The 144,179-nt window shown below is 43.7% G+C and overlaps 1 protein-coding gene across 1 annotated transcript; it reads left to right on the top strand.

The window, feature by feature from the left end:
• The first annotated feature begins 20,977 nt into the window (after positions 1 to 20,977).
• On the top strand, positions 20,978 to 99,110 carry LOC132567369 (E3 ubiquitin-protein ligase RFWD3-like). Its single transcript, XM_060233042.1, is given in 5 exon segments — positions 20,978 to 21,008; positions 28,837 to 28,970; positions 30,762 to 30,857; positions 98,032 to 98,881; positions 98,884 to 99,110. Coding segments are annotated over 5 exon segments (1,338 nt in total).
• The last annotated feature ends 45,069 nt before the right edge of the window (positions 99,111 to 144,179 follow it).

Consider the following 144,179-nt stretch of genomic DNA (forward strand, 5'->3'; position numbering starts at 1 on the left):
GGTGATCACTGGTCCTAAAGAGGTTCCATCTGTCCTCGATGTTGGCTAGGGCTTTTCCAGTCCTGGCCCTGACCTGGTGGAATTCTCTGCCAGAGGACACAAGGGCCCTGCGAGATCTTTCACAGTTTTGCAGGGCTCGTAAGGCAGAAATGTTCCACCAGGTTTTCGATTAAGGACAGCGACAGTTGCCAAGCTGGCACCTCTTACCCTCCTTCCCCCCTTGGGGTCTTTCCCCCCTTGATGCAGCATCCAGAAATCTTCTTTGAAATCTTCTCTGCAGACTCCCTCCCATCTGACCTTTCCCCCTGCAAGCTCCTTGCCCACCCAGCTCAAGGGGCAATTGCAGTTCCTTGCCTGCCTCATCCTGTGGTGAGTCATTTCATTGTTATCACCTGGCCTGCCTCTTCATACAGGAGGAAGGAGTAGTGCTCCCCATCCAGCCTGCAGGGTGGTGGTAGCTGGGCTCCTTCTTCCCTCCTAGTTTAGCTGTGGTGACTTGAATCATGCCCAGGTTTGTGGATATCTAGCTCCTTGGTTCACCACTTATGGCAGCTGAACTTGTGGTACGCCAACTCTGTGTGCCCATCTCACCATGGCAGCTTGGGACTCTCCATGTCCAATCCAGCAGCTCTGTGCATGCCAGACCCAAATAACTCCTCCTCTCTCTTTCTCTGGCTGAATGTGGCAGCACATGAGAATCAGGACTTGGGAGGGTACCAAATGATATGGTAGTAGAGAGTAGTATCACAAAAAAGACCTGTGTCAAGGTGCACTGCTATTGAACATAGAGATTCCATTTAGTTGTTATAGCTAATAGCTACTAGTAGACCAAGTAGATTTATTTCAGTGTAAAATAAGGTACAATTACATAAAATTGTAATTATTAATATTGAATGTGATAAAGAAGATAGTACAAACCATAAAATACTGACAATACACAAGTTCACTGAAAATGCAAATCTTTTAAAAATCAAAATACTATAAATCCAAATCACAATATCTGAATTCATTTGGGACTACAGGGATTCTAGCTCCAGGGTTCTTATAAACACCTCAAATAATTCACAATGTATTGAAACAGCCAAAAATATATAACCAGCTACCTCAGCAATGTTTATACACTTGAGTACCCCAACTCGCGGCTTGTCCATTGATGCCTGCTTTTCTCCTTGGTATTTGATGACTGGTCTCTACAAACAGAATGACTTATGGAGTAGGACAAATAGATCCCAAAGGGCAACTAATTAGGCAGTCACCAAGTTACTGCCTTGCCTAAAGGACTAAAATGATCCTAGCCTTCCAATCTGGGTTCAATTACTGATGTTAATTAGGGAGGATGATGCTTACTAATTGGACATCTGGAGGAAGAGCTTCATAAGGTTATTTGTTTGTGTTTTTAATTATGGCTTGCTAACCCATCACCTTTTGGCTAAGGGACAGAAAAATAATTTGCTGCTGCTACAGCACCTAGTGTCATTACAAAAAAAAACCCCTAGGCTTGCAGATTGTTGTCCTTGAACTACTTGGTCCAGATTTGGGTTGCAATCTAGACATTAGCTTGGTATTGTTAACATTTAGTGCTATGCTGAAAAGTCACCATGTATGTCACAACCTGAGATTTGAAATAGGATGGTATAACCCAATCTCATTGGATTTTGGAAACTCAGTATACTCAATACTTGGATGGGGGATCGCCATGGAAGACTCTTCAGAGGAAGACATGTCACTTGCCTTGAAAGCCCCTTTCTGGGGGTCACCATAAATTGGTTGCAGCCTGACAGCATATGCATATCTACATCAGACACAAGGAATGCCATTTGGTGTAGAGGGGGACCATTTGTCTTTATTGGAAAATCAATGATAAATTAAACATTTCTCACACAGCACTACATGAAGTTGCATTTTTTTTTACCACTGACTGACATCACACATCCTCTGAAAACTAACAGATCTAAATTAGTACATAGTTATGCCAATAAAGGTTTCTGGAATTGGAATTAGTATATCCAGTTTCTCCCAAGCAACTCTATCACCACAGCACTGAAACAATAACCTAAGTGCAGCACACTAACAGCTGATAGTAGTAAGATGCCACTTTCTCTACCTCCCTTTTTGAGGGACAGAGGTCACATGATTGGAGCTATTAGGCTATGGTAATTTTAGCAAGATCAACCAAGAATTAATACTTTGAAGGGGGAGGTCCACAATTCACTAGCACAGCCAGATGTGGATTGATGCCCTCCCAATTTCTGTCCCCCTCTTGATGCTGAAACTTTGGCCATCTTATTTAAATCGTTTTATTTGACAATTCAGAAGGCCTAGAGTCAATGTCTATACAATTTGTTGTCCTCTCACTGAAGGGAGTCTGGTGGTACCAGATTTAACCCTCTACCATGATGCGATCATTTTAATGGGGTTAGTGAAACAGTATCGTACCACACACCAGACAGATTGGAAATGGATAGAAGCCTCATACCTAGACCCCAGCTCTTTCCAGGAAGTGCTTTGGAAGACCACGTACAATTTTTCTGCTAATTCATATTACAATATCTTCACAGCCTCAGCTCTCCAGGTGTGGCTTCAACATTTCAAAACTATAGCTCCTTCAACCTCTTTATTATCTACGTTCACTGGTCAAAGCTGGTTTCAGCCAGCGATTTCTTCCACTTCCTTTATCAAATGGAGATAAGCCAATATAACCCGCTTTATTGATATCACTACCAAGGGAGACTTGTATGATAAAGCTACCCTCGATACTAAGTATGGTACTAAGCTCCCTTGGTTCGAATTTTTGCAGCTCAGACATCTAATTAACTCCAAGAGTTTTAGCTCAAAGATGAGATTAATACTTACATAGTTTGAAAAAAATACTATATCATGACTCAACCCCCATTAAAGGGCTGATTGCCAAGATATATAAACTTTTGCTCTCTTCAACCCCATCACACTATCAAAAAGCATGGCATGCTGATCTCCAACATGCCCTAAAAGACGATCAATGGCACTTGACCTGGAGTTCTCAAATCTATGAGCTCTTAACATCCAATTGCAGACCTACAAAGTGACATCACAATGGTATCTAACCACCATTCATCTATCTCATATAACCTCTTCCGTATCACCTAAGTGTCACAAGAATTGTGAAGAATTAGGTTTCTTCCATCTTTGGTGGACTTGTCCATCCGTTTACTCCTTCTGGGTTAAAATTTTCACTGAAATAACTAATATGACTGGAGTTTCCACCCCAGAACTAGCATTACTGAATTTATGGGAAACCCTGAACGTACCTAAACATACTCGTGAACTAATTTCTCTTATGGTTGTAGCAGTTAGACACGCCATCGTGACAACATGGAAACAGTCGGACCCCATCTTCAAAAAGTTCATGGCTGATGAAGTTATGGGATTATTTTATTTTAGATAAAATTACATTTGATCTTGAGTATTCCTAATTTGATATTAGAAAACACTCTGTCAAAAAATAGCTTCCCTTTATTAATAAAACACCTATTGATGACTCAATTATAGATAAAGCTCAACATGATCTTTTTCTTTCTAGTTTGATTTTCATCTAATGATGCACCTTTGCCAGAGTTATTATGGTGGCTAAACCAGAATAATTGATTGGTTATGTAATTTGCTTTTATATTCATTTGTTAATTTTTCTCTTGATCTGAATTCTCATTTACTGTAAATTGTATCAATTTTACCAATGTTTGCCTACTGGAACAACATGTATTTACTTGTTTACATTTATGGAAAACTAAAAGCTGTAAATTATCACATTACCAAATAAACTTGAACTTTTCACTAAAAAAAAAAGAGAGATGTGGATTGATCCTTTAAGCTTACTGGAAAAGTTTCTAGAGTGTCACTGTGGGGTCAGGAGCAAGCCAAATTGAGCCCCAATTGTCCTGGAAATGCCAAAGGAGCCACTCATCTCTAGGCTTGCCAATTCTCAGTTAAAGGCAGGGGATTCCCTGCCTCAAGGGGTACCCCACTCAAGCTAAGGGGACCCCAAGCTATACAAAATGGAGTCTGACTAGAAACAGGCCAAGAAATACTTCATTCAAAATGGAGTAAAGTAGAGAGCTTGTTCTAGTCCCACCTAAAGGCTCCTTCTGTACATGGCCCTCTCTCCTGCTCAAACGGAGTGCATAATAACAATGGGGACTGCTGGTAAATATTGCTCACACCCTAATCCTCAACTACTGATTAATCAGCCATCTCCCTAGCCCTTTTGCTGCAACTCAGCTTCTCTTTGTCTAATGCTATGGTAATGTCTGACACCTGGACAAATTCTTCGATCTCTTTGCTTGCCTCTCCTCAGGGGTATCTTTGCTAAACCGCCTGAACAATTAACACATATCCTGACCTTTTGTAACCTATTTGGTGGACATTACTAAACCAGCACTACCTATTGTTACCTGGAGATCCATTCAGGTGACCAGAGTCAGGTCTGCTCATTGGCTTGAGGTGGGCACCCAATCAGGTACCCAGAAAAGACTAATCACTGCCCACCACAAGCCAGCCCCTTTTCTGGGAGGACCTCTTCCCTTCCAAAAAAGATTATAACATGAGAGAAAGCTTCATCTCTCTCTCTCTCTCAGCTGAGCAAAAGTAACCAGGTTGTTCCCCCCCATTACTTTAAGTAAGGGGCCCCTCAGACATGGCACATGGTAGTGCTTGTCTACATCTTCAAGTTGTAACTGAACCTCACCACATCTGGACCAGGTAATATTGCCCCCTCAATCCCTTCAAGACCCCCTCAATCCCTCTATTGATAACCTTTACCCTTCCTAGCTTCCTGCTTGCCTGCATTATGTATTTGTGTGTGAATGTACCCTTTTTACATATTTTAAGTAAACATTATGAAATATATTTGCCTGGAGTATTCTTGCTTGAAAACCCGACCTCCGTATTATTGAAGAAAAGATCCTTTGCTCCTAATTCACTCTACCTAGTCTCCATATTGCTAATTTCCCCATTCTAAAAGGAGACATAAGCATTTCCCATAACACCCCCACTTCAGGGTTATCAGAAAGCGAGGCGGGGTTGAATGTCTGCTGGACAACCCCATGGAAACTGGACCCATAGGTTATAATGGAGAATCAATCTATGGATATCTGGGGCTCTGGGGGCACTATTTTTTGAGGTGAAGAACACCAAATTTTCAGCATAGCATCTTCTGCCTCTCCTCACCCCCCCCCCCAAGTTTCAAAAAGATTGGACCAGGGGACCCAATTCTATAAACCCCCAAAGAAAGTGCACCTATCCATTATTTCCAATGAAGGGAAGGCATTTAAAAGGAGTGCAGTCCAGGCAGTTTGGTATAGCATTTAAGTGTGCAGACTTTTATCTGGGAGAACCAGGTTTGATTCCCTACTCCTCCACATGCAACTGCTGAAGTGACTTTGGGTCAGCCATAACTCTCTTAAATTTGTTCTGATAAAGAGCAGTTCTGGGAGAGCTCTCTCAGCCCCACTTATTTCACAGGGTGTATGTTATGGGAGGGGAAGGAAAAGGAGATTGTAAGTCACTTTGAGATTCCTTCAGGTAGTGAAGGGCAGGGAATAAATCCAATCTCTTCTTCTTTAAATGTGGCCAGATCTCCTTTCAATTGTGCTTGTCACAACCTTGCTTCTGGCTCCACCCCCAATGTCCCCAGATATTTCCTGTGTTGGACCTGGCAACACTATCTTAGACCCGTTTAGCAGTGGTGTGGTAGGTGGTGATGAACAAGCCTATACTTGGTGCCTTTGCTATTGATGGCTGGATCTTAAAAAAGTGACCTACACATGGGTTGCTCAGCTTGGCTAAGTCTTGCTCCATTTTAACAGCCCAATCATCTTTAGAGCATTTAATTTACATGCTGAAGACCTCAGGATCAGTTCCAGAATCATCAGATAGCTCTCAGTAATAAGGCTCAGAAAAATGTCTACTCAGGGAAAAAATAAGCATGATCTCTTTCCACATATTATAGTTTTGAAACTAATAGTCCAGTATAGACCTATAGATTGCAAGGCAGCTAATTAATTATCAATACCTTAAGGCAACTGGAAGGTTCTAATCTAAATCTGTTGTATAAAATTTGGAACAAAAACACTAAGAATGAAAATGCAGAACACTGTTGAGAAGAGGTTTGGTGTTCAGAATAGTGTTGTCAGTATGAGCAAAAGGCTGGTAGATCAACCCCTGAGACTGTTGGAAACTCGGTAAGGGGTACAGGGGATGGAGGAAAAGAAGGCTTTAGTCTCCTTTCCTATATTCTAAGGTTCTATGGAGAAGGGAGAGAGCAGCTGGTGGAGTATCTCTAGGAGCATCCCTATTAACACACAAACACACACAGAGCTAGCCATCTGCTCTGAATGCTACTGACAGAAGAGAACCATTCTGTTTTAAGAAAACAGATATGACAGGGAATAAATGAGGAAATTACTTTTCTAGGTATAAACACAATGCATTATAGATCACACACACCCTGTAATATTTACCATGTTTTGGTGGCAGCCCTGATGTTGACACATGGGCTTGCCACCCTCACTTGCTCAACCTTTGGGATTAATCTCCCTAGAATTTTCTAGAAACTCAAAACCTTGGTCTAGCTGTAATTAGAAACTTCAGTGAAATTACACCTTGGCAGTGATAGATCATCATCAATTAGCATCGCTGAGGGTGGCTTCTAACTAGGAAATCCCATTAATTAAAGTCTTTAGGCATAGTCTAGTACACCAGTAGGCATGCTTAAGTCTCACTGATTCCATAGAAGACCAGATTCCACACTAATCAGTCTTGCATTAAATGTTATAAAGGGAATGTGCTTTGATTCTTGTTTTGCCAATTGATGAAGAAAGAGAAGAACTAATATTCCCTTTCACACTTATTACTGTGGTCAGAGAGAGAAGCAAGTGAAGCAATAATTTCAGGCAAAGCAGCCAAAGGAAGGAGAAACTGAAAAAGTCAAATGTTAAGGGTTGACTAATGAAGAAGCAGGACCTAAGAGAAAGGAACATGGAACTAAAATCTGGCAGTAATCAGATTTGGCTAACAAAATGGATATGTTTGAAGGGCTTCAACATTTATTTTGTCTTACCTCTCAGATAGAAGAAATTAAGATATGTGTGCTATAGTAGCAAAAGGGGCAAGAGTTTGCCACATTTTCTCAAGTATTAGGAATGCCACCCTTCTATGTGATTTAAATCACAATGGAGGGAGGGGGCAGCCCCCACACTCTCAGTTTTCACCCCTGCAGCCCTTCAGGAAGCAGCAAGGGGATGGAGGGCTGTTTAAATCAAGCGGGAAGGGTGGCAGAAACAGCCACTAGTGTCATGTGTGATTTAAAGTGCCTGCTGAGCAGCAGATTGATGGACCCCTTAAATCATGTAAGAAGGGTGGTGGTTGCTCCTGATCACCCTTCCCACATGATTTTCACCCCCACAGTCCCTCAAGTGGCAGGGGGAGGGAGGGAAGGTTTGGGCCCTGAGTAGGGGCATCCAACAGAAAGTTGGAGGCAGGGCCCCCACAGTCCGTCTGTGGCTATGGGCCTGACCCCAGCCCATCCTGGCCCTACCCTCCCAGAGAAGGAAGGAAAGAAGAGGCTGTGTGCCCTTCTCTACCCCCAAAGGGGAGGAAGAAAGGTAGCCTACCTGTTGAAACAGCCATCTCTTTCCAAGCCCCTCCCAAATCAGCTTAAACAAAGATAAGCCACAAACTGAGGGACGGTGGCTCAGTGGTAGAGCATCTGCTTGGGAAGCAGAAGGTCCCAGGTTCAATCCCTGGCATCTCCAAAAAAGGGTCCAGGCAAATAGGTGTGAAAAACCTCAGCTTGAGACCCTGGAGAGCCGCTGCCAGTCTGAGAAGACAACACTGACTTTGATGGACCAAGGGTCTGATTCAGTATAAGGCAGCTTCATATGTTCATATGTTCAACTGCTTGCCTCTATAGTTTACAATCTGCCATTCTCTGGACTATATACTAAGGACAGGAAGGAAGCTGGCATAATGGGACTAGGGCCAACCAATTTGGTGGGACATGTTCTCATTCACCAGCTTCTACAATCTTTATGGGTGAATGGGAAATTCTGTGAACATGAAACCTAAATGTGCACATGAGAACACTTGTTCTAGATAAGTGCCATAATGTTGAATGATACATGATATGCTGTTTAGTTTAATAATCTAATAATTGCACAAAAATGATAACAAAATTAATCTCTTTATCATTTAGATTCAACACTAAATACACGGTTCATACTTTTCCCAAGTGTTTAAATTAATGGATCAAATGTTTGAAAAACATGAGTAGAAGGGAATTCTGCTGTGTTATTTTCACAGAACACTGTTTCCAAACTGTAGTTCAAAGCTGCAGCTGTAAGGTATTCTTCCAAAAATTATACATTTAATAAATCCAGAAAATTAGTCTTTTCAAAGCTCAAGAATATATCACAGACATTAAATCCCTCTTTCTATGTTCCAATTCAGTTTTTCATTTGTGTGTGTGTGTGTGTGTTTGTGTTTGTGTATTCAAGATGAAACACAGGAAGGAAATGAGAACCTGGTTAGATTTTTCAGTATGGGCTTTGAATTACCTTCATTAATTATCTATGGAAGTTACAATTGCACCAATAACCAGTGAACTTCTGCAGGTGCTCTAATTTAACCTTACAAAACAAAATGGGAAGGCTTATGAAGGTTCATGGTTTGTGTGACCCCACAAACTGGAACAAAGCTCCATTTTCCTGGTTCATGCCCATCCCTGCTCCAGATCTCTCACCATCTTTGTTGCCCTCCTTTGGAAATGTTTCAACTTGTCAACATCCTTTTTAAATAATGGTGTCCAAAATACTCCAGAAGTCTAACAAGAGCAGAGTAAATTGATACCATCACTTTGCATGAACTGGATGCTATATTTGCCCCCCCCCCCACACACACACAGTTGGAATAATGAAGCAACACAATATTTGGGGTAACCAGGGCCACTTTATTAAACAATTTCAGAACAGCATGGGGGCAAACTAAGCCAGGCAAGCATAAGGGTGGTAGGCAGCCTATCTTGCCAGGCATAGGGCGAGCTGCCCTGCCCCAGCCACCAGCCATACAGACTGGCTGGTGACTGGCCGGCTGGTTCTGGGTATGCCCTCCTCCACCTAGGCATCGCTTACTCAGAAGGAGCCTGATCCATCTGATCCCAAGGAATGCTGGGATTAAGCACCACCCTCATACGGAATTCTTCGTCATACTGCAGCCATGCAGCACCCGAAAAATCCGTGTATGCCTTATATAAGATGTCACACGACTGGAATAGCAGAGCCACCCATAAAGGCTGTGCTCGTGCTATCACCCCTGCATAAATAAGAAAACCTGGCAGCCAGTTGGCTCAGGTCCTATCGACCTTCCTGTGCTTCAGTTTCTCTTTGTCCTTGTTGTCTAGCTCCTCTTTATCTTTCTTTTTTAATTCTCTATACAGGAGATTAAAGACGTCGACATACACTCCCCTCAGTATCTTTTCCCTGGTGTTTGCTGTAAGGTGATCACCCAGGGGCATAGCAGTGTCCCCAAAGGGGCAATGCTGGAAAGGAATGGGAATAGGGCCATTGTATATGCAAATACTGCCCCCAAGGTAAGGCCACCCCCTACCGGTGGCTGCAATGATGATCCCTGAGCAGCCCCCTGCACGCTGACTTGGAGTGGCAGCTGCAAAGGGCCCCGAGGATAATAATGACCTGGCACCATTGAAGGCGCCACCCCTGATATACTAGGCTTAGCCGACAGCACCCCCATTCCACTATGCCCTGGAATCCCCTTGTAAAACCCGGCTGCACCCGATGTATACACTGACAAAGGCGTCCATGAACTCCAAGGTCAAGAACCCCCTTGTTGTGTCGGGTCAAGCCTACCTTCCACTTCCATGGGCATCACCGCCACCATCATCTGGGTAGGCCCTCTGGCCTTCCTAGGCATCGGCTCAGGACCCTGGGGGTTACCCCCCATACCCAGCTCTGCATCGTCCTCTTCAACAGGGTCAGGAACTGCCTCATCTTCCTCCTCATCCCTGTCAGGCCGCCCCTGTAAAGCAGATAAACGGGCAAGTACCTCCTTCTCGAACACCCTGGTGGACGTTCTTGCTGCCTTTCGCCCTTTTGCTAAGGTGGAAGGGCGCACCTCTAAGCCTCTATCCCACTCCAGGGCTGCTAGCTGGCCAGTAATGGCCTGCCTAGTTCGGACCTCCTCCTCTTCCCCCGGGGCGGGGCTGCCTGACCGTCGTTTGGGAGGCTTCCGCAAAGGCTGCTTGCCCTTAGATGGACCTTGCGCTTTCCTGGGAGCCATAGCGACTCTGGGAGCCCCTTCCTCTCACTCACTCTCTCTCTTTTTTGTTTGGAAGCTGCCCTGTTCCACCTACCCATTCCCCAAACCAAAAACTCCCAAGGAAAAATGGAGGAAGGGGGTGTTATTGTGGAATGCAGGGACTCACTGGGTCACTCAGTTGTGTGTAAGAATGGTGGGGGGAAGGCAGCGAAGCACCTCTGTCTGCCCGCTAAAACAGGCTAAAAAGGGGGTACCCAGTAGCGGGGGGGAGTGAGGCAAAGAAGCGCCCACACCTGGCCCACTCAACAGCAGTTTGCCACTCCCTAGCTTGGCCCGTGCCAGCCGCCTCACTCCCACCTGGAATCGTCCAGAGAAAAAACTTCTGCCGTTGGCCCTCCCTCGGGGCTGCGCTGACTAAACCGCTTCCTTTTGTGCTGCCCAAGACCACCTGAAGCCTCACCGCTCCTGACATGATGCTGCCGCTGCTCCCCGGGGCCTTCCTAGGCCCACACACCCAGACTCCCCGCGCTGCCCTCTGCCTGTAGGGAAGGATAGCTGCGAGCGTCCTCCCTGACCGAGAAACAGAGAGCAGCTGCATGCTCTCTGGGCATGGCTGAGGCTCATAAAGTCTCAGTGTCCCCCCCCCCCCACCGTCAAAGCCTCGGATGGCCGGGAAGGCTGTCTTGCCCTCCCTCCTTCCAGTGGGGCAAACCCGGCCCCTGGCCTAAATCACAGAGGTGGCTCGGCCGGGAAGGGGCCGAATTCTGTCAATGCAGTCCAAAATTGCATTTGCCTACCACATCACAAAAACAGGGAAGTTTACTCATCACACACTGTTGGGGTCAGATACTTCATAGAAGTATGCCACTGTGTCTAGTATGTTTTTCAACATAATAGTTGTACATTAATAGAGCTGTATTTTTATTAGAAGTGTCTGGCAGTCCATCCTAAGCAGAACTACATCCCTATAAGTGCACTGAAGTCAATGGACTTAGAAGGGTGTAACTCTTCATAGACTAGCATTGTTAATTTTTAAAATATTAATTCTGTACTGCCAAAGCAGAGTAAAGTAGGAGAAATGTGGTATACTTCTATTTTTTAAAAATGAGTCCAGAATTGTAAAAGAAAAAAAAGAGTGAAACTTTGTATGTTTCCTATCAGTAGACTATACAAAAGGTGAAACCTTTGATATTATAGCATGGTTCCCATCAGCTTCCTTCTGGGCTAAATGGACTTCTGAGAGAAGATTTCTTTTTTAAAAAAAAGAACTTTCTTCCAAAATCTCATTTTGTATGAGTTCCAGCTTCTCATTAAAATGCCATGAACTTTTCTGGAAACATCACTCTCCAGAAATCTTCATACTTGAAGACTTGGTTCCAAAAATAAGATGAATTGCCTTCTATGGTATGCTTTAAATGATGTGTTTTTCTCTACATGATTATCTTGCAATTTTTCAAGGAGTGAGATTTACAGCAAATTATGCTGTGGATTGATTTGTCCTGGCCTCCAACTTCCTTAAAATGAAGACAGCAGCCAATAAGATGAGGGCATCTGGTCAGTTTGCCCTTCTGTTCCACTCAGCTTTGGCTTTCTCACTGTGGCTGACGCACCCACTCTCTGCAAGGCAGCACAAAATTAGTTAGTCAATGTATAGGGCTGAGCAGAAATTTTTGGAGGTTCCTGGAAATTGCTGTGCTGAGAGCCTCTTTTTGTCTGCACTGTGCTGTTTCTATGGATTGGGTTTTTTCCTCATTAAATAAATATGGTTTTTAATAACTGGTTAGGCCACAGCTAGTCAGCTGGAATAGGGTGGGTTGCTTAGGAAAAGATGAGTTAATTGGCAAGTGCCCTGAGACATCTGCATGATGGAGGGTCAGACTATCACATGCCTTGTGGGTGGATGCACTGTGAAGAACACCCTTGGTCCTGAGCAGCATGTTTTGAACCTGGTAGGAGCCTTGCCTCACATCAGGGAGAGGGATGAAGCCTGGTACTTCTCTGCATGTAGGAATGTGCAGGCGGTAATAAACAAGGCTGGTGGAAATACTGGTTAAGTTTAGAGCTGAGGTGGATCTGTCCATTGGATGCCTCAGGCAGACAGCTCTCAAAACCATCAGCTTATTGAAATAAGCAGTGATGTAGATCAGCCATTTACCTAAGCTGAATATAGTTAAACGGAATTGTCTACTTAATTTATATGTTATCCTTTATTTGCAAGGAAGTAGGTGAGATAGAGAGAGTAATCTGCTTAAATTACTCAGTGCACTTCATGACAAAGCATGAATCCATGGGTTGGATCCTCCAGATCCACTAACGGTGACACTTTCCTTGGATGAAAAGTAGTTTTCCGTAATGAAAGAATGTCTTCAGGGCTTCTGCATTAGGTGAAAGTCTATGTAGTAGAAGAAAGTGCCACCACTAGTGGAGGAGAGCTTCAGAATCCAACTGTATTTTTTTAAAGGCCAAGTTCAACATTCTAGCTATGGCTTCTGCATTAGGTGAAAGTCTATGTAGTAGAAGAAAGTGCCACCACTAGTGGAGGAGAGCTTCAGAATCCAACTGTATTTTTTTAAAGGCCAAGTTCAACATTCTAGCTATTAAACTGCTACATCTCCCAGTTTCCATAGCAGTTAGCTGGTGGCTTTTGAGTAATTTCTGATTTCTAGAGGTGTGAATTTTTAAATTTTATTCCATTTGGCATGTCACTTCCTGTTTTAGTGCAGTAGTATCTATTTTTAAAACCCCTTTAGATCATAATGTTGATTTTAGGAATTATCCTGATATGACTGCATCATTTTAATTGTGTGATCCACTCTGAGTCTCAGTGAGAAAGGCAGACTATAAATGAAGTCATTAAATAAGTTGTGAAAATGATTTATTCAAAATTGAATACACATTTCTTCATTCACTGATAGACAAATATATATTAATTTTCCCCAAACGGATGTGGGCTGAAGAATTGTTCTGGAGGCATCTTATGTATTGCAGAAGCCTCTGGAGTGACCATTCATTTCCTAAAGAGAAAGATGTCTTCAGGTTTTTGGGATGGGAAGGGGCATTGAAGTATCTCTGGCCAAGCTGCTGAATGGTAAACAATGCTATAACAGTGGAGATCTGACCCATAAGCAGCAAAAGCAAGCCTTTCCTCAGTCAAGTAAATGTCCTGATAGTTATGACCTCTCAGTGACTCTTCCAATCTTACTGTTTTGTGATAGTTGCTGGGTGGTTTAGAGCTTTATGCATCACATATATGCAGTGATCATTTTGTAGAAAAATAGGTGGTAGAGCTCATTGTTATGCAGCTGCACATACTATTCAATGGACAAGGAGGTGGAACTCTCAGAAGGAGCATGTGGAAATCTCAGAAAGGTTCAGGAGCTGTGCTCCTGTGAGCTCTCACTGAATCTGAGGTCTGCTTATATGTATGAAAATATATAAGTAGCTTTGAGGTACATCTGGAGCACAGGGAAACAGAAAACATTGGATGTCACTATGTAATGGCCATTTGAAAAAGGCTTTGCAGAGTGAGGTGAAAGGTGTGATCTGGTGGCCTTAGAGCTGGTGTGTGTGGTTGTTTCATAATCCCTCGATCTCCAGATGAAAGAATTCAGGATGATGAGACAACAATGGAGTCCCTCAACATCATGATTACGTATTTTCAAAACATCTGGACTCTTTCTTTTAATATTCCATCTACCAGCTGTGCTGATAAGGGAGAACCAGAAGCTGCTTCAGTCTAATATCCCATGCCAACAAAAATATTCTAAATAAAATATGAGATCATGAATCTTTAAATCTGTATTAAGACGTTAGCAGCATCTAAAATAAATCAGTACCATCTGTAATGTTGAGTGTTAAATAATTCAGACATGTCAGTTGTACTTAAAAAGAGGATGAGTCATGAGAAATACAAAAAAGGAGTTTGAGATGCTTGCTTTTGTTTTTCCTCATTTTGTGGCTTATATTGTTTATTATGCAACCAATGTAGATGACAAAGTATGCCAAACCAGGGCCTCATAGGCTCTTAAATAGAATACTTCTACATTCACTAAAAACAAAATTTGTCTTGAAAATATAACCTCTACATACCTGCGAGGAAATAGGCCAAACCTGCCCATGACACTAGAGTTCAGTTTGGCCATTAAAAGCAATCATGTGAATGGGATAGGCCAATGTTATTTGTGGTTGTGGTGGCATATATTTTTTTAAAAAGGGAAATGACCAGTTGAACTGATTTAAGTCCTGGTGGGATAGAAAGACAGGCACAATGCAGGTATTGATCACTGGCCAAGACTGAAATCAGCCCAGGAGCACTGCAAATCAGGGACAGAGAATGGGGTGATATAAAGTTTACCACCCCTGTTTCTCAGGTGCTTTTTAGGGCCAAATTATATGTCTGAAGGTTCAACCACAGAACACCGACATCACATGTAATATTTTCCTTTTATACATCACTGGCTACATGTATGCAATTCCAATAATTCTTCCAATATGTATATTTTAAAACAAATCTTTAGCATCCATGATGCATTTTTCAGTGCTCAAAAGCTTTGCACACATCTCTATTAATACGTCTTTTTTCCCTGCTGTTTCTTAGTACATTCAATAAAAAAAACAAAGCTCTTTTGTGTCTGTATTTCTCACATTTCACTTCTCATTTCCTTTCTGTATCACTTCCACAAACAATTTTGACTTCTCTTGGAATAACTCAAATGTTTTGACTGAGAACTCCTCCCAATTTTCTTTAGATCTTTTTTAGTATATTAAAAAAGCCAGTGATAACAGAATTCATGATCAAGGATGAAAAGCATTGGAGAAAAGCATCTCAAAATCCCATCCATCTCTCTGCATACCCTCCCACAATTTGGAAATAAAAGCATGGAACATGTACATAAAATCCCAGTTCTCCTACCAAGAATTACTGTCACAGCCGCTTCTTTGTAGCTGTGACACATTGCAGAACATTCTGCTCTGTTTTCTGAATGATTTATTTGCCTATTCTGTGATTATTCTTCTCAAAACTAGAATAGTGTTTATTCTTTTGTCAAACTTACAACAGAAAAACGCCATTGTCCTACAGTTGGTTATCCACAGTTCCAAACACACCATAACATCTTCAGTGTGAGAAACGGCAAGCTGTGCACTGTATGGGGCCTTAGTATTCATCTGCATACAATGACAGTAACAGTGATGAATTTCTTCTCCACTCTAACTTATAGAGATCATAGGGAGGGAGCTGAATCCTTAAGAATGACAACTCTAGTAATTCACACAGGAAACATTTTTACACAGCATCTCCAAAAGTTGGGGACAAAACAGGGATATGATTTCTTAGGGACCAGAAAATGGGGGCCATTCCTGATCAATAGAGGCAGTTGGGATGTGTCTCTGCCAAGCACATCTACCACTCTAGATTAGACTGTTATCATGTGAGGCACCATCTAAAGCAGGGGTGGGGAACCTTTTTTCTGCCAAGGGTCATATGGATATTTATAACATCATTCACGGGCAATAAAAAATTATCAACTTAAAAAATAGTGATCCACTGAGGGAGAGTGATTCAGGCCAGCAAAATTAATGCAAATAATTGTTTTTCTATTTGAAGTCATGTGGGGACAGCCTAATCTGGCGTGCGCGCACACACACACACACACATACACATGGCCCGCCGCCCTAGGCAAATGCATAGGTCCAGGGTTTTTTTGTAGAAAAAGCCCAGCAGTAGCATATTAAACCACATCCCCTAATATTAGCATATTAGGTCACAAACTCATTAGCATACCAGGCCACACCATCTGGGATAATCAAGTGCAAACTGAACTGGCGGTAGCTGGCTCCCAGCCCCTATCCCTACCACCCCTTCCTCCCTTCATGCAGAAACTGCAACTGTTCCCAGAAGACCTTTAAAGGCACCCACATACCCCAGCAGCAGCCTTTCACAATTCCCATCACTCAGACTCCACAGAGAGAGAGAGAAAGAAAGGAAGGGAGAAAGGGTGTAAAAGGGAAATAAAGAAATGGGCGGAAGAAAGGAAAATTAAATGGAGGGAAGAAAGGGTAACAAAGTTAAACAAAGGGGGGAAGAAAGGGAAAGAAAGGGAAAAGGGAGAAGAAAAGAAAATAAAGAAATGGGAATGGAGGGGACTACAGGGAAACAAAGAAATGGGGGGAAGAAATGGAAAGAAAGGGAAATAAAGAAAATAGGGGGAAACTTACCTGAACTGTGACAGTAACTTTTCCAGGCCCTGCAGCAATTCTGGCCGGCCAGCCAGGCCCCAGGGAGGCTGCTGCACAGTACATCTGGGCCCTGTGATCCCTGTCTGGCCCTGAGGAGGCTGCTGCACAGCACGGCTGGGCCCCACAATCCTTGCTGGCCAGCCAGGCTCCAGGGAGACTGCCACATGGCTTGGTTCAGCCCAGCAATCCCCAAGGGCCACACCAAGTGACCCTGAGGGCCATATATGGCCTTTGGGATGGAGGTTCCCCACCCCTGATCTAAAGTCTAAAATGGCTCCTGGAATAATTACAGAGAGAGGGAGAAATTATACTCACTATTACTCATTTATGTATATTTGGTCCGCCCCCTCCTGAAAAAAAGTACAGCAGATGTGGCCGAATTGGCAAACTACCAACCGGTCTCTAATTTACCGTTTTTAGGTAAAATTATAGAGAGGGAAGTGGCGTTGCAGTTGCAGGGTTTTCTGGATGACGCTTCCGTCCTAGACCCTTGCCAGTCTGGCTTCCATCCGGGCCATGGAATGGAGACAGTGCTGGTCGCCTTGATGGATGACCTCCAGCGGCATCTGGATTGGGGTGGTGTGGCGGTGCTGATGTTGTTAGACTTGTCGGCTGCATTTGACATGGTCGACCATCGGTTACTAACCTGCCGCCTCGCCAATGTTGGGGTTAGGGCGTGAGCCCTACAATGGCTCTCCTCCTTCCTCGAGGATCGGGGACAAAGGGTGGCAATCGGGGGCGAGCTGTGGGGTGCCTCAGGGAGCAGTTCTCTCACCGTTGCTATTTAATATTTATATGTGCCCCCTTGCCCAGATCGCCGGGAGGTATGGGCTTGGGTGTCACCAGTATGCGGATGACACCCAACTCTATCTGTTAATGGACGGCTAACCTGACTGCATCCCAGAGAACTTAGATCTGGCTCTGCAGGCTGTGGCAACTTGGTTAAGGCTGAGTGGGCTGAAATTGAATCCAGTGAAGACAGAAGTCCTTTGCCTGGGTCGGGGCGCTCTGGGAGGGGAAATATCTCTCCCGGTCTTCGACGGGGCGCCGCTGAAAGCGGCGTGCTGGGTCAGGAGCCTGGGAGTTTTACTGGAGCCTTTACTATCAATGGAGGCCCAGATAGCAGCCACTGCCAAGTCAGCCTTTTTTCACCTGAGGCGGGCAAGGCAGCTGGCTCCCTTCCTAGAGCATCGAGATCTGGCAACAGTGATTCATGCAACTGTCACCTCGAGACTGGATTACTGTAATGCCCTCTACATGGGGCTGCCTCTGTGCTGAAACCAGAAGCTGCAGCTGGTGCAGAACGCGGCTGCTAGACTGCTGTTGGGGCTCCCAAAGTGGGAGCACATACAGCCGGGGCTGCGTGAACTGCACTGGTTGCCAGTTATGTACCGGATTTGTTACAAAGTGCTGGTTATTACCTTTAAAGCCCTATATGGCCAAGGACCTGCCTACCTTAGGGACTGTCTTTCCCCATACGAACCCCAGAGAGCACTGAGGTCAGCTGGGAAGAACTTGCTGACTATCCCCAGGCCGAAAGAGGTAAAGCTTCAGAGCACCCGTGATCGGGCTTTCTCTGTTATGGCCCCACGCCTATGGAACCAGCTTCCGGAGGAAATGCAGGCCCTGCGGGAATTTGAACAGTTCCGCAGGGCCTGCAAGACCATCCTTTTTCGATTGCTTTCACCGACTAAGGGGGAAACTGCTAATGAAATTCACCATCTGTATAATAGCACCACCATATTAATTTTATTGATTTTAGAGTTTTAGTAGAATTTTAATTAAATTGTTAATTAGTTTTTGTTTAAATATTTTGTGAAATTAATGTATTGATTTGTGTTGTTAGCCGCCCTGAGCCTGCTTTGGCAGGGAGGGCGGGATATAAATAAAACTGATATGATATGATAGGAGCCCCTTGGTGCAGAGTGGTAAGCTGCAGTACTGCAGTCCAAGCTTTGCTCACAACCTGAGTTTGATCCCAGCAGAAGCTGTGTTCAGGTAGCTGGCTCAAGGTTGACTCAGCCTTCCATCTTTCTGAGGTCAGTAAAATGAGTAGTCAGCATGCTGGGGATAAAGTGTAGATGACTGGAGAAGGAAATGGCAAATCACCTTGTAAAAAACTCTGCCAAGAAAACATCATGACATGATATCACCCCATGGGTCGGTAATGACTCAGTGTTTGCACAGGGAACTATCTTTTATATATGTTATACATCAATATATTTATCTAATAATACCAAGTAAGCAATGTGTAGGGTACATTTTTTTAAAAAAAATTCTTATTTTAATCTGTTAATAATTTGTCATGCTTGAATATGTTTTTCTGTTTTATTCTTTTTTAAAAATCATACTGACACAGAGAAATTATTGTTAAGAAATTAAGTGGGCAAGATATACGTTTGTGTTATCTTATGTCAAAATGTCTACATCATGTTATATGCTGATTTACTTTTCAACCTTGTCTATACATTTGAATGGTTTTCTTTCATTACATTGTATCTGAATAAATGTGTGTACACACAAAAGCTTTTACCTTGAATAAAACTTTGTTGGTCTTAAATGTGTCAGTGGACTCTATCTATTGTTTCAGACCAACATGGCTACCCACCTAAAGGTAGGATCTGTGAGGGTTTCTGTTGAGGGGAAACAGCCTCACAGAAGGCAGGGAGAGAAGAATAGCTAGGGGAAATGAAATAAATGTGTGGAGGAAGGGTACCAGTGAAGACAGCAAGCCAGAGATGAGAGGCTAAGGGCAGGAAGTTACAGAGAGATGTCCTGAGCTGGCAGGGGAAGAAGGAGAGGCAGGATATAAATCATAAGGAAGAGACAAACACAAACCAGAATGAGAGAGAGAAGAGATTCAAATAATAGGTTGATTCCTGAAATGCAAGCATTGTCAGTTATTGTGGCAGGGGAGGGCAGTTCAGAGGTAAAAATGGAAGCTAAAAATGCCAGTCTTAAGCTGGCCTTTTTATCCCCTTTACTTCAGCAGCAAGACAAAAAAGATCCCATATTGGAGATGGTTCCAGAAGCTATGCTAACGGTGATTTCATAGTAAAAGGAATTCAGAGATTCATGGAAAAGACCTTATATCTTTAGTGTTTCACTCTGGGAGGCACCTTAATTAATCTATCTGTAAGGTATTCCTCTGGAAGTCTTCAGGAATGTATTTTAGTGTCCCAGTGGACAAGCACTCAGTGCAGATGTTCAGTTGAATACATAGATACTGGGATGAAACCCATGTTTCTGTTGGTTTGTATATACCCCTACTCAGCACACAGAAATACAGATAATACTGGCCACCTAAAAATATCTGCCAAGCAAACATCCAAACCCAAAACAGCCATTCACTCCTGCACCTTATTAGATACACTCAGGAAGAGGTTCCTTTTACAAGTTTTCCAAAATATCAACAAAATGAGTGCCTCTTCCATACCTACTCAGGAGACTATCTCATAAGACAGTGGTCATAATGAAATACCCTGTGGATATAAAATAGCTGATCAAATTTGAGTACAGGAGAGGGGGTTTTTTGGAGGGGGGGACATTTGTCATGCCTCGTGGAGTAGCTGTACAGACTTATACTGAGAGTTATGGTTATTTACATATGTAAGTACCAGTCACCAAAGGCTTGAGCAGTAAGCACCAGCATTTTGAATTGGACTTGGAAGCAAATAGGCAACCAATGAACAGATTGCTTAGTGGGAATAATATTCTTCTAGCAGGTGATCCATGAAAACAAACAGGCTACCGTATTTTCTACCAGCTGAAGTTTCTGAGTAGTCTTCAGCAGGTGCCCCTATACAGCGCTCATTACAGCAGTTGAGCCTCAAAACTGGATCAAAACGGCATGGTTAGATTGTCTCCAAGCAGGAGGGAACCTTTGTAATTTTTCACTACCCTATCTAATTGCTTTTCTAATAACAGAGAAAGATATTACAATACTCCCAAGCTCGTAAGCAAGCCTGTCAAAAGACAGCTGCATCCCAAGTTTAACTCTCTCAAGGTCTGTGAACAACCAGCATCACTTCTGTCTTTTCAGGATTCAGTTATAGTTTATTCTCCCTCAAACAGTTGACCACAGCAACCAGGCACTGAACTTGAACAGAGAAAGTAGCCTCTAGAAGCTTATTTAATAAGATGTACAGCTCAGGACAATTTCATTAAGTTGCCTCATTGAATAGCATGAAAGAAAGTAATCAATAACATAATCCCCATACCCACACTATTTTCTGGCTGCTGCAGCTGCTCTATTGCTACTGATATTAAGTAGGCAAGATGACTGGTGAAGCTATGGCAAATTTAGGGGCCATATAGCCAATAGGTGGTAAAGTGAATCTATAAATTGTCATTCTTCCCATTCCTTTCCCTGCCTTCGTTCATACCATGGACATCGCCAAAGCATCTGGCTGGCTGCTATCCAAGTCGGACAACAATGGGCTACAATCATCATCTTCATAATGAAGGTAAGCACGAAAAAGCCCAGAGAATACAAGTTTCAGCAGCATCTCTACTTAAAATCAGTGTGCCAGCTTTAGCACTTTCCCTCCATGAAGTTAAGATAGCAATTGCTGAGTGCTGCACAAATGGTCTTTACGGTGCATGCAGATTTTAGAAACTGGAAGTAGTTGTAAGAACAAACTTTCTTCAGAATGACATCCTTTGATGTATAACTGAGTCTGCATTTCTCCTTTCATCTTTCCTTCTGCTTTCTCTAAAAATAGAATCCAGAGACTGAATGACCATGAGTTCAATAATTGGACAAGCCTACAGAAATGTCTCCAATTTGGGATACCCTGAGGTAAATCAGAGACAGAAAAGAAGAAGCTGATGATTATTTTGTGAAGACAACCCAAAGAATCTAGCACAAAGAGACAATTCCTAATGCATTTTGCTCTAAGGTGATATGTATCATTGTGTTTATACATACTTGGCTGGATACTTTTTTATATAAGTGGACCACTACTGAGGATAGTTTCACAACTCATTTATTTTGTATGGGAAAAGGAGCAGGTCAATTTATCCTGATTTCTCCCATCCCTGTGTGATGGTGAAGGAATAAAGACCACAACTGTGTTCTTATTTCAAAGGTTTTTGTGCTGAGTTATTTAGAGCATCTAACCAAAGAAAAAGTGAAGCACCAGGGGGAAAAAAAGAAGACTTAAAGGGTCAGTTTACAAACTGTGTTTGTGCAAGAAATCCCTTGTGTGGATTCTCATATGAATGCATTATGGGAATGACAATACTCTCAGCTCTTTGGAAGAAAAGTGGGTAGATGTGTATCAAACAATTACAGAGAAGATGCAGTTGGAAAATTGAGGTGGGGAGCTATACAGCCCAATATGCTTCTTTGAATATATATAGTGCTCATCACTAGGGGTGAGTATCAAGAAAACATTTGTTATACTTTTGTATCCAGGATTTGAGGGGGGGGGGCATAATTGCTTATGTTTGTGTGAGATGTTGTTGGTTTGGAATTCAAATCCATGTGGTTTTTCAGTTCTGGTGCTTTGGAACAATCATCTTTTTTATTTGGTAGAGTACTGGTTTATTTCCTGCTTTTTTAAGTACAATTTTTGATTTTTCCAAAACTTTTCATACAAATAGCAAATCATAAATAACACAAAAAACAGAGATAAGCAAATCTTAATTCACAGAATTAAACATACTGTTAAATAGCAAGAAGTTGACAAATTTAAAAGGGGTTAAGAACATAAGAGAAGCCATGTTGGATCAGGCCAATGGCCCATCCAGTCCAACACTCTGTATCACACAGTGGCCTATACACACACACACACACATACACACACAGTGGCTAATAGCCACTGATGGACCTCTGTTCCATATTTTTATCCAATCCCCTCTTGAAGCTGGCTATGCTTGTAGCTGCCACCACCTCCTGTGGCAGTGAATTCCACATGTTAATCACCCTTTGGGTGAAGAAGTACTTCCTTTTATCCGTTCTAACCTGACTGCTTAGCAATTTCATTGAATGCCCATGAGTTCTTGTATTGTGAGAAAGGGAGAAAAGTACTTCTTTCTCTATTTTCTCCATCCCATGCATAATCTTGTAAATCTCTATCATGTCACCCTGCAGTCGACATTTCTCCAGGCTAAAGAGCCCCAAGCGTTTTAACCTTTCTTCATAGGGAAAGTGTTCCAAACCTTTAATCATTCTAGTTACCCTTTTCTGCACTTTTTCCAATGCTATAATATCCCTTTTGAGGTGCGATGACCAGAATTACACACAGTACTCCAAATGAGACCACACCATCCATTTATACAGGGGCATTATGATACTGACTGATTTGTTTTCAATTCCCTTCCTAATAATTCCCAGCAAGGTGTTGGCCTTTTTTGTTGCAATCACACACTGTCTTGACATTTTCAGCGAGTTATCTACCACAACCCCAAGATCTCTCTCTTGGTCAGTCTCTGCTAGTTCACACCCCATCAACTTGTATTTGTAGCTGGGATTCTTGGCCCCAATGTGCATTACTTTGCACTTGGCCACATTGAACCTCATCTGCCACGTTGACGCCCACTCACCCAGCCTCAACAGATCCCTTTGGAGTGCCTCATAATCCTCTCTGGTTCTCACCACCCTGAACAATTTAGTGTCATCTGCAAACGTGGCCACTTCACTGCTTACTCCCAACTCCAGATCATTAATGAACAAGTTAAAGAGCATGGGACCCAGTACTGAGCCCTGTGAGACCCCACTGCTTACCGTCTTCCACCGCGAAGACTGCCCATTTATACTCACTCTCTGCTTCCTATTAATTAGCCAGTTTTTGATCCACAAGAGGACCTGTCCTTTTACTCCATGACTCTCGAGGTTACTAAGGAGCCTTTGATGAGGAACTTTATCAAAAGCTTTCTGGAAGTCAAGGTAAACAACATCTATTGGGTCCCCTTTGTCCACATGCTTGTTCACCCCCTCAAAGAACTGTAACAGATTAGTGAGGCAAGATCTTCCCTTACAGAACCCATGCTGAGTCTTCCTTAATAACTTGTGTTCATCAATGTGCCTACTCATTCTGTCGTTGATACAGCACACTTTGGTAATAGTTCAGTTTCAAATTATTACATTTCCCAGAACTACCGTTTTCACCTTTTATAGTCAAAACAGGAAATCAAAGCAACCAACTAAAAAAACCCTATTATATTGATGATTTTGGAAGAACTATATTGTTCAAGTATATAATCCAATTTTTCCCAAATCAGGAACTAGCATCCAAGGTATTTTTAACTGCTTAATGAAAGGTCGTGATATGCAAAATAATCTGATAACTAAGTGAGTCCAAATTTTGAAATACCAATCTTTAACAGGAATATCACTAGTTCTCTAACATGACACTATCAATGATTTCCCCCCACCTGCCATTATAAGAATCATTATCAAGTCCTTCCTAATTTGCAGAATTTCAATGGGAAATATAGTGGAGGGTCTGGGACACCTGTTTATAAAGATGACACTAAATTTACACAGAACATAAACCTCCCTCAAATCAAAAGACACTTCCCTCCCCCCCCCAACTTTATGTGAATTTGACCAAGGGCTTGGATTTTGCAGACCCTCAAAATAAATGCCTTGTGGTATAGGTACAGTTCTCTCCACTGATTCCTTATTGGGTGGCAGGAGGGGGGGGGCGGGAGGGGATAATGCCAGCCACTAGCATTTAAAATTACACCCTGCCAGCATTCATTTATTTTTTCTACTCTTAAAGTGACTGACAAAAAATACCTTCCTATTTCTCATGCTTCCTTGTTGTTTGTTTCAAAAAAGTGAGGAAGAACAGCAGCTTTTACTTTATTCCCTATGAGGGACTTTTTCTACTGAGCAAGGGCAGTAGAGTAGCTGTTTTTCAACTAAATGTCACCAAAATTTCAAGGGCACAAATGTTGCCTTTCCACTAAAGACCAGACAAGTTTCAAGTGAATTGGACCAAGAGATACAGTTCTACAGGCCCCTACAAGGTTCTTCCAGGCATCCTACTTTCAGTGAAAGAAGGGAAGAGTGAAGGAGAATGGCAGCTCTCTGCAGCTTGTCTCCAAAGATGATTTGCTGGGAACCCTCTGTGTTGCTTCTGTGCAAGGATCCAATTGGAAGGGAGAAGTGCCATTGCCTGGGAAATCAGTAGAATCAAAGAAAAAACACAAGTACATGCCACAGTTTTGGTAAGCACTGAAACGAAGAGAGAGGGGGGGCTTTTTTGGTTTGTGGGGGTGTTATGCCAACAATTCGTAAATTGTATTACCATTCTGGGAAATCAAACCAGCAATTTCTATGTGCATGTTTGGCTTGGAAATTCTCTACTGAACACCTCTACTCACCATTTTTTTTTTTAGATTTGGGGCAGACATATTTTTCTTCAGAGCTTGGATGTTCCCAGAGTATTCATACCTTGACAGTGGATGTCCCAGTTTTGCTGCTTTCCCACTTTATCATTAGAATAAGTGACAGGTGAATGGATGTTCCCTATTTTGTCATACCTGTTTACATTTCTGTCAATGGTTTTGGTTCCCTGCTTTTCACTATCGATATTTTAGATTTGTTTTGTATTGTGTATACATGTGCAGTTTTTGTACATAATTTATATGTTACTTATGTACGCACTGTTCAACAGTCATTAATATTATATATTAATATATACATGCTAATTTAGTAATGCATAAATTATGTTTTTCAGGGAAAACATCAGTGCAAGGACACAAAATAGTGTGAAAGTAAATGTTTGATCCACACAAGCAAAATTCAAATCAGGATTTGGGACTGAAGCAGCAGGGATGAGAAATTTGAAATCTGCCTTATGTATAAATCAATGGGATGTAGGTATATCTGAATTTATGTGCTGTATTTTACCATTCATTTTATTAAATGCTTAGTTATTGACAACTCCTGGGATGGATGGATTGCAGTAATTTAATGACATGGTAACTGCTGACATTTTAAACACCACCCATCAAAGTTAACGGACTTGTATTTTTACAGAGCATTTCATTTGCACCAATGTACATTCTTCTGACATTTCTGGCAGCAGTAGTGATCCCACTAAATATTTTGCTGCACTCAAAGCAAGAGCAATCAGTCAAAATATGTTATCAGTTTCAAATGTTTGTGTTGTTTTTAGTTTTAGTTTCCTCCTTATCTGGTAATTACATGCCATCTTGCTAACTTATCTTGGCAGTTTCAATCAGATATTTTTCATTTCTAAGCTTATAAGGTGGCATGGAGTATAGGCAAAAAAGAGTTTTGTATATTTTCCCTCCTGTTCATGAACTTTTAAAATTTATAAGAATGACAGGAATATGCATCATTATATTATCAACATATCATAACAGAAAAGGCCCAGGACCCTTCCTGCTTATACTTTATTCTTTCTTTTTGATTCTCCCCCCACCACGTATCAGCAAAAATCACAAACACTTTTATCCTTTTCCTTGAGATGATGAAAATCAAAATGTGACATGCTTCATTTAAATGCAATGATTTCATTGCTCAAGTCTTCTCACAGTAGATACTTTTAAATCTCAACATTGACTACCATTACCCTGGAGTGATTTTCACTTACTTTAACCAATATTGAGTCAAGGTAAAGGAAGTGGAAAGGACAGTTTTCAATAAAGCTGGTGAAGTTAATTGAGCTGAATTTTCTCCAAAAGTGTTTGTATTTGTACGCTGGTGAGATTAATCAGGAGAATAACAGTGTAAACCTATGCAAAGTTATTCTAATCTAAACCCACTGTAATCAACTGGATTAAACTGGAGCAAGTCTACATAAGATTACATTCTGAGCTCAGAATTTTTATCCACTAGGAATAAGGCCTGTTGTAAGAAAAAAAATACAACAGGCTCTAGAAAAAGGCTCTGGGTAAGTACCCCATTGTCATGTTCTCAGGGCGCAGGGAGGCAGGAGTCCAAAGCCGGTCTGAGGTCAAAGCAAACACCCTTGCTGTCTTCTCACCCATCAAAGTGAAGACATTCACTCCCCCGCCCCCACCTCTGAAGAGCAGTTGTAATTTTGAGTGATCTCCAACACTCGGAGATTGGCAACAGTGGTTCCCCAGAAGGAAATGGCTGGTTTGAAGGGTGGAGTCTATGGCATTGCATCTGTCCGAGGTCCCACTTCTCAAACTCACTATCTCCAGACTCCACCCCTCAAATCTCCAGGATTTCCCAACCAGGAATTGTCAATGGCTAAGTCACACTCACTGTCATAGAGGGGCTGCTGTTGAACAGGAGCAAGCAGCCAGGCCTAGTTAAGACATGCCAGTCAGGTGGCATCAAGTCATCCAGAAGGTGCTGGCAGGCCTAGGATTGCCAGCCTCCAGGGGAAGCCTGAAGATCTTGCAGTATCACAACTGAACTACAGACAACAGATTTCTTACCCCTGAAGAAAATTACAGCTTTGGAGGGTGGACTTTATGACATATTCAGTTGAGGCCCCTTTCCTCCCCAAAGTGTGGCTTCCCTAGACTCCGCCACAAAATCTTCAGGAATTTTCCACCAACCTGGAGCTGGCATTCAGTCAGGAGTGGCTCCAATGAGTTTTCCCTCAAAGTCCAAAATAGGCCTGGAAAGGGCCTCCTCCCTCCACCTATTACTAATAAAACCAAGTTGGTTGGCTAGCAGTAGGCATTGAAGGGAAAGTGAAGGTGGCTTCCCCAGTGGCCCAATGTTAAACACACAACACCATATTTTCTCTCTCTCTGTTCCCGTTCCCCCCTCTCCCGCACCTCTGTATCTAGAATAAAACATTGTTGTTCTGCTGGGAAAGGATGCCATTTTTGTCTATGTCTCTCTGGCTGTTTTGTTCCCCAGAGGTGGAGGGAGAGGAGCCCTTATCCAATGGGCATAGATTTTCTGTGGCTGTTTCCCTCCTCCTCCCTCAGCCAATCAAGGGAAGGCTTTCTTTATCTCCTCTGTGAAGCAGTGCCTCGGTCCTCAGCCAATAAAATGTAACATACCTTGAGTTGTGTTGATGGGCCAATGGTTGATGCATACTCCTTAGCCAATGGGAGAATTGCATATGGCAACCCACAACCCATATGACAGTAAGTTTCATTTGCTTTACAAACTTAAGGTTTTTGTTTTGTTTTGTTCAGGATTGTTGATTAATTGTAAGATGATTGCAGTAAGCTGATACAAACTAGATATTATGTGAGATACCTATTATTAGATAATGTCTTGATATCAATACTACACTCCACAAACTAACATGAACTGCAATTTCCCAGTTTGTGCTCATCCTTAGTACTAATACACTGAAGAGGCTTGATCAGTACCAGCCATCAGGGATGCAGAAGCTCATAGGTATCACCTTATGGACTTGCTGGTCCCTCCTGGACCAAGCACATGCCAAGTGGTGGCATTGGAGGTGGAAATATATACCACTATGGGTTACAAAATTCCTTGAACAAGCTGTGAACATTTCTAAACTCTTCTAGGGTTGCCAATTCCCAGTTGGGGTCAGGGGATCCCCTGGTTTAGAGGCCCTCCCACTGCTTCAGGGTTATCAGAAAGTGGGGGTGGGAGGGAAATGTCTGCTGGGCATGCCATTATACCCTATGGAGACTGGTTCCCATATGGTATAATGGAGAATTGATCTGTTGGCACCTGAGACTCTGGAGGGGGCACCAAATTTTCAGCATAGCATCTGGTGCCACTCCTCAAAACACCCCCCAAGTTTCAAAAAGATTGGACTGGGGATCCAATTCTATGAGCCACAAAAGAAGGTGCCCCTATCCTTCATTATTTCCAAATGGAGGAAAAGCATTTAAAAGTCATGAGTTCCCTTTAAACGTAATGGCCAGAACTCCCTTCAGAGTTCAATTGTGCTTGTCACACCCTTGCCCCTGGCCCACCCCAAAAGTCTCCTGGCTCCACCCCAAAGTCTCCAGATATTTTTTGAGTTAGACCTGTCAACCATAATCTCTTTATTCTTCAAGAGGAGAAATATGGTACATTATTTACATTATAAAATATCTGTGGTTGCATAATGGTGCAAATTCAGCATGTGTAAATTAGATGTGTTACATATTTATGGATATTGAAACTGCAACATATATCCATATGGGCGTCATAACACGTCATTTCAAAGGCCATAATTCCATTCAATGTTTGTAGGGTGGTGTTGTTTGATTTGCTTTTTTAAGAAATAATTCAAGGAATAGCGCCCCCCCCCCAGAAAAAAAAGCAATCCTCAAAAATATATTGTGAACTGTCATACATAATTTTTTCTGATGATTTCTGAGAAGAAATCTCCCAATTCCCTTAAACCTTTGCTTCAGGTGAAATTGAAGTGGCAACTCTAGAAACAGCTGACTTTAAAGTACTGAAACACAAGGATGCTTCTTACCTTCGCAGTGTCTCTAATAAAAGCAATGGTGCCATTAGACGCATTACCTTAGCAGCCTTGCATGAGGTAAGATGACATTAGGGGCTTCAGGAAGCCATAAATAAATCAAAGAGTACTGTCTACAAACTATTCTTTCCATTTAAAAGAAAGGTTAACTTTTAAGTGCATCATTTATTTAACAGTCAGTATACCACTGGAGAGACTTTTGCTCTCCAGAGCAGCACTTCAGCCACAGGTCCTTTTACTCTGTCACTTGCCTTAATTGATAACTTTGCAGTGGAGATAACAAATTAAAATAAATGTACTTCATTCTATGGCTGTTTTTGCTTCTCTGAGATCTATGGGAATAGAAACTTCCATTCCTGGAGCACTTTTTTGAATCAAGAAGTTTTATTTTGTCCCCTCCCCTTTCTTTTGTTCTTTGTTTTCTTAAGGAAGATCAATGAGTTAGAATAATTCTAATTAAACTGAAGCTTGGGCCTATCATACTTTAGTGACCCTTTATTGCATGTTCCTCTTCCTCATCTGCCAGGAAGGTGTGTTCCATATGAAGGAAGTAGGTCCTTCTCAGCACCAGGAAGCTGTTTCTAGCAGCCAGCAGCAACGCTGCTAGGTTGTGGGAACATATTTGCCTCCCTGGAAGGGAAAGGAGGACTTTTGTGGCCCCTTTGGGCACGCTTTGGAGGGGGCGGGGCTTTGCTGTACTAATGGCAGGACCACCCACCCTCTATCTCAATCCAGGGCAGAAGCTCGGAGGAATAGGAATGCTTTCTGCTGGCTCCTGGGGTTTTTTGTTATTTTCGTTGCTGTGGGCTGCAAGGATCATTGGGAGCGTTTGTTTTCGCTCCGGCCGGTCTGCATTGTTTAGGCGATTAAGGGCTGGGGGGAGAGTTTTATTCGCTCCTCCTCAGTTTCCCTTATCAGCGATCGGATTGCTGATAAGGTGGGAAGGTGCGGCTCTTCAGTGGTGGTGACAGCTTCTCTGGGCTCCACGGCATTGGCCTGAAGACCAACTTTGCTTTCGGGGGCTGCGGTGTTTAGTAGACGGGGGGAGAGGAGCTCCAGACAATGGCCTGTGTTGCCCCCCCCCTTTTTTCCCAGTTTCAATCCTATCCCCCCTCTTTTTTTTGCTTAAGATCTGTGTTCCAGGGGGGTAGTTGCGCACTCACACACCCAATTTTGTTAAAGTCCTTTCCCTCTTTTCTAGGGAGTGGGTGTGTGTGCCCCCTTTACCTTCTTTTATAGGCAAGGGGGGTTGTTTTTGACTACCCTGCTGGTGCCAGGTTGGGCTGTCTTGGGTGGAGTCAGCCATTTTTGCTTCCCCTTCTACTGCTGGGCGGTAGCCATATTTGCTTCACCTTCTTCTTCTTCTGTGGGACGGTGCCATTTTATAGAGTTGTAAAAGGGAATCCATTTTGTGGGTCTGATTCAGTATAAGACAGCTTCACATAAGCAGGCACCTTCAGCTTTTAGGGCTGTTCTTCAGTAGTGAGCGGCGACTGGGGGTGGTTTTAAAAGGGCCAATTTGCTGTAATTTTTTTGTAGTACTATTTGCCCTTGGAATTGCAGAGATGTCTGGTAGAAAAGGGATGGGTAAATCCAAGGGTAAGCAGCCTGCGCCAAAGGCCCCCAAGGCCTCTCCTAAAAGGCCACCACCGCCTGTATCTTCTTCTTCTGATGAGGGTGAGGGTGAAGTTAATGCAGCTATTATGTAAAGGCTGTTGGCGCTGGACCAAGCATCTGGTATTCCTCCCTCACAAGGTATAGGATCGAGGAAAATTTCTAAAATGGCACTTCAAGCAGATAGGTTAACTCGGTTGTCTATTCTTAAGGGCAGGTCTCCTGGAAACATTGCAGGGGGCGCCTTCGGAGTTGGCGGTTCAGACTGGGGATCAGTTCCATGTCTGGGGGCTGCTGGATCAGTGTCAGCGCTGGTGCCTATTGGAACTGCGGGTAAGGCTGGTGACACTCCACAGTCATATACTGGGCTGGCTTGGCCTTGGGGTCCATGGGGTCCTTCCACTCCTGTGGCACCTGGTGTTGCTGCTGGGAGTTCTGGCGTAGCTCCCTCCCCAGTTATGGGTTCTCAGCCAAATTGGTCTTGGCCACCTGGACAGTTTGGCCCCTATGGAAATTGGCCAGCTGTTGGGCAATAGGGTGTTGTAGGTTCTTTTTGAGGGGGTTGGGGTTTGCCTTCTCCCTATGGGCGGTCCCCTTTATGGCCTTAACTTTCGGAGAAGTAGCATTACCTTTGGGTGATCATTTGTTGCCCACAACATAAGATAAGATCCTAAAGGGATCTTATCGATATCTTCTCCCTCCTGTTCCGGGAGTTGAAAAAAAAAGATAAGGAGGATTTAGATGACAAAGAAAAAGAGAAATTGAAGAAGAGCAAAGTAGACTGGACTTGGGTCAATTGGCTGCTTGGGTTTTTTATATATGCTGCTGTGATTGCACATGCCCAGTCTTGGTGGGCGGCTGCTCTTATCCAGTATATGGATATCATGTATAAGGGGTACACAATGTTTAGTGGGCCTGCCTGGATTCAATATGATGAGGAATTCCAGATGAGGGCTGCTTTGTACCCTTCCCTGCAGTGGGATCGCATTCACCAGCAGCTGCGGCTGCAAGTCATGTCTCCTGTGCGACTGAATTTGGGCGATTTGAATTGGTGGCCAATTTGAGTTGGTGGCCAGAGCAGCGGCAACTTCTTCAGCTTCGTCATCCTCTTCCCACAGTTCTGTGGGACAGACGGTTCAACCCCGCCTGCTGTGCTGGGAGTTTGGCTCCCAAGGAGTGTGCAGTAGAAAAGCTTGTCAGTTCAAGCATGAATGCCCCATGTGTGGCAACTCTCACTCCTTCAGTAACTGCCTTAAAGCACAGCCATGAAGGAATCAAAAGAAACAAGGTGAGGGTGAAAGTAATTTCCAAGCTGGAAAAGGGGCCCAGTCTGATAAAGGTGTGACCTCTTGAGCACTGGCTGTCCAGGTATCCGCGTAGGGTTGATACCGCTTACTTGTTAAAAGGTTTCAAGTTCGGTTTTAGCATTTCTTTCAAGGTCCCCAGGTCGCTTTTCGGTCCGGGAAATTTGGTTCTTTTAGAGGTTTAGAGCATGTAGTTAGGGATAAGATTGCCAAGGAGTTGGCAGAGGGCAGAATTTTGGGCCCATTTTCCAATCCTCTGGTGCCTAACCTTAGGATTTCACCCTTGGGTTCTGTTGGTGCAGGATAAACTGAAGGTCTGAACCAAAACCTTATCTTTTTAGAGATTGAGTTGGATACCCTGGTGCAATTGTCCAGAATACTTTTTCGAAAAGTAGTAGATTTGAGGAGTAGGATTAATTCCTTTCTTCTTAAGCAAAAGGTCACATTGCTTGAGCCCTAGCAGCTGGTTGGGCATCTTAACTTTGCTTGCAAAGTGGTTGCTCTGCTCGAGCTTTTCTTCGTAGGCTATGTGATGCTATGGCAGGCCTCCACCTGCCCCAACATAGAACATGGGTTACCAGCAGCATGAGGGAGGATTTAAGGGTATGGCAAGAATTTTGGGGATTTCTTTTTGGAGTGATGACAACGGGGTGGCTGACACCCTCGTAAACAGATGGAGAGATTTTGTCAGCTGGCCCCAGATGCCGATTGCAAGCCAGCGCCAATGCCCCAGGAGCTATGGCTGATTGGAGAGCCGAGACCTGCAGAGCGATAGGCCTTGCCATTCCACCTAGCACAGGAAGTCTTACAAATGTGCTGTGTGGCAGTTTGAGGACTTTAGGGCAGAGGTAGGGTATCACATTGTTTGGTCCCTTCCAGTGGAGCAGTTGCTCCACTACTGTGTTTCTCTAAAAGATAAGGGATTGGCCATGTGATCCATTAGGGGACGCCTGTCTGCTCTGGCTTTTGCTAGCAAGGCGTTGGGATACAAGGAGGAAATGGCAGACTTTCGGCTTCGAAAGATGCTGGAAGGATGGGCCAGAGAAGCTGGGACTAATCTCGATACTAGGAAGCCTATTTCCCCTCTGATTCTTAAGGGCCTGAAGGGGGTTTGGGGCAGAGTGTGTGCATCTTATTTTGAATCCGCACTGTTCCATGCTGCTTCCTTAGTTGCTTTTTTCAGGGCCCTTAGAGTTAGTGAGTTAGTGGCAGGCTCCAGAAATGATGTTTCTGGTAATGCTTTGTTGCTATGGGCCCAGAGGTTAGTTGAGGGTAAGGTGGTCATTACCATGTGACGCTCTAAGACTGACCAACGTCATAAAGGGACCGTGTTAGAGCTGGGCTCATGCTCTGAGCTTGAGATGTGCCCAGTTTCTGCTTTGGCTGCTTATTTGGCAGTGCGGGGGCGCAATTATGGGTTTTTGTTTTGTCACCTCAATGGCAGCTCACTGACAAAGCATCAGTTTTGGGCTGTGATTTCCTGGGCTTTAGCTAAGCTTGGGTTGTCCAGGGTGTGGTTTGGTACTCACTCCTTTAGAACTGGGGGAGCTTCTAGAGCTGCGGCCCTGGGATATCCTTCTTCCTCCATTCAGCGCCTGGGCCATTGGCGGTCATCGGCCTATAAATCTTACGTTCGCCCTCTGCTCAGTTCCTAGCTTTGTTTGTTTGTAGTTGAAATGTTATCGTTCTTGTTCTAGTTTGTGTGTTTTTTTCTTTTTAGATGCTGTTGTTCCAGAGGAGCCGAGTTCTCTTCTGTGGACACAGCTATGTGTTTTGGGCCGCACATCAGGCTCAGAGAACTTTGGTCGGCTCTCAGCTGGGTCTCAGCCAATATTTTACAATCAAATGGCGGGGGCACCGGGGTCTTCAGTGGCCTGGCCTGCTGCCATTGTTATTCCATGGGAATGCGGGCCCTCCTCCTCAGGCTGTAATCATTCACCTGGGAGGGAATGATCTTGGGCTAGTGAAGGCAAGGCTTTAGTCTTGCAGGCCCGAGAGGATTTGTGGCACATTAGGGAGAGATGTTCCAGGACCACTATAATTTGGTCAGCCATGCTTCCCTGCCTTGTTTGTCACAGTGCTTGGGATCCTGCAGGTGTCGAGAGGGCCCGTTACAAAGCTAATAAAAAAATTCAAAAGGCATTGGAAGTGGGATTAGGCCACTATCTGCCCCACCCGGATATTTCTACGAAATTTCCTGACCTCTACAGAGGGGATGGGGTGGATCTCTCTGGAAAAGGTAACATGCTTTTCTTGTGAACAAAATTTTTTATTTTGCAATATATTGAAAAGTATTCTACTATCAAAATCTAAATATAGTTCATCAATACATTATACAATTTCTTACCCCTCCCACCCTCCAAATTGTGACCTCCGCCGGTATACAAAACAAATTAAAAACCTTTTAAAACTAAAAATTCACATATATAGAATCTTAACTAAAAGTTATTATTCATTTAACTTTATCTTAACTCCAATATAACTACTATTCTTATTCTTTTACTTATTACTTACTTCTTAATCCTCAATATTACAGATTTAATCAGATAACCATAATCTATTCTTCTTTGCATTTTTAAAAACTCAATTATTACTTGTTAAACATTAAACATATATTTCATAGTCCTTAAATCATCACTAAAAATTATTCAAATCTTCATCTTATCTTAACTCACTTACTATATAAACTCAGCTACTTATATTTTGCTACTAAAACAGTACTCAGTAATCACAGTCCTTTTTCTTTTTTAGAGTTCAGTTAATATTATCAAAAACCACTAAATGTCTTCCATTGCATCTCCACATAGTTTTGAAATTTATTCCAATCTTCTTTAAAGTTCTCCAAATTATATTCTTTTAAGATTCTAGTAAGTTTGTCCATTTCACTCCAGTTAAGAACCTTTAAGACACAGTCCCACTTATCAGGTATTTTGTCTTGCTTCCACATTTGCTCATACAATGTTCTTGCAGCTGAAAGCAAATACCACAACAATATCCTATCTTGCTCCGGTAAGCTTTCTATTTGTAATCCCACCAGAAAAACATCCAGTGCTCTCTTGACATTATAACCCAAGATTTTTGATATCTCTTGTTGAATCATAGACCAAAATTGTTTTGCCTTCTCACAAGTCCACCACATGTGGTAAAAAGAACCTTGCTGTTTTTTACACTTCCAACACCTATCCAAAACGTTATTGTTCATTTTTGCTAGTTTTTTAGGTATCATATACCATCTATACAGCATTTTAAAACAGTTCTCTTTTATGTTATAGCATGTTGATATTTTCATAGAGTTGTTCCAGTGGTGTGCCCACGTCTCCATTTGTATTTCTTTGTTAAAATTTATTGCCCACTTAATCATTTGAGGTTTTACCACCTCCTCTTCTGTAGACCATTTCAGTAATAGCTTATAGATCCTTGAAATCAATTTTTCATTTTCACCCAACAGCACTTTCTCCATTTCTGTTTTTTCACGTCTTATACCTGTACTCCTGACTAGGGATGTGCAAAAAAAAAAAAAAAAAATCGGTAGTACATGGATTCGGAAATATATGGGGGAAAAGAATATGGAATCCCGTATATTTCTGAATTCCATAGTCAGAATAGCCGCATATACGGTAGATGCATGGCTATTTCCGAATATACGGCCCCATTATACCCTATGGGCCATTGAAATGAATGGCAAATAGGGTATATATGAAGCTGCCTGGAGGAGAGGGGGCTTGAGGGAGAGCCCCCAAATTTGCAGGGGACCTGCAGGGGACTCTCCCCTACAAACCCCCCAAGTCCCAAAAAGATTGGGCCAGGGGGTCCAATTCCTGGGGCACCCAAAGCCAAACCTAACTTTACACCAGAGAATCTCTATAGGACCCAAATGCACTATATACATCTATACACACCAACACAGCAGCAATGGAGGAGTCCAGCCAGGCAGACTCCTTAAAAAGGTTTTCTGGCCCTACAGAAAGCAGTTTCAAAAAATAGCACTGCTCTGTGATTGGCCAGACAACAGTGCTTACTTGGATACCCAAGTAAGCAAAAGATAAAAACAACAACAATGTTGCAGATGGCTGGGGGATCAGCTATACAACAGCCCTGCAAAGCATGCATTTGCAATGCATTTTACAAATGCATGCTTTGGATTGGCTGCTGGGGCTCCTCTTCCCCCTCCCCCCCTCCCTGATCCCAGGGAGGCTATGGGAGAGGCGGAAAAGGCTACCAAAGGCGGGAAAGGAGGCAAGCAGCTCCCCTTTTCCATGGATTTCCATATACTTCCGAATATCTATACAGAAGTATATGGGGAGCCATGCTCGGCTCCCGTATAATCGGCCCCAATTGGATTTGGCTGTATGCAATTCCATATACAGCTGAATCAGGGGTGATTCGGCGGTTGATTCGGTTCGGCCGAACCAAATGCACACCCCTACTCCTGATATCTTTCTCTACCAAGCTTTTAATTTGTAAAAATTGAAACCAATCACATTTATCTTTTAGCTCTTCCACCGACTTCATTTCTATTTTGCCTCAATGAAATTTTAGCAGTTGCTCATAGGTAACCCATTTCTCTTCCTGTGAACTTTGAGACAGCTTTATGACTTCAGTTGGCACTATCCAAAGCGGTTTCCTCTCATCACCATATTTACTATATTTTTTCCAGGTATTCAACAAAGTCCTCCTTATATAATGGTGTGAAAAAAACCATCCAACTTTTCCTTCCCATAGTACATATATGGATGCCAACCAAAAACATTTCCATGGCCTTCTAATACCAATAGCTTTTTGTTAATCAAAGTCATCTAGTCCTTAATCCAAACCAAACAAACTGCATCATGGTATAACAATAAATCAGGCACTTGAAAGCCTCCTTTTTCTTTCGCATCTGTCAGAATTTTCATCTTAATTCTTGGTTTTTTACCCGCCCAAATAAATTCTGAAATCTTTCTTTGCCAGAGATGGAATGGTTTCTTATCTTTCACTATTGGAATAGTCTGAAAGAAAAACAATTCTTGGTAGAACTTTCATTTTAATTACAGATATCCTCCCTAACATGGATAAATTCAATTTATTCCACTTTAGCATATCCCCTTCAATGTTATGCCAGAGCTTTTCATAATTGTTCTTGTATAGATCAATGTTCCTCATCGTAATCTCCACACCCAAATACTTTACTTTTCACACAACTTCACAACCAGTAGCATTTTGTAATTCCTTCTGTTTACATGATGACAAATTTTTACTAAGGATTTTAGATTTTACATTATTAATATAGAAGCCTGCTAGCTCACCAAACTCTTTAATTTTTTTCAACAACAAAGGTGTTACTTGTAATGGATTTTCATTGATAAACATCACGTCATCCGCAAATGCTCTATATTTGTAGGAAAAACCTTTCAACTTCAGACCCTCTATCTCATTATCTTCATCAATTTGAGTCAGTAAGACCTCTAGGGTCATTATAAACAACAGTGAAGATAGAGGGCAGCCTTGTCTCGTACCTTTGCTGATTATCATTTGTTCAGTCAAATCATCATTCACACAAAGTTTGGCTTGTTGTTCTGTATAAATTGCTTTAATCATAAAATCGGCTCCTAATTCCATTTTTTCCATCACTGCAAACATAAAATCCCAATTAAGATTATCAAAGGCTTTTTCTGCATCTGCAAAAAATAAAGCCACCTCTTTTTCTGGGTGTTTTTCATAGTACTCTACAATGTTTATTACTGTTCTAATATTATCTCTTATTTGCCTTCTGGGGAGAAATCCTGCTTGTTCCTGTTGAATAGAAATGTTCAAATGCTGTTAGAGTCGTTCTGCTAGAATTCTAGCAAATATTTTATAATCATTATTCAGTAGTGAAATCGGTCTATAGTTTTTTAACATTCGTGGAATCTCTTTCCTCTTTCGGTATAAGTGAAATTATAGCTTCTTTCCATGTATTTGGTATCCTCCCCTCTTGCCTGATACAGTTTATCAATTTTTGAAGTTTGGGTACTAATACTTTTGTCAAAACTTTATAAAATTTTGCTGAAAAACAGTCAGGACTTGGAGCTTTACCTACTTTCATTGAACAAATTGCTGCTTCAATTTCCATTTTTTCAATTGAATCATTCAAAATTTTTTCCATGCTTTCACTTAAAGGTTTCACTTAAAGCAAATCTTCACTTAAAGGTTTCACTTTTATTCTTTGCAAATAGGCCTCAATTTTCTCTTTATTCACTTGTTGGCCTTTAAATAATTTGGCATAAAATTTGTAGAATTCCCATTTAATTCCGGCTTGATTAAAATTTCTTTACCATCTGAAATAATTTTATTTATAAATTTATTCTCTCTTTTCTTCTTTAATTGCCAGGCCAGATACTTCCCTAGTTTGTTAGCACCTTCAAAAGACTTCTGCTGCAACCTTTTTAAGTTCCACTCCACTTCCTTATTCAATAGGTGTCTCAGTTGGTTCTGTAGAATTGTAATCTCTTGCAATATTTTTTTCTTCCCCTGTCTTTTCTTCAGGTCATTTTCTTTTCTGCCTATTTCTATTTGTAAGTCCTTCATTTGTTTTTCTTTAGCTCTTTTATCTTTATTATTCAGTGAAATGAGTATTCCTCTCATAACAGCTTTGTATGCGTCCCATACAGTCTGAATTTTAACATCTTGATCTTCATTCATTTGGAAGAAAGCTTTAATTTCTTTTTCCAGAGATTTCACTACTTCTTTTTGCAGCAAATTTTCATTTAGTCTCTATCTTCTACAATTTTTCACTCCTTTTGCTAACCACAGTAATGGATTGTGGTCTGCACCTATTTTCGGAAGAATCTCTATTTTACTAGTAATAAGTCCCAGGTCCTTCGTAGAAAATATTATATCAATTCTCAAGAAGGTGTCATGCCTTGCTGAGAAAAAAGTATAATCTCGTACTTCAGGACTGAACTCTCTCCAAACATCTTCCAAACTTTCTTGCTTTACTAATTCAAAAAAAGACTTTGGCAACTTGCCATCTTTATTCTTTTTATTTCCAGATCTGTCCAAAGAGTTCTTAATAGTTCCATTAAAGTCTCCCATTAACATTACATGCTGATAAGTCATTTGGTCAAGTTGCTGCAAAATGTCTTTGAAAAAAACATCTTTCGCCCCATTAGGGGCATATAGTCCCAGCAACAATGTCTTTTTCTCATTAATAAACACCTCCACCACAATATATCTACCTTCATTGTCTTTAAAAACCAATTTCGGCTCCAGTTCTTTTTTTAATATAAAAAACCTTTTTTTATCTTTTGCTAGCGAGAAAAATTCTTCTCCCAAAGCTTTGTTCCATAAAAATTTGTAATCCAATTGCTTAATATGTACTTCTTGTAGACTAATTATATTACATTTCTGCTTTTTAATCCAATGAAAAAATGCCTTTCTTTTTTGAAGTGAGTTAAGTCCATTTACATTCCAAGAGATTAATTTGTAATCCATAATGGTTTTTACAATTATTCTGTACCCTCAAAATCTTTATTGTCCACCAAAAATTCATTTATGCCTTGGGTGTCCACTATTGTTTTTCTTAGTCTATTATACTCAAAGCTGAGATCTTCAGGTAAAATCCATCTATATCTTATGCCCTTCTCTCTTAGCTTGTCAGTCAGTTTCTTGAATTGCTTTCTGTCACTGATGACCTTTCTCGGCAATTCCTTCATGATTCTCACTCTGCTTTCCTCCACAACCATTGGGCTACTAAAATGCTTGGCTAAGATCCTTCCCACCACATCCCTTGTAGTAAATTTCACTACCATGTCCCTGGTCAGCCTCTGGCACTCCCCTTAGACAAATCATATTCTCCATCAACTTACAGTCTTGCAATATTGCTTTATCCTGCAATTTCTTGATAGTAGCATCTTGGTCTTTTATTTTAACTTCAATCTCTTCAGGGTTTTTTTGCTGTTGCTTGAGACTCTTTTTTAAGTTCCTCAATCTCCTTCTTAAATTCTTTCTTTACTTCTTCAGCACTAGAGTTGATTTTTTTGGTTATTTCTTTAGTTAATTTCTTTTCACTGCCCGTTATTAATTCCTTCATTGCCTTTAATAATCTTGTTTCCATAGTGTCCAATTGTTCTTGGACTTGTTTAGATATTTTCCCTTCTCCCACTGAGGCTGCTCTTAAACGTGTAACTCTAGTTCCCAGCTTCTGATCAGACATTACTGTCTGCCCATTGTTTATAATGGGATCTTAGTTGGTCTCACCAATCCACAATCCAATGGTTGCACTCAATAGATTGAAGCCTGCCCTTTCCAGCAAGGCCAAAATCACCATCCTAGGAGCCTTCTAGCTCCAGAAATTAATTTTTAAAGTTCTTAAATTCCCCAAAATGGCGGCCACGATGTTTTCAAGCCTCTGTTTTAAAGTTTTCCTTTTCCCCCTATAGTCCAAACTGTTTCACCATTTGAGGATGATTTGTGTTGGTTTTAAATGTTTTTATAGTCCAAATCCAGTTTATTTTTAATAAAACTTTGGCCTTTCTATAATGGCCTCTGATGATTCTCTATGGTTCCTGGTTCTGGAATATACCCGGATGTTTGGAGTTTCCTCTTCTTTCGCCACTTGCTTCCTGACTCTCTGGCAATGAAGTCCCATTCTCTATGATTGTAAATCTCATGATACTTGAAGGAGTCGTCACTTCCTGCTTTGTCATGAGAGTCTGCAGCTTTGTTATGGCTGGGTTTTTTTTTTTCAAAGCCACAAAACTTCCAAACAGCAAGTATTTTTCTGCACTTTATTGCTTTCTCTTAGCTCCAGAAATTCCACCTTTACCCCCTTCCAGTTCTCCTTAATTTCTTACTTTGACAAATAGTTCTGGATCTTAGTGCTTTTCTTTAAACAGTCTTAATTTGATCCTGGAGTGATAGATAAGAATCTTTTACCTTAGTGCCATCTAATCTTGCTCATACCGTCCAGTTTTCCTTCAGAAGTTATTATAGTCTATAGAAGGCTGCAACCTTGATGAGTTTAAGTCAATTCAATGACTCCAGAGATTCTTTGTAGACGATGGGATGCAATCTCTCATCGGGGGTTCTTCAAAGCCGAAAAAAACCCCCTCCTGGGGTCTCTCGTCAGCCAAAGTCTCTCCCCTCGAGATAACAAGTATTTCCTAGACAAGTTCCTTTACTGGAAACAAGTAGACAGCAGGCATTAAAATGCCTTTTATGTCCAAAACAAAGAACTCGTACTGCCCCTCTGTGAGAGACAGGTCAGGTCAGCTCACCATGTTCCAACCCCAGAAGCCCCAAGGTAACATGCTTTTCTTGAGAGATCTCCGGCAAGGGCTGCTGGTGGCATTGGGCCCCCCAGTGGGCGCTAAGGCCTAAGTAGAGACTTGGCCTTAGTAGTGGCAGGTTTTTACTTGGTTTATGGTACTATGCGGCTGGGGGCTGGGTCTCTCACCTGCTAATGGCAGGGGAGTGGTCTGTTGAGACCCCTGGCCCTGACCAGGCCGCAGTTCTGGTTGCCCTTGCTGTTTATTATTATACTTAATAAAGTGGCCCTAAGTTATACCAATACTTTGTGTCTGACTCTTTATTCTGACTTGGGGGGCAAGCCGTTTCTAGCAGCTAGCAGCAATGCTGCTAGGTTGTGGGAATGTATTTACCTCCCTGGAAGGGAAGGGAGGACGTTTGCGGTCTGTTTGGAGGGGGCGGGGCTTTGCTGTACTAACAGCAGGACCACCCGCACTCTATCTCAGTCCATGGCAGAAGCTCGGCCCTCCTGCCCGCCCTGTTTGTTATGTAGGCAAGTGCTGATCGCCTCATGGTTTGGGGGGCCGGGTAGGAATTTTTTGCTCTCCAGCTGATTGGCTGCTGCTGGGGTGTTTTTTCACCCACCCTACATAGCAGGTCAGTGGATTGTGGATTTGGCAATCGGGAGATGTTAAATAGGTTGGTCACTTTATTTGGCAGGTTTTTACTGGGTTTATGGTTCTATGCAGCTAGGGGAGGGGAGGCTATGGTTCTATGTGGCTAGGGGAGGACTAGAAAGCATCCCCTTTTGGGGGATTTAGGAGTCTAGCAAAATCACCCAAGGGTTTGATGCCCTTGGGTGGGAGAATGCAGACTGTTCTGGAGGCTCAGCTACAGGGTGCCTTCTACTGAGATGTGTGTCTGGTGGTTGGGCCCTCTGGGGCTTGCCTCCTTGCTGGGCTGGCCTGGTGGGAGCTGTGACATACAGCTCCGGCTGGGGGCTGGGTCTCTCACCCGCTAATGGTAGGGGAGCAGTCTATTGAGACCCCTGGCCCTGACCAGGCCGCAGTTCTGGTTGCCCTTGTCATTTATTATTATACTTAATAAAGTGGCCCTTAGTTATACCAATACCTTGTGTCTGACTCTTTATTCCTACTTGGGGGGCAAGTACACTTCCCACAGAAGCCAGCTGCCCAAGATCCACTCAGGGTGGGTTATCCTCCCCCCACACCCATCCCAGCTCCCATTGCCTGCTGTGGGTGGGTGTGGAGGAATTAAAAAAAAAACACCTGGCTGCTGGTTGATGCATCACATCACTTCTGATTAAAAAAACACACACAAAAAACAACCTGGAAGCAACAAAGGATATCTTTAGGAATCACAATTCCTAGTGCTGTTTTCACTTCAGGGGTAGCTCTAGAAATCACTAGAAACTCTACAGTTTTACTGTCATGTTCCTGGCAATTCCTAGAGCTACCTATGTGCCTGCCTACTGCCAGGCACTGCCTGGCAACTCTCACCGTCTCCTTTAATATTTTAAATTATCAGGTATTTTGTAGCAGGAATGCCTTTTCATATTAGGCCACATACCCCGATGTAGCCAATCCTTCAAGAGTTTACAGGGCACTTAGTACAGGGCCTACTGTAAGCTCTTGGAGGATTGGCTACATCAGGATATGTGGCCGAATATGCAAAGATGCTCCTGCTACAAAATGAGCCCTGCAAATTACTAGTCCATTATTGCTTTCCTATACATTAATTAGGGATATACTGGAATTCTTTTCTGAATTGCTTTTAGTCTGTTCCCAGGGTGTTGTTTTTTTGAGCTCCGCTCAGAACCAAGTCTAGGGTCTCTATTCTTCTTCTTGTCTCCATAACGAACTACTCTGTGATGAACTACTCCATCATTTTTGATATCTAGGAACCTCATCTATACAGCATGGCTTGAGCACCCAGTTATCTTGTGAATGCGAGGGTAGCTGAAGTCACTATTACAACATTTCCTGCTTCAGACACCTCATTTCTTTTTCTGTCTCGACAGCAAACTGATCACTGTTTGAAGGACCACCTCTATACATATGAACCTCCTCATGTTCAAAGGTCAGCTATTAGAGCTTTGTTCTGTGTGTCTGCATGAATACACCTGAGACTGGCAGGTAGGTAGGACATTTTCAGCTATGGCCTCCAGACTATGAGGTTGCCTGCCTGAGGAGGCACATCAATTCCCTTCCCTTTTAGATTATATATATAAAAAACAAGTTTACTCTGCAGGGAATCTGATGACTTTCCACATGAAGCTGTATTATTCTGTATATTCTGTTGCTGGCTACTGCTTTTATGATTACGTGCCTATTTTTAGCTTTTTATCTCTGCTGGTTTTTTAAAGTGCTTTCTTTCTTAATGATTACTATTATTCAGTTATTGGCTGATGTTTTATAGATTTTTAAAATCAGTTTGTGAGCCATCTGGTGTGCCATTTGTATGACAGAAAAGTGAGGCATCAACAATCTAAATAAACAAACCGCTGTCTATCAAAACCAAATAAGGCAATGTCAAGGGTAAGTAATGGATGAAAATATCTCTAATGGGAAGGGAGCCTTCTCAAATTATTTTAAGTAGGGTTCTTTAGCCCTTAAATCCTGCTAGCTTTATTCTTTTGGCATTATGCTTCACAGATGCTTCAGAGGATGCAGCACACAAACTTAATGAGAAGAAAGAAAGGAAAGAAGCAACAGTTGTCAGGATATTAGAACATCAGCAGACTAGGAAAGGGTCCTGGGCAGACATAACTGTCTGTTAAGTTCTAAGAATTGTGCAAAAGATGAAATAAGCCTCACACACAGAAATCATTGCTGACAGCAACTAATTTTCAGTAATACAGTAGGCTTGACAATGACAGCTTTAAGTGCCATTTCAGAGGGTGTTTTGCCAGGCTTCTGCGTCTCGCTAGCTGAGACGAGGCAGACACTGTAAAACATAGCTCTTGAATACAGATATAATTAAGACCTGCGGAAAGGTAAAGGAGAAAACACAAGACAGAGCTTTTTCAGACTGGTGGCAACAATTTTAAGGGAGTATCACTTTCCTAGCAAAGTGAAGGCCTGCTTTAGATGTTCTCTTAGGGTAACCAGTCATTCCTAGAAGAGACTGACATCACCTCTAGGTTTTCCCTGGAAGCGACATCATGTTGTTGCCTGGTGGCAACTCTTCTTTTTTCCCTTTAGCCAAAGAAGCAGTGGTGGGAAATAAAGGGTGGGGGATCTTCTGGTCACATTGGGAAACTATCAGCCCTGTCTTCTATGGATGGCATACTTATGACAAAAAAAGCAAACAAACCCTGCTTCAGCATGAGGGAGGCTCCAGACATCAGCCATACAACAGCAGGCAATGTGAAATGTGAAATCATTCTGGTTTGCGGAAAGAAAAGTTGCTGCTTGCTAGGAAAAAAGTCCGCTTGCCAATTATCCATAATCAGGGAATAACAGATGCATCCCCTTTTGTCTGTCCATTCACATGCAGTGTTAGTCCATTAAGTCACGGTCACAAGTCCTATGTAGGACACGGTCACAAGTAAGGGCTTGGTCTCGCAACCAGGGATGCTTATGTACCTGATGGTTTGGTCCAGCCCACATTCTGTTCATCAGTTGTAAACACAGAGTCCATATTTATCAATCAGGTCAGCAATTCACAGTCTGACTTTGAGCCTAATCATCAAGGTACTTTTCATGTTAGTGCAACCAGAAGTAAAGTGAGTTTCACAAGTGTGCATTTTCTTACATCCTGCTAAGAGACCAGCTTTATTCCCACCCACAGGACCTATCATCAGCACATGCCACTCAGTAGCTAATTATACAGTGAGCAAATAAATTAGCTTATAACTATAAATAAGCAGCATATTTAAAAAAAATTCTACAACTTGGTATTTATTTAATCCTACATTAGCAACATTATTTCACACATGTGTATTTGCCCCCTAAGTCGGAATAAAAAGGCGGACACAAGTGAGTTGGTAAAATTATGGGCCAGTTTATTAAATAATCATAGCAACAGCAAGGGCAACCAGAACTGCGGCCAGATCAGGGCCAGGGGTCTTCACAGACCGCTCCCCTGCCTTTTTTGCGGGCAAGAAACCTGGCCCCCCAGCCGGAGCTGTGTGTCCCAGCTCCCGTCAAGCAGGCCCAGCAGGGAGGCACGCACCGGAGGGCCCAGTCACCCTCACTACACGTGTCTCAGCAAAAGGCACCCATCCGATCAAGTCTCCAGGACAGTCTGCATTCACACACCTCGGGTCACCAATACCCAAAGGTTGATCCTGCTAGACCCCTAACTCCCCAAAAGAGGGAGGGCCTAACCAGTCCTCCCCAGGCCGCCTGGCACCATAAGCCCAGTAAAACCTGTCCTAAAAAGTGACCAACCTATAAGGAGGGACCATCCCGAAGCCAATTCCACAATCCACTGATATGCTATGCAGGGTAGGCAAAAAACACACCCCAGTCAAAAGCCAAACAGCCGGGGAGTAAAAAATTCCTACCCGGCCCCTCCATAAAGGAGGCGACCAGCACTTGCCTACATAACAAACAGGGCGGGTGGGAGGGCCGAGCAACATTGAGGGACTGACAAGAGGGGGCGGAGGGCCTCAAGAGGCACTTTCAAGCCCCACCCTCTAAAGACATGCCTAACACACGCACCAAAGTCCGCTCTCCTTTCCTGGGAGGCAAACGATCCCTGGCAGCCAAGCCGCGAGGAGGCAGGCTGCCGGAGATTCAATTGCCTCCCAAGTCGGAATAAAGAGGCGGACACAAGTGAGTTGGTAAAATTATGGGCAACTTTATTAAATAATCATAGCAATGCCAAGGGCAACCAGAACTGCGGCCAAGTCAGGGCCAGGGGTCTCCACAGATCGCTCCCCTGCCTTTTTCACAGGCAAGAGACCCAGCCCCCCAGCCGGAGCTGTGTGTCACAGCTCCCGTCAGGCAGGCCCAGCAGGGAGGCATGCACCGGAGGGCCCAGTCACCAGACACGCGTCTCAGCAAAAGGCACCCATCCGATCGAGTCTCCAGGACAGTCTGCATTCACATACCTTGGGTCTCCAATACCCAAAGGTTGATCCTGCCAGACCCCTAACTCCCCAAAAGGGGGAGGCTAACCAGTCCTCCCTAGGCTGCCTGGCACCATAAACCCAGTAAAACCTGCCACAACTAAGGCCAAGTCTCTACTTAGGGCTTAGCACTCACCAAAAGGCCCAACGCCAATGCAAGCACTTGCCAAAGATCCCTCAGGAAAAGCATATTACCCTTTTCCAAGAGATGCACCCCATCCCCTCTGTAGAGGTCAGGATATTCTGTAGAAATATCCGGATGGGGCAAATAGTGGCCCAAACCACCCTCCAATGCCTTACGAATCTCCTTATTTGCTCTATAACGAGCCCTCTCTATCCCAGCTGGATTCCAAGCACTGCGCCACACCAAGCGCAGAATCATGGCCGACCAGACTGTGATGGTACCAGGCCATCTCTTCCTAATGCACTTGAAATCATCTCAAGCCTGCAAGATCAAAGCCTTGCCTTTAATAGATAATTCTCTCCAAGGTGAATAACTAAAAACCTGAGGAGGCGGGACCACCCTCCCATGAAATAAAAGCGGAAGCAAACCAGGCCACTGAAGACCTCGGCGCCCCTGCAATTCCACAGTAACAAATTGGCTGAGCCCCAGCTGAGAGCCAACAGAAGTTCTCCGAGCTTGATGTGCCGCCCAAAACACATAACTGTGCCCGCAGATGAGAACTCAGCTCCTCTGGCCAGGAACAACAGCATCTAAAAAGAGAAACATACAAGTTATAAAACCCAAACCTTAAACTACCCCAGCTCCCAATAACAAAGCTAAGAGTGGAGCAATGGGCGAATATAACACTTACAAGCCCTAGACTGCCAACGGCCAAGGCGCTGGATGGATGAAGAAGAATATCCCAAGGCCACTGCCGTAGAGGCCACCCCGATTCTCAAGGAGTGGGTACCAAACCTCACTCCAGACAACTCCAATAGAGCTAAAGCCCTAGATGTCACTGCCCAAAACTGATGTTTTGTCAGAGGGCTGCCTCCAGAATGACAAAACAACAACCCTTCGCAGCCTCCCCACACCGCCAAATAATCAGCCAATGCGAAAACTGGGCAAAGTTCCACCTCCGAACACAGACCCAGCTCAACTACAGTCCCAATGCCCTGTTGGTCCATCTTGGAACGGCAGACGGTAAGAGCCGCCTTACCCCCCATTAACCTAACGTCCCTAAGTGACAATGCCCTACCAGAAACATCCTTCCTGGAGCTTGCCACTAACTTACTGATCCTAAGTGCCCCAAAGAAGGCCAGCAAAGAGGCTGCATGAAACAAAACAGCCTCAAAGTGAGATGCACAAACTGCACTCCAAACCCCCTTCAAACCCCTAAGAAACTCAGGAGACATAGGGTTCCTGGTGTCAGGATTAGGCCCGACCTCTCTGGACCACCCTTCCAGCATCTTTTGAATGTAAAAATCTGCTGTTTCCCCCTTATACCCCAACACCTTGCTAGCAAAAGCCAGCGCAGACAGGCGTCCTCTAATCGATCGCACGGCCAATCCTTTACCTTTTAAGAAAACACAATAATGGAGCAACTGCTCCACCGGGATGGGCCAAACAATGCGATACCCTACCTTGGCCCTAAAGTCTTCAAACTGCCACACAGCACGTTCGTAAGACTTCCTGGTGCTAGGCGCAATGGCTAGGCCTATCGCTCTGCAGGTCTCGGCTCTCCAATCAGCCATAGCTCCTGGGGCATTGGCACCGCCTCTTGATCGGCGTCCGGGGCCAGCTGACGAAACCTCTCCATCTGTTTATGAGAGAGAGTGTCAGCCACCCTGTTATTCACACCAGGAACTGCTTGGCCAAAAACAAAATGTTAAGCTGCAGGCAACGCAGAGTGAAGGCCCTCTCCAACCTCATAACCTGTTGCAATTTGGTTGAAAGAGAATTAATAACATGAACAACAGCCATGTTTTCACACCAAAAATGTACGGTGCGATCGACCATATCACCCCCCACAACCAAACTGCAACCAAAATGGGAAAAAATTCTAAAAAAGTGAGATCCTGGCTCAAACCGGCCTGTACCCATGAATCCGGCCACACTTTCATGCACCAGTGTCCATGGAAGTAGACCCCAAAACCTAATGACCCAGCAGCATCAGACATGACCTGAAGCTCCGCCTCAAGTCTCATGTTCTCTCTCCAAAAAGAAATCCCATTAAAGGATTTCAAAAACTCCTATCACACCCGCAGGTCCTCCCTCATGCTGCTGGTAACCCTAGTCCTGTGCTGGGGCAAGCGAAGGCCTGCCATAGTGTCACAGAACCTAAGAAGAAAAGCCCTTCCAGGGGCAACCACTTTGTAAACAAAGTTAAGGTGCCCAACTAACTGCTGAAGCTCAAGAAGTGTAACCTTCTTCTTGAGGAGGAAAGTACTAATCCTATTCTTTAAATCCTCCAGCTTCTGCAAAGGAATTCTGGACGATTGCACTAGGGTGTCCAATTCAATGCCCCAAACCACAAGGCATTGGGCTGGGCCCTCAGTTTTTTCCTCGGCCAATGGCACACCCAACTCAGTGGCCAGCTCAATAAAGCCAGACAACAACTGAGCGCAACGTCCAGTACCCGCAGGGCCCACAAACAGATAGTCATCCAATAATAAACAACATCCTGTAAACCCACTTTCTCGCACACAGCCCATTCAAGGAATGTGCTGAAACACTCAAAAGCAGCACATGATACAAAGCAGCCCATAGGCAAAGCCCTGTCCATGTAAAATTGCCCTGCAAAAGAGAAACCCAAAAGCTCAAAATCATCTGGATGGACAGGGAGAAGGCGAAATACAGATTTGATATCGCATTTAGCCAGCTCAGCCCCCTGACCACAGCGTCGAACAACGCCCACAGTCTAATCAAAGATAGTATACCTAACAGAGCAAAGTTCCTCAGGAATCCCATCATTAACAGAAGTTAATGATGAGGGGTAAGAAAGGTGGTGAATCAAACGAAATTCACCAGGCGCTTTCTTTGGTACCAACCCCAAAGGGGAAACCCTAAGGTTTACCACTGGAGGACTAGAAAATGGGCCCTCTGCCAACTTCTTGGCAATCTTAGCCTCCACTACATGTTCTAAACCATTAACCGAACTAAGGTTCCAAGACCAAGTTGGCACCCGAGAACCCTGAAAAGGAATTCGAAAACCCAATGTAAAACCATTCAACAAATATAAACTATCCGCCCTATGTGGGTACCTGCGTAGCCACCACTCAAGAGGTCCCAGCTTTATCAGGCTGGGGCCCTTTTCCAGCTTGGGAAGAACCCCCTCTCCCACCCTGTCTCTTTTGGCCCTTACATGGCCAAACTCTTGGACAGTTGTTAAAAGAGTGTGGGTCGGCACACAGGGGACATTTTTGCTTGAACTGGCAAGCTTTCTGACTGCACACCCCCTGTGACCCAAACTCCCAACAAAGCAAGTGAGGTTGAACCACTGCCCCGCTGAACCACAGGAAGATGATGAAGAAGTAGCCTGAGAAGAGGAAGCCTTAGCAACTAAATGGCCGCTGTCAGAGCGGTTGCCCAAATTGGGCCGAGCCGGTGACATAACCTGTAGCCACAGTTGCTGGTGGATGCGATCCCAGGGGAGGGAAGGGTACAAAGCGGCCCTCATCCTGAATTCCTCGTCATACTGAATCCAGGCCGGGCTGCTAAACATCGTGTACCCTTTGTATATGATGTCCATGTACTGGATTAGTGCTGCTGCCCGCCAGGGCTGAGCACATGCTATCACTCCAGCATACACAAAAAACCCGGGCAGCCAATTAGCCCAGGTCCGATCCACCTTCCTCTTTTTCAACTTCTCCTTATCATCAAGATCCTCCTTGTCTTTCTTCTCGAGTTCCCTAAATAAAAGGGAGAATATATCCACATATTCCCCCTTAACGATCTTTTCTCTGTGGCTGGTAACAGGTGATTGCCCAAAAAAAGGGCGACCTCACCAAAGAGCATAGCTCCAAAAGGGACTGCCCCATAAGGGGAAGGCAAACCCCAACCCCAGTTAAGGAAGGTACAACCCCATGCAGCCCTGCCCCTGACCAATTTCCAAATGGTCCACCTGGCCCTGCAGCCAGGTCCAGCTAGCCTGAGGCCCTACGCCCCCAGCGGAACTAGTGTGTAAACTCCCTGGCGCCAAACCTGCACCATTAGTTGCAGCAGGGCCCCAAAGCCCCCACAGCCAAACAAGCCTTGTAAAGGCACTAGAACTGTCACCTGACTTACCTGGCAGTTCGGCAGGTACCAGAGCAGTACCAGCACCCCCAGAGCCAGAAGAAGAGCCAGATCTAACATCAGGAGCATGCAAACCCGAAGCTCCGCCTGCAGCAGCAGCAGCAGACCTGTCCTCTAAAATAGATAAACACATTAAAATATCGGCCTGAAAAGCCATTTTTTAAGCCGGCCCCTTCTTAAAATTCAACAAAGGTGGCAACCCAGATGCCTGCTCAAGGGCACACAGCCTCATATGGATAGCTGCATTCACCTCATCCTCCCCCTCTTCATCAGAAAATGAAGGAGGTGGGGGATGCTTCTGGGAGGGTTTTGGAGCCTTGTGGACAGGCTGCTTCCCCTTTGGCTTCCCTGTACCTTTTTTTCCGGACATTCTCAGAAATATAAACTCAGACAGACAAAAAAGTAAAACCAATATCTAAAATGGCTGCCAGATGTCCTGCCCTTAAAAAGGCCTCCTAACTGCCACCCAAACCACCTCAGGAGAAGAGAAAAAACCCCGACTCGCACTCCTAGATAAAAGTGTCACTGCGCACGGCACCCTTAAAACAGCTGCCCACAACAAAACAACCACCCCAAAAAAGAATGGCTGCATGAGCACCCAAAATGGCCTCCTAGCACATGTGCACCTAAAATGGCCGCCTAGCACATGCATACCTAAAATGGCCACCTAGGCACATAAAATGGCCCCCAAGCCACAAGTCACTAAAGAAAGAGGGGGAGGGTAGGGGTGAGGGGGTGGGGGAAAAGGCAAAAGCCTACCAAAGGCCCCCCCTAAAACACCTTAAGGCTGCAGCCCACAGCAGCAATCTAACCCCCCTGATCAGGGCACCCTGCCACACGCTAAAACCCCTCTTTTTCTTTCTTTCTTTTTTTACAAACTGCGCCTCCCGTGATGCTCCGCTCTTGATCCCGTCCGACGCTGGCCACACGAATAACTGCTGATCCCAACCTGGCCCTTGGCACCCACCTTGACGCCAAAGCGACAAGCTAACACGCCCCCAGACCAACCCGATGCGAGCACTAATGAACAGCCCCCAAAACCGGCCCCAACCAGGCCTAATCTCTCGCTGCTCGGGAGAGCACAAAACATGCTCCTTTCCTCCGAGCAACGTCGAGGGACTGACAGGAGGGGGTGGAGGGCCTCAAGAGGCACATTCAAGCCCCGCCCCCTAAAGACGCACCTAATGCACGCGTCAAAGTCCGCTCTCCCTTCTTGGGAGGCAAACGATCCCCGGCAGCCAAGCCGCGAGGCGGCAGGCTGCCGGAGATTCAGTTCCTTCCACATATTTCCCCCCAAACATCGTAAGTATCTACAGGAAAGAAAACTCCACCACCATAGCTACTGCACAGTCCATGGCTGGTTGACAGCCATTTAAGGCAGACAGGAGATAGGTAAACAGAATAAAATTTGTCTGATGGAAGATCATGGTTGATGAACATAGTATGGTAATCTGTTGAATCTGTTTGCTATAAAGTTCACTGCATCCTCCCTAGTGGCAACCACTGGCAAATGAGTTAGGAAAAGGAACCTGAACACTGACCAATTTTTTCAAAGAAAAAAGAGGGAGAAGCCAGCTTAAAAAGATAATGATGGCTCTGAGGATATTGACAGCTCAGAATACAGATCTGTCTAACACATAATCTAGATTGTGTGTAAATCACCTGAGAAGTTCTTATTCAGTTAGGAATAGTAACCAAATTTCTAAACATTCACAAGTTAGCAACGGTCTCATGTCATTCTTCAGGATGTCTGATATCAGCCACCCTGAAAAAATTACATATTCCATGTCTTCACGTGCCTAAGCATTCTCAGCAATCCCACAGGTGTAAGGAACTCAGAGATATACAGTTTCCACAGTGCCTAATATGCCTAATTAATATTATTTATCTTGTAAAATCCCATTTCTGTGGTCCCCAGCTCTCTTTGAAATGGAAGAAGATTGGAGGCTTCTCACAGAGGTATTCTAATTATTGCTGCCACCAACAGGTACATTTGGGGTGCAGGAAAGGAATTAGGGCACAAGCACTCAAGAACAGGATATAAGGGTGTGTTTGGATTTTATTTATTTGACTGGAAATACAACAGCTTTAGAAAGGAAATATGAGGTGGTGGGGGAGGAGACTGGCACTTCCCTGTAATCTCCCTTAAAGGTTAAGGGAGATTACAGGGAAGTGCCAGTCAGGACACTAGGCTGAAAAATAGGTACTACTGGAAAAGTCATAAAGCTATTTTGCTAGTCATAATAAACTCTTAATGCTAACTTCTTCAGATTTCCCCAGTTTTTTCAGATTCATTTATCAAATGTTGTCTTTCATAAAATCTGCTAACAACCTAAAGCTGTGAGAAAGCTAGCTGAAAAATTTCAGCAGTATTCTTGAAACTTCATTGCTTTCAGAAAACGATTTAACCAGGGCTTTCTTTGTAGGAAAAGCCCAGCAGGAACTCATTTGCGTATTAGGGCACACACCCACGACATTGTTTTATACAGGACTTCTTGTAGAAAAAGCCCAGCAAGGACTCATTTGCATTTTAGGCCACACTCCCTGATGCCAATTTATTTATTTATTTATTTATTACTTTACATTTATATCCCGCCCTCTCCGCAAGCAGACTCAGAACTGCGTTCCTGTGCATTCCTGCTCAAAAAAAAGCCCTGAATTTAACTGAGAACAAAGTTTGCCAGTTGCTCTGAATTTCAGCTATGCAGATTTTTGGAACGTAGCTGTAAGCTGATATGTTTGTACTGGGAGGAAATATAATTATCTAAAGCTGGGCCTCTTAAAGCAAGGGCCAGTTCTTTTCTCCGGTTAAGAAGATGATGATGATATTGGACTTATATCCCGCCCTCCACTTCAAAGAGTCTCAGAGCGGCTCACAATCTCCTTTATCTTCCTCCCCCACAACAGACACCCTCTAAGGTGGATGGAGCTGGAAAGGGCTCTCACAGCAGCTGCCCTTTCAAGGACAACCTCTGCCAGAGCTATGGCTGACCCAAGGCCATGCTAGCAGGTGCAAGTGGAGGAGTAGGGAATCAAACCCAGTTCTCTCAGATAAGAGTCCGCACACTTAATGACTACACCAAACTGGCTCTCCAGTTTGAATTTTATGTAAAGATTTCACTGAGCTGGGATTGGATGAGGTAGTCAAAGCAGGAAGGTGTCCTAGAAATATTTAGGATACTGAGAGACAGGGCTTTTTTTTGTATCAGGAACTCCTTTGCATATTAGGTCACATACCCCTGATGTAGCCAATCCTCCTGGAGCTTACAGTAGGCCCTTCACTAAGCCTTGTAAGCTCTTGGAGGACTGGCTACATCAGGGGTGTGTGGCCTAATATGCAAAGAAGTTCCTGCTATAAAAAATAAAAATAAAAAGCTCTGCTGGGAGAAGTGAGTGAGGTAAGGTGATGTAATCATTAATATTTTGGATTTACAAACATACTTAAATTACCCTTAACCAAAGGTTCCCTCACTTTGATCTTGTCAGCCTCTTGGTGAATGAGTAGATGGGCTGCATTTGACAAAAAGAAAATGTTTTTAATCGCTATTAAACAGATATGGAATCAGTTTCTCTTGAAATACTGCTTTAGAGAAGGATATCTTTCTCACCGCTGAGCTTTAGGGCAGGCATCCAGAATGTTCCTAGTGGGTTAATTAAATTAACTCAATGTTTACATTATTTATAAGCATTGTTATTTCAATTTTCTTGCGTGGTAAAGGTTTAAAAGGGGTTCAAGCATGCTGTCATATTGGGCATTCAAAATGAAGCCATTAACTGAAGGGAAATCGTTTGATCCAACCCATGCTCCCTTTCTCCCTGACTTCTAATTACCACTCCATCAATATCTATGAAGTGAAGAACAAAGGTATAAAAGGAAATGCTAATGTATGTCTTACCCAGAGTTTTGCAAGTTCTAGACACCCTGGAGGAGTGGGGAATTTGACATTTTACTTTCTCCAGGGAAATATAATGAATTATGTTGTCATCATATAACCCCTATTTTATTGGTGTTAAATGCTCAGCGATAAGAGCTGTCAGCTCCACTGCCCCTAAGAGGGAGGAAGAAGGATTCCCAGGAACAGCCAACCAGAATGGAAACAGAGGTAATTTCTTTAATTCCCTTGCTCCATAAATAATCTATTTGTCTTGACATATAAAAAAGCCAAGCAGAATACCTAATGAACTAAATAGGTAGTTTAGATTCCCCCCCTCTTTTTTTCTGATTAATAGTAATGGTCAATGTCTCTAGTACTCATTCTACTATCCTCAGCAGTTTATGATTAAAAGTCAGAAAAGAAGCCAGTAATTCCTTGGCTGTTTTCCAGTATTCATAAGAATGCAATTATTGACCATAATCTCATTACATAAAAACTCACTGGATATCATTGAGTGTGATGAGATGCTTAAGACACATATGAATTTTCCCAGCTGAAACAATAGCATTTTAACCAGTGTTCAAAGTATTTCACATATGTTCTTTTCTTGCAATCTTTGTGGACAGCCCTATGAGGAAAGCAATTATTATTATTATTCTCATATTACAAATTAGGGGAGGGTCAATGAGGCAACAAGAAAGTGGTCTGGCTATGGTGACCTAATGAGCTTGTAACAGGTAAATTTTGAACCAGGGACCTTCCAGATCACTGCATGTTGCGCAAGTATTGGATTACACCAAAGAAAATTAAAAGTGCTTCACATGACCATGTGCAGTGATAAAATTGCAGTGCATATATAAAACTGACACACTCTCACCAAGACTGTATTTTTTGTTCTGTTATTTAATCACTGTGTGCATCAGTATTCTATGAGGGGACACAATTAAAAAGTATAGACCAAAAATTATAATTTCTGAAACTAATTTTAGAAATGGTCCAAGTTAAACCAGAAAATAGGAAGAGGAGATTATGGTGAAGATCAAACATACATGGAAATAATGGAATAAATGAGGAACCTTCATTCATAACCCACATTGAATGGATTGTGTCCATTGTCTTTGTTCTATTCATTTCATTTTCTTTATTTAAATATTTATGTCCTGACATCTCCTTGGCTTTAAGGAGGCAAACAATGAGACAGCAAAGCTGCAAGGGCATAAATTGTAATAGTCCAATGAACAAAATGAAACTACAGACTAAGAAAACACAAGTTACAAATTTTAAAAAACAAGATTTACAATACACCAGATCAACAAATGCAGAAGTCAAACAAGTCAAACTGCTCATGTGATCGCACACACTACACAGTTAACAGAACCTTAACCTATTATTTGATTCAAGAGTTTTTGTTGCTGCTGTTGCGCATCTGAGACAAAGTAGCTGCTTTTCTTTTCCCCAACCTTTTTTCCCCCCCGCCATGTTCCACTTTTTACAAGTGTTTCAGAATACTGACAAAGTAATACAGTTCAATCCAAGCTGTGTTAGGGGGTTCTGTGCACATTTTTAAAAGGACTCCTCACAAGATGTCTGTTTTCTGCTCACAAAGCATTTTCCCCTCCATTGGAAAAAATGGAGGATGAGGTACTTTCTTCTGGGGCCCATAGAATTGAACCCCTTGGTCCAATTCTTTTGACACTTGGGGAAGTTTATGAAGACAGGCATCAGCAGATGTGTTGCAATTTTGGTGCTTCTACCTAAAAAAGCCATTTCAGAGTCCAGAAAATGTAGACTCACTCACAACTTTGATGGTACATGCTGATCTGCAAACCTAAATTGTGTTCCAGTCATTTTCTTGAATGTTCAGAAATAAATAACTACTATTTGTTTATTTAACCACAACAGTTCCATTTAAATTGGATTACTCAGACTGGCAGCAGCTCTTCAAGGTCTCAGGCAGATGTCTTTCCCATCACTTACTTCTTGATTCTTTAAACTGAAGATGCCAGGGATTGAACTTGGGACTTTCTGCATGCCAAGTAGTTACTTCACTACTGAGTCACAGTTCCTCCCTTACCCAAGAAAAAATGTTATAAGGATGTTTCACAAATAGAAACATTGCTATATGAAGTGTTTTCACATTGCTTAAGAAACAAACATGGCAGAAATGGATATAAATTAAGAAAAAGTTGTTGTGTGAGAAGCACCTTACATGCCTTCCTAAATGTAGAAATTATGGCACCTTTCTCACCGACTCTGGCAGGCCATTCCAAAGGACTGGACTCACCATGAAAAGGGACTAAGGTTTCACTGTAGCCATATGGGAGGGAACCTTAAGGAGGAGGTTGTGTGCAGAATGCAACTGGTTTAGTGGAATATACTGAGAGTTTTAAGGTGTGACTGCTGATATACTGCAAAACTCAGTGAATTCAGTTGGTTTAAAAGTTTTTGAAAGGTCAAGAAGTGGTAGAGCACTAATGGACATAATTGCAAAACTCAGTGGGTTTGTTTTATCAAAGACTGTCAACTTTCTTAGAATTCAAAGTATATCAGCAGCAGATTTATACCCCACCCTTCACTACCCAAAGGAGTCTCAGAGTGGCTTACAATCTCCTTTCCCTTCCCCTCTCCACAACAGACAAACAGGTAGGTGAGGCTGAGAGAACTTTGACAGACACTGCCCTTGAGCAGAACAGCTTCTGGCAGAGTTATGACTGACCCAAGGTCATTCCAGCAGGTGCATGTCGAGGAGTGGGGAATCAAACCCAGTTCTCCTAGATAACAGTCTGTGCACTTAACCAGTACACCAAACCACTACAACAAACTAGCAGAAAAGCTATTCAGTGTAATAGATATCTGCAAACTTTTTTCCTGAAAATTTGGTGAAGAAAAATAACAATTTCATACAATCCTCTTAAAATGAATTACCTTTCTTTTGAATAACTCCATTTGAGTTCAAAGCATTAGGAACACTGAAGGAATAAACCTGGATATAGAAATTTGCTTAATTATGAAATTGTAAACCATAATTACCCATGTATGTTTTAAAACTGATATGCAAATATGGAAGGCTTTTCTGACTCTATATTGACTTTGCAAAAAAATAATGGTGATTGTGTGCTAAAACAATACTATCTTCCCTCAGCTAACATCAGGGCTTCATTATAATAGTAAATGTTTAAAAATGTCATTGATGATGGTAAAGTTTGACCGTTCAAGTACAGGTGAAATCCTTGACAGGCAGTGGTGTGTTAATGTACTGCCTATAATGCTGCAAAAGGAACATCTTCCCCCATGTTTAATCCAACCTTCTTGAAAATGAGTGGTTGACATTAAAGCCCTTCAGACAGCTTAGACTCTCAAGTGGGATTTGTGTTCCACCATGTAGTTGTCATTGTAATGGAAAACACATTGTGCTAATGCCAGATTTTTGAAGCAAGGAGGCTCCTTTATAACAAATGTAATAGTAATTCCAGGATTTATGTAGTATATGCAGTAAGCTTTCTTTTAAGGGTGGATTTACACTAATCATGTAAAAGGATTCACTGCCACTACTGACACACCCAGTTATTTCCAACACTTTTTTTTTTTTTACTAAAAAGCTGTTCTTTATTGCATTTAACTTTGAAATCGAGTTCTAATAAAGAATACACATAGAGTAAGAGTGTTAGTCTGAAGTGCAAAGAAGAACATGCGCACATGGCAAAGATGCTCCTATCTTTATATAGTCTTTAGTCTATCTGATTTATCACTTGTTTTATTTTCCTTTTTTTAAAAGAAAAAAAAACATTTCTTTTCTTTCCCCACATTTCCCCAGCACAAAAAACCCCTTGCGATCCCTGCCTCCAAGCTAGGAGTCAGGGAACTTGTAGATAAAATGCCATGGAACATAGGGAACTGCATTGTGGGGGAAGACTAAACAAAACTGAAGCTACCCCTCCTCCTGACATTGGAACCTCTTAAGGTCCATTTTTATGAGCATGCTGAGCTTGCAGGTCATAGGATCCAATCCACTACAATCATCACTACTGTTCAATATTACCTAGTAGCTACTAAAAAAAAAAAATACATTGCATGCAGAGAATATGGTCATGAAACAATTTCTAACGCAACACATCCCCCTACCACTTATACCCAAGTGGGTATATGGTATTCACAGCTTTATTTTGTAATAAATTGGTCTCCCAGTGTGAAGTGTGCAAAGATTGCTATTAATGTTATTCTCTCATGCCTGTGAATTATGCAATATTAATTATCTCACAGAGACACCATGTTTGCAAAGACCTCCGTCTGGATCTAACAACTCAGGACATGTAATCAAACAACATAATAATCGGCAAAGGAACACTTCCAATTGCATTGTTGAGAACAAATTTAAAATGCAGTAGGGCACTTAAAGCTGCAGTCCTATATAATTTACTTGGGAGAAATCACTATATAACCCAATGGGGCTCACTTTCCAATAAGCAGGGACCTGGACTCACCCTGGTCCCATTTGTGGTGCTGTGGGGAGGGGTAAGAGAGAGGGCAGCCTTTTGCCGGGTGGAGGGGGGACAGGCCAGGCCAAGCACAGGAAGCAGGGCTGCCCCCAGCCTGATGCTGGTCCTATAGGCTGTTTCTGGGGTTGGTCAGAGGGCAGGGACAGCCAGCAGCTACTTAGAACCAAGTGCCGCCACCACCTGCCCTCTTTAGCCATCAGATCTTAGGACCCAGTGCCTCCACCACCTGCCTTCTTTGGCCATTGGATTGCTTGGCCCACCCTCCCAGCCCTTTATTTAGGTGTTTTTTCAGGGTTGTCTTGATTTTCTTGTCAAAACTTGGCAGTATTAGCATGGGGCTGGATCCAGTCTCAGGAAATCGGCCAGCATGCCCACTTCCAGAGTATGGGGATCCCCTTAAGGGATCTTGGTGTGAGGGGCGACTGATGTGCTCACTCCGGGGGCATGTCCAGGGGATTACCCTCATGCTCAGGTGGCAGGGGAGACCACTTCTGGGCTTCCACCCTAGTGGAATCCCAAACCTGCCATCCCAAAGTGACCAGGAAAGCATTGACTGGCAGGTGGGTCAGTCAATGGGTGGGATCCTTACCCCATGCTGTAACCAATAAAGTTGTGGCCAATTTTATTCCACTTTTTCTGAAAATGGCGTGCTTGTGTGTTGTAATGGACTCAGGCACTTAACCTGGAAGCTGGGAACAGCCTTGCAACGATTGGCTGGGATGCAGCCATGGTAACTAAAATGTAGTGAATTGAAGAGGTCTGCAGAAGAGAAAATTCCTCAGAGTTTTTAGTTTTGGAGCTGGAGCTTGCGTACTGAACAGTGAAGTAGAGACTGGGTAGTGAAGCTGAAGAGTTGCTGTGTGAAGAAACTGGACAAGGAGCTGAGAACAGCCAGTGGAGCTGAGTTCCTTGGGAGACAGAAGTAAACAAAACTTTCTGTCAGTGAGAGAGTTTCTGGTCAGAAGGGGGTCACAGCTAGGCACCTTCTGTGAGGCAAAACTCTCTGTGGGGTTCTGAGAACATGCAAAACTCTCTGTGGGGTCCTGAGAACATGCAAACACTCTGAAAGGAGGACTGGATTCTGGTGGCTAGAAGGGAATCCCAAGATTCAGACTAGGAATCTAGCTGGGTGGGTCACACAGGAGTGAGGGAGTGGAAATTAACTCTCAAAGGTGTGAATCTTGTATGCTAGTGTGTATGTCTGTGAGGGAAAAGTTATCTGGCACAAGTCAGGAGTCCTCAGTGTGTGTGGAAAAGAGTGAATGTCAGTTTATTATTTTTGTGATTTATGAAGCTTGAGAATAGGGCTAGACCATCAACTCTGCAAAGCATTCCTAGTGCCAGGAAGGCACTGCCTGCCTGTCCAAAGTTTTTGTATAGTTTTAAAGCCTGCCTGTTTATAATTATATTAATATCTCTGCCTGACAAATCTCTAGTGTTTAGTGATTGATTATTTTGCCAGCCACCTGCCTGCCAACTTATTTGTTTTTAATACAACTAATTAATATTATTGTATCCCTCTCTCTTGCCTTTTGTGAACCAATAAATAGTCTTTTGTGGTTTTTGAAATTTAAAAACGTTTGGTGCCTATTTTTTATACTTCTGACAGGATTTATTTGTGGGTGTCGGAAGTACTGAGGGAAGGTGACAGTGGAAAATTCTTTATGGTCACCCTCCCAAGTAGACCCTGAATGTGTTGGTAGGAGGAATTTTGCCTGGGGTGCCTGTGCCCCCTCCCCCCCCCGGTGCTGGAGCCACAAACAGGTGCAGAACTGGGTTGTAATGTACTAAGAAATGCAATAGAAGTAAAGCAGTGGATCAAGCCCAAACAGCTGAGATGGCAGGATTGTAAGTCTTACAGGAGTAGAATTTGGGAATAGAGAAAGGACTATTCTATCTATCTATCTATCTATCTATCTATCTATCTATCTATCTATCTATCTATCTATCTATCTATCTATCTATCTATCTATCTATCTATCTATCTATCTATCTATCTATCTATCTATCTATCGTCCTCTCTCTCAGTCTCTGTCTCTCTCTCTCTGTGTACACATATATAGTCCTTGTTCTATTCTTATTAATCTTCTTATTCCTCATTCTCATTTAAGCAGCTGTATCAGTGCAACATCACTGGTGATATGCATGATTTATGACTGAGCAGACAGCAGGGGAAGAGGGTCTGCTAGTCCTAAATGCAAAACCAAGAAGAACAGACTCCCTTAGTGCATATTAACACAATGTGGTATAGATCCAGCCTCTTTTAATGTATCGGTTTGCTTTTAGCCCTCAGCCTTCTGCCAAATTAGTTTCAACAGTTTGCAGAGACCAATTATCAACCCCCATCTCCCTTTTTCTCGCTGCTTAGAAGGACTACAAATAATAGCTTGAAATTATACTGTTGGTCAAAATGTCCTACTTGTGTGATCTCCAGAGTAGCAACTGGAATGATTTAAATGATCAGACATAATCTGTACCGCTCAAGGGAGAAATAACCCCTTTCAAATACACAAAAAAAGAGGAAAGAGGATTGCAAACAAGAGCAATAGGCCAATTTAAAGAGCCGTCTAATGCTACCCTGAGGAAGTCAAAGAGGCATTTTATAACCCAATCCCATGCACTTTTACTTAGATGAAGTCTCACTGGTTTCAATTGGATTTATTCTCAAGTAAACATGTGTAGGATTACAGCTGTAGCCATTCTGAAAGCACTATCCTCAATCATAGGATCTACCATTATTAAACCATTTGGCTCAGTTCAGTCATTATGTGAAACCACTGGGTTAATTAAGCTATATTTTTTTCATAATTTTTTTCAAGCTTGTAATGGCCTCTGGAAATCTGCAATTAATTTTACTTGTGCTACTTTTGATAATTAAACCAACTATAGGCTGCAGGAATGTCTGAATGTTAGCCACTTCACAACTATGACCAGGTTAGTCAAAGCAAGATCTGACTCCAAAATCTAAAGTTGCATCATTAACCATGGTTAGTGTTAACTACAGTTTCATGTAATTTTTGCATTTAAACATGATAACTTAATTGCCAGGTTTGTTCCTTGGCATGACATGATTGCCCTCTCTGGCTACATTTAAGCAGGAAAAATGAAATGCAGTAGTACATGGAAGAAGACTCTATGGGTCTTAGTAGACCATACCTTGAACATGAGTCAGCAGTGTGATGTGGTAGCTAAAAAAGGCAAATGAAGTCTTGGACTGCATCAATAGTAGTGCCCAGGCCTCGGATTCAGTGGGAGCTCACAGGAGCACAGCTCCTTAACTTTTCTGAGAGTTCCACCTTCTCCTTCTGAGAGTTCCACCTCCTTGTCCATTGAATAGTATGTGCAGCTGCATAACAATCCCTGGATGAGCTCCACCACCTATTTTTCTACAAAACAACCGTGCTAGTATCCAGATCACACAAAATGATGGTATCATTTTGCTATGGTTAGATCTCAACTGGAGTACTGTTTTCAATTTTAGGCTGTTTGAGAAGGATGTTGACAAGCTTGGAACATGTCCAGAAGAGGGCAACAAAAGTAAGTGGTCCAGAGTCTTGTGAAGAAAGGTTAAGGGAGTTGTGTATGTTTAGTCTGAAGAGGAGACAACTGAGAGATGATACAATAGTCATCTTCAGTTATTGGAATATACAGGATGGACTTGTTTTCTGTTGCCCCAGAAGGCCAAAACAGAACTAACAGGTTGAAATTAAATCAAAAGAGTTTGTGGCTAAACTTTAGGAAGAGCTTTCTGACAGAGCGGTTCTTCAGTGAAGCAGGCTTCAATAGGAAGTGATGGGCTCTCCTTCTTCGGAGGTTTTTAAGCAGAGGCTAGATGACCAAGTGACAGCAATGCTGATTCTGTGAACTTAGGTAGAAGGAGGGCAGGAAGGGATGAATCAGTGCTCGGCTCCCATGGCCCTTTCTTACATGCCTAGAGTAATGCAGATCACCACTTTGGAGTCAGGAAAGAATTATCATCCAGACCAGATTGGCTCAGGGATCGTGGAGGAGTTTTCCCATCTCTGAGCATAGAACAGAGGTCATTGGGGAAGTGTGTGTGTGTGGGGAAGTGGTTATGAATTTCCTGCATTGTACAGGGGGTGGACTAGCTGACTGTTGAGATCCCTTCCAGCTCTATGTTTCTATGCAAAAAAACCCCAACCCAAACCATATGGCACTCAGAAGTGGTCAGAGCACATCAGTGGGACAATTTCAGTAATCTTTAAAACAACCCTTTAAAAGTAGGTCACTATTATTCCCATGCTGCAGATAGAGGAGGCAGAGTCAAAGACAGTAGCCAGCCTAGGACCATATAGTGAATTGGTGGCTGAATAGAGTTTTGAACTAGGGATATCCCAGCTCCCATTTTAGCCAATACTGCTATATTTTATCACACTTATGATGTAAGAAGAGTCCACCTCAATATCACATGTGAGTTCCACTGCAGTGGCACCAGTGCATGTCATTCTCTCAGAAGTTTCAGATATACAAATATTGAGAAGCATGATGTTAGACCTTTCCCATATTCATGGCATTACTTGGCATTTTGATAATGAGCAAATGACAAATACTCATTCAGGTTTGCATAGGAAAAGCCTTCATCACCCTTCCAAGAAATCTATCATCATATTCTCATTTATTCATTGTGCTTGCAGTTCTGTTATTCCATGGCAAAAGTAGGGATTCCAACTTCTCAGATCCTAGCCTGGCTCTCTAATCACTATACCACATTGGCACGTTCATTTCTTTGCTTTCTGTTTTCCTTGAAGTGATGGCTATGGCCACCATACAACTTAACCAGACTTTCTCAGGGAAGCATGCCAGTGATAGGACAGGAAGGAATGCTGAAGAAAGAGGGGCAGATAAAGGTAGATTGGCTGGTTGCTGGGCAGGAGAAAAGGAAGCAGGAAAAGAAGAGAAACTGGGGGGGGGGGGCTGCTAGGGAAAGGAAAAGGGAAATAGTGGGGGAGGTGATGCAATGGAAAATGATATACCACCCTCAAGTGTTTGTGGATTTCCCACATTTATACTAATATTTTGCTTTAATGGAAATTTGCTCCAATTTTTGTTTTTAATTTGCATCTTGAGAAAGGATAATTTATAATCAACTTATATCATTCCTTCTCCTGAGATGTGTGGAACTATAGCTGGACTTCCAGTGGTAATTTAATATTAAACTACTTCTGAGAAATCCAATAGTAGTGGAAACTTCATTTTAACACCAGTATTCTGAACACAAGTGCTTCCAGAGATATCAACAGACCACAACGCTGAACTAAAACCTCCAGAGAAAAATCAGAATTGTAAGTTCACATCATTTGTTTCTTGATGTATTCTGGCTCCTATCTCTGGTGCTTGTGAAGTGTGTAGTTTTGCCAAAAAGAAATATTGGCAGGTCTTCTAACTAAGTTTGGCAGTCTTAACAATAAATTAATTGTTCTTGGGACTCTGTTCCTGCCTATTTCTAATAGAAACTTGATCTAAGACAAGATGCCCGGCATCTATTTATAAATTCCTGTTGTGCTATCTGAATTGGAAACTAATAAATTTAGAAACTCTGGGAGACTTGATGGGATGGGAGATGGGGCATTCAAGGGTGAATGTGGGGTGGAATCTATAATATCAGTAGGTTAATCATCAATCTGCTACTGAGTTTGAGTCAACAAAACTGGAGGACAGAGGGTAATGGGGTTCTGGCAAAATACACAAACAATGAGAACACTAAGTCCTGAACTAATAATAAATGAATTGATGTTCATGTTATGATTCACCTGCACAATAGCACTTCCTCTGGAGGGAGGCTTAAATAGAGTTGATTGATAATTTATACTAAGAATGCCACCTCAGTGCAATGTTTTGGTTAAATAAATGTCTGGCCAGCCTAATAAAGACGGTTATGTTTTGCAAATGGTGAAAAGTCAACTGAGCTGTAAGCCAAAATGCCCTCAAAACGAGGTTGGGGAATTGTCAGGTGGGCACCTGGCTTAATCAGGATCATTTACCTGTGTATACAGGATTCCAAGTCCAGAAATTAATGCTTAGAAATATTAGGGACTCTAATTAAGTAAAACAATTAAAATTTATTCCAGAAAAATATAGGCTTTCATACAAGATAAAATACTCATAAAATCATACATACAGTCCTAAGAAAAATAGATAGAGAGATAGGGGAACACATGGGTAGACGAACAGGGTGATATTTACCAATCGTATTCTTCAAGGAAGGCTCCAATGGCGACGACCAAGGAAGTGGGAGAGGGGGCCCAAAACTGATCAGGAATCGGGGATGGATCTGGACAGCGGAATTGGGATACTGCTAGCACTGTGGGTAGCTAGTCCACAGGATATAAGGACTATCTTGAGCCCTTAGGGGATGGGAGGTATGAGGGAGGAGGAAGGTGGTCAGCTGATGCATGACCTCCCAAAAAGGGGAGGCCTCACAGTGAACATTAGGGCTGGATTACTGCGATAGCCAATAGAATGTTCATTGGTGGCACCTAATTGGATGCCCATTCCTGACCAATGAACAGACTTGGATCCTGGATACCTGAGTGAACTTTCAGGTTGAAATGGACCAGGGTGGGGATGCTCCAAGGGGACAGTTAAGAGAAGACTGGGCAAATCACTGGGTGGAGGTGTGCTTATCACACTTATCTAAAAGGGTGACAATAGAGGGCCAAATTGTTATCTAAGGTAACACCCAGTTTACACAAAGGAACTTGGCTCTGGCTGAAGATGGTCTTCCTCTTCTGTCTTCTTCTGGGGTTCCGCTGGACAAAGACAGTGGCGGTTGGACTATTAGCCACGCCTGGGGTGGGCTGATTGCCTACAATCACAGGTGACATCTGGCAAGTACATGAGCTGTCCGCTTCACTGGAATGGAGTCTGGCCTGGTAGGAAGATAGCTGCGTGTGGTGTTAGCCCTCCACAGTGGATTCCATGGTCGGTGCTTCAAAACCGTTCGCCTGGATAGCTCCTGGCAGTGCAGTCTCCTCCGCTCCACGGCCGAGATGGACGTCATACAGAATGGCGGAAAGCCCTCTGTTCTCCTGGTGAGCACTCTTGTACCGGTCTTGAGTGCCTCCATAGCGTTATAGCTGCTAGTACTGCATAAGTCCCTTTCACCCCTGGACGGGTTCACTCACACTCTCTGGCCAGATGTGTGCGAGCTACTTCTCCAGGTGCTCTGGCAACCAAGTTGGTGACTACGATGTTCTGCAAGGGGTTTTTCCTCACAGAGCTCTAGATGAATTATATCTATGCAATCCATGTACATAATTGTGCAGAATCTTAAATGAAGCAAATATTCAACAGCAGACACAACGTTCAGAAAGTACTTTGTTCTAATAGTTATACAACCCATGCTGAATGGACTAATAATGCATTTTGATTTTTTTATAAACTCCTTTGGTCCTAATGAGGATTCTCCTGATGTTGCAGTTCTGTGGGTCAGTGTTCTGACCAAGAGTTCTTAGGGTCAGCCTATGCAAGAATCCTCCATTTGATTATAAGTCAACAAGTCCTGTTGGCCCCAGTGAACAGTGTAGTGTAGAGTGGACTTCTCTGCTGGATGATGATAAAAATTGGTGATTTAGGTTAGTGAGTCCAACACAGTGCAGTGTGATGACATCAACAAATGCCAGGGAAATATTTTCCCTGTCTTGCAAGGTTTGCATTGGTTTCTATATAGTTTCTGCACATTCTAAATACTGGCTTTGACCTAAATAAATATACTCAGGATATCTCTCTAAGATGACCTACTTCCATGAATCCTGCCTTTCATTGAGATCATCCTTGAAGGCTCTTCTATGGGTGTCACTGCCCCCCAGGATAAGGTGGGTCATGACCAGGGAGCAAAACTTTTGGGATGTGGCAACATGTATCTGAAAAATCACCTTCATGAGGTTTGCCTAGGACTAGGCATGCCACTCTCCAGGTGAGGCCTGGAGATGTCCCAGAATTACAACTGATTTCCAGACTACAGAGATCATGTACCCTAAAGAAAATGGCTGCTTTGGAGGGTGGAATCTATAGGCTTCACCCCCATATCTCCAGGAAGTATCCCAACCCAGACTTGGCAATCCTAACTGGGACATTCATTACTGGCATATAAGCAACAGAAAAATGTTTGAATGTGTTGTGCCTTTTTCCCCCTCTCATTTTTATTGTGTTATTTTTGTTATGGCTGTTGAGGTGAAAAGATGGGACTGCTAATGATTTTCTTGATATTGTTCTTAACTTTTGTTTGCAAAACAGCAATCATCTTCTCAACTTAAAACTCTCAACTTAAAACAGTTCAACGTACCATCAACAACTTACAACCTCTTTTGGACAGTGACAGCTCTCTTTCAAAATCACTGGGGGAGTAAACCTTTTCTTGCACACAGACAGCCCCCCAACTTCAAGCAACTCCTCACCCACAACAATACAGCATCTCATCTGAGCATGGACACTGATACCAAAGCTTGCAATAAATCCAAGTGCCAACTTTGCTGCCACATACACCCAGACAACACAATCACTGGGCCTAACAACATTAACTATACCATCTCAGGCTCATTCACTTGTTCATCTTCCAACATTATATATGCCATTAAATGCCCACAGTTCCCTTCAGTTCTCTACATAGGGCAAACAGGACAAACTCTACGCCAAAGGATAAATGGACACAAATCTGACATTAGGAATCACAGAACTGAGAAATCTGTGGGGGAACACTTTAACCTTCCAAAGCATTCAATGGGTGAGCTCAAGGTAGCTGTTTTACTGCAAAGGAACTTCAAGAACAGAATGGAGATAGAAATTGCTGAATTACAAATTATTATGAAACTTGGAACAAACACCTCCCCAGGACTGAACAGGGATATTGGTTTTTTATCTCATTACATATGCTAAACCCACTCTCAGTGAGTATAGCTATACATCCACAGTATTCCAATGTGTTTCTCTTTTAGAATTGTATATCAGTATAATTATTTGTATTGACATACTCAAAATAGGGATATTGGCAGTATATCTCATTACATATGCTTTACCCATTTTCACTATATTTTATTCTATTCCTTTTTCCTATGGCAAACTAGAATTATGTTTACATGTTAAAAAATAAATTAGGTGGACAAGAACATCACTATCCAATGAATTTCTCTTTTAGCTGTATTGACACACTCAAACAGGGACTTTGGTTGCTTATCCCATTACATATATTGAACCCATCTCCCATTGTCATTGACAGACAATCTCCATTTTGACATACTACTGTTTTGTTGCTTTTGCATGCTCATGCTACTCAGATCAAAGGTTTGCTCAATTTGTTAATTTTACTATTCTGTCATTGTACCATTTTGCATTCTAAACCACTGCCTATCAGATAATTTTACTTCACTGTTATTGGTTCTTAAATCTGTACCATGTTGCATTCTGGGCCACTGCCTACCAGCTATGTATGGCTCTGCTCTGCTATGTATGGCTTTGTTCACTGTGCTGGATTCCTCGTCTGATGAAGTGTGCTTAAGAGCACATGAAAGCTTACGTTCTAAATAAAAATTGGTTGGTCTTAAAGGTGCAACTTGACTCCTGCTTTGTTCAACTGCTTCAGACCAACATGGCTGCCCACTTGGATCAGTCATCCTCTTTGTTGCCTCCCTCAGGCCCATGTTCTTGCTCTGTTTCCTAGCACAGGGTTCTTTCCGGAGTCCGTTTATCCACCTCAGACCACTAGACTTCAATTCTGTATGGTGGTTTTAGACATCTAAAATCCCAATTCCTTGGTTACTGAATGTCCCATTTCTTGACTGTACTGACTCACTGTGTGTATTCTGCCTTGAATCCCTGTGAGAAAGGTGGACTATAATTAACACAAATAAAATACAATAAAATAAATATCAAAGGGCAGTGAGTCATGCCAAAGGAATGCAAGGCAGATCATCTATCAATCATGCAACCCACCCCCACTCTAAATGGGATTCAGCTGAGGGCCATTTTCCCCAAGGAACCTAGCACCTCCTCCCAGATGGAGTCTCCTCTTAACTTTGATCTTAACTAATGATTCAGATTTCTAAAACAATAAGAATCAATTTATGCAGTATCTAAACAACCAAACATGAAGGTTCCAGTCCTTCCTCAGTAATGGCAAGCATCAGGCCATAGATCTGATGTTCTATTATTCCACATTATTATCCCTACATTCCAATGGCAACACTCCTTTCTCTCCTCATTCAAGGCAAAAATGTGTAAAAAGTTACCCCTCAGCCTTTTATCTTCAGTTTTGAACTTGTTCCTGTTACCTCAGCCTTACAGTTGGCCCTTGCTCCACAGACCTGCTGCTGTACTTCCCTCCACCACCTGGTCAGGTTTACCTCACAAAACAGCTTCATTGCCACTGAGGAAACCTCTCCCTTCCCCCCACATCTTTTCAGTTACCAGCTCATATGTTTCATTGTCTTTTATAGGTCCCCCCACCCCCGCTTTGTAGTTCAACAAGTTCTCTAGAAAATGTTTTTTGTGCTTTATTTGTTCTTTTATTTTTTCCCATTCTGTAACTTCATTTTGCTCTAACATATTGCATAAATTAACTTGGTTTCTCTTCTGTTTATAAAATAACCCCCTGCCTTCTGTTTAAAAGTCTTTCCTCTTCATTTTTATGAGTTTTGATCTGAACCTTGGTATATACAGGCTAAGATCCCAGTTATTGAAGTGTCCAAAATACACCAGTTTGTTCTGTGCTAGCAAGGGGACATCTTTGAATGTTATGGCTCTGACACATCTAGAACAATTTGGGTAAGAACTCCAAGGCTTGCTAGTGCAGAAAGTGCAAACTACCCCGCCCCCCCCCCCCCATCTCACTGCCTCTGCCTTTTAACAGTATCCTGCCTAGCATGATGACTTCCTACTTTTCTTGTCATACTTCTGAGCAGATCTTTACTCTTAAGGAGGGTTTTACTCCTGAGTAGGCTAGTACCAGCAAAGATTTTCCTTTCCTTTTCCTTGCTGACCACTGCAGGCCTGATTTTACTCTCCCTCTTAGCAACTGAGCTTCTGCTTCTCTTAAGGCTGTTCCCTTACTTCACTTTTCCCAAACCCAAATTGGGGTACAGTATGGTGTGACAGTTGGTGTGCTGCTTCATGTTATGTATAAGAAAAAGAATAACAGAAGGGTTGTACAATTTCCTAAACTCAATTCAATCTTTGGATGCTTACCTGAAAGGTAAAGTAACTGGCATTGTGAAGAAGCTGGAGACACCATTGGCCTCCATCATGCTGTTCAAGTAATGCATGAAGCAAGTTCTCCAGATGGATGGGTGTTTGTGTGATGACCTGATTTGTACCATCTTCTGCTCATTTTTGACAGGAAGGGTAATGAGAATTGAGCCTTTGTATTGTACTTAGAACCCAACAAGTTCAGGGGACATTTAGTTATGAGGCCAAGGGCCATTAAGATTGAAGCATACAAGAAAAGAAATGTAAAAGGAAAAAGTAATGATAAATAGTAAACCAAGACAAGGCAACATACCTAGATTTCTAGATACTTCAGCCTCCAGATACATCTTTAGCCAGTGCTTTCTTAGCCACCAGAGCAAACTGTGCCACTCTAAAGGAAACAAACTGATCAGAGTTTGAGAGAAGAAAAGAATAATTTCTTCTCAGAACTCACTAAAAAGCAGTTACAGTATATGTTACATTATGGTCACAGTGGAGATGGGATTGCCAGGTTCCTGGTGAGGTGAGAAATCTCCTCCACCCCCAACTCCCATTTCATGTTGCCTTACTGATAGCTGGTGGGAGGGAAAGATTAAGAATTGCCATCAGCATGACTTCAGCCTGCTCTAGAAATTGCTGCAAACTTTGGCAAAACCAATAAATTTTTGGAACTTTCTAGAGGAGACTGATGGCATTTCCAGGTTTCCTCAGGAAGTAATGTAACTCTGTCATACCAATGGCATCCCCTGTCTTCCTACCCCTCCAGACTCTCATCCATAGGTTGCCAGCCAATGGCTGGCAGCCCTAGGTAGAGAGGCTTCTTGTGCTGAAGGAAAGTGCCCTCTCTCTCGCCTCTCGGCTTGGCTTCGCAAATGAAGATTTAAGAAGGGTGCAATAGTCCACGTTTGCTGCAGGCTCGCTGGTGGCTGACAAGACCAATGTGGGACAGGCAGGTCCGGCCACAGCGGCTGCAGGGAAAAGTCTGATTTAGGGTTGGTCCTGTAGCAGTGCGATTCTTCCTCAATCTCCTTTTGTCCTCAAGACCAGCTATGCGTGCGTTCTCAAAGGAAGAGACAGCCTGGTGGATGGTGTGCCTCCATGCTTTGCGATCTGAGGCTAGGTCAGACCACTGGTGATGGTTGATGTGACAGGTGCTAAGGGATTTCTTCAAGGAGTCCTTGTACCTCTTCTTTGGTGCCCCTCTATTTCGATGGCCAGTGGAGAGTTCGCCATACAGGGCAATCTTGGGAAGGCGGTGGTTTTCCATCCTAGAAATATGCCCTGCCCAGCGCAGCTGCGTCTTCAACAGCAGTGCCTCGATGCTGGTAACCTCCGCCCGCTTGAGGACTTCAGTGTTGGTCACAAAGTCACTCCAGTGGATGTTGAGGATGGTGCGAAGGCAGCGCTGATGAAAGCGCTCAAGGAGTCGCAGGTGATGACGGTATAAAACCCACGATTCGGAGCCGTGGGAGGAAAGTGCCACACCTAGCAGAACAGATCTAGTGGCACAATTGCACAGAACTACCACTTCAACAAGTATCACAATTGGGCCTGGTCTTATCATTTTATCACAATATGGCCAAATCAAATATACATCACCTGCTTTGTGTTCAGAACAGCAGTCTAGTGTGATGCCAGGATTTGTAGAAATGTTTGGTTGAAATTTTCATCAAAAGAGTTCATACTATTTTGTCTCCATAGCATGCTGTCTACCAGACCAACCTTTGCAAAATCATTTGCAATTAAAAAGAAGGCATACACTGAAAAATTAACTGGCTTAAAAATGGCATCTGGCAGCACTATTTAATATCATATTGATTGGCAACCCTTGCAATTTAATATTACTATAATTTTCTTGACAGTTCTAAATCTAACCCAGAAAGGAAATGAAGAGTAAAACTACATACATTAACATACATTCAGCAGTACTGCTCAATATTGCTAAGGAATACTACATGTAAAATAGCAACTCAGTCATAGCTGCTTAATAGATTAAGAGAGCAAATTTGCTGAGCCTATGGGCGCTTCTGGAATTTTGAGAAGGGTAGCGGACACCACCACAAAATTTCTCCTGTGAGCGAAAGAACTAATCACAAAATGGCAATTACATTACAAAATGTTAGGGGTTCCAAGGCAAACATCTTCCTATGGTGGAGGTAGCTATTTCTAAAGAGGTGTTCACAGTGAAGACCTAAAGGTTTTGCATCCTGTTTCCGTGAAGTAGAGGAAAGCCAGGACTGCTTTGTTTTGGGGAAGAATTCTTTAGGGAAAGAAGCAAATAGGCACCAGGGAACACATTGGTGAACACCATAGTGCCCATTGTAACATTTCATCACACACATGGTTGCCACGTTGGCAATCGTTAAAGGAGGAAAAGGAAAGGAAAGGTCCCCTGTGCAAACACCAGTCGTTTCTGACTCTGGGGTGATGTTGCTTTCACAACGTTTTCACGGCAGATTTTATATGGGGTGGTTTGCCATTGCCTTCCCCAGTCTTCTACAGTTTTCCCCCAGCAAGCTGGGTACTCGTTTTACTGACCTTGGAAGGACGGAAGGCTGAGTCAACCTCGAGTCAGCTGCCTGCAAACCCAGCTTCCACCAGGGATCAAACTAAGGGCATGAGCAGAGTTTAGAACTGCAGTACTACAGCTTTAACACTCTGTGTCACGGGGCTCTCAATCATTAAAGGAAGGCACCATTAAATAACCCCCTGTGAGCTGGGTCTTTGAATATCTGTTTGCAGGAAGGCCTTGTCCATGTGACTTTTCTAACTCAGAAAAAGGGATGATCATATGGACTGGATTTCTGTACATTTGAGCTTTTCCTCATAGAGCCTGCTTCCCACTGGAAATTGTCTGCATTGTGCTGGCGATAGACCAAAAGACTGACTCATTCAATCCAGTGACCATGTGTTTAGATCCAGCTGGCTACTGCTGGAGGAAAAAACCAAACAGAATGTTTCAGATGACAATTCCTAACAGTATACTTGGGAATAACCGTCACAAGCCGGTTGTAAACATTTTTAGGCTAACCTTCTAAAAATATGCTTTTCAATGAATGATTAAAAACATAAGAATAAAAACAAAACTGGCATGAAATTAGGTTACACAGTAGGACATTATTTATAGCAACACCCCCAAATTCTTCACAAGGGGAAGCCATCATGTCAGAGAGGAGGGGAATTTATGCAGCTTGGGTGTATTACATCTGGAGGTCGACAGCTGGTTATTATGTACACCTAATTTACTCAAGCAGTAAATACTGCAAACAGAAAACAATCTATTCACCTAAGGCTCATGGTTCAATAGGTTTACTGCTTTGCCCTGAAATAAACTGTGGAATAAATTAATAAATCCATAACAATGCAAACTGCCCCACCATGAAAACATCCCTACAAAAAGGTCCTTGGTGTAATTATGAAACTGATAATAAAGCTGATTCAACAGTGTTTTGCAGAACAATTGTAATAATATTAATTATGCTTAAACCGGTAAACAGTCCCAGGATAAATAACAAATCCTCTCATGTTGTTCCATAACAGAAAAAAGCAAACGAATGCAAACCTCACCCCTCCTGCCGGATGTGGGCAATTAATTTAATTAATTAGCCAATACTCCATAGCATATTCCACCAAAACAAAAAGGACTAGAGAAAACGCATGACACATAATGAACTGCAACAACTTCACTACCACCAGTGTTCAGTGTGCAGAATTCAATGAAACGTTATTGAAAGACCATGTCACAACAAGCAAAAGAATCAAAGTATGACCACTAATCATGATTGCATGTTATCATCTCTGTCATTATCTCTAATTTTGAACATGGCTCCAGATTAAAAAAAAAAATCTGCAAAATCGAGCCATTTACAGGGGGGGGGGGGGTGGAGGTTCTTTAAACCCAAACGAGCCACAGGAAAAATACAGAAATTTTAAAATCCTGGAAGGAATGCCCTCAGGAAAACAAAATCTTCCAGCCTAGTATCAAAGGTTAGATGTTGTTTGTGACATAATCTCTGGTGAATTATTATTCATTCATGCAACCAGGACATTCATATTCCAAACATTTTTGGAGCTTGATCCCCTGTAACACAGAGATAGAAATGTTGTAATTAAGCCACAGATAATGAGAAGAGCAGACACCTAAAATGACAATAGCAATCTCCAGTTGTGAATTTTCTTGTTATACTCAACTAGTTGCTGGGTCAAAAAGAGCAAAGCATAACTGCTTACTTAGCTGCCTGCATGAGAATCATGGTTCAGACTGACTCTCTCCCTCATAATGAATAAATTATCCCTTATAATGAATACCTTCTCATTGGTTTACTGAGTATGCAGAAGAATTGATGCTTGAAACCTGTTACTATCCAGGGTTAATATTATGAAATGATACAGCTCCCATCTGTGCTCATTAATTTTCTGTACAGACTATGCAACTTCTGCATAACCTAGAATTTTATGAGGTCACAACCACCAACACACAAAACTATCCTTACACTATTTTTAATAATTATTGCTCCTTCAGTGTCTATCATAGTTATGTATGAATTCATCATTGCAGTCAATATGCTCCACCAAGCAAGTTCATGGTTGAATATACAACTTTTGGACTTGTACTACTGCATCACTTTGTTAGTTGACACTTAAACAACAGCACATAAAATATCTACAGGTAACAGAAGATTAAATCCATGATTTACCTAGTAACTGCCTTCTCTGGGATTCATAAAATGGCTGGCTTAATGGAGATGATCAATACAATCCTGAATAGGGTTACATTCTTTAAGGCTCATTCGCTTAGAATGACTTTGCTTAGGATTCCTCTGTCAGCCTGAAATGGAAACCAGCAACCTTTGTTTGAGTACTTTGACACTGGGTTCCTGATACACTTGATAAGATCAGTGTCCTCCGTCCAGCCCTTTGAAGCATCCAGGTGATGTAATGACCATTCCAAGTCTCTGTCTAACTATGGACCATTCTCCCAGCCTTCCTGACCCTCTCTCACTTCTCCTTTTGTACACTACCACCAACTGGCCATTTTACGAATCACCCACTGAGAGGTCCAGTATTCCTAATTCCCTCTCTGCATTGGCATTCTAAGGCTTCACATAAGTGCCTACTTCTCCCATTATCCAACAACTACTTATCATGGGGATAGTTTCCTGTACTTGCACACTTCTGGAAAAAAACAGTGATTTGGCATCTAACCATCTTCCTTCCCCTGGTACCCATTTAAATAGCATGTTTGAACAGCAAATAAGTCTGTGTGGTATAGAAAATTAACAGAATTAAAAATAGTAAAGAATCTATTAAAAGTAGAACGTACACACACATACACTCTGTACCACAATAGATTGATTAATTAAGAAATTTTTAAAAAAGAAAGGTGTAAGCTTGCAATTTCCCTGCCCCTCACTCAGCCTCTGCCCCAGCTAATCTTATTCTTACAATAAGAATCTTATTCTTGCAATAAGAACTTGCAATTCCCCTGCCCCAGCTAATCTTATTCTTTAACTTAGAAGTCACAGTGTTCTAAAAGCTACCTTGGAATTTTTGTCTAGTCAAACAGCCCTTTGTCTGCTCCATGTTCTAACGGTGGCCATCAAGATGAAGCTCAGGTGTGAGTGCTCCTTCCTCCAGATGTATTCTGCAAGGACAGATCCCAAAAAATTATCCCACAAAAATATAATCCTTTCCCTTAGTGCCAAGGAATTTTATATATTCTGGAGCATATATTTTTAATTGTTTTTTCATACGGTGAGCCAAAGGGAAATTATTAACCCGCTGTTGGAAATGTTCCCTGGCAGATCAAATAGACTCAAATTAGATTATCTTCTGTCAGACAGGAACCATCAAACAACAAAACAGGTGACTAGGTTCTGTTACCAGGTTTATAAAGAACACAAAAAGTGAGACGAATAGGCCAAACAGTAAATCTTTAACAAAATTTAAAGCTACTTTTTAAAATGGTTTAAAGGGTTAAATAATAATCTTTTAATTTTTTTATTGTTATAACCCTCAAGTCATCAAATTTTAACATGCAGATTCTTTGCAGGACTTTTTATAAGGTACTTTTAAGATTGTTCTAGATGACTAAAATGTTCCGGCCAGTGACTGTAATAATAAACTGAACTGAATATTCTGATTTTACACACATCATGTGGGTCAAAGAATCCTTTCCTGAAGTCTCCAGAAAGATACTGTCTATGCCTTTACACCACCAAGTTTCTCTGTATCCCTTCTAGGTGTAAGATTCCAACCAAGGTGTGAGCTGACCATTTCATTGCCTCCAACAACAGCATCAACAAAATAACTTAATTGCTGTGGACAGTTCCAGCATTAGATGAATGCTCTGATTTCTCCCTGACAGAGCCTGCATGGTGAAACATGTAGAGACTTTGTAAAATAATAATAATAATAATAATAATAATAATAATAATAATAATAATAATCTTTCACCTGTAATTTTTCCCCTTTTTGCTCCATTGGCACATTGCTGGATACAGCCCATTTTTTCTTCATCATCCACCCAGGATGGAAATTGGCATTTTCAAGGCTTTGATGTTTGGTACCTGGGTGATACTGAGAAGTATTTGACTCACTTCCCCTTACCTGTCATCTGACAGGAGAGATAAAAACTTTTAAAATTGGATGTGGGCATTTTGTAAACCTATACCCTAAGATAAAAAGGTTTTTCTCCACAATCAGTACCCAATATAAAAAGTCTAATTCACTTAATGTATAACCTGTGTGAGTGGGATCTGCCATATCCCCATAAACTATCATTCAGCAATCCTATCAGATTAAGAGGAGTGTTGGATTCATCTATTAGGACTCAACTAAGGGTCATACTACTTGCCTCTTCCTTAGTTAAAGCCCCAGTAACAAATTAGGCTCTGGACGATCCTCTATTAGGAGTAATCACATCATCTTTCTTCTTTAGAAAATGCCTTAGTTCCTTCCTGGCAAGATTTACCAGTATGATTCCCAATTTTAATGAACTTCTAAGTCGGACTTTGTAGAACAGGGGGAAAACACACACAGAGAGATACCATCTCAGATGTTATTTCTGCCATCACATTGCAATACATCTGTTGAACTGGATGGATTCATGATATGATCATGCAGGACTCCTTTTATGTCCTTAGACTACAACTGCTGCTAGAAAAAGGCATGCATGACTGTGGAAGGAAATAAATAACTGCAAGTATTTTACTCAAAAGGATGACATGTTTCCCTGTAGCAGCTTCATTCCTTCAAACAAAGCCTATTGTCCATCCTCCCCCCTCCCCCCTTGACTAAGGCATGGTTTCCTCTGCAATGGTCTAGGCTTGAACTTTCTCAGTGGCTGCCTCATGCCTGTGGAATAGTTTCCTGGAAGTTGTCAGTGGCAGACATTTTAGTGGCTCCCCCATGCCTGTGGAATAGTCTTCTGCAAGAGACCAGGGGACTTCTATCTCTTGACTTCCCAGCAAAGCTGTAAGACAGAGTTAACCAGAGAGCTCTGAGCCTGAACAAAGGGAAATAAACTGTTTTACATTGATTTTAATGTTTTTTTAAAAGATCTGTTTGTTTAATGTTTATTTTTTTCATATTGTATTGTATTTATATTGTTACCTGCCTTCAGTCCTGAGATTCTTGTGAGAAAGGTGTATGTGTGTGTGTGTGTGTGTGTGTGTGTGTATATATATATATATATATATATGTGTGTGTGTGTGTGTGTGTGTGTGTGTGTGTGCAATGTGGTAATATTTGGAAGATTACAGTATTGGTGTGATCTTTCTGAGAGTCACATTCATGACTCTTGGGCTTGGGCCTCAGAGTCTGCTTAAGAAACATCAGCCCGCTGGAGGGTGCAGTGGAGTTTCAAATTATTTTTATTAGGATATATAGCAGGTTATCATTGCTTAGTGGGACCCACATTTTTAAATGCAATCAGTTGGTGTTAAACGAAGGTCCTTTAGCCACTGCTGTATATCACATATCTTTATGCATTCTATTTCCAAATTAGCAGGAAATAAAATATTCAACACTCTGTGAAACTCTTTGACCTACAGCCTGCATATTATGCTAATATTCCATATCAAGAATATCACTCTCACTTATTTGTAATATAGTAATGGAAAAGTGAAAGTGAGATTGAAAAAAGAGACATGCCTATTTTTTCTCTTATCATAAAAGCTAGCATATGTATATAAAAAAGAAAAAGAAGCAATTCTGACTTATGGGTTCGGGCCAGAAGGAATTAGCGTTTTGTTTGGCAGTAACAAATTCTGCCAAGAAGATAGTGGAGTTCCCATTGTGCAACTCATTATGGGCAATAATATGTTAGTAGAAAATCTCTTTTTAAGCACAACTGCTAATGAGGGTATATCCTAAATAATGAGAATAGACTGTTTCACATTGATCACTACCACAACATGATACCTTCAAATTATTGCATGGTGAGAAAACAGCTGCCTAAATAAGCCTGCCCCTCCCCAACGTTATTCTGCCTTCAGCCCTTTTTATATTAGTGTTGGAAGTATTTCAGGATGGGTGCACACCAATAGTTTTGAAGCAGAAAAGTCACAACTTGGTGACTTTACCCACCAATATTCACATGGTACAATGGTCTTCCAGGGGTACCCTACATTCTGAAAAGATTTGGATATAAGTGAAGTTCAGGATGAGTGGAGACTGCCATCTTATCACAGTAGCCCAAGATCATTTTGTCATAGGGGCAGGGATTAGAAACTTACAACTCAATGACTTTTACATCTAATGCGTCCCGTGAATTGCCGCTCTTTTTGTTTAGGAACTTTAGTCAACCGGAGTTGAAATATACCATGACCCTAATAGAGAATGGAGAAAATTATGAGTTTCTGGGGTTGCTCAGAATCATATACAAACCATGATACAAAACTAAAACCAGAGTAAAATCATACACACAATAACCCAATAAAAATGAGAACAAGAAAATCAACACCACAACTAAATTAAGCATTAAATTTGCACTGGAAATGACAAGATTGTCTCGGGATTCATAGCTGAACAACCATGTATAGAAACAGGGTGCATCCACAAAACTAAATAATGCTCCTCTAAGTGGATTTTTGCTATTCTTACACAGTAAAAATCCAGTTATTTGGTGTAATGTGAATTTACCAGGGGTCGTTTTATAGAAAAATAAGTGGAGGAGCTCATCCAGGGATTGTTATGCAGCTGCAATATTATTCAATGGAGAAGGAGGTGGAACTCTCAGAAGAAGGAGATGGAACTCTTAGAAAGGTTCAGGAGCTGTGCTCCTGTGAGCTCCCACTGAATCTGAGGCCTGGAATGTACCCACAGTCATTATCTCCCATATCTGTTTTTTTTAATATTATTAACAAGAATTAATAACATGAATAATTTATCACACAAAATATAAATTAATACTTGTTTGAGAATAGCATTTACATATATTTAGTACTGTACCTTTTAACATAACATTTATAGATTCAAGAGTACCACACCAAATAATCATTACATCTAATAACCAAGATCTGGGACCTCTGTGCATCTATATAATGGGAACAGCCACAGTTATTATTTAGGGTTCTGCAGGGAGGTAGAGGAAACCATGTGGAATGGGCCAGGGAGTGGGGATGAATGGAGCTTCTGGCTGCAAAGTGCTGGGGTGGGGGAGAGGCAGGTGGTAGAGCACCCCCCTCCCCGCTTGGATGCAAGGTGGAGTCCCTTCTTGATTCCAAAGTTTTAGGGTTGGCTGCCTCAACTTGGCCACCTTCAGAGCCTTCAGCTTGTGCCCCTAACCCCAGAAAGTTTATGAGAAGAAGCAAACCCCACAGTGGATGGGAAAGGGTGCCCCCCAACTTTTAAAAAAGCCCCCCCCCTCCTCAGCTTTTAAAATCCTGACCATACCCCTGCTGTAGTAAGGGGGGGAAGGGATAGGGACACTAGTTATGGCCAGATGGTGGCCTGGATGAGGACAAAGAAAAAAAGTGATGATGGTGAACAGCAGGAAGAAGCTCAGGGGCAAAGCCTGATGCATGACCATTTCAGTTTGGAGAGTCAGTTTGGTGTAGTGGTTAAGTGTGTGGACTCTTATCTGGGAGAACCGGGTTTGATTCCTCCACTTGCACCTGCTAGCATGGCCTTGGGTCAGCCATAGCTCTGGCAGAGGTTGTCCTTAAATGGGCAGCTGCTGTGAGAACTCTCTCCAGCCCCACCCACCTCAAAGGGTGTCTGTTGTGGGGGAGGAAGGTAAAGAAGATTGTGAGCCGCTCTGAGACTCTTCAGAGTGGAGGGTGGGATATAAATCCAATATGTTCTTCTTCTTCTTCATGAAGCTCCTAGTAGGTATCCCTTCTCTCTTCCATTCCATATACATATGTCATAAAAATGTTTCTTATTCTGGAAGAGTCATTGCTTATATGAATGGTTTTAGCTAGTTGTTTAAAATGTTCTGATCTGTGAGTGGAATCCTGTTGCTCTGTTCTGCTGATCACAATGTTTAAGACTTAAAAATTCGATGACGCAAATTGAAGCCTGGGGAGTTTTATGGAAATATGGATGGAAATACACTTAAGAATTTTTTAGGTTTTATAGGGGAGAAGATACAGTCGTATGGGTCCTTTGATTTTTCTAATTTCTTTGTCACTAGGGACTATTGTCTCTCTGACCCAGCACAGCACCAGAATCAGCAAACGGTTCAAAAAAGGTAAAAAGGCAAAGGTAGTCCCCTGTGCAAGTACCAGTTGTTTCTGACTCTGGGGTGATGTCACATCATGACATTTTCATGGCAGACTTTTTATGGGGTGGTTTGCCATTGGCTTCCCCAGTCATCTACACTTTACCCTCAGCGAGCTGGGAAGCTGGGTACTCATTTTATCAACCTTGGAAGGATGGAAGGCTGAGTCAACCTTGAACCGGCTATCTAAACCCAGCTTCCACCAGGATTGAACTCAGTTCATGAGCAGAGCTTGGACTGCAGTACTGCAGCTTACCACTCTGTGCCACAGGACTCAAAAGGTTCAAAAGAAATGCGTAAAACATTTCCTCTGTCCCTCTCTCTATGCATGCCCTATCAGATGTCAAAATATAGGACAGGCTCCTTAGTTCAGGATGTTATAAATCTCTACAGAGTTGTCAATACCTTGCATCTTTTTCCAGCTCTTCAGGCCAGCATATGGTTAATGGCTGCCATCTTCAGATCCCAGTTAAGAGTTCTGTCTGTTCTGATGGACTCAGCACCAAAGAGACTTTCCTCCTTGCTTCCAGGAGTTTTATCTTCTCCCTTTCCTCTCTTACTGACCCAGTCAGGACAGTTCAAGGAAGCTTTTTGCTGAGGTCTCCAGAAATTTCTTACTGAAGTCTTTCTAGTATTAATTCCTCCAAGTCTCTGCTACTTGCTTGCAGAGGGGAAAGGGGCTTGCCCATCCAATTGTCTCTAGTTAGACCTATTAGCATTTGTATGAAGGTGGGCTGAGGTAAGTCTGGAAAACTATTGAACTAACTTCTCTTCTTCATGCCTGTTCTCTGCCCAGGGAAGGGGAAAAACTTTTAAAGCTCAGTGTTAAGGTTTTGCTCATTTCAACCTCCAAAAGGGAAAAAAAACCTGCATTTCTTCACAAGCAATGATAAGCATGTCCATCAGTTTTTATGTTAGAAATACATGCCAATTAACCAAATATAAAATCAACAGCAGAGCAACCAAGAAGGAGAAAGGAATGCTTCATAACTAAAGCTGAATTATGCTTAAACCTAAAACTTGGGATTTGAAAACTGGATGCTGTTGAGTAGAAATTGAATGTTTTTGCATGGAGGAACCCCGTTTCCCAGGTTACGCTTTCTATGATTGCATCCATAACTTGCAGAATTTGTAGCACTGAAAAATCACAGGGGAAATTCATTGATTGAGATTGCCAGCTAAAGTGTCTGAATAGCTTGCTTGCAGATCTCTGAACTCTGCACTGTCAAACAATGCAGAAACCAAATGTTTCAGGCTTAAAAGCAAATGCTGCACCATGGTATCTTCATGATTTCCTATGCATCAAGAGTAGAGCTGTGTTAGATAAATGGCAGCTTTTCCATCTCTCCCTGTTAAATACTGGGTTTGATGCACAGATGTTCAAACTGTAACATGCTTTATTGATAACTCTGGAACAAGACAAAATGGTGGGGCCACAACCCCACTTATATGCATTCACAAGAAACTCCACCCCCCCCCCCATCCCCATATCAAATCATGACAGTTAAACTTCGTGCCAAACCCGGTCATTGGTCCCATTTAGAGTACAGGTCTCTAATGTAGCAAAGAGTTTCTAGCCAGGGTCAGCCCACCCACTAGGCAAATTAGGCATAGGGTGCCAGGAGGAGGGTGCTAAATTAGCCTCTCCCCACTGGCACCCAAGACAAATGCCTAATTCCTTTGCCACAGTCGACGGCTCGTGGTGGCAATTAAGTGGCAATAGCAGTTAAGCAGCAGCAGTGGTAGGCAGACCACCCCCCCACACGCTCAGAAGCGTGACACCAGCCTCCTGCTTAACTGCTTTGATGGGCATCTCTGTAGAGCATACTGTTTTAACAGAGAGCAGGAAGAGACTTCACTCACCCTCCCTTCCTGTTCTGGAGGGGAGAGGGGAGTGAAGCATCTTTCTGCTGCCTGCCCCCCCCCCCCCCGGTGCACTCAGAGGAGTGATGCTATTCTCCTGCTTACCCACTTCGGCAGGCATCGCGTTCTTTTAATAGAGAGCAGGAAGAGACTTCGCTCCCCCCTCCCTTCCAAAACAGGAAGGGAGATGTGAACGAAGCCTCTTCCTGCTCTCTATTCAGACAGTATGCTCTACAGAGATGCTGGCTGAAGCAGGTAAGCAGGAGGCTGGTGTCACTCCTCTGAGCACACTGGGGGGATGGAACGCAGTGCCGTATTGTGGTGCCACAGAAAAGAGGGGAGGGGATGGCCCAGATTGCCTCATGTAGAGGGGGGCAGTGGGCAGTCAGTCTGCCTGGGGTGCATGCGCCCTAGAGCCTGCCCTGTCTCTAGCACCCCACTGCTGCTGGGCACACGAAAGCTTCCCGCCAAACATTGAACGCCATACATAACACTCCACTCATCAGTACAGTTTTTTTTGTTCTTCCTGAAACTGTACTCCCATGTGTCAGTGAATTGCCAGAATGGAGGGGGAGGGTGGTCCACCTGGAGGTCTTCCCTAGGAAAGAAGCTATGCAAAAGTTGCTCCCCCTTTCTTCCATTAAGTGGATGTGCTTCCATTAAGTGGAACAGGGATATGGGAGGCAAGCCATAATAAACGTGTATATCAGAGAGATGGCTATGCTAAAACTTACTTTAATAAAATAATCAAATCAATGAAATAATAACAATACCAATAATAAATCAAATAAAGGGAGAGTTTTATTTAACATGAGGTAGTACTCCGTAATGTAAATTTCCACAGTTTGCAATTTAAAGTGGTACATTCCAGGATTCTATCACTGGATTATCCATAAAAAATGCATTAGGATGGATTCTAACAATAATTTCCATTAGAGAAACAAAACTTCACCGCCTGTTGCCTTGCATCCCACTGATCTCCCCAAAAATGTTACTCTAAGAGGACAAGGGACCCCAGAAACAGCATAAAGTGGGACAGAGAAACTGGCAAAAATTGCACCCATTCCATCAACAGAATTATAGTTGGGATCCAATCTGCTGGCTCTAATTCTACTCTATCCAGTGACATCATTTTAACCATCCATTTTATAATACACTGTTCTTAAGGTACCTTATAGTTTGGGATGGTGGTGATTTGTTACTCTCCTTCCCATTTAGTATATGCACTTTTTTTTAAAAAAAAGCATTTCAGTTTTATCCCCATACCTCTAAAATGATTGTTTAAACACTTTATAGTTGCCCTCTAGGCCTCTGAATGTGTTATTTTCATGTGATATCTCCTGTTGTGCTTTATTGTGTTTTAAAATTCAGCAATGCAAAAACAGAATAAAACGAATGAATGAACTGAGATTGGGCAGCTTGTCATTTGTTTTTCACTTATATAAATGGATTTATAATGCTTGCAAGATGCTCTTGACTGCAGTATTCTCCCCTCTTTAAATGCCCAACAGACTGAGTATACAGTGACACAATATTCTATCTATAAAAGCTGTTGTTTCATTCTAGTAGTGTTGACTTGCTTTGTCCTTTGGCAAGGGAAAGCTTATAACTCCTATGGAATCCATCAGTCATTAAGGTAGAAAACAACAGGAAACCATATTGGGCAACATAATTCAAAGTAATATTCTGTCGCCACGCATTTATGCTTTAATAACTGATTAGTTTATTCCCTTAGACTCACTTTCCCTCCAATTGCTCTCAGATTCATTATGTGCCAATTAATAACCAATGTAATAAACTTCCAAATACAGTCAATGCATTTTCCGTGAGATCTGTACACTATCATAAACAGATTATACTCTCTTTTTTATTAGCTATTGATTGAGTTTCACACACAGAACTGTTGAATGAACAAACTGTAATTGCCTAATTAAACCACAGACCAAAAAATGCTCAACGATAAATTTGAGAACAGGACAAGAACAATTTTTGGCCAATATAGCATACAATAGAACTTTTAAAAGTATCAGTCATTTAGATATGTGTGATGTGATATATGACAGAGATAACAGTTTACAGCTCCTGACTATAGATGCATTTCTAGTTATACACTAATCTCTATTCCCAATATAATGAGCTGAATATTGTGTTGAGTTTCCATACCATGAAAAAGGCATCTTCAAGTTAATAGGACAAGATTCATAATTTCAGCATTGACAAAAAGCCAAAGGTTAGTTCCTTTGAGTAGTAGATCTAGATGATGACGATGGTGTCTACATCCGCTAACGCACCGATGGCAGCCTGTTCAACCTGAGGCGACTAAAGGCTCACTCCAAGACAATGGAAAAACTCATCCGAGAGCTACTATTTGCTGATGATGCTGCACTCGTCTCCCACTCGGTATCAGCTCTGCAGCATACGACGTCCTGCTTTGCAGAGGCTGCCAAGCTATTCGGCCTAGAAGTTAGTCTGAAGAAGACAGAAGTTCTCCACCAGCCTGCACCCCAGGAAGATTATCACCCTCCCTGCATCACTATGGGTGAATCAGTACTGAAGACAGTCCAGCAGTTCAGCTACCTGGGGTGCATCATCTCCTCAGATGCCAAGATTGACAAGGAGATTGACAACAGGCTGGCAAAGGCAAACCGTGCATTTGGCCGACTGCACAAAAGAGTGTGGAGCAACAAGCACCTGAAAAAAGGCACAAAGATCAATGTTTACAAAGTGGTTGTGATGACAACCCTCATCTACGGCTCCGAATCGTGGGTTTTATACCGTCATCACCTGCGACTCCTTGAGCACTTTCATCAGCGCTGCCTTCGTACCATCCTCAACATCCACTGGAGTGACTTTGTGACCAACACTGAAGTCCTCAAGAGGGCGGAGGTTACAAGCATCGAAGCAGTGCTGTTGAAGACGCAGCTGCGCTGGGCAGGGCATATTTCTAGGATGGAAAACCACCGCCTTCCCAAGATTGCTCTGTATGGCGAACTTTCCACCGGCCATTGAAATAGAGGGGCACCAAAGAAGAGGTACAAGGACTCCTTGAAGAAATCCCTTGGCACCTGTCGCATCAACCATCACCAGTGGTCTGACCTAGCCTCAGATCGCAAAGCATGGAGGCACACCATCCACCAGGCTGTCTCTTCCTTGCATAGCTGGTCTTGAGCATGCATAGCTGGTCTTGAGGACAAAAGGAGATTGAGGAAGAATCGCACTGCTACAGCACCAACCCCAAATCAGACTTTTCCCTGCAGCCACTGTGGCCGGATCTGCCTGTCCTGCATTGGTCTTGTCAGCCACCAGCGAGCCTGCAGCAGACGTGGACTACTGCACCCTTCTTAAATCTTCATTCGCGAAGTCAAGCCGAGAGAGAGAGAGAGAGAGAGAGAGAGATCCTTTGAGGTACCTAAGTCATGTTAGATTGAAGGTTTGCCCAAAGAAGTTGCCTTCTTGCAAAAGCAATGCAATGTATGAATAGACATATACAGAGAAAATTTATTTGTCATCAATTAGGGATGAGCATGAACAGGTTCACGTGGGTTTGTGGTTCATAAAGTGATATTCATGGAAGGCACCTGACATGAACATTTCACAAACTTAGGTGCTCTTTGTGGCAGTTTGAAAATGATTACATTTCAAGACAGACTATCTCTGCTCAATTAAACAGTTTACAAAACTCCAAAGCAATGGGGAGCCAAATTCTCCAGTCTTGGAAACACCAATAGGAGCCCTCCAAAGTTTAACAGGCAGTGCTGGCTGCCAATTACAGAATTCACATTCTGCTCTATGGGATCAGAAAGCTTAGCTCAGCTCCACACTCTCTCCTCTGTCAGCCATTCATGGTGACTCATCGAGGCAAAGAACTTGTTAAAAGCAGGCTAGTAGAGCACATTCCCTCCTGAGTGTAAACTCCTTTTCTCTGCTGGGGATGGGGGATGTTAGATGGATTCAGAGATCTGAGCCACCATGTCTGCTCATGTTGAGCAGAGGGGCTTAGCTACTGAGTTCCTCAGCTGAGGATCCGCATCTTGATTATGAGTCCTTTCCTCTGCTGGGGATTGGAGGTGTTAGGTGGACTCAGGAATCTGAGCCACTCTTGTCTTTCTACCCACACTGAGCAGAGGGGCTTAGCTGGTGGGTTCCTTTACTGAGAACCCATATTTTGATTTTGAATTCCTCTGTTCTGCTGGGTGTTACAAAATTAGGGCTGGACTGAACCTCAGTCTTTGCTAAACCTATGATATTTTAATTTACCACAGTTTAGCTTTTTGGAATAGTACTTCTATTGCTGTCCTAAGGGCAGGCAAAGGGCAGGACAGCAGGTGGTGTCATACAAAATCACATAAAACAGGCCACAGTTTTAGTGATTACAGCAACAGGAACACAGTAGAAGAAGAAGATATTGGATTTATATCCTGCCCTCCACTCCGAAGAGTCTCAGAGCGGCTCACAATCTCCTTTACCTTCCTCCCCCACAACCCTGTTGCCATCTGATGGAAATCCACTCCAGTCCATCTGCTGGCGTTAGACCTGGGATGGCAAGTGAAGTGAACAACCACATGGGTGGATCTGAGTGGATCCATTGCCACCAGTGAGTAAATCCATGCCACAGCCCCTGAGCTGGGAATGCTGCAGACTGGCTCAACCTCCAAAACCCCTTAAGGGGGTTCCCAAAAAGGGGGAGGCAGTCATTTAAACATAGTCTCCCCACAATGGATCTGGCCTGGTGCCTAAAACCACCACAAGAGCTTGTCTGAGCCCTCTAATTCCTCTCTTCATTTACAAGCACTCAGCTGGAAGGGTACAGTCTTGTAAAGTTGCCAAGGAATTTCAACTAACTTTGAAACTTTGCCATGTGCCTGTAAGTTTATACATGGTTAAAGCATCTATGATATTTCATGAGAAGATAAGCGATGTTTGGATTACTAATGAGTGTGTGTGTAGGTTCCATAAATCCCTGGCAAAGTCCTACAGGGGGGAAATTCAGTTCAGGTTGTGCATCAAGGTAAACTGTGCTTGCCATCTGCCAAACTCCAACATGAGATGTCCTATTGGAAGTCTGTGATTGGTCTACATAAGGAACAAAATTGAAATAACTTCAACTTTGCCAGATTCTGGGTAGCAAGAGTGGGAGACAACCTCTGTGTTCCTTCAGGGACATTTAGCCAAGATACTAGATTAGAGGAATAATTGGCCTGATCCAGCCTGAGAAGGACCCTCCATATTCTAATTCTGCTTTAGATCCAATCCTATATTCTTTTGACCTTGGACCAGAGCCTCCAAATGTTACATAAAACAAAAAAATTAAGGCAAAATTAGAATTTTCAGGTGAAATGCCCAAAGGGGAAAATATAGAGAGAGTTTTGCCTATCTGTGTCACGGCTGGGGCCGGGTCAGGCAAAGTCCAGAGGCAGTCCGAGGTCTGTAGCCAGTAAGCAGGAGGGTCCGAGGCGCCAAATCCGAATCACTGTAGAAGTATCGCAGGTCTGAGGTCCAGAAGCCGAGGTCAGGGAGTCCAGAAGTCCAAAGCCAAAGTCGGGGAGTCAGGAACCAAAGTCAAGCCGGAGTGGATGCTAGAATGTCAGGGAGATGACTAGTTGCTTCCACAAAGCTTCCTCCCAAAGCCCACAGCTATATAGCCCTCTGCTGGCTGTTGCCCGTTTGGGCTAATTGCTGGCTCAGGGAGGCAGCCAGGATCCTGTTACCACTCAAGCATCCTTGCTCTTAGAAGGGCCAGAATCCTCTCAGAACTCAGGGCTCAGGGAGCGTCTTGCTTGTGAGCGTGCCGCCCTCCTCCGATTCCTGAGGTCCTGCCGGAGGCGGTCACGCACACGAGCCACCCGAGAGGGCGAGGCAGGGGGGCTGGGATCTTCTCCAGCAGGAGGCAGGGGCACTGGTGCAGGTGGCAGGGGCACAGTTTCCTCATCAGACTCAACTTCCTCTGAAGGGTCCCCAGCACCCATGACACTATCCCCCCCCCAGGGCCCCCCTCCGTCGAGGGACCTGGAAGGTCGGGGTGGTCGTTGTGGAACTGGTGCACCAAGTCCGGGGCATGAAGATTGTCCTCGGGCTCCCAAGACCGGTCTTCTGGGCCGTATCCCTCCCAGTCCACCAGGTACTGGAGGCCTCCACGATGGTACCGGGAGTCCAGGATCTGGCGCACCTCATATTCTTCCTCATCATCCACCAACACTGGTGGTGGCGGCGGTGGGGAAGGAGTCCGAGCTGGGTCAGGGGGTGCAGCCGGAACAAGGAGGGAGCGATGAAACACGGGGTGAATGCGGAGGTGGGGTGGCAACTGGAGCCTGAAGGCGACGGGGTTTATTTGTTCAACGACGGGGTAGGGTCCAATGAACCGTGCATCCAGCTTGTGAGACCGACCAGGCCGGCGCAGGTAGCGAGTTGAGAGCCACACCTGATCCCCCGGCTGCACTGGAGGGCCTTCTTGCCTCTTTCGGTCCGCAGCCCGTTTATATGCCTCCTTGGCTTGCTGTAGCTGCTCTCGGAGCAAGTCTTGGCTGGCACGGAGTTCTTGCAGGTAGGCATCGACGGCGGGGACATTCGTGGGTGGTAGGATCGCGGGGAAGAACCGAGGGTGGTACCCGTAGGTTGCAGCAAACGGGGTCATTTGGGTGGATGAATGGACCGCGTTGTTGTATGCAAACTCCGCTAGGGGCAATAGAGTGGTCCAGTCATCCTGCTGGTAACAGGTGTAACAGCGGAGATATTGCTCTAGCGTGGCATTGGTGCGCTCTGTCTGGCCATCTGTCTGTGGGTGGTAGGCTGAGGACAGGTGCACTCGAGTACCCAGGCTGGAATGGAGGGCTTGCCAGAACCGAGAGGAGAACTGAGGGCCCCGATCGGAGATCAGATGGGCTGGGAGTCCGTGCAGACGAAAGATGTGTTGCAGGTAAAGCTGGGCCGTCTCCTGAGCTGTGGGGAGTTTCGGGCACGGAACGAAGTGGGCCATCTTGGTAAATAGGTCGACGACCACCCAGATACAAGTCTGACCCTTGGAGCGTGGAAGTTCCGTGATGAAGTCCATCGAGATGGTATCCCAGGGTCCTGAGGATGTGGGCAAGGGCTGCAGCAACCCTGAGGGTTTGGCTGGGATGTCTTTGGCCCGTCGGCAGACGTCACAGGAGCTGACATAGCGGGCAACATCAGCGCGAACTCGTGGCCACCAGAATTCCCTTGTCAGCAAGTGGGTGGTCTTATGCTGTCCAAAGTGCCCGGCGGGTAACGAGTCGTGGGTCAGGCGTAGCACTTCTGCCCGCAATGGCCCGGGTGGCACATAGAGGCGTTCGCGGTGTAGCAAGAGGCCGCCTCGAGTCGTGAACTCCCCTGTTGGGTCATCTTGGAGAGCCTGGAGGTGTTGCTGGACCCAGGGATCATTGGCCTGGCTAGCCCGAATGTCCTCCACGAGTGCTGGTGAAGTGGAGGTGGCTGCAAATACTGAGGGCGGCAGGATTGGAGCAGCGGGCACGGTCTCAGTTGAGGCAGGGGCGTATTCCGGTTTCCGGGAGAGCGCGTCTGCTTTCCGGTTCTGGGTATGGGGGATGTAGGAGATCCGGAAGTCGAAGCGAGAGAAGAATAGGGACCACCGGATCTGGCGCTGGTTGAGACGGCGGGTGGTCTGGAGGTGTTCCAAGTTCCGGTGATCGGTGAGCACTTGAACAGGGTGGCGAGCCCCTTCGAGGTAATGTCGCCAAACCTCAAACGCCGCCTTGATCGCGAGCAACTCCCTCTCCCAGATGGTATAGTTCCTCTCTGCAGCAGTGAGCTGCCGCGAGTAATAGGCGCAGGGCTGGAGTGGCTGGGACGGCTCCTCGCGCTGGGACAGCACTGCTCCCAGGGCCACGTTGGAGGCATCAGCTTCCACCGTAAAGGGAAGCTGGGGGTCGGGGTATCTCAGGAGTGGCCCGGTGGCAAAGCGAGTCTTCAGGGTGGAGAAGGCGTTATCGGCCTCTGGAGACCAGTGGAAGGGTTCTTTGGGGCGGAGTAGTTGAGTCAGGGGTCTGGTCAGGGATGCGTAGGCCGGGATGAATTGCCGATAGTAGTTGGCAAAACCGAGGAACCGCTGCAGGTCTTTGCGATTCTGAGGAGCCTGCCAGGTCAGGACCGCTTCTACTTTTTTCGGGTCCATGAGGATCCCCTGCGGTGACACAATGTGCCCAAGGAACTCGACGGAGCGCAGGTCAAATTCGCACTTCTCCAGCTTGGCGTAGAGACCATGGGCTCGTAGGCGCTGCAGGACCTGGCGGACGTGCTCGGCGTGCTGGGCAGGATTGCGGGAGTAAATTAGGATGTCATCCAGGTATATGATCGCGAAGCGGTCGAGCAGGTCCCGGAATATGTCATTCATGAACCTCTGGAAGACAGCGGGGGCGTTGGTCAGTCCGAAGGGCATTACCAGGTGCTCGTACTGCCCGTATCGGGTCCCAAACGCGGTCTTCCATTCGTCTCCGGGCCGTATGCGCACCAAATTGTACGCTCCACGGAGGTCCAGCTTGGTGTAGATTTGGGCCCCCTTTAGGCGATCCAAGAGTTCAGGGATCAGTGGTAGAGGGTACCGGTCGCGGATGGTGATCTTGTTCAGGGCCCGGTAGTCATTGCACAGCCGGAGCTCCCCACTTTTCTTCTTCACGAAGAGCACTGGAGCAGATAGGGGAGAGGTTGAGGGTCGGATGAATCCGCGTTTCAGGTTCTTGTCCAGGAAGTCTCGCAGAGCTGCCAACTCCGGCTCCGACATTGGGTACAGACGCCCCACCGGGAGTGGTGCCCCAGGTACCAAATCAATGGCACAGTCGTAGGGCCGGTGAGGGGGAAGCTGATCAGCTCCTGTCTCTTCTAAGACATCAGCAAAGTCCACATACTTCTGAGGGAGCTGAGGACCACCACTCGGGATGCCAGCTGCTAGAGTGGTGGGAGGAGTCAGATGGGGGCATGGGTCTCGGAAGCGTAGTTCCTGCTGGGCCCAGTCCACGATGGGGTTGTGCAGCTTCAGCCAGGAAAGGCCTAGAATCAGCGGGAAGCGAGGCATGCGGGCGACATCAAACCGCAGCTGTTCTTGGTGCTGCTGGACGTGGAAGGTGATGGGACAGGTCTCCTGGGTGACGGGGCCAGAACGGAGGAGGCGCCCGTCAATAGCCTCCACCAGCGACGGAATCCCTTTTGTCTGCACAGGGATCTGGTGCTGCTTCACAAAGGCGGCATCTATAAAACAGTGGGCCGCTCCCGAGTCCAGCATGGCATACACAAACAGCCAGCGTTCGTCAGGCAGACGGAGTTTGACTGGTAGCAGGAATGGCCCTGGGGTATCAGCCCGCTGTTCGGAGGACCCAGCTAGTCGCCCCAGGCTGGGGGGTCCACTTACGCCTGGGGCTGCCCTTTTGGCGGCGGTGGCAGCGAAGGTCCAGGTATCCGATGCTTAGCAGGGCAGCCAGAGGCATAGTGGCCTGCCGTGCCGCAGTAGAGGCACAGATTCTGCGTGCGGCGTCTGGTCTTTTCCTCTGGGGTCAGGCGGGGTCGAGCAGCTCCAAGCTGCATAGGCTCATCCTTGGTGCTGGTACTAGCTGGGGACGGGCGAGGGGCCAGGTAGCACGGCGCAGGGAGCTGGCGCCCTCTGGTCTTGGCTTGGCGGCGACTTTCCAGGCGGCCGTCGATGCGGAGGCAGAGGGTGATAAGTTCTTGGAGCGTGGGTGGCTGCTCCACCCTGGCCAGTTCATCCAGGACCTCCTCTGCCAACCCCTCAGTAAACTGGTCCATCTGGGCAGCCTCATTCCACGCCAAGTCCTGGGTCAGGAGCTTGAATTCAGTGGCATATTGAGCCACCGAGGAGTTGCCTTGTTTCAGTGCCCTGATCTTCCGGTTGGCTGTGGCTGCTTGGACTGGGTTTGAGAAAGCAGCAGACAGGTGGGCCTCAAACCCCTGGTAATCAGTCAGTAGGGGAGAGGACGCGACCAGCAAGGGTGTGGCCCATTTGGCCGCCTGCCCCTTTAACAGACTGATGACGAAACACACCTTGGTTTTGTCATTGAGGAAGTCCCGTGCTCTCAGTTCAAAGTACAGCCGACACTGTGCTAGGAAGGCAGGAAATTCTTCCACGGCACCCCCAAATCTGTCAGGTGGGGGAACTGGGCACTTGGCTGGAGCACTGGCCGCAGGTTGTTGCTGCAAGTGCACTACTGCCTGTGTTAGCTGCTGTACCTGGGCTTGGAGCGCAGCCAGTAGTTCTGTGGTTTCACTTGCTTCAGCATCCATCCTGTGGAGTGGGTGTTTGTCGGTGGAAGCAATCTGTCACGGCTGGGGCCGGGTCAGGCAAAGTCCAGAGGCAGTCCGAGGTCTGTAGCCAGTAAGCAGGAGGGTCCGAGGCGCCAAATCCAAATCACTGTAGAAGTATCGCAGGTCTGAGGTCCAGAAGCCGAGGTCAGGGAGTCCAGAAGTCCAAAGCCAAAGTCAGGGAGTCAGGAACCAAAGTCAAGCCGGAGTGGATGCTAGAATGTCAGGGAGATGACTAGTTGCTTCCACAAAGCTTCCTCCCAAAGCCCACAGCTATATAGCCCTCTGCTGGCTGTTGCCCGTTTGGGCTAATTGCTGGCTCAGGGAGGCAGCCAGGATCCTGTTACCACTCAAGCATCCTTGCTCTTAGAAGGGCCAGAATCCTCTCAGAACTCAGGGCTCAGGGAGCGTCTTGCTTGTGAGCGTGCCGCCCTCCTCCGATTCCTGAGGTCCTGCCGGAGGCGGTCACGCACACGAGCCACCCGAGAGGGCGAGGCAGGGGGGCTGGGATCTTCTCCAGCAGGAGGCAGGGGCACTGGTGCAGGTGGCAGGGGCACAGTTTCCTCATCAGACTCAACTTCCTCTGAAGGGTCCCCAGCACCCATGACAATCTGTATAAAAGTAAATCAATTTGTTCAGAAGGTATCACATCAGCTATTCTCTTAGCTACAGCTTGATCTAGCCTATTGGAAATGTTTTTGTGTTTGTTTATTTTGCATATCTAAAAGGTACAGCAGGCTTTCCCATAATAATATCTCTTCCTGGTTTACTCATTCCATTCTTTAGAATGTTATTTCACACATTATGGTCCATAGCAGAGTGCTAATCCATTACTCAAAATCCTCTGTCTTTCCACAATTTCAAATTTATGCCCTCTAAAATAGAAAACTATTCCCTCTTTTTTTCCTCTCTCTCACTTTAATTCCTTTCTTTAAATCATCTTCTGAGTATAAAGGAAACTTGTTTTTTATTCTGTTAGATAGAGATGTACAAAGAAAGTTTCTTTCAGTTCATATCTTCTGCTTGTAATGGCATCATTATGTCATCAACACAAGGTTGCCATGGATTTGCATTGAAATAATTTCCATGATCTCATATCATATAATGACTTTGTAATAGTTGCCCTATGGTCTTTGTAACTATTTTGCAATAGTAATCTGATATAAAATAGCATTAATTTTACATCTTTTTGAGTGTTCTAGAAATTCTGGAATTGTTTTGCATTCAAAAAAGCACTATTTGAGATAGGGAATAATCTCCAAATTACTGGATTGGGGTGGGGGTGGGGTGAATATTGATATGCTCCCTGATAAAATGCTCCCTGATTAAGTTAGACCTCTGCTTTTACTGAACTCTGGCAATTTTCAGTTGTTCTAATGAGTCCTATGTGTAATGCATAATTTTCTCATTGTAAAAAAAAATTTGTTTGACTTTCTGAATGTGTCTTTTAACACCAGATATTTATATATCTTATTGTGTTGATCTAGCAAAAGCATTTCTGACATGTAGACATAATTCTGTGCAAGGACTGACTTTCTTGATCTCTTTTTGTGTGAAACTGAAAGGTGCTATTGGGAAGGAACTCATTATTTGCATCTTGAGACATGCACACTGAATTATTGGACATGATCAGCCTGTGTATCTGATCTGTTGGATCGTCCGCTAAGCATTCCCAACTGTGAACACAGCAAAGTTACTAGAAGCCTGAAATTAACCGTAGAAACAAGATGAAACTGCAAGAGGGGGGCATAGAGAGAAAATCCAGACTAGAAATGGTCATTTTACTACTTGATTTATTTCATGATACTGGAGAATTCTGTTTTGTTCTGAATGCTTGCTAAAGGTATATGAATTATATGAATGTATATAAGTTATAAAGAATGTGGGAAGCAGCTGGTAGAAGAAAGTAACACATGAAGGCTTCCACAGAACAGATAAAAGGGACAACCGGTGCCTGTGGCAGTACATGGATTGGACACACGCAGTTCAAAACTACAAATAACAAGGAACTGGTTGTGTCTGAGGATCTTAAAGTGTAATCTGCCTGATTCAAGTGTGATGCCTTGCCATGGACAAACTGGAGAAGGTTCAGTTTCCTGCCTCACTTCCACTTGAAGGAAGTGGGAATACCCATCCAATGTCCTTGTTTTGCTGATATCATGTACACAGAGCGACCTGTTCTTTTGCATTGTGTGATTAATAAAATTAGGTTCTGCCTTTCCTTTATGTAATCTCAATTTCTATTTCACTTACATGGCCTATTGAGTCCTGAGACAAAAATAGGTTTCCATTTTATTGCAGCAACCATTTTTTGTGATGGCACCTCAGCTGTGCAATGCCCTAGCCACAGAGATTTATCTTGAGATCACTTTGTTACCTTTTAGGTGTCAGGGGAACATAGGTTCCTTTTCTCATAAGTTACTACGTTATTGATGATCTTTACCATGATTCTTGTTATGATGCTGGTGATTTTTTCCCCTAAAAAACCAACCTTTTTAAAGCCATTCTTTTATGCTGTTTCATTGGATCTGAATTGGTGTTTTGTTGTTCACTGAGTTGGACAGTTACATTTTATGCTACTCCTCGCTTTACCTGCTGCTTTACAGTTTACAGTTTTAATTGATTTATTGAATTTTTAATTGGTTTTCTCAACAGCCACTTCAGACATGCTATCTGGAGAAGTGGCTATTAAAGCATGCAACATAGGCTAGATGTCTGGGATGAAAGTCCAGGCCTATCGTTTTTCCTTCCATATGAAAAACACTTTCACATTACCTACTACCTGATAATTTTACCTGGAGATGCCAGGGACTGAACCGGAGACCTTCTACATGCAAAGCAGATATTCTGCCACTAAGCCATGATCCCATCCCTACCAAGTGATAAGTTTCAACTGACTTGTAGGTTGAAAGCAATGAACTGTGTTGGATTGTGGCCATAAAGTGTGTTCTCTGTTATGTTGTTTCCCCCCTCACCCAGGAGTAGGGTTGCCAATCCCCAGGTGGGGGCAGGGGATCCCCCAGTTTGGAGGCCATCCCCCTGCTTTAGGGTCATCAGAAAACAAGGGGGGAGGGAAATGTCTGCTGGGCACTCCATTGTTCCCTGTGAAGACTGATTCCTGTAGGATATAATGGATAATTGATCTGGGGCTCTGGGGGAGCTGTGTTTTGAGATAGAGGCACCAAATTTGCAACATAGTATCCAGCACCTCTCCTCAAAACACTCTCCAAGTTTCAAAAATATTGGACCAGGGGGTTCAATTCTATGAACCCCCAAAGAAGGTGCCCCTATCCATTATTTCCAATGGAGGGAAGGTATTTAAAAGGTGTGTGGTCCCTTTAAATGTGATAGCCAGAACTCCTTTGGATTTCAATCATGCTTGGCACAACCTTGCTCCTGGCTCCACCCCCAAAGTCCCCAGATATTTCTTGAATTGGACTTGGCAACACTACCCAGGAGATACAATTAGATTAACATTACATTTCTGTTGGATGTTTTCTCCCCTCCCCCTTTTTCATTGCTATTAATCTCTGCTTTCAAGAATTTCACCATAAGCTATTTTAGCTGAATGTTACATTGTGAAAGAAGGTGGCATTCTGCTGTGTTACAATATTTTAATTAAAAGTACTGGGTCATTAATATTTTAAGTGAAAAACTTGTCATTTTAGTTTAGTAGGGTTCTGAAGATCTTAAAATAGAAAAATCCTGGGAAAAATGTACACTTCAAAGTTACCAAGTTTAATATTTTATGGGGAAATGAACTTTGAAGTGCAGTCTGCTCTATCTCTCAGTTCGCGTTTTTGCAATTAGCTACATATCAAAAATACATTATTACCAGCATTTCAGATGAAGGTTTTCAAAGGGTTTTGGCTTTGTTTCTAACATTTCACTCCATAGTTTTACAAGTTCAGAAAATATATAGGTACTAATGAATATTGATGACTGTGAGAATCACTATTTCATTGGCTGGAAGAGACCAGAGATAGAGACAAAGGGAGAGAGAGAGAGCTCACACAGTATTTAAAGTACTATTATTACATTAGATAGCAGGAGGGATGGCAACATGGAGTTAAAGCAAGAAGAATACAAGAAGAACATGTATACAGAGAGTAGTATGACAGCCAGGGTTTGAATTTAGCAGGAGCTCACAACTCCTGAATGTCCAGTAAGGGTCTGCATGGGAGAACTCCCCACTGCACACAGATCCTGGGACATATGCAAATAAGATATGCTACTGAGCTCCTGCACCTGTTTTTCTACAAAATGACCCTTGATGACAGCTACCAGTTCATCAGATAACAATAGGAATCTACCTAGTTCTTCAAAAGCAGCCAACTCTACTTCCAGTTTTTGCATCATCACAAATTGCTCAGGTTGAGGAATGGGCCAGAGTCAACTGCTTTTTCAGAACAAGGTGGAACCCTATTGTTCCTTTATGTTAACTGTTGAGCCAGTAGCTGCAATTAAAGGTGTTCAAAAAAAAAAAGAATTTTTAAGGTTTGGGTGTACTGAACGCCCCCCCCCCAAAAAAATGGCATTCCTGAATACCAATATTGGTATAGTATTCCGCATACGGGTCCCGCGCAGGAGGAGGAGGTGGTGGCAGCAGCAGCAGCCATGGCGGCAATGACTGCTGTTGCTGAGGAGAGGCAGTCCGCTTCCTGCATCCCTTGGAGCACCTTCTTCGGCAAGCGGGAGCCGCAGAGGCCACCTCCTTCCCAGCCCCAGTTGCAACCTCTGCCCCGAGCCAGGAGCAGGAGGCCTCGGCAGCCGGCAGCACACGGAACCCAACGGGCAGCCCAAAGCAGAATTGAAGCAGCAACAGCCACATCGAATCTGTCAGCAGGCCATGGTAGGCATAGCTCATATGAGACTGTGACTCTTAGTGACTCTGACAGTGACAGTAGCAGCTTAACTGAAGTGGAAGAGGAGGAGAAGAAGAAGAAGAAGATATTGGATTTATATCCCGCCCTCCACTCCGAAGAGTCTCAGAGTGGCTCACAATCTCCTTTATCTCCCTCCCCCACAACAGACACCCTGTGAGGTGGGTGGGGCTGGAGAGGGCTCTCACAGCAGCTGCCCTTTCAAGGACAACCTCTGCCAGAGCTATGGCTGACCCAAGGCCATGCTAGCAGGTGCAAGTGGAGGAGTGGGGAATCAAACCCGGTTCTCCCAGATAAGAGTCCGCACACTTAACCACTACACCAAACTGGAGGAGGATGGTGAGGAACCTTTAGGAGTCCCTGAAGAGGCACCAGCACCATCTGACTTGGGAGTCTCTGATGCACCACAAATGAATCCTCCTGTAGGTGATTCCAGTGAGCCAGAGCTTCTGGAACCTAGAGAAGGTGCTGTCCAGCAGAAGAAGAAAAGTCCTCTAAAAGGAGCCAATCCTGCAGCATCTGTGATCTCCTCAGAGGAAGAGGAGAGTGGTGATACCTGCACTATTAGCTTCAAAGAGTGGACTAATGCAGGGGGGCACCGTCTCTCTGCCCTGCAGTGTGGGCATCTCTTTGGCTACAGCTGCATTGAGAAGTGGCTGAAGGGACAGGCAGGGAAATGCCCTCAGTGTAATAAAAAAGCCAAGTGGTCAGACATTGTGGTCCTTTATGCCTGCACTCTGAAAGCCTTGGACACTAGTGAACAGGAGCACATGAAAAGCTCTCTAGAAAAGGAGCAAATGCTACGAAGGAAAGCAGAGCTGGAATCTGCTCAGAGCCGACTCCAGCTGCATGTCTTAATGGAAGAGTGTACCAAACTTCGGCAGCAAGTCCAGGAATTGAAGACCTTGATGGGTCAACATCAAACCAGTTCCTCTCAGCAGCCCACCAACTCTCGCTCTGGCCTCCGAGGATGCCCTTCCTCCAGTCAAGGCCAGCATAAGTACCATTTTGAGAAAGCCTTTGTGGTATTCCAAGCTGGCAGCTGCAGGGTCATGGCATACTGTGATGTGCTGAGCTGCCTGGTGATGTCACAGCCCTCTTCTCAGAGCACCCTCATTCCTGGTTATGGGATTAAGATGATGAGTGCTGTCAACTTGAACAGCAGCCAGTATGTCCCCATCCATAGAAGGAGATCCGAGGCCTGGCCTCCAGCAACCGTTCAGATGGCTTGCTTGTATCTGCTGCCCTGGACAACACCCTGAAGCGTACAAGCTTGACAACGAACACTGTTGTGCAGACTTACAATGCAGGCTGGCCTGTCTGGAGCTGTTGCTGGTGCCTGGATAATACTAACTACATCTACGCTGGACTTGTCAATGGCTCTGTATTGGTATATGACCTGCGGGTATAGTATTCCTAAATGGGCTTGAGAATTTAGACCCCATGGATGATTTCAGCTGCGTAACACATAGAGGAGCTTGCGTAATCAACAATGTACTGGTTTCAACCAACTTGTTGCCTAGAATTTGAATTTATGGTAGCTGACTATCATGGAGGTGACCACCTACCTCTACAGCTCACAATATCACTCTCTTCAGAGTGTGTGTTGCCATCCAGACCTGCATCTGAGCTGTTGCAAGGTGGGAAAACTTTGAGACCAATTAAATGGTCCCTTGATTTAATTCCTGTTGCAATGAATATTATGTATTCTAGTAACTGTAGACTTATAGTTGAGGAACTTTTAAAACAAAACTGCACCCCAAGAATGATAGAACTACTATCCAATATCCTAGATATTTTTAAGCCAATCTGCTCAAAACATTCCATGATTCATAGAGTTGAACAGAAAAAAACAATTAGTTTGATAAGGAATGTAGAGATTATATTAGAAGAATTAGATCTAAACATCATTTATTTAAATGCACAAATTTAAAGAGCCCCTTATTAGATCTCATGTCACTGAAGATAACATTGAAGATCCTTATCAAGCACAAAAAAATGGCTGGTCTTATCAAAGGTTGAAAGACCCTTATCTCAGCCATAGACAAGTCACAAAATTTCTGGAAGCTAGTCAATGAGGGCCTCTCTGAGGTAGTTAGCATCCCTTCATGTATTGCCCCTGGAGTTTGGGGAAAATATTTTGCTTCTATTTTTGCTGAGACCTGTGGTCCAGATTCAGAAATATATCAGGTTGATTCACCCCAATCTGATCCCTGGCCCCCTGTTAAACCAGCGACAGTTAATTTTTTAATAACGCATATGCATTCAGGTAAAGCCCCAGATCCGGATATCATCCCAATAGATTTCTTAAAAGTAAATCCAGCTTGGTGGAGCAAACTCTTGGCCCCACTTTTCACCCAAATTAATGAATTCAGTATCATTCCCCAATCATGGACACATGCAGTGATAGTTCCAATGCATAAAAAAGGCTCAAAAATGCTTCCTACAAATTATAGGCCCAGAAGCAAAGTGTATGCAGCTTTTTTTAAACTACAAAGTATTAAACTGGATAGAAACAGAAACCATAATTTATTCTGAGCAAGCGGGTTTTAGAAAAGCAGTTTCAACCTTAGATCACTGTCTTGTGCTATATCATCTTGCTAATAAATATGCCTCCTATCTGGGAAGCTATCTATGCAGCATTTATGGACCTTCGGGCAGCCTTTGATTCAGAGCTTAGATCCCGTCTTTGGTATAGTATTCAGATTTGGGGAATATTCAGGATTTCTGAAAATGTTTTGGTCCAATGGACCTGAGAAGAAAAAAGAGAGAGAGAATCAGCTCAGGTGGTGGGAGTTGAGAGTTCTGCACCACCCCAGTCAATCCTGGGCTGGCTCCAGCTGCAACCAAGGCAATTTGGAGCTGTCAGCTTCTGCTGTCCCCTCCAATCCTGGGCTGGTTCCTCCTTGAAACTAAGCTGCAAAAGGGAGCCAGCCCCAGCTGAGGTGGCATAAACTGTCAGCTCCCACCAACCCCTCTGATCATTGGCTGACCAAGGCTTTTATCTGCAGGCTCTACTAGAACACTTGAGGGCAGCCCATTTTAAACTGGACTGCCCAACAGACCCTAACCAAGGAGCTAGGATTGCCAAGTCCCTCTGCTGCTGAGATGGGAGACTTGTTCCTCTTGCATGCGGTGCAATGACATCACCTGGAAGTGACATCATCATGCAGGGGAATTCACGCCAGGGACGCTCTAGGATGCATGATAAAACTCTATGGTACCATAGAGTTTTTAGCATGAGTCCTAGAGCACTTCTGGCATGATGTCCCCAGTGTGATGATGTCACTTCCAGGTGATGTCAGGGATGGCACATGCTGATTGGGCTCTTTGGGGGTGGGAATCCCCCCGGTTGGTAGGCTGGGGCCCTCCAGAGTGGGGGATCCCCTGCCCTGGTGGGAGCTTGGCAGCCCTACAAGGAGCTGATCCTACAAGTAGTGTTCTTCCCGCAGGCTATGCTAGACAGCCCAGTTTAAACCAGAGTGCCCAACAGAGTTGCCCGCATCCTCTACCATTTCCAATGGAGGAAGAAACAGCCTTTAAAGGGATTATGATCCCTTTAAAGGGATTATGATCCCTTTAAATGCCTTTTGCAAGCCTTGAGTGGCCTCTATCTTATGGTCCGAAAAAATTGGGGGGGGGGTAGCCATTTTTGGATAGCTGAATTAGTAGTGTACTCAATAACTGGCTGAGAAAATATCTGATAAATACTGATAAGAAGAAGAATTGCAGATTTATACCCCACCCTTCTCTCTGAATAAGAGACTCAGAGCAGCTTACAATTTCCTATATCCCCCCCCCCACAACAGACACCCTGTGAGGTGGGTGGGGCTGAGAGGGCTCTCATAGCAGCTGCCCTTTCAAGGATAACCTCTGCCAGAGCTATGGCTAACCCAAAGCCATTCCAGCAGGTGCAAGTGGAGGAGTGGGGAATCAAACCCGGTTCTCCCAGATAAGAGTCCATGCTCTTAACCACTACACCAAACTGGCTCTTAACCACTACATCAACTGATTAAGGCTTTATCAGGTATTTATTCAGTTCAGTTTATTCTGAGGGCACACTCTTAACTGAAATACTAACTTCCATATTTGTAGTGATATGCTAAACATCTACAGAGAGCAGGCAATCAGCTCCCTCCTCTTACAAGCTACTTTATGAGTGATAGACAGAGTAAAACATATGAGTACGGTTGTGAGAAAGGGAAATGCCATTTTTTACCTTGTGTCAGAAAGTACCTCCCTCCCTTCCTCCCATCTCTCAAAAAAGGTTAGTAAGTGGGTGCTCTACTATTATTTTCTCTGAGAGAAACTAGTACCGATTTCACACTAGTGTTTAAACCATGGTGACATCCCTTTTTCCTCCAGTTCATTTGTTGGATTTCGCACATGTTGCCCTGCATCCTCATTTTGATCCGCAGCTTTACAGTTTTCACTCCGCAGTATCTCGATGCTAATTTTTGCGGACTTTCCAAAAACCTGCGGATTCAATCCACAAACCTTTCAGTGGGAAAATCAATCCTGTTCTGCAGCGATAACTTTTGGGGGCGGTACCCACCATTACCTGTTAGTCCTCCCACTCCCTCCCCCTTTGACGTCGCAAGCAAAATCATCAGCCGTAGAACCTAGCACTGTGTTTACCTCTAACATGTCCTCTCTTCGCCATTTTTTTCTTAAACTTAACTTGATTGCGTTACAACGCAATTTCACAATCCAATTCCATTCACTGCATTATACCAGTTAACATGCATGAGGGTTGATCCAAGTGGGCAGTCGTGTTGGTCTAAAGCAACCATCCACCTACTAATGACATGTGCCTGCCGTATTATTCCATCATTTCTATATTGTTATTATTTTTATGTCATTTCATTGCGTTACAACGCAATCCGCATGCATTAAGTGATATATGCATACATGAGGGTTGAACCAGGTGGGCAGTCCTGTTGGTCTACAGCACCCATCCACGTAGTGACATGTGCTCGCCTTATTTTTCTCCAGTGCTGTTATTTTTACTATTTTTCCTCTATCATTTTATTGCATTACTACGCAATACAGCACTGCGCTATACAACTGCAGATTTAACGCAAATAATACTTAGAAGGTAAGGTTCTGTATGCTCATAAATTGACTTTGACGCTATGTGCATTTTTGCTGACCTGGTGTGTGGGGGGGGGGGGGTTGAGGAATCTTGCGAGGACTGCGACTCCTACACAAGGATCAGAGAATCGCCCACATCACTGCGAGCTGGCCAATGCCGGCAGGCTTTGCGTGGAAGTGACAAATCAGGTTGCGATTTCCTGCTGTCGTCATAATTTGCATGAGTGGAACAGAACTCTGGGAGGAAGAAGGGGCCGGTAGCAGCAAGCGGCATTGCACAGCTTGCAGTCTCTTCCACCGCACACACAGCAGTACAGTACAGGTGAGCAATGGCTTCAAGCAGCAAGCCTATCGGTGTGCGTGGTGTTTCATGGCGTGCACAGGAAACAGAAGCTTTGCTGACCATTTGGAGTGAAGAGAAGATACAGAAGGCACTCGCAGAAGATACAGAAGCCACAAAAACATCTATGTTTATGAGAGAATAACTAGGGAAATGCATGTCCAGGGTTACAAAAGGTCAGCTCATGAGTGCCACACTAAAACAAAGGGCTTGCGTGGGGACTATCGGAGATGCGTTACCCAGAACACGCAGACTGGAAAATCCCCAGTGCTCTGCTGGACCGCATCCTTAAGAATGATAGGTTCGTGCGTCCCACAGTACTCAAGAAAAGCTATAAAATGCAGTTCTATAAGGCAAACAAGGAGAACATGCTTAATCCAGGATCAGAGGACATGTTTGGCAGGGACCTTGAGACGATTAACACAGCAGATCTCAGCACTTACACCCCTGACTCCACTCCAGGTGAGTTTCTTGACCATGCGGTTCCTTGGCCATCAATTTATTTGAATAACCCCCCCTTTTTTACCCTTAATGAAACCCACATTCGGTATTGCTCTCTACGTCTAATTACATTGAAACGTCTCTCTGTTATTTTAAAAAAACTTTATTTCTGAATAATCTCAATGCCCCCCCCCCAAGGGCTCATTATGATAGAGCGGGTGTGGGGGGAGGAAAGGAGTCAAAGATGGTGAGGCGGCAAATCAATACCGCCCACCCCTTTCTTTGGTAAAACGGTTTCTTAAGTGTTAACCCTAACCCGCAAAGCATTTTGTTCCTGTGTGCTGCTGCTATTTTCCCTCCCTGCAGTACCTAAAAAGGATTTATTTTTCAGCATTTCTATAGGCTCCAGCTGTGTGACTACTCATAATACATTTGATGAACAAAGCCTGCCTGCGGAAGATCCAGGTATCACTGACCAGTCTATGAGGGGTAAGTACAGCATGCAGTCCTATCTTCCACAGACCAATGATAGATGATGGATGTGGCCTATGCATACTTTTCCTATAAATTAAGAACATTGACCATGTCAAAACTCCAAATGTGCACCGCTGAACTTTTAACAGGTATAACCCTGCTCCCACAATGTAATGTACTCAGATCACTGTGTGGTGGAGAAATAATGGGCATTTAGGAGACTGCTTTATGTATTCACAGTGGCTTAAAATGCAGGGGTTTTTTTTCAGAACAAAATACACTAGAAAGTATTGCTGTAATTGACATTTATATTTGTGACCCCTCAGCAGGTGGAGAACGGAGTAATGTGCCACTTTCCGATGACGGTGATGAGGAAGAGGATTGCGTGACTGAAAGTCAAGGAGAAGGTGAAGCTGTCCTGTCGGAACAGGAAGGAGGGGAAGGAGGTATGCTCGTGCTTGGTGATTACGCCACAGTTTTATGTTTTCAAGCATGAGTTAGAGGAACACAGTTCTTCCGACAAACTAAGCTTTCCCTCATTGTGCTTTCAGATAGTTCAGAAGATGAGAGGCCTGTATCACCAAGACTGCAAAAGAAAGATGAGAAAACTGAAAATGAGGCACAACAACAAAGCAGGGTTGCTATGCTGAATGAGGTCACCACTAAAATGATGAATTGAAGTCATTCTGAACATGCTGATGCCATGGAGTGCTTCGACAGCCTGATAATGCTTGAAAACAGAAAGTTCTCTGTCCTAGCAGAGGAGGGTGAGCGTGACAAACAGGCATTGAATGAGGCCACACAGAAAACTAGATGTGATGAGGGCAGCTGTAGATATGCTAGCCAATATAGGTGACATTCTCAAGGGCAGTAGGGCAGATACAAGGGTCAGTGATATAGCAGGCACTGGAGCATCATTGCCATCTGTCACACATAGGCAACTACATGTTTCCTGTGACTGCAAAAAGGGTCGGGGAACACTGCCATCAGATATAACTTACCCAGTATTGGCAGAAGATATTATGCCTGAGAGTCAGAGCCTCCTGAGCAATACTCCCTCCTCAAGTGACACTGCTGTGGCTTCCCGTAGGGGCAAAAAAAGATCATACACAGGAAAGCAGCAGGTCTATTTTGAGCCATAATCAAATTTCCATACGGATATGTAAGGATAACTGCAGGGAAGCTTGGTTTGACAATTGCACACAAATTGCACTGGATCTATTACAGATGTAAGTCCTGCTATACTGTTAAGTTATTTTGTTGTGTTTTTATGCAATGTTATTTATTGGTTTGCAGAGGGAATGCTCATCAAAGAAATTTAAAACTTATAGCCATGGTTTCCATGCTGTTTCACTGCTGTTAACGCAGGTAAAATTTGTTTCGCTATGCTTGAAAGCAAGGGCGACCCATTCCTAAAATGCGCTGTTTAGTTACAACAGCTGTACAGCTGTTTGGCTCTTATTTTCATGTTTTCCTGACTATCGATATGTCATAATGTTATTTCACATTTTAATAAAGTTATGTTTGGCACATCACACTATGTGGGACTGAAAATCAATTCAGTGCAATGGCAACATACCAGAGAGACGTAGAGTGACTTCAAAAAACATATATTATTAACTTTAACATTCAACTCTTTTTTCAACAGAATAACAGCTTATATATTGAACTATATGTTATAAAAATTAAATTATTTCCCAACAACCCCACCCCCTTCTAATGCATCCATTCTGGACTGCAGCACTCTTTGCTCTCTCTCAAAACGGCGCATCCTCCTCACCACGCCGTCCAATCTTCTACTGAAAGCCGTGACTGCAATTGAAGAGGAAACCAAGTAAGTTTAATGCATGCAAATGAATGCCATGACATAACTGTAATGATGTTTCTGAGAACTCACATGTAGACCTGCTCAGGGCCTCTAGGCGTTCTAAGGAAGTGATGAAATTCTCCCCAGGGCCTACTTTGCGCTGTGCAGCAGTTCCTCCAGATGCCCCTGCAATGAAAGAACACCCTCCATCTAAGCCAATTGTCAAAATGGGATGCATTGTTCTACCAAGCTTTTTCATTAAACCTGGCTTACTTCACTGCCTTTCAGCAAGGGAGCACTTAGTAGTGCTACAGAAGCAGACAATCACCATCATTAAATGCTAGAGAAAACAATTTACTAATATAATCATCTAAATTATCAATTATATGGGGTGTAATGTAATAGTTAAATTTGCTCTCTTTCCACCTCTTCCTCCATGCCCATTCTTTTCAATCTGCAGCACCTGAAGTTGCTGACAACTTATGCTGCTGGCTGCCACAATCCTTCTCTACGGGTACCTCCGGAGCCTCCACGTGAGGTACTTCCTCATCTGCGGATTCCTGTGGCAGCGGCAGCTCCTCCCGGTCGCCTCCTGGGCTTGTCTCACCTAAGATGTGTCACATAACATTGTTAGTACTTGAAAAACATGCATTCCGCAAATATTGCATGAGCATACTTAGATTGAACATGATGATCGCCTACATGCTAACAGACATCTGTAGTTTTCACTGCAGTGCAGTGTTTTTATTCCCTCCCTGCCACCCGCCCACTCTGCCTTACTTATTCCCTCCATGACCTAACTAACTGCCTGGCTTCATTCTGGCCTTCCCTCCTTCCTTCATGCTTTACTTAATGCCTTCTTCCACCCCTCACCCACCCTCCCTTGCTCAATAAAGAAAGGTATGATAAGCGATTGGTGTCAGTCATTTCCTGCCACAAATAATGGAAAGTTATTAGCCATCTCGCTTCAACATCAGGTTGCTGATGTTGCCCCATGCCTGCTCACAGCCACACTTATTGAGTTGAGTGTGCATCACCTGATGCAGTGGAGGCTGGATGAGGTGGTGTGCCAGCGTGCCCCTCCATTGGCACTGCAGGGACTTCTATATGAGGATCTGCTGCATCCTCCTGGCGCAATGGCACTCCTGGATGGGTGTCAACTGTTATATGTGATGGAAGCATTGTTAGACATTGGAATGAAGAAAACTCATACATGCAAGCACAGCGATTTACGGTACATTCCTACCACAATAGGCGATATGGCTGCCTCTGCCTACCAATGCAAAAACACAGCCAAAGGCATCTTACAACTCTGGTTAACTGAACATCACTGCAGACTACCCATTAGTTAACAAAATGCAGTCCCATAAGCATTGCAGCATCTAAGATGCATCTAATGAGTCATGTGTGTTAACTTATATTTTGAAAGTCATCACCACTACATTGGTGAGTGTAAGCTTGGGCCTTGCCATCATGGGCTGTGGAACAGGAATTGCTGTGCAAGCTTTAGGCCCCATTTTTATTTATAGGAGCAATATCATAACAGAGAAGTGGGGGTGGGGAGGGTTCTGTCATAGCACTTATGCCTTAAAGCAGTAATAACGGGATGATCATTACTGTGTTGGGATCATACTCACAATCATGGTGCCTATCCTCCCAATGCGGTCTCCCTGGAAGCTCCCACAACCGCACCATCCTGTCATGATAGGGGGTCCTCCCTGACGTCCTTGGTATCCCTCCCCAGGCCTGCAGACTCGCCATAAAATCGCAGCGCAGTCGCTTAAATTTGGACCGGCACTGTTCCACGGTCCTGATGAACCCCCTCCTTCCCAGCTTCCTTGAAATGGCTTCATAAATAGCCCTTGTCTCCATGTGGGTGCTTGACATGAACTCCTCCACATGGCTGCTCCTCTCCGCAATGTCAAGCATTGCGTTGACCTCCTCCCCCTGCCAGAAAGTGCCTCTTCTCCGCCTGGCAGCCATTTTGTTAATGTAGTATCATAACAACGCAGTTTCGATTAAGCAAGATATCAGCCACCCCCCTGTATTTTGAATCAGACCGCAATGCATGTGCTGATGGACAGAAGCAGAGGATGAAATGCGGCAGGCAAGACTACATTTTTTATTTGGCCCCCAAGAAAGGATATCAAACTGTTATTGTATTTTTAAACAAGGCAACATACTTTATTAAAGGTATTGAGGGATACAGTAGCAAAGGAGATGATGCTGCAACTTTATTATATGTAAAAGCATATGATATTTCAAGCAGTTAAAAATTAAAGAAACATTTTAAACAGCGTTATCACGTAATTACGTTACTGCGCAAGTGCGAAATGTAATGTGGGACAGATTCATCTACAAATTCACCTACGTCTTCTGTAAATGAACTCAGCCACAGCATTGCACACAATTTTTCCCCTCTCTAACTATCTCCTGTTAATAGCCCTGTAGTCAGCATCGTCTGGTTCAGGGCATAAGGCTATTTCCACCTCTGCCATGTGAAGTTCAACTTCATGACCCTTTTCATCACATATGTTGTGAAGGATAATGCATGCAGTGACAATGGAGAAAACGTTAGGAAGCTGAGCATTGAGTATTGAAAGTAGCACACGCCAACGACCCTTAAGTCTTTCAAAAGCCTGCTCTATGACGTTCCGTGCCCTGCATTGCCTCTTACCTCAGCATCAATGAACCAGCCTGTATGATCCACCGTCCCTTGGAAGATCACCAAGCAGTACTGCTTTCAATTATCGAATTCCTCAAATTTTCTCCCAGGCATACGTATCGGTATGTGCGTTCCGTCTACAGCCACGATCGTATGAGGCATCCCAAGCTTCCCGAAACCATCCATAATCTGTTGAATAATGAAACAGAGTGGATCAGGTACTGGTGGTCAGCAAAATGCAATAGAATCACCATATATTATCAATGGGAACCCCTATCCAGCATTTAATGGTAACGTAATAATGCGACTCTAGCTTGGAAAACTGATATAGCGTTGTAACGCAAAACTTGCAAGGAAAATAATAATAATAAAAAACCCATACCTTTCCAATCTTGTCACCAAGACGTATGACCTTGGAAAACAAACGTGACTCGAGGGCTTCACAAACCTCCATCACTATTCCATGAACAGTGGACACGTCGATGCCGAACTGGACACTGACCAGACGATAGGTTATTCCATTAGTGAGGTACCAGATTCCTGCAACGAGCCGCTTCTCAAAGTGCACAGGAGACCTCATCCTTTTTGTTTGTCTGTCCATTTTATCCTTAACAATGGAATAGATCTCCAGGAATGTACCTCTGCTCATCCGAAAGTGTGTTATCCATTGCTCGTCACTCCAAACAGCAAGCATGTAATACTCCCACCAACCTACGCTACATGGGTACACCCAATACCTGGGTGAGAAGCGCAAGCCGGCAAGATAGTGCCAACGAAGCACATTGTGGCGAGTGCACATTCTATGCAGTCCAGGACCGCTATCGGACACCTGAGAGGAGTGAAATAATGAAATGAGCTGAAACAGGAGGAACCAAATGTAATGTCTTAGTGATTGTTAAGGTGCAAGGAGCAGAACCGGGTACAAACATTTAGTAACCATAGCACAGGGGTAGTAGCCATTGTTAAAACGCAGAAACCGAAAAGAAATAACACGGCTGAACAAGCCATGGCAACAGTAAGATTAATAATAGAGATTAATCAGCAATAGAAATTAATCAGCAGCAAGTACGCAGGCGTAATCAAGTAATGAATATTAACTGACACACCCCACCTCGGGGAAAAATAAATTTAAATGCACATGCAATGTATGTAACGGGAGGGGTACATATCAAGGAGGGGGTGAAGTAGGCGTGCCGGGTAGCCTGTACCCTCTAAGTACCTCAGCCTATGGGGAAAGGAGGAGGGACTCATCGGCCGGGAGTAAAGGATAAAATGGCATGTATGGAACTAATCAGGGAGCTCGTTGAAAAGCGACTCCCCTCTTTCTTGATATCAATAAAGTTGTATACTTCAAAGGAGACTCCCGACTGACAGCTCTTTTTCTTTGCATCTCCTGGAGGGGCCAGGGGAGGCAGCCAAATTGTCTCTAACAATTGGGGGCTCTCGTCCGGGATCACGTGACCTGTCGCCAGCCCACTCAGCGAACTCCAATTGGGAAGGTGCACCTCGTGAGTATTTCACGACCCATTGGATCTCTGTTGGCTGGGATTGGAGACAGCTCAAGACCCGTGACACTGTAGATCGCAGTCAGTCGGTGACGCTCCAGGCAGGAGGGGCCTGCCAGGCAGGAGGGGCCTGCCAGAAAGACGAGCTCGCACAAACTTGGAAATCGGGACGTCCCGTCTAGTTAAGGTAAGACCGCGGCAAATGGGAAATAGAAGTTCTCAGTTTAAAGAGGGTAACGGGGAGGCTTAGGGAGTCCCCCAGATACAGGCAGACAGTCATTTAGCACTGATGCTAAAGAAGCTAGAAGGATAGTCTTTGACTGTTTGAATAAGGAGAAGATGGTGAACTTCTCTGTTTTTGTGTGGCCAAAGTATAAGTTGCGGGGACTTATCTGGCCTCCCTTTGGTAGCTTTGATGAAACAGTGAGACAGCTGTTAAACATTTATATTAATGAAAGGAGGCCTTGAAATGAGGAATCCAGTTACGTGGGGGCATGGATGCCTCAACCAGGATCACTGGTCTGCATGATGAAATTTAAAAGGGAAAAACAAAAAGAAATGGTTGCTTTTAGTGTGGCCACACCAAAGGGAACTCTCTTGGCTAAAGTCTCTTGGGGAGGGACGGTGGCTCAGTGGTAGAGCATCTGCTTGGAAGCAGAAGGTCCCAGGTTCAATCCCTGGCATCTCCAAAAAAGGGTCCAGGCAAATAGGTGTGAAAAGCCTCAGCTTGAAACCCTGGAGAGCCACTGCCAGTATGAGTAGACAATACTGACTTTGATGGACCAAGGGTCTGATTCAGTATAAGGCAGCTTCATATGTTCATGTTCAAGTCTGGATACCAGTCTCCAGGTGTAGCCAGGAGACATCCTGCAATTTCTCTAGATTGCAGCTGCATTCTTAAAGTATTCCAGGAACTTCAACCTGGACATGGTTATTGGGTGATCTTTGTCAGATAATCCTCTTGTAGTAAAGAAATGAGTGTTGGGAAACAGAGAGGGGAGAGAACTGGTCAAACCCCCCCCCCCCACTCTGTTGGAATATTTTTTTCCTTTTCCTTTCTTTTCCCTTCTTTTGTTCTTGTTAGTATTTGGTATTTGTAAAGAAGTGACATATCTTTACACTTAGTGAAAAGTGTAAGTTCTGTCTTGCATAAGTAAACTACTTTGGAAATGTTGTTGGAACATTATAAAGAAATACATTATAAAGAGAGTGCTGTCTGTATAGTCAGAGATTAAAAGTGTTTGGAAAGTAGTAAAGTGTCAAAATAAAGTTTGCTTTCATGGTTGGAGTTTAGCAGGATAACTGTGGCATAGAAGGTTAAAATAGCTGAAAGTGTTAGGAAGGATTTCCTTCTTTTAAAGTGGTGATAAAAGTTAAGAGTTTACTTTGGTGTACATATTTTGAGTAGCTAAAACAGATTCAGTTGCTTTCCTTGTAAATTGTTTGGCAAAACCTTTTATAGACCAAACTTTGAGCCTTTCTCCTGCCAGGAGACTGGCATCCTCCAAGTCCTAGCCCCTCCTTTTGGAATGTTAGGAAACAATACAATATGTAGCTAAGATGGAGAAAGCAGGTTCTTTCTCCAAGGATTTTTTTTCTTGCTGAACAGAGGTTTGCCTTAAAACAAAGCAGAATTAAGTATTCAGAATTAATGTAATGGTATTCAGAATGAATGTAAGATGAGAGGTTTTATTTTAAAGTAAAAGGACAGTTGTAGATAAATTAATTTTAAGCATTTACAGCTTTTAAACCTGGTTTTTATTAATGTTCTGTAAATAAACAAGGAAGTTGTTGAAGCACAATTAGTGGGAGAAGAAAGTGCAATGTTTATGTCATTGGTTATAAAGAACATAATGCTTTAACCCTAAAAGGGTGAGGGCCAATGTTCCCTTTAAGATGAGTTGGCATGGGCAGGCTCATGGATTTCTAGCCTTCAGCTCACACTTTTTGTAAAAGTAGTCCCAGAGCACAACTGCCAGTACTCGGCAGCTTAAAAGGAACATTGGTAGGGTTAAAATTATGCACTATTAAAAAAAAAATGCACTATTATATCAGAAGTTGTGGAATAAAAAGTGAGATATCTGAATTGGACCCCCAGAGGAAATAACATTATCTTAAGCGGACTCAAAGTTTTAATGGCAACCTTGTGTGCTGCCTAGAGAAATAACTTTTGTTGAGAAATACTTTTAATAGTAGTTTATAAGCAATAAAACAGAATAATGCTAGTTATGACAAATTCCAGATTTCTAAAATGTAAAACTAATGGAGACTTTTAAAGGACAAGAATGGAGAAACATGATAATGTAAAATTTACAAAACCTCCAGATCAAAAAGCTAACCAAATCTAAAAGATGTTCCTCTACTCCAGGGAAGTGCTGGTTCTTTCCAAGCAGTAGAGGAGAAAAGGTGCAACGATATAAAGGGAACAAGGGGGAACAAAAGGCAGGAATAATTAATTTGGGATGGTCTGGCCAAACCTGTACTTCATGTTTTCAAATGTAAACTCTATTAAAGAGAAAGGGTAGTTTATTTAGGTTAATAAAACTCTTAAACATTTTGAAGGGAAAAAGAAAATGAAAATGCTAACCAGTAAAGGTGGGGAATTCAGATCCTGAATTTAGCAGGAGCTCACAGGAGAGCAGCTCCTGAACTTTTCTGATGGCACCATCTCTTTCTCCCCATCTAGCTACCTTGCCTATTGAAAAATAGGTGCAACTGCATAACAATTCCTGGATGAAATCCACCAACTATTTTTTTTTTACAATACCCCTGATAAAATTAATATCAGAAGAATTAAGGATTGGTGAAGCAAAGGGAACAGAACAGTTAATTATGTGTGTGCAGGTATCAGATATAATTTTTGGATAAGGTTATAGAGAATAAGCTAACTAATGTGGCAGTTAAAAAAAAAAAAGGCTAAAGAAGAAACAATAACAGGGTTTTGGGAAAAGTGGCATTATAAAGTTTAGTTAAACTTAAGGTATAATTTGTGTAAGAGACTGTAAAAGGAAAAACGGTGGCTCTCCAAGCCATTAATTAAATAAGTGTTAAGTGGTTGTACGAAGGGAAGTATCAGGGAGTTCAAGCCAAGATGGATATAGGAAATTTGTATGTTTAGGAAATTTTGGAAAAAACCTATATTGTGTGTGTGGTGTATAAAAGTGGATTGTACTGCCTTGAGGAGGAAGGCTATCAGTTACTCTACCTTGATATACCTACTTCTATTTATCAAAATGCTGCTAAAAAGTTTGCCTCAGTCGGGAATAACTGGCTGAGTTATTATGTGTTATTTGGATCAGCTACTGTCCGTGCTGTTTTCTTTCTTCAACAGAAAAGCCTTGCTGATGCGAACGCTGTCCCTACACCAACATGGACTGGGTGACTGGGTTTTAGTCAAGACTGGAAAGGAAAGGCCGTTGTCTCAGCAGTGGTTAGAACCTTGCCAGGTGACACTAACAACGTAAACAGCAGTTGGCACAGCAGAGAGTGGCTGGATGTATTACACATGGTGAAAGAGGCTCCAGCAGCAGTGAATTACATGGCTGATAAATAAAATTGTTGAACGGTAGCATAAAATCACAAACAAATAACTTTTAATTTAAGTTTTCTAAGTGTTAAATGGACTCTAAAAAGATTGTTTTATATAATTCATATCGTTTGATACATTATTAGAACTTTGGAGTAGGAGTAGGTTGCAAAAGGGAGATTGTGTAACACATATAAGGTTAAGGTTTACCAGAATGACAGGTGGCTGGACCCTATCATGTCGAAGATTGTATCTGATTTTACAAAAACTTCTGTTAATAATACTGATCTCTAAGGTCCAATGTCCTGGAACTGGAGGAAATACATGGATCCGCCACGCTCATTATATGTTCCAGCAACATGGGAAGAGCTCTAGATTAATTTATGAGCATCCCACATCAGTAGCAACGCTGAGTCTGCTACTTGGACTAATAAGTGAGCCCCCATTAGTAGTAGGGTCCTTACAAGCATTATCTCAACGATCAGAAAGCGAAATATTGTTTGTCTCCCCCTCAAATATAGGAAAAACCGGATTAAGGTGGTTTAGATACAGCAAGTTGACCCCAGGCTTATGTTTCTGTTGAATTCATAGTGGGGTATGGAACTCTATAGTGCCAGGCTTCAACCAGGCATGAGAAAGAATGAGCAAGCTGAGTAACTACAGCGCTTGCACAGACTACTTCTGGTTGTCAAAACCAGGAAATCATACATGGGGGAACAAAACTCTCCTGTGGGGCAAGACAACTCTGGGAGATATTTTTCCTGACATACCAATGTTCCAGGCTGATTATTCAGGTAAAGGTAGTATATGTTCAGGGATGAAAATAAAAGATCCCAACCTGTGGTTTTTCTTTGATAAGTGGGCCACTAATTATCATCCTGGGTACAGGAGAGGGGCATGTGTTGGGATAGGATTCTTAACATTCCCGGTGCAGGTGTTGCCCAAGCATTCCCGGGTAAAAAGGGAAGATCACCTCGGTCCCAGAGGCGGACAGTTAGGAAGTAATTGTGGGCCATCAGCTCTCAGATGATGCAGGCAGCCGCATAGGGGGAGGATTAATAACAGGTCTTTTAACATTAGGAGCCTATCCAGGAATAGTGGCACAAGAAAATCGTAAAAGCATAATAGGTCTGACCTGCAGACTAGAGAAAACGGTGAATGCAACAGGGAAGGTCATCAGAGAATTGCAAACTGAGATAGAAGAATTAAGTCAAATCCAGCTACAACATCGGATGGCCCTAGACTATTTGTTAGCACAGCAAGGAGGATTCTGTAAGGTGATAGGAACACAATGTCATGTGCAGTTTCATGATTTAAACAAAAGCATAGAAATGCACCTACAAGAAATGCAAACTACTTAAAAGGAAAACTATGAAGGAATACAAAGTCCCTGGAACTGGCTTACCTCCTGGTTACCAGACTGGGGGTGGCTCAAGAGCATATTGCAGATCAGTATGATCATAGTGGTAATCAGCATCATCTGTTGTTGTTGTCTCCACTGCTTGCCGGTGTGTAGCAGTGCTTGCCAGTCAGCAATAAAGAAGCATACCAAGAAAGGGCAAGCTCAGCTGATGGTTGCAAAGTTTGAGAATGTTTCAGCTCAGGTGAAAATAAAAGAGTAGGGATTGAGAGGAGTGAAATAATGAAATGAGCTGAAACAGGAGGAACCAAATGTAATGTCTTAGTGATTGTTAAGGTGCAAGGAGCAGAACCGGGTACAAACATTTAGTAACCATAGCACAGGGGTAGTAGCCATTGTTAAAACGCAGAAACCGAAAAGAAATAACACGGCTGAACAAGCCATGGCAACAGTAAGATTAATAATAGAGATTAATCAGCAATAGAAATTAATCAGCAGCAAGTACGCAGGCGTAATCAAGTAATGAATATTAACTGACACACCCCACCTCGGGGAAAAATAAATTTAAATGCACATGCAATGTATGTAACGGGAGGGGTACATATCAAGGAGGGGGTGAAGTAGGCGTGCCGGGTAGCCTGTACCCTCTAAGTACCTCAGCCTATGGGGAAAGGAGGAGGGACTCATCGGCCGGGAGTAAAGGATAAAATGGCATGTATGGAACTAATCAGGGAGCTCGTTGAAAAGCGACTCCCCTCTTTCTTGATATCAATAAAGTTGTATACTTCAAAGGAGACTCCCGACTGACAGCTCTTTTTCTTTGCATCTCCTGGAGGGGCCAGGGGAGGCAGCCAAATTGTCTCTAACACACCGACGATGAGACTAGAGACCTAAAATTGCACCTTCATTTCTGGGATCTATTGTCATGTGCTTTGATGAGTTGCCTTGCCGCATATAGGCACAGAACAAGTACCTCTATCATTGAATAAAGGCACGCCACAGTCTCGGTATCAAGATTCTCCATTGCGAGTGCTGATATCACAGTAGAAATGGCTATGGGGGATGCTACCGCCAATATTAAGGTATGTGACAGCATATGGCACTTTAAGGGGCCATAAAGCTGAGTAAGCATTATGTAACTCCTACTATACAGCTAAATGAGTAGCATGTGAGGAACATGTGTAGCCTGTTAGCTAATTAAGAAATGTGATTGGCTAGCTGAAGTATAACAACAGAGACCACACTCTCTGTATCTTGTGGGTGAAAGAGAGGATATCGGAGGAGAGGTGTGGAGAGGATCTGATAACATGGCTTGTTACTCTGTTGGACTGGATAACTGTATTGACTTGTGGACTGGTATGTGTAACTACTCTTCTGGATTGTGATTTTGTACTGCTGAACTGGCTGGACTGAATATATGTGACCTGACCATTGGACTGACTTTGACTATTGCATTTTGCCTAAACCCAAATATATCTGTTGAACCGGCTTTGTTTAAGTTTGTCTTCATTAGAACTGCAGCTGGGGCTGAATTTATCAGGGTGCTCTACTCGAAGAACTTCCCACGCACTGACAGTATGCTTTAGCCAATAGTGCAGCTAAAACACAACATGTGATGTAGTTAGCCCACGAAAACAGTGGGGGAGGGCCAGTGGTTTACGTCATTGGGTTACATCGTTACGTTGTTACACAATAACGCAACCAAGCATGCGCTTAAAAAAAATCAGAAAAAGGCTTCCGATGCCAATCTGATTGTAATGCGAAGACAATTTGCCGTGGAGCTACACGCGAAGTTACCCCAAAGTTACCTCGCAACAGAGAACTGGTGCGAAATCTGCAGAAATGATCGGGAACAAAAAAATCCGCAGAGAAACGGTAGCAAACCCTTAATGTGAAATCGGTCTCAGTGATATAGTTTCCTACTGAGGTTTTTTTTGTAGCAGGAACTCCTTTGCATATTAGACCACATCCCCTGATGTAGCCAATCCGCCTTGAGCTTACAGTAGGCTCTGTACTAATAGCCCTGTAAGCTCTTGGAGGATTGGCTACATCAGGGAGTGTGGCCTAATATGCAAAAGAGTTCCTGCTACAAAAGAAGCCCTGAGAACCAATATGAACATAATATAGTAGGAAAATGCCCATAAAATCCCTATCTCATTTATAATGGAATACAGAGAGCCATAGATTCAAAGAAAAAATACATTAGATCATTACTGTAAATGTGTGAAAAATACACTGGTGTCCTAAATATTACCAAAATGAATTTTGTGTGAGCACGAACCCATTTTGTCCAATTTTTACTTAGAAATATGTAGGATGTGTGTGTATGCATACAAACATATAGATATAAATTTTATATATAAAAGCATTTCAAACATATTTCAAAAGTGTATACACACATACACACACACACATATTTTAAAAATATATTTTAAGGCCGGAACTCTTGGACTCAATTTAAACATGGGGGTGACAAGGCAAACTAATATAATTGTGCATGGCTTAGGGCAGGGGTCCTCAAACTACGGCCCATGGGCCGGATGCGGCCCGCTGAGGACGTTTATGCGGCCCGCCGGGTTATGGCAAAATCAGACCGGAAGTGACGTTCGACCTAAACTCGCGTTAGCAATGCACACTTCCGGCACTGGGCTGAGGCGGCAGAGACAGAGTGTGAGGCGATACCGAGGTGAGGTGAGTTCCCAGGCTGGGGTGTGTGGTGTGGGGAAGGGAGAGAGATGCAGAAGACGAAGAACTGACGGCCCGTGGCCTTGTACAGTAACGGCAGCCACCACAACAGTCCGGCCCTCCAACAGTCTGAGGGACAGTGAACTGGCCCCCTATTTAAAAAGTTTGAGGACCCCTGGCTTAGGGTTTCATTTAAACTGTGCAGCCTTTCTGCAGAATCTATGCTGCAATATTCAGAAACCAATGGGAGAGCATTTAAATCAGTTCAGTTAGCCCCTCAGCTCTTAATCAGCAAGAGCTATGGATCTTGGTCATGCAAATTTATTTATGTGAGTCCCAGGCCACAGTGAGCATGAAAGGTAAGCACTGGCACCTTGATCTGGTTCCACAAGTAAATATGCAACCAGTGAAGGGATCTTTCAATAGAAGTCATACGGTCCCCAATAACAAATGGATTGCCATATTTTTCACCAGCTGAAGTTTCTGCATTATCTTTATGGGCAACCCCATGTTGATCATTCATACCTGGTTTTAAACAGGATCCTGAGCCCAGAAAAGCTGGTTTGCAGCACAGGCTTCACAGTTAAATCAAGCCTTGTGTTCACTTATGTTATTCCTATAGAACTAATCTCAAACCCTGGTGGGGATAGATTAGGCTAGTCTAATCTCATCAGATCATGGAAGGTTAAGCAGGGTTGGCCCTGACAAGTATTTGGATGGGAGATCTCCAATGAATACCAGGGTTGTGAGGTGGAGGCAGGCACTAGCAAACCATCGTTGAACATATCTTACTTTGAAAACCCCACGGGGTTGCCATAAATCAGCTGTGACAATGTCATTTTACACCACCATTGGACTCAACTCCCATCCAAGATAGTGTGTTTCTAGATAAAGAATTTACCAGGTGATCATAGGACAACTCAACATAAAATGGCTGACTACAAATTCTTCTTGGAATACATCTCTCATCCAGTAGTAGGTACAGCTATTTCCTGACAGAACCGTTTGTTAATTAAATTAGATTATTGTTTATTATTGCAGTATAGTTATCACACCATTTGGATGTAATTGCAGGGATTATTTATTCATAACGTTTCCCTTTGATATTATATCTTCTTGTGGACCACTTGCTGTTTCTTTTAATAGTTATCAAGACTTCTTTATTGTTTTTTCCTTCCTTCCTTGAAACCAAAGAATAAATATGCTAATTAAAAGAAACTGTATTGACATAAATATCTCCTGCCATTTTCCATACAATTTGAAGGTTAAGTGTTCAACAGCTACATCATTCATGTATTGGTGGTCTGTACAAAAAATTATCCCTCAATATGGTAAATATTTTGGCTTCTCTGAAATGCTGGAATTGCTTGCTCAGGACACTTGCGTGCAAAGTTTATGCATTTATTTATTTACAAATACCCCCACATTTCTGCCTTCAACAGGGCTATCAAAGCTGCTAGTTCTGCAAACCAGTGTGCAACAAGGTATGTTGACATAGTGGCTGAAAGCCCTGAGAAGTAAGTGGATGTGGTGGGGAGAAGCCAGCAGTGTCTGTTATTGGCAGCCAGCAGTGCCTATTAAACTTTGGAAACCTCCTATTGGTGTTTCCAAGGCTGAATTGATTGGTGCCAGTTTGTCTCCACTCACAAACTCCCTTGAACTGCACTAAAACTTGTGCACTAAACCACACTAAAACACACTAAACTGGAGACCCTTTGTCTATCTCTGGATATCTCTGGACCAGCTCTCCCAAGTCAATGTCAACAGGGTTCTGGGTGCTGTTAGGCTGACCACCTACCTCTTAGATCTGTGCCCCTCATGGCTGGTGAAAGCCAGCAGTGAGAGGCTACAAGGTCCCCTGGAGGATATTCTCGGGAACTTTCAAAGAGGGACTGAAGTAGGTGGTAGTTGACCTGTTCTTGGGGGGGGGGGGACTAATCTAGATCCTGTGGATCTAACCAATTACCACTCAGTTTTGAACCTTCCATTCCTGGGTAAGGTAATTAAGAGAGTGGTGGCAGAGCAGCTTCAGAAATTCTTGGATAATGCATCGGTGCTAGACTCATTTCAATCCAGCTTCTTGACTGTGAGATAGCGACAGTGCTGGTGGCCCTCATGGATGATCTGGATAAAAGTGTGTTAGTGCTGCTGATACTTCTTGTCCTGCTAGAAAAGTTTCACAAAGTCAGTTATGGCCTGTTGACTCAATGCCTTGCTGACGTTGGAATCTGCAGAATACCCTTTAAGTGGTTTGCCTCATTCCTCCACAGTCAGGGACAAACAGTAGCACTCAGAGAGGCAGTATCTCCAAGGTTGTTTGGTTCCTCAAGGAGCACTCCTCTCTGTGATGTTTTTAATATCTCTAGGCACCCGCTTGCACAGCTGATGCAGAGTTTTGAGCTGTGGTGTCATCAGTACGTGGCTGACACCCAGCTATTTCTGTTGATCAGTGGCTGCCAGCCAGTGGTCCTAAGAACTTAGTCAAAGGTCTGGAGGCAGTGGTTTGATGGCTAAAGCAGAACAACCTGAAACTGAATCCAGGTAAGACAAAGGTGCTGTGGCTGAGTTGGAAGGAGCCATGGTTGGGGTACCAACCCCTGATGGTTGATGGTGTGCCCTTAACACTGGCATTAGCTGTCAGGAGTCTGGGCATGACTCTGGATGCCACTGTTTATGGAGGCCCAGGTTATGAAAGTTAGAATCATAGAATCATAGAGTTGAAAGGGACCTCGAGGCAGGGTCATCTAGACCAACCCCTTGCTTAATGCAGGAAACACACAAATACCTCCCCCTAAATTCACAGAATCTTCATTGCTGTCAGATGGCCATCTAGCCTATGTTTAAAAACCTCCAAGGAAGGAGAGCCCACCACCTCCCAAGGAAGCCTGTTCCACTAAGGAATCACTCTAACAGTCAGGAAGTTCTTCCTAATGTTGAGCTGGAAACTCTTCTGATTTCATTTCAACCCATTGGTTCTGGTCCTACCTTCTGGGGCCACAGAAAACAATTCCACACCATCCTCTATATGACAGCTCTTCAAGTACTTGAAGATGCTGATCATATCACCTCTCAGCCACCTCCTCTCCAGGCTAAACATCCCCAGCTCCTTCAACCTTTCTTCATAGGACTTGGTCTCCAGACCCCTCACCATCTTTGTTCTCCTTCTGGACCTGTTCCAGCTTGTCTATATCCTTCTTAAAATACACATAGGTCAGAAAACATTATGTGGTTATGCGGTTATGTGCATATCACTAAGTAGTAAAGAAAAATGGCAACCGTAAACTGGACGTCTGAGGCTCCTTTTGCTCTGGGACAGCCTTCAGACATCTGGAAGTTGGTTAATATAACAGCAGAACTATCCAGACAGAGAAAACTATAAGGTGAAACCAGACAACTCAAAAAACACTGCAAAGGAGCAGGTAACAAAATAATCTGGTTTAGAGAAGGATTGGGAGGGGGCAACAATGATTGACTACCAGGAGGCAGATGTTGCTGCCTGATCAGTGTCAGAACTTGTAACTTTATTATTGCTAGCTTAATGTAGAACCAGTATAATTGATGGTTGGCAAGTATGCATAGAGTGGACCTGAGCGTTGAACCAGACCGACCCCATATTGTAACCTTTCTTAACCTGAAGTGCCTGAGTAGTAGTTAACCCTGCCCCGATGGTATCCAAAGTATTTGGGGGCTGTAGACTGAATAATGTTGTATCTCTGTACTTTCTCACACTGACACCCTTTGAAGCCGAATCGTGTGGCCTTCAGAGTAAGGAGGCAACTTCTTTGCTGATAGCACTGGTGGGAAGACAGATGTGCCTGTAACGGTGTGAATTAAAGCTTTGTGGGTTGTTTGTTTTACTATATAAAACTGGGCCAGTGCTGGCTCTCGCCATCACTGTTATCTTGTACCTTGTATCTAACAGTTCTTAGTTCTCTCTAATAAAATCCTAGCTTGGAAACTAAGTATGGGATCTGCCTGGAGTTCTTAAGTTCTGACATTATAACAGTGATCCCATTGTTTCGGAGCTTATCTGAACTGGAAACCCGGCCCGATGGCTGCAAAGGTTCCAGACAACGGAGAGCCCACCACTCCAACGGAGGACCCGCCGCTCGACCCGAAGGTGACGGGGGTGAGGCGCAAGATTAAGGTGCCCGCACCTTTCTCGGTGGACGCGTTCGCCGCACCCCGATCCTGGAGCCCGCGGAAATCCACGGCGGCGATCGACGCGGCGGAGCAGCGGTACAGAAGTATGCTGGGCGACGGGGCAAGCGGAGACGGAGACGACGACCAGGGCGAAGGTCCAGAACCGCGAGGCGGGGACGACCCGGTCCGGAGCCTCCGCAACGACCTGTTCGACTATGTACGGGAAATTCACAACGACGTACACGCCTCCCGAGTTATGATGGCCGAGGAGATGCAACAGAACCTAGGCGCGATCTACGACCAGCTCCGCACCTTGCAGACGGCGGTCCTGGGGATCCCCGTGGGAGGGCTGCCGCTGGGGCAACCGCCCGTGGCTCCACCGGCCCCGCTGGCTCCCGCGCCGCCGGTGGTGCCCGCTCCAGCCCCACCGGCCCCACAACCAGTGGCGCCTCCGGCCCCGGGGGCCCCCGCGCCGCCGGTCCCAGCGCCTCCGGCGCCGCCAGTTCCGGCGCCCCCGGCGGTCCCCGTGCCCGCACCGCCAGCGCCGCCGGCCCCAGCTGCACCAGCCCTACCGGCCCTGCCGGCCCCGGTGCCCCAACCCGCGGCACCCCCGGTCGCAGGGGGGGGGAGAGAGCTGAAAATTACATTCGACGGGAGCCCAGAGGACGTGGAGTACTTCACCATACAGTGCGACACGTTCTTTACCCACTGGGGTGCGGACTACCCGACCGAAGCCAGCCGAGTGTACCACATTGCGTCCCGACTGAGAGGTCCAGCCCGCAAATGGTACGTCGGGCTGTTCACCGCGAGGAAGCCCGAGCTAGCAACGGTAGCGGGGTTCCTGCACGCCATGCTCCGCCAGTACGGCGACCCGCTCCGCGAGGAGAAAGCCATCGCAGCCCTCCAGCGCATCGAACAAGGCAACCGATCCATTCGCGAGTATGCCACGGAGTTCCTGGGCTACTGCGCGGCAGTGAGAGGGTGGAACGAGATTATGAAATATACTGCTTTTTGTAACGGGCTGAACCCGAACGTCCTCGACCGCTGCTACAGCCACGGGCGACCCGACACCTTGGTCGGGTGGATCCAGCTAGCCGGAGAGGTCGAGACCAACATCCAGCACGTGGGGCTTCGCCGACAGCAACTGGCGAAGAAGGGGTTGAAATCCACACCCACCAAGGCGGAGGGGCGACGGGCCCCGACAACCTCGACCCCCACTACTGCCCGAAAGTGTTACCGGTGCGGCGACCCGGACCACCTCGCCTCCAACTGCCCAGCCAAAGCGGGGTCCACCCCGCCGACAGCCAGGCCAACCGCATCGGGGCCCAAGAAGAAAAAGAGTAGTCGGCCGAAAGAGCCCGGACGGGGCTCCGTCGCCACCACCTTGGCGACTGACGAGGATTTTACCGCCGAACCAGAAACCGTGGAAGAATCGACCGGGGAGTCGGACGACACCGAGTCGGCGGGAAACGACAACGACCTGCTTTAATGGGTGCCGCGAAGCAGGTCCAGCAACAGCCGGCACTCCTCACGGTGAGAGCCACTGGGGGTTTATTGTTTATGGCCGTAACCCTTCTCAACCCGAACCTAAAACGGTTCATGCATGCCCGAGCACTAATCGACTCGGGGTGCAACCGGGACTTAATCACCCCCCGCCTAGTAGAGGCGCTAGGATTAGCCACGTCCCCCCTCCCGCTACCCATGCTTTTCCAGCAGATGGACGGGGGGCCCATGAGGGGAGAGCCATGTAAGCTAGAAACGCAGGCGGTCCCCGTTGGGACCGAAGAGCATTGGGGGATCGAAACTTTTGTAATTGCCCCCTCTTGCTCGTTTGATGTGGTGATGGGCTCGGGTTGGCTCGCCCGCCACCAGCCAGACATAAGGTGGGAGGAGCAGATCGTCCGATTCCCGGACTGGAGGTGCGAACACCACCATTGGCGCCCCGAGTGGGGGCCGCATCCGCCTCCCCGGAATGAGCGAGCCTGCCTCACCCTCGAGGAGGTCGCCTCGATCCCCAAAGAATACCGGGACTTAAAACTGGCCTTTAGTGAGAAGGAGGCGGATGAGTTACCACCTCACCGCCCCACGGACTGTGCAATCGAACTGATCCCGGGGCAGCAACTGCCAAAAGCGAAACTGTACTCCATGGGTTGGGCGGAGAAAGCGGAACTCCGCAAATTTTTGGACAAAAACCTGAAGCGGGGGTTCATACGACCGGCAACAGCCCCCCATGCCGCCCCCGTCCTCTTCAGAAAGAAAAAGGATGGGTCGCTTAGACTTTGCACAGATTTTCGCTCGATAAACGGGATTTCGATGTCTAATGCCTACCCGATCCCATTGATTAAGGACCTATTGAATACTGTGGCCACAGGGAAAATATTCACAAAACTCGACCTCCGAGACGCGTACTTCCGAGTCCGCATCAGGGAGGGGGACGAGTGGAAGACCGCGTTCAATACCCCGCTAGGACAATTTGAGTACTTGGTTATGCCTTTCGGGCTACAGGGGGCCCCTGGGGTATTCATGAACTTTATCAACGAGGTTCTGCGAGAGTTCCTGTTTAAGGGGGTGGTGGTGTACCTTGATGACATCATTATCTATTCGCCAGATCTCAAGTCACATGTACCACTAGTCAGAAAAGTGTTGAGCACCCTGTGCAAGCACAAGTTGTACGCCAAACTATCAAAATGTGAATTTCACAAGACTGAACTAGACTATCTAGGCTTCCGAGTATCGGGGGAAGGGTTGTCAATGGACCCAGCAAAGGTTCAAGCGGTGCTAGACTGGGAGCCCCCACGAACCCGCAAACAGCTCCAAAGTTTTCTCGGGTTCGCAAATTTTTACCGCGACTTCATAAAGGGGTTCGCCACCATCATGTTACCCCTTACGGAGCTCCTTAAAACAAAGGGGAAGGGGGCAGAGGCAAAAAAGCCGGGCGCGCGCCTAACGTGGACGCCCGAGTGTCAAAAAGCCTTTACAGAATTGAAACGCCTCTTCACCTCGGAGCCCGTGTTGGCCCACCCTGACGAGTTAAAACCTTTCGTGGTTCAATGTGATGCTTCCGACGCCGCCGTCGGAGCCATATTAATGCAAAGGGGGGACAACGGGGTTCTGCGCCCCTGCGCCTACATTTCACGAAAGTTCTCGAACGAGCAGAAAAATTGGTCAGTGTGGGACAAGGAGGCTTTTGCAGTCATGTTTGCCTTGAAAACCTGGCGCTCCTGGCTTGAAGGGGCCAGAGTCCCATTTGAAATCTGGACTGACCACAAAAATCTCGAGGCATTGACCGGGCGCCGCAAAATGACTGCAAAACAAATCCGGTGGGCTGGGTTTTTCGCCAAATTCGACTTTGTACTGAAACACATCCCAGGTACCAAGAATTTCTTGGCGGACGCCCTCTCCCGCCTGCCACAGCATGAGAGCCTCCGCGAGGAGGTGGTGGACTCCCTTATCCCCCCTTCGGCCATCGCGGGGGGGGTCACCACCCGCTCCGGGAAGAGGATCGGTCCCCCGGAGCCAGACCTCTTGTCTCAGTTAGTTGCGGAGACTGCTCGGGAAGCAGACCAACCACCGAACCTCCGTAAAAGCGAGGACGGCCTCCTGTTGCACAACGAAAAGATCTATGTGCCCTCCTCCCTCCGCAAGCAGATTTTAGAGCATTGTCATTCCAGCCGCCTGGCGGGCCATTTCGGCTATGTCAAAACCCTCAACCTCCTTACCCGACAGTTTTGGTGGCCTAGGCTCAAAAGAGACGTCTCCGAATTCGTCCTCTCATGTCCCACCTGTCTGATGGCTAAACGAAGAGGGGGTAAACCTCCCGGCCACCTAGTGCCCCTCCCAACAGCCACCCGGCCTTGGTCGGTAGTGTCTATGGATTTCATTGTGGAGCTCCCGCCGTCGCAGGGCAAAACTGTTATTTTGGTAGTGGTCGATACATTCTCCAAACAAGCCCACTTCATCCCCTGCAAGCAGCTCCCCACGGCTAAAAAACTTGCCCAACTTTTCTTTACACACATTGTACGCCTACACTCGTTCCCAGACAAGGTCATTAGCGACCGCGGGACGCAGTTCGTTGCCAACTTCTGGCGGGAGTTTTGCAAACTTGCGGGTATTGAGCAGGGCCTCAGCTCAGCCTACCACCCCCAGTCGGACGGACAGACGGAGAGGGTTAACAGCCTTCTAGAACAGTACCTCCGCTGTTTCATTAACTTCCAACAGTCCAACTGGGTGGACCTACTCCCATTCGCTGAATACGGCTACAACAACAGCCTTCACAGCTCTACTAAAACCTCTCCTTTCCAAATCATAAATGGCTATGAGGGCAAGCCTTTCCCAACGCTTCCCCTCCCTACCACCCCCTCAGAACCCACATCGTGCCAACAATGGTGGGAAGGCCTTCGGGAGAGCTGGAAGGGAATTCAGGAGAACCTGGAGGAAGCGAAAAAGGCTTACAAAAAACAGTTTGATAAAAAACACTCTCCTGAATGGGAATTGAGAGTGGGAGACACTGTCTTTTTGTCCACAAAAAACCTCCCCCTTCCTCAGCCCTGCCGCAAACTTGCGTTGAAGTTTCTTGGGCCTTTTAGGATCAAACGAGTAATCAATAAGGTGACTGCAGAACTCGAGCTGCCCAAGTCTCTAAGCAAAATCCATCCTGTTTTTCATTGCAGCTTACTCCGGAAAGACCCTGGTGCCACGTCCTTCCATCCCAGGGCTCCGCCGCCCCCTCCGACGACAGTGAGGGGTCAGAGTCACCATGAAGTCCACGAAATCCTGGACTCCAAAGTCAAACGGGGGAAACTGTATTACTTAATCAGGTGGAAGCACTTCCCCCCGAGCTGTGATGAATGGGTCGAGTCTCAGAACGTAGCTGCGCCGCAATTGTTAAAAAAGTTTCACCTGCTGTACCCGCACAAGCCCAAGCCGCCACCCCCCGGGGGAGGGCGCTTAGGGGGGGCAGTATGTCAGAACTTGTAACTTTATTATTGCTAGCTTAATGTAGAACCAGTATAATTGATGGTTGGCAAGTATGCATAGAGTGGACCTGAGCGTTGAACCAGACCGACCCCATATTGTAACCTTTCTTAACCTGAAGTGCCTGAGTAGTAGTTAACCCTGCCCCGATGGTATCCAAAGTATTTGGGGGCTGTAGACTGAATAATGTTGTATCTCTGTACTTTCTCACACTGACACCCTTTGAAGCCGAATCGTGTGGCCTTCAGAGTAAGGAGGCAACTTCTTTGCTGATAGCACTGGTGGGAAGACAGATGTGCCTGTAACGGTGTGAATTAAAGCTTTGTGGGTTGTTTGTTTTACTATATAAAACTGGGCCAGTGCTGGCTCTCGCCATCACTGTTATCTTGTACCTTGTATCTAACAGTTCTTAGTTCTCTCTAATAAAATCCTAGCTTGGAAACTAAGTATGGGATCTGCCTGGAGTTCTTAAGTTCTGACAATCAGCCACGTTTAATCTGGTTGGAAACAGCAGCAACAACTGATTAAACTCTGCATCTGAACAGGCCCATTTAGTACCTTTTGACCATAGAGTTCCAATTCCAAACTATCTGAAAAAAATTGGGGACTATCTAGGCATCTGTGTGTCTAATGTTCTCCTTCAAAACAATGACCTCTACAACTTACTTACTTAGCTATTACTACTAGTATATGGAAACTCTGAACTTTGGAGAGATAGGAGCAGGCAACACATTGTGATGGAAAGATTATTTCAAAAAGATTTTACAAAGTATCTCACATATTTCCTGTTCATATATTAGGGTATGAATATAGCTGCATATTATCATTCAATTTGTGATGTTTATATGGTCATGCATCCCTACAGTTTATCTTCAGTCACTATTCATTCACAACGAGTCTTCTGATTCACAATGCACAATCCAGGGAAAGTTCAATGTGCTAAAATTGTGCTGAAGTGAAAGTGACACAAGTGTATGGAATATATTCCAGTCCCATCAACTGGACTCGCACTTCACTTTTTTGTAGACAGATAAAAATACTATGTTTGGCATTCTCAGGTACATGAGAGCATTTTTGCCATGGAAGTATACCAGGTCAAAGAACAGGCAGAGCAAATCCTATATTTCAATTCTCCCCCAACAGTAAAGCAAAGTCTTCACAGGAAATCTATTTTTTCTCCTGCCCAAAGCTAAGTTCATCTTTGCCTCAGGCAATTTTCAAACTATTTATTTCTTTTTACTTCTGACTCCTTAACACTTGAAAGAAATTGAATTCCTCTTTCTTGAACCATCTGATAATTATAATTCTTAGGATCACATACTGAAAGCAGCTGGGGTGTAAATTATGCCTTGAAGCTACCATAACGAGCCCAGCTTTGGCCCTCCAAGGTCATTTTCCTCATACTTTCTCTTCCTACCTTTTTGAGTCTGGCAAATTATTCTGTAGCTTTGTCAGTACATCAATGACCTTCACACCAGGAAGGACAAAATTGTAATTGAAAGCAGTTTGCTATATAGCTTAGTGATGAGAATAACCATTAACTGACTAATAATAATGGCACCACCTGAAAGAAACCTCTGACTGCTGTTGAGCACCAGGTTTGCAAGAAATGTGTGTGTGTGGGGGGGAGTATTTTTATTGGATCTGCTGTTCTTGTTTCAAATAAGTATTATGGCAAACCGCTACCACTGAAGCAAAATGACAGGATACTTTTGGTTGGAATGGCAAGGAAAAGGTACCTCCCCAGGGCTTTTTTTTTGTGGCAGGAACTCTTTTGCATATTAGGCCACACACCCCTGATGTAGCCAATCCACCTGGAGCTTACAGTAGGTCCTGTACTAAGAGCCCTGTAAGCTCTTGGAGGATTGGCTACATCAGGGGTGTGTGGCCTAATATGCAAAAGAGTTCCTGCTACAAAAAAAGCTCTGCATCTCCCAATCTAGCCTTCATGGCTTGTAATCCATTAAGCATAACGCAGCCAACCAGCCATATGTTGTAGCCCTGCTTAATAACTCCCTACTTTTGAATTTCTGGACAGTTAAATAATAAAGGTTTACTTAACACCTACTAGATCATCAGAAGTTGGTTTTGGGTTGCACTTGGCACAGTAGGGTTGCCAGGTCTCTCTTGGCAACTGGCGGAGGACGAAAGGGACTTAACAGAAGAAAGAGGAAGGACCCAGGCCATGTTGCTGGTGCAGGAAGGAATGTTATCATGCTGTGATGTCGCTGTGATATGCTGGTATCTGGACAAAAACTCTATGGTAAAAACAGCTTCTAACATAGGTATTTTGCTCAAATTACAGTGTGTCACCCAGACGTCACTGGTGTGATGATGTCACTGCCTGTGTAATGCTGGTGACATGCCCTAGACCTTCCTCTTTCTCCTGGTAAGTCCCCCCCACTGCCAGCTGATTGGCGGCGAGGGGGGCAGAGCCTAGCAGCAGCCTCTACAAGGAGGGATGGCAACCCTGTGGCACAGTGGGTGATAGGATTGCCAATCCCCAGTGGGGTGTAGGGGATCCCCCAGTTTGAAGGCCCTCCCCCTGCTTCATGATTATCAGAAAGTGTGTGGGGGGGAATAATGTCTGCTGCACTCCATTATAGCCTATGCAGACTGATTCCCATAGGGTATAATGGAGAATTGATCCATAGGTATCTGGGGCTCTGTGGGGGCTGTTTTTTGAGGTAGAAGTACCAATTTTTTGGCATATCTCTCCACAAAATGCACTCCAGGTTTCAAAAAGATTGGACGCATTTAAAAGGCATGCAGTCTTTTAAAATGTGATTGCCAGAACTCCCTTTAGAGTTCAATTGTGCTTGTCACACCCTTGCTCCTGGTTCTACTCCCAGTGTCTCCTGGCTCCACCCCCAAAGTCCCCAGATATTTTTTGAGCAACCCTGGGGTTGTGCAGTTGTGCCTGTTAATTTCATCTATTCTGTACATTTTTATTCTTCTGCCAAAATGGCCTGCTACCATAGCCAAAATAGCTATTCCTTTTTGCAACTACTTCAAATCAAGCCACCTCCCTAAAATATGAATGCATTTTTGTTAATTCTGCACCCAGCTGTGCTATTATGAATCTAATCCTATGTGTCTCTACTAATCAAAGAGTTGAAAAAGTATGTTGTGTATTTAGAATATTTTATGTCACCTTTTCCCTGAACTAGAGCTTGAGACGGCTTACATTTGTTTTTGTTTTTTAAAAAAGAACATCATCACAGGCTAAAACCTCTCATCAAGTACCATAACAGACCCCAAAGACAAGATACCATTGAACAGTCCCAAACTTTCTAACAACAGCTCTTCTAGAAGATGGAATAAAAGCCATCCAGCCAAACAAGTTGTGTATTGGTTCCTTTTAAATACAACTCAGCTTCAGAGTCTTTCATGAACATCTGAGGGATATCTCCTAACCAGCCCTGGATGCCTTTTCCCTATTACAGGGGTAGCCACAATGAATGCCTGTTTCCTGACTGTGGCAGATTTCACAGCCCTACTGAAGAAACACATAGTAGGGCCTGATCCAATGGATCAATTGATGGATGTGTACATTGTCATGAAGTGGTTCTTTTGGTGTATGGTATCACTCAGCTGAGGTGAATAGCGGTCTTGAGTTTTATTGAGAGTTTTAAAAGAGGTATTCAAAAACTGCCCAAACTATTTGATGGATTCTCCTTCCCATCTGCAAATGCCTGCACAGTCTCCTTACCAGCAGAGGGCAAAGATAGACTATAAATCACTAAAAAAAAAAAAAAAAGCTCTTTCCTACCATATCCATTCTATTGCCAGAGTTGTACCTCCTTCAAATAAAACTAGAGACATTTTCTTCCAGCAATAAGTACTTTTTTTGAGCAGGAATGCATAGGAACGCAGTTCTGGCTGGCTTGGTATCAGGAGGTGTGGCCTAATATGCAAACCCTGCTGCCTTTGTTCCTACAAACAAAGCCCTGCCAACAAGTATTACTAGTTCAGTCTCTTCCCATGTACTTCAGCTATTTCTTAACAGCTGGCTCATGTCCACTGAATCTATGGCAGATAGAATACATAATGATTAATTTGCAGGGTCAAAATGTTGTAGAAATATGGCTGCCTGGGTCAAAGACTGCTGGTGCATGTGCAAAACTGCATTTTAGGTATTTAATCTTCATCTTGAGAAATTTCTCTAGTTTTATTCAAATCTATTTTAGCTTTTTAAAATAATATTCAGGTGTTTCATCCAAACAGGAATGTCAAAGGTCCTTTCCTTTTAGTGAGATTTGGCAGTAACCATGTGATATGAGAATCCTGCTGACAAAACAGGAACTCATTTCCTTTGAAAGCCCTTGGCTGCTTCACTTGAATCCAGAATTCGAAATTATTTTCAAATGTTGGCTTTTGATGAATCCAGCAAAAAACCTATGCGTGGAAGGAAACTATTTGAATTCAGTGGGTCTCGCAGAACCTCTCTGGACTTCCTTTGAAATTTCTCAGCTGTTCTCCCTGAGTGGAATGGAAAAATGGTTCCTAAAACTTTAGGACATAATTACAATGGACAAAATAGCATCACAACTAGCAATAATAAAAAACTCCATTTAAAAATCTGTCTTTGTAGAGAAATGGTTTGTGTTTTCTTGAATATGTTACAAATAGTGAAAATGATGTCTATGCCTTGCCAAAGAAATATATATGCAAAAATCATAAAAATTGATGTAAAATAGTCAGAATGGGGTAAAATGTGATGAGAAAGCTGTTAGACTACATGGGTTTCTTCAACAAATAGTTATTCTTCAAGTATTGAAGAAGGGTTGGGTTCTGAAACATGATGTTTACCTAGGACACGCATCTCAAGTCAATCAAGTCAAGTGTTTCTAGAAAAATTGACTATAAACATTTTAAGAAAATATCTTGACATTCTCATGTGTGTGTGTGTGTGTGTGTATGGTCTGATTCTGGAACAACTTAGATTTTATGTCTTATTCAGGATATAATTGACATTAATTGTTAGTGGAAACTTAGAATTTTGTAGAGTGCCTGTGTGCACCTATTTGTATTGGATTGTATCTATGGATGAGTGCCTGTGAGCACACTTTTGTGACTTCCAAGCTGTATGCTTTTTTAGCTTTATAAGTTTTCAGTGATTTATCACACTGGGAAGATTGAAATTGACTGAAATTGCATAGAACATGCAACATAGATACTTTGATTGGATTAAACTTGTTTTTTTATTATCTAATATTTTTGACATTGCATAAGAATTGTTAAGATATTGCCACATCCAGCTTGGCATTTCCCTTTTGTGTCAGTTTCATATGCTGAGTGACCCAATTTTTTCCATTGCAGGTTTAAATGGCTGGCAGGCATTTAACCCATCAGTTTTGCTTCCCCGTTTTGAAGGGGGAGTGAAACCAAGGGAATTAATGGCTGCAGCCATTTAAACCTAACAGCTCAGTGGATCTGTCAGTCAGCTGTTATATTTAAATGGCTGGCCTGAACAGATGACCCAAACTAGTCAAAAGTCTGGAAAATGTTCAGGTAAGCTCCTTTTCCAAATATCAGTTCCTGAGTTCTGAACCAGCCCAAGTTCAATCCAAATTTTGGTTCATGAGCCAGTTTGTCCCCATCTCTAGCAATACTCCCTCTAAACTGTGGAATCATGTGAGCAAAAATTCTACCTCATGAGCTACTTGCGTTAAAGTTGTGAGCTACTGCATAAATTAGTTTGCTCTGCAGCCATTTTTCCTGAACTAAGACAAAAATATGTGAGCAGGAGTCTAAAAAACTGTGAGCTAGCTCACACTAAGACAGAACACTGATCCCTTTCATTACCCCATGGGGAATGAAAGATTTGAAAACTGTGGCAAACTGTTAATCTTGGAGTCACTTTTAAAAATCCATCTGAGACACATGCAAGAAGTAGACCCAAAGGAAATTCAGTAACATAATGGCAAGAATTCTGTCACCAATAGGCAGTATTGTTCTCCCAGTATTTCAGATGGGGCTGCAACTCAAAGTAAGTGCCAAGGTAGATATTATAGGGGAAGTTTGAGATTTGCTACTAACTGAGGGTCAAACTGCATGTTACAATGAATATGAGTCTCCCATGGGGACTTGCAACCAAGTTGCCATATTAGAGTGCTGGATATGTGAAGTCCCTTCCCCTGACAGTGCAAATCCTGACAGTCCCCTGGCACTGTTTTCATCTTTGGAAAATGGCATGGGGGATAGTAGGAGTCCCTCCTTCCTTACACTGTGGAAATTATTTAAATTCAGCCCATGCAGTGCTTTTAAATGAAGTTCCACAATGAACTCACAGCTGCAATATGACTGCAAGTCCCAGTAGCTGACTCGTGTAGGTTGTAACATGTAGTTTGGCCTTGAATCCTGGGCACAGAAAAGTTCTGAAGCAGAGACTTGATTTGAGACTCAGTCTCTGTTCTATGCCAGTTCTCAACTTGGTGAGAGGTCTCCTGAAATCTACAGGTCAGACAAAAATATCTAAGTCTCATCATTTTAGATAATACAAACTGAAAGTCAATTTTGCTTGAATCTCATAAATATGATTGCCTCTGTTTGTTTAATAGAAAGAAGAATGAATTTTGTGTAGCTGAACAAAAGGGAGGGGGAGATCATATTTCTACCACATGAACTTCTTGTAGTTTACAGCTGTTGAAGAACTGGATAAATGTTGTCAGGGTGACACGCAGTAAGGTCCCTGGTTTTTTGTGCCATTTTACCATTAGCTGTTATATGTGCCAGCATTCAAAAGCACTGCAGTACAGCAACATAAACTGCTCAAGAGCATACCCATCCTTTGAAGTTCAGATAATCTAGAGTGTGTCCCAGTGACTTATTAAAGGTTAAAGCATAGATTGGCTGGGGAGGAAATTATGACCTCTTTATAAACTCTGCTTGAGAAACTTGAAATTTGACATGGATCCTGAGCTTTTCCCTTCATTGCCATAGCAATTTAATTGTCCTTCAAACTGGGTAGCCCATTTGTTTTCTGATGCCCACTTCCATTCTGTACAATCAGACAATGAGCTGAGTGCACATGATGCTGTTAAATTATGTTATAATTAGGTTTCAGTCTGATCAGTGCCTGGATAGAAGCCTGTCAAAAACAAGGATGTTTTCCAGTTCCTCATCTCTGTTCTTTTGGACCCCAAATCCTCACTGAGATTTCAGTTCTCTCCTGTGCAAATCAAGGCTGTGAGTCTTTATTTTCATACCAATTTCTATTTCCTGACACTGGATTCCCCCCCCCCCGCCCCCCAATAAAGTACACACTTTTAATGCATTATTATATGCATACATGACATCAATGTATGTATAAATATGAGATGTATACATATGAGACTGCATACACCATATAAATGGCCCCACAAAACCAAAAGGAAAAAGTCAGCAACCAATGGCAACATAAATACAAAAACAAACAAACCAAAAAACCTGACACATCTGATCATTCCTGCTAGCCTTATATAAACTGTAATGAGCTTCTGAAATGAGCTTCCGCATATATTTCATTCTAATATAATTAGTATCCTGTGACCAAGCATTCCAAGTCCTTCACTGAGAAAAGCTGAGATCTGAATAAATTATGCAAATGTATGTAATTTTTCCTATTATTTGCATTACAGCCACCATTTAATCATAGAGAGGACATTGTAGCTTAATTAATGGACTCTTGGTAGCCAGAGTTAGGTAAGCTTTTAGGGAGACCAGCTTCCAGGTGGGACCTGGGGATCCCCTGGAATTACAGTTTATATCCAGACTGCAGAGTTCCCCTGATGAAAATGGATGCTTTGGAGGGTGGCATTGTACCACAATGAGAGCCCTGTCTTCCCCAGCCTCCATCCCGAAATCTCCAGGAGTTTCCCAACCTGGATCTGGCACCTCATTCCTTGCCAATGGCCAGGCAGGACCCAGTAACCATCACTTTTGTTGATTCAGGTAGACATGATTTAAGCACACTGTTATTTCTGCATCTGATATTAATGACACTTGATTGCTTACCTTTGGCTGGATCATACCTATTTCAGCCATCATTCAATAGTAATAGAATTCGGTAATTTTATCCCTTTCCCCACTGAACTATATTTTAGAGATGTCTTTAGTTGGCACAAGTAAAGAAAAAGATTGTTCTTGTTTCATAGGTCTGAATTTCTTTGATCCCTTGGGAAAATTGCTCTTGTGCCAGTTCTCATTTTTAATCTCTTTATTTTAAAGATATGGCTAGTGAAGTCTGCAAAGGAGAGACAGTAAATAAAGTATTTATAACCTGACTAAGCTACAGTTCCCAGAACATACTCAGAACACACAGGAGAACAATATCTGGCCCTATAAAATATATATTGTAACCACAATAAAAATTGATAACATGCACTATGGTGAAGGCCAGCTTAATAATATCTGACACTTTTATTAACACAACTGTCCTACTTGTTTTATTTTATTATTCCATGGGGGAAAGTCCAGACATAATTGTTCAATTATTTCCTTCTAATGCCTGAGTAATTAAGGGCAATGCAGAATATCTACTTTACAACCGATCTAAAGAAATGATTCCAATTAAACATAATTCCTTTCAAATATCGTCTGTTGGCTTCTTTTAAAAAGCAATCTATCCTCCATGTGAGGATATTTTACAAAGTGGGCACGATCCAGCTCAGTATATCAAGGTATTTTGATTTTAATGGAAGAGCTTTGAGCACAACCTTAAATAGGTTTTAAGTGTGCTGTGTTTGATGTAGACAGACAAAGATTTAGAAGTGGAACAGGGATTCTGAGGGGGGATTCACACATTGTTTGATAATGTACTCTTGTAACCACTCACTTCTCAGAAAAATCTTGTCCTGGATCATTCTAGTCCTGTGTTTTTGTGTCCAGACAACACAAACTAACCTGATCTCATTTTTTGAGACAGTGACTACCTTGCTGGATCAGGGGAATGCTGTAGACATCGTTTATCTTGATTTCAGTAAGGTTCCACATACTATCCTTGTTGACAAGTTGGTCAAATGTGGTTTGGATCCTGTTACCATTAGGTGGATCTGTAACTGGTTGACAGATCACACCCAAAGAGTGCTTGTGAATGGTTCCTCATCCTCTTGGAGAAGAGTGACAAGTGGAGTGCCTCAAGGATCTGTCTGGGACCTGTTTTGTTCAACATCTTTATAAACGATTTGGATGAAGGAATAGAGGGAATGCTTATTAAATTTGCCAATTATACTAAATTGGGAGGGGTTACAAATACAGTAAAAGACAGAAACAGGATACAGGATGACCTTGACAGGCTGGAAAACTGGACTAAAACCAATAAAATGAATTTTAACAGGGATAAATGTAAAGTTCTGCAATTCGGTAGGAAAAATACCATGCATAGTTATAGGATGGGAGAGACTTGTCTTAGCAGTAGTATGTGTGAAAAGGAACTAGGGATCTTAGTGGATCATACGCTGAACATGAGTCAACAGTGTGATGCGGTGGCTAAAAAGGCAAATGCAATTTTGGGCTTTATCAACAGAAGTATAGTGTCCAGATCATGTGATGTGATGGTATCACTTTAATCTGCTCTGGTAAGACCTCACCTGGAGTATTATGTTCAGTTTTGGGCACCACATTTTAAGAAGGTTATAGTCGAGCTGGAAATGGTCCAGAGGAGGCTGACGAAGATGGTGAGGAGTCTGGAGACCAAGTCCTATGAGTAAAGATTGAAGGAGCTGGGGATGTTTAGCCTGTAGAGGAGGTGGCTGCGAGGTGATATGATCACCATCTTCAAGTACTTGAAGGGCTGTCATATAGAGGATGGTGTGGAATTGTTTTCTGTGGCCTCAGAAGGTAGGGCCAGAACTAATGGGTTGAAATAAAATCAAAAGAGTTTCCAGCTCAACATTAGGGAGAACTTCCTGACCGTTAGAGCGATTCCTCAGTGGAACAGGCTTCCTCGGGAGGTGGTGGGCTCTTCTTCCTTGGAGGTTTTTAAACAGAGGCTAGATGGCCATCTGACAGCGATAAAGATCCTGTAAATTTGGGGTAGGTATTTGTGGGTTTCCTGCATTGTGCAGGGGGTTGGACTAGATGACCCTGTAGGTCCCTTCCAACTCTATGATTCTAACACAACTGGAAAGTGTGTGTTTACAAAAGCACAATAAATGAATCACCGATGGTTTCAGCTCTTTCTCATCCTTACTCAGCCACTGAGCAAACTGGGTGATTCTTGGTCAGCCAGTATCTTTAAAAAAAAAAAAAAACAAATTGGCATTAATTGGCCAAATTTTACTCTTGTTGTGAGGATAAATGGAGAGGAACCATGTCCACTGTCTTAAGTTCCTTGTAGCAGAGCAAGATACAAGTAGAGGAAATTAGTAAAATACTCAGTACAGCCCAAACATTCCATCACACTGCACGTTGGTACACATTGTTGAACATTGTACTATTACAATCGTTCACTTCTTGGATTTTCTCATCAGGACAGGAAAATCTAGGGCATAAATGATACCAGTAGTCTAATAAACACTGAAATGTGGATATTACCCCAGACATGAGTGGGGAATAGGAGAGAATGCAGCAAGAACAGAGGCTTTGTCAACTATTGTGTCCATAGAATAACTTACGCTACAGGGCAAGTCATTCCTATCAGCAAGAGCTGGACAACTGGACATTGCTCACAAGGAATACTTTAATTTCCCTTCCTGTAATATCTTTGTAGGAGCCTAGGCTTGTTTGAAGGGTGGGAATAAATTATGGCAAAAGCAGAAACCACCTGTCAGGTTGTTCTTACCAGTTGGGAGGATGATACAGATGACCAAACTATGCTAGACTCAAAGAGTTCAGCCATGTAATTAGCAGGATCAGGTAGAACATCCTTTTTTTTCCCATAGCTTGGTACATATGCATAGATAGCCCTGGGGCTTTTTAAAAAAAGAAAAAGCCCAGCAGGAACTCATTTGCATATTAGGCCACACCCCCTGATATTGCCATTGTTTCACACAGGGCTTTTTTGTAGGAGAAGCCCAGCAGGAACATATTTGCATATTAGGCCACACCCTCTGATGCTTTCTGCATTTCTACTAAAAAAAAAGCCCTTGACAGCCCCCATATGGTTAAAGCACATGTCAGTGGCAAGAATTTGTGAAAGCAATGGGTGTAAATCAATAGTCTCATGTGAAGATTATATACATGTCTGATATCATTTTGAGGTACTACATGGGGTAGCAAGTTCATAGTGTTAATGCCTCTACAACTTCTGCTGGGTCATACGTTTGCTGGTAGCCAAAAATGCAAACAATCACTGTGAGGAGGGATATAGGGACAAGGCTGTGAACCATACAACTCCTGGATGCAAGTAGTGGTAGGGAAGTTTGAATGTTTGACTATTCCTTCAAGGATAAAACTCTGTAATAGAAAATGACCATGCCAGGTTTCAGTTTAGCCTTCTCTTTGATGTGCAATTGTGCAGTATTTCCATCCAGGATGTTTAAATAGGCAACGTTTTCAATACGCTCAATGATTCAATACACTCCCCCAATATCAATATGTGGTCCACAGTATTTTTACAGTATCAAATTTTATATAACTTTTTGTATAAAAAATGTGGGCTTTGAGTTCATATTTCTGTTTATATCAACTCAAAAATAGCTTTTAGCTATTTTTGAATGAAATATATAGTTTCCCCCATCTGTCAGTCTCTCAAGAGAATGCTTTTTAAACATATGCTACACTTGAAAGTACAAAGGATGTTATAGCTACAAAAACCAAGAATTGTTTATTTTTTAAAACAGGCAGCTATTTTCAACCTAAAGAAAAAGTGTTTGAGAGGGGGGAAATGTTATTTTTTTGGGGGGGGTGTGGAGGAATGGTTTGGAGTTTGCATGATCTCCACAGCAACACTTAAGAGGCCTTGAGGAATATGCAAGTGTAGAGAGACTGGGTTTTTAAAAGTGAAACAAATTACTAAATATTGTTGAGGGAAAGTATCACTGTAGGAAATATATAATTCAGAAGACGACAGTATCATGTCATTTAAGAAGAAGACTGCAGATTTATACCCCACCCTTCTCTCTGAATAAGAGACTCAGAGTGGTTTACAGTCTCCTATATCGTCTCCCCCCACAACAGACACCCTGTGAGGTGAGTGGGGCTGAGAGGGCTCTCACAGCAGCTGCCCTTTCAAGGACAACTCCTGTGATAGCTATGGCTAACCCAAGGCCATTCGAGCAGCTGTAAGTGAAAGAGTGGGGAATCAAACCCGGTTCTCCCAGATAAGAGTCCATGCACTTAACCACTACACCAAACTGGGTCTCAAAAGACAAAGAGGAAGGAAAAGAACAAAGTTTGAACTTAAAGACCAACAAAGTTTTATTCAAGCTATGAGCTTTTGTGTACATGCATGCTTCTCCAAATACATTGAAATGGAAGTAAACAGTCCATACATATAAGCAGAGAGTGAACAGCAAATTAGCATACAACATAATGAGAATGTTTTGACAGATGCAAAGGCCAAACAGGAATAACAAGCTTAGTTTATATGGTCACCATTTGTTTGTATTAAATTACAGGAGAAAACACAGTAAAGAAACAAAGTTATCAATTGATTAGTTTTCATGTATGGATGACTGTGGAATTTGATTAGATTGGACATCATGGTCAAAGCAGGTTCTCACCCAATCATGGGCTTCTGATTAGCAGTCTGATCAAGTTCAAACCCCCCCCCACCCCATTTTTCTCCACTGTTCATTAATAATGGCAAGAATACTGTAGTGTCAGCATCTCACTTATTTCATCCTGAGATTTACAGATCATGACTAATACTCTCCTATGACTTCACTAAGTTCCCCAGGGCTTACTGATCACCAGGGAATTTTGTTGTTGTCATTTCTAGGTGTCTGAGTGCACACTTTTGGGTTTCAGGGATCTCTGGGAAAACATACCCTGGCATAACCGAGATTCACTAATATGAACTTGTCACTGTGCAGTGTGATTTTTAATTTTACAAGTAATATCAAAATTAGAAAATATTTGGCACAGCCCTACTATAAGTGGCAAGGATTTTTAAAAGTCCCCAATTATAGAGTAACCGCCTTAATTATAGAGTAGTAATATACAGAATAAAGCCACAACTGGACCCTGGAAATGAAGTGATTAGGGATGGATACAAACTGGAAAAAAGAAGGTTCATTTTAGTTTATGGTTCAGGGGGGCACAAGAACCATGACCCTTCACAGACCTTCCATTTACCAAACTAATTCATTGGATGAGGTCTGTGATTTGGTAAAATGGTTCCCTACAGGATAGAGGTACCAAACTTGCAGCAAGTTTCTAGTTGACCATCCTCTACCTACCCTCCAAGTTTGATGAGAATTGGCTGTAACTCAGCCCCACAAAGCAGGCGCTCCAGGAAAGTGTTCTCTGGGGAAATCACAGCCAGTTCCCTTTCCTCTCTGCCTCTAGCATGTGGAGTGCCTGCTGCTTATGTAAAACAATGGCTACACACAGCGGTCATTTTGTAGAAAAATAGTTGGTGGAGCTCATCCAGGGATTGTTATGCAGCTGTACATACTATTCAATGGACAAGGAGGTGGAACTCTCAGAAGGAGGAAGTGGAACTCTCAGAAAGGTGCAGGAGCTGCACTCCTGTGAGCTCCCACTGAATCTGAGGCCTTGCTACACATGAGCTGGATGTATATATCATTCTGCTCCCATGCAGCAGAATGGGAGTTCTCTTATTGGCGAGAGAGAGGCCATCAGTAGCTGAAGCTATGTAAGCAATCTTCTAGCACAGTCCTAAAAACACTTTCCTGTGAATAACATGGGACATTAGAATTACTCTCTAAACTGCTTTAAAGCAATCTGAGTGAATCTCTCCTCAGCATGCAGTTCAGAAGTCTTTCTCTGCTCAGCTAATGCTAACCAATCAGATTGTTTGGAACAGTCTGTTACTCACAGCTCTCTGGTTTCTGTGAATTAACCTTTTACAGTCCTTTTGCTGTTTATATGGCACTTCTGAGCTTCTTAAAAGTGCAAGCCGTCCATCATATCAGCACTACCTGTTAAACTTTGGAGAGCCACTATTGGTGTTTCCATGGCTGCAGAAGTCCATCATCCCGATTGCTTTGACAATCATAATTGATTGGTGACGGTGTGTCTACCATAGACACTGCTGACATGCCACACCATGAGATACCCAAACCTCCCAAAAAACTATGTGGAGTGTCATGGGAGGGTTGTTGAGGTGAGATCTCGTGGTCCTCAGTTCACAAACCACAACCCAGATGATTTTAGGCACAAATTTAGGGTTGTGGGGCGGAGACCGCCACGGCCTCCATCAGGGATGATAAGGCGCCGGCCGGTGCGTTAGGTGGACGGTACACCAGCCAGATCGCCAACCCCCCCCTAACGTCCCACATCAGGCCGGCACACTCAACACCCCTGATCTCCGGGGCCGGGAGAGCCCTAAAGGAGTAAACCTCTCGTATGAGAAGTGCCAATCCTCCCCCCCGCCCACTAGTCCGGGACTGGTGAAAGACCGAGTATCCCGGGGGCGCCATTTGGGAGAGAGCTACGGTCTCCCCATCGCGCACCCAGGTCTCGGTCACGCATGCCAGGTCCGCCTCCTGTTCCAATAAGAAATCCCGGAGGACAGCAGTCTTGTTATTAATGGACCTGGCATTACATAACACCAGTGTCGGAGGTGGGTAAAATCGCCTGGCCCCACTACCTGTCACCATCGGGATGGGACACAGGCAGGAAGGTGGGCGAGCACTACTATGTCTCGGCCTCCTTCCCCTATTAGTCTGCCTGCTCCCACCGTCATACCTTCCCCTCCCCAGGAGCACTGGAATCCCCGAGCCGACCATCTCCTGCAGGTAGGAACCAGCTCATCAACCAGCTGAACTATAGAAGTATACCAATCTATTCCTATCCTCCTTCAGCCCTATTATTGCCAATAGCAATTCGCCCTCCACCCACCAACCACCAATAACCCCTAGCTATTCAATTGTCTGTCTCCCTAATTCATCTGTAACTCTTTAGCCAACTGTAAATTAATTTAAACGTCTATAAGCTCCTTAATTAAAAACCTTACCCCCTAGCTATCTCCAATTAAGTTGCCATAAGTAAATCCGCTTAGCTAATCAATAAATACGAATTAAATAACTATAAGTTAATTACAAATTGGTAGTTGGTTAATAAATAGCCAATCACAAAGTTGGTAGTTAAAATACCCAAAGTTGAGGAATAAAGTGCTATAATTAGAAAGTGGCAAACGACATTGGTCTTAAAGTGCAAGCTCTCTTTCTTGTTGTTAGTCAGTTTCCAAAGTGCATCGGTGTTAAAGTGCATCACTGTTCGTCGAGTTCCCATGAGGTGCAGAGAGGCACCTTCATTCTTACTTTGAGGGGAAAAAAGGGGGGGGGGAGCTGGACTCTTACTCAGGGCTCCTCTGATCACAGCTCACCCCACAGGCCGTCGCAGTTTGTTCCAGCTCCAAGTTCTTCCCCACAGCCCTCGTCAGGGAAGGGGGGAGAGGGAAGGGGTGGGGAGATGGGGGCCGTCGTCCCACTAGCAGCCTCGCAATGAACTTTGCAGCTGGATTTTACCAGTTCACACAGTAAAATCCAGTTGGAAAGTGGATTGAAAGTACATTATTCAGTGTGTGTAATTGCAGCTGTGATAGACCTTTTAAAAAATATCAACTCACATGGGCAGAGTGTGATTTGATCCAAGAAAATCCAAGAAAAGAGGGTGTCGCAGTTCTGGGGACTTGTTTCTTTGGGTCTAGAAAGATCCTCTACACTCTTATTGAAAGTTCAGATCTCTGCAAAATATTGGCATGCTCATTTCAGTCAGGTATTCAGGAGCCCATCATTCTGGAGAATGAGGCAGTGAGGTAGACACTACTCCTTGATTTGCCCATCTTACCACAATGGCCTCCCATTACTGTGCCCAAGATCAGAGGTTTTATTTCCTCTTTTGCCTCTGGTAAATCCCCTGCTGAGGATCTGATTCCTCCTGAGACGTTTAATTCCCCCCCCTGATTGATGGGCTCCTGTTTTAAACAATCTGTTTACTCAGATTAACCTAACTGGTGTTTTTTTCTCAGGGTGGAAATCAAATACCGTAGTCCCAGTATTTAAATGGGAAGTAGATCACCTCTTAACAACTATTGCCCAATAAATTTTCCAGATTGAGCCTCCAAACTGTACAGTAAATATCTTCTTCCCTAGCTGGAAGATTTGGAGGCTTCCAACCATGTTATCTATCCTCAGCAAGGATGCTTCAGAAAAGGGAAAGCACAATCGATCATTACCTCCTTACCACCTTGCTGTACAAAGCACCAAGGGTCCCGCTAAATCTCTATATGTGTCTTTTGTAGATTTAACAGCTGCCTTGATTCAATCGACAGAAAACAACTTTGGCAGGAAAGCGAGATGGTGTTTTGTCTTATACAGACCTACAAGTTTTGCTGGATGGTTGATTTGCTTTATTCTTTTGTACAGGTGAGCTCTGGTTCCATAGGATTTATCTCATTATATTCTGTCCTGCCATCTCTATGCAGAGCCTAGAACCAAATTTCTAACAGCACTTTTGAAGTGCTTAAACTTTTCCTTGGAAGCAGAGAAGCTGATCTTTCTTCTCTCAGAAACTGATTTGCACTTTTCCTACATCCAGAGGAGTTAGCCGTGTTAGTCTATTGCTGCAAAATAGTAAAGAGTCCAGCAGCACCTTTAAGACTAACACATGTTATTGTTGCATAAGCTTTTGAGAAACACAGCTCTCATCATCAGATCCATGGAGGGACTTTCCTCCAAGCATTTGATGAAGAGAGCTGTGTTTCTTGAAATCGTAAGCTACAGTAAAATTTGTTAGTCTTAAAGGTGCTACTGGACTCTTTACTAAACTACTTTAGAGCGTTCTTGTTCACTTACAGGGCCTGCTGTAAGCTCTTGGAGGATTGGCTACATCAGGGGTTGTAGCCTAATATGCAAAGGAGTTCCTGCTACAATAAAAAACCTGTCTTTAGCTATATGCACTAAGTGCTATTTGTAACTTTGTAACTTAGTACCTATTTCATAGGGTCATTGTGAGGATAAAATTGAGAGGAGTAGAATGACTTAAGCTGCCTTGGGTCCCCATTGAGGAGAAACTCTGGGTATAAATGATGGAAATATAAGCAATAGTTAAATTAAATTGGCATCCTTAATAAAGGTCATTGACGGACGTACCAATTAAATCAATTAAAGTTGAAAACACTAAATAAAATTCTAAATAAAACCTAGAGGTCACATACTAAACCTGCAGTTTCTATATCAGTAGTAAAGCATCTTTGTATGTATGTAAAGCACTGTAATGTCACAGAGAACGTATGGTGACCCCAGAAGGTTTTCAAGGCAAGTGATTAAGCAGAGGTGATTGGCCATTGCTTTCCTCTACAAAGTATTCCTTGGTGGTCTTTCACATAAATACGGACCCTACTCAGCTTCC

The sequence above is a fragment of the Heteronotia binoei genome, chromosome 2 (assembly GCF_032191835.1).
Source record: "Heteronotia binoei isolate CCM8104 ecotype False Entrance Well chromosome 2, APGP_CSIRO_Hbin_v1, whole genome shotgun sequence".
NCBI classification, from domain to species: domain Eukaryota; kingdom Metazoa; phylum Chordata; class Lepidosauria; order Squamata; family Gekkonidae; genus Heteronotia; species Heteronotia binoei.